The following is a 119,762-nucleotide window of genomic DNA, read 5'->3' as shown; positions in this document are numbered from 1 at the left end:
TCATCAGCAAACAATAAACGTGCACTCAGCGGCTGAACTAGGTAGGTATCAGGCTAAAACAGCAAAATTGTGCTAAAAACACATAATGCTTTGAGAAAGATAAATATAAATGTGGTCAAAGCAAGGCATTTGTTGTGTTTTGCAGAGGTTTATGGACAACTTCCCACAGGAAGGAACAACTAACTCTCTTCTAGAGGAAGGAAGCCAGAGAGGTTCAGGTGAGCCTGGTGTTTGACAGTCAGAAAAGTTAGGCATGATACAATATCAGAGCCTGAAAGCTGACATTCAAGAAGTAGCTCCCTCTTAGGTGAGAAATGGAGGAGATCTGGGATAAGAGAAGGTAGGAGATTTGTTACTTTTCATTCTGAATCAAACTTTTGGTACTTTGAATTTTGGGAGTGTATTAGGACATTGCCCAAAGTTCAACAGCAATGCCTGTGTTACTATATCTTGTGCTTTTAACCATTTTGCTAGGCCTCTTCCCAAATAATAATTCCAAGTCTTTCCCATTAGGTAAATAAAGCAAAGAGGGGCTGGGGATATAGCTCAGCAGCATAAACACCTGCTGGATAAGCACAAGGTCCTGAGTTCAATTCCTGGTACAAAAAAAAGACAAGACAAGAAAAGTGAATGAGATTTGGTGCCGCAGACTTCCCTAAAGGACTAAGCTCAAACAGAATTGCAAGTTTGAATCCTGAACCATTGAAGGAGGATAACAGAGAGGATCAACCAGAGCCCTGTGGAGGTCTATTGGTTTGGGGAGGAAAATGATGAGATTGTGGGAAGAGTGATCAGAAATTTGGCAGAAATAATTACACAGAGTTATCCTGTAGACCAGTGGTGGTGAACCTTTGGTATGAGAGTTACTGTGATTTTCTTCTAGTGGAAACCAGACTTTTTTGTTTGTTTGTTTTGGTACCAGAGATTGAACTCACAACCTTGCACTTGCCAGGCAGGAATTAGTGCCACTGAGGTAAATTCCCAGCTCCTGTGTTTTTCTTTTAAGACAAAAGATGTTAATGTATGGATTGATTTTTTTTCCAAACTAAAACCTCAATATTCAGGTTAAATTACAGTCTTGGCACCTTACAATAAGTGGGTTTTGAGTTGCAGTTTGGGCTCTTGTCTCTAAAAAATTATCCACCCCTGCTGTAGATTAATCTGCAAGACCCTTTTCAGGAGATCTGCAAAGACAAAGCCATATCTGTAGTAGCCCTAAATAGTTGTCTTTCTCGCTGTCACTCTCTCATAAGTCACAGCTGAGTTTTCTAGGCACAAACTGTAATAATGAAATCAATGGCTAATGATATGTGTGTTTGTGTATGTATTCTAGTATCTAAAAATGTATGTTTTACACTGGGTTTGGTGGCACATAGTGTAATCTTAGAAGACAGAAGGAGGAGGAGCAAATTCAAGCCCAGCCTTGAGTCTTGTCTCCAAAAGAAAATAAAACATTTAATTTCTTTCTTTTTTCCTTCTTTCTTTTTGTTTTGTGGTGCTAGAAATTAAACATGGAGCCTTAGGCATAGTAAGCAAGTGGTCTACTAGTGAGCTACATTTCAGGCCCCTCATCTTAATTTATAATAGATGAAATCTACAAAAGAAATGTGGTATGGTGGTACACATAATCCCAGCACTCTGGGAGGCTGAGACAGGAGGAAGACAAATTCAGGCCCAGTTTAAACAAATTAGTGACTTAGTGAGATCCTGCCTTGCAATAAAAATTTTAAAAAGGGCTGGTGTATAGCTCAGTGCAAAGACCCTCAGTTCAATCCTCAGTACCAGCAAGAAAAAGTAACAAACAGCAGCACCCACAACAAATAACAAAGCCTACAAAAACAAGTTTTGGGAGGGTTCTCAATGTTTTTTAACATTGCAAAGGAGTTCTGCTGGTCAATAACATTCAAACTCCTTACAGATCTTTCAAAGGGAAATTTGCTTTATAAATGGTGACCCAGTAACTGCACGTATATGCAGATGTGTAATTGAATCAGAGCTTTGCAAGAAAGTACTCTGGTTCATTATTTAGGGGGTGCCAGGTGTTTTCTATTTCATTAAAAAAATTAAAATGCTGGAAACAACTCACTAAATTGATTTCATGATCCACTAATGGATAATAACCTGAAATTTGCAAAATGCTGCTCCAGGGTCTAGATGATTAGAAATATGGCAGAAAGCTGCAGCATAAGTAAGAAGAGCTGTTCTCAGCAGAATGTGATGTATCCTTTATTTGAATTGGGAGTGTAGGGCTGAGGGGTGTAACTTTGAGGAAAGGTGCTAACCCAGCATACTTAAGGCTCTGAGTTTAATCCTTGACAAGAAAAACAAAAACAAAACAACAAAAATAACCCAAAGAGGTTATTAGAAGAATCAGAAAAAACATAAGCAGGTAAAGTCTCTCCTTGTGTATTATAAAATGCTACAGAGACAGGAAGGCTTGTTGTCTTCTGCAAGAAGCTGATAGGAAAGTATAAAGATTACTAGCTGCTAAAGTTCATGTACTGGGTCCAGGGCTATAGCTCAGCAATACAGTGCCTGACTGGCAAGTGCAAGGTCCTAAGTGTGATTCCTGGCACCAAAAATGAAAAAAAATAAAATAAAGTTCACATATTGGAAAACTAATCCCTAAAGTCAGATGTGGGTGGTAATTAGAAGTCTGAGCACTTGGTTCATGATTAGGGTTAGATTAATTCATGAGAGAAAGATCCTTGTACTTTATAAGAAAAAGAGAAAAGAGCTGTAGATACGGGTAGCTCAATAGTAGAGTGTTTGTTGTTTGTCAGATTCTGGGTTTGCACCCCAGTCTGTGAGCCTCAGTTTCATGTATATGGAGTGAAGACAATACATGACTTAATGAGACCTTTATTTGTTTGACTGCTCGTTTGTTTGAGACAGGGTCACATTGTATATCCCAGGCTGGACCAAACTTGCAGGGATTCTCCTGCCTGGACTCCCAAGTGCTGGGATTACAAGCATGTACTACCACGCCTATCTGTGACACTGTATTTTAAAATAAAAATCACACTTTGAAGACTACAACTAGACCCGTGTTTATCACCATGCATTAAACTAAAGTCAAAATGGACCAAAGATCTAAATATTAAAACAAAAAACACTAAATCTACTGGAAGAGAAAGTAAGTAGAAATCTTGAAGACACTGGGGTAGGCAGAGAGTTCATAAGCAAAAACCAAACAGCACGCAAAGGACATCACAGAATCAACAACTGGGATCTCGTATAATTAAAAAAATTTTGCACCTCAAAAAAAATCACCAACAGAGTGAAAAGAAAACACACAAAGTGGGAAAAAAATTTTAGCCAACTGTCCCTCAGTCAAAGGACTTCTATCTAGGACATAGAAAGATTTGAAAAAACTCAGACCCCTCCCCTCAAATTCAAAGAACCAATCCGTAAATGAGCACTGGAGATTAATACACAATTCTCAGATGAAGAAATATAAATGGCAAATAAATGTATGAAAAATATTCAAGAAATGCAAATTAAAACAACACTGAGATTCCATCTCACCCCAGAAAGAATGGCTATTATCAAGAAATCAACCAGCTTGCCTGACAAGTGTGAGGTTTGATCCCCAGTACCAAAAAAAAAAAAAAAAAAAAAAAATCAACCAATAACAAATGCTGGTGGGGCTGTGGGGGAAAAAAGGAACCTTTTTCCACTGTTGGTGGGAGTGTAGACTGGTACAACCATTATGGAAATCAGTGTAGAGATTCCTCAAAAAACAAGGATTTGGCCGGACGCGGTGGCGCGCGCCTGTAGTCCCAGCTACTCGGGAGGCTGAGGTGGGAGGATCGCTTGAGTCCAGGAGTTCTGGGCTGCAGTGCGCTATGCCGATCGGGTGTCCGCACTAAGTTCGGCATCAATATGGTGACCTCCCGGGAGCGGGGGACCACCAGGTTGCCTAAGGAGGGGTGAACCGGCCCAGGTCGGAAACGGAGCAGGTCAAAACTCCCGTGCTGATCAGTAGTGGGATCGCGCCTGTGAATAGCCACTGCACTCCAGCCTGGGCAATATAGTGAGACCCTGTAAAAACAAAAAAACAAAAAAAAAAAAAAAAAACAAGGATTTGAGTTTCCATTTGACTCAGTCATTCTCCTTCTGGGTATTTTCCCAGATTAATTAAAAACATCATACCACAGCAATATATGCGCACCCATATTTATAGCAGCACAATTTGTAATAGCTAAGTCTTGCAAGCAACCCAAATGCCAATCAACTGAGGAATGGATTAAAAAGATGTGATATTTTATATAATGGAGTAGTACTCAGCTAAAAAGAAGGTTAAACTCAAAGTTTTTATAGGTAAATGGATGTAACTACAGTCCACACTCATAAGTGAAATAAACCAGATCCACATGTGTAAACATCATACTGTCTCCCTACTATAAGGAAATGAAAATGTAAATGAGACCCAAAATGGATATGGTAAAAGAGAAAGAAAAGAATAACTTGCCGGGGATTTAGCTCAGTGGCATAAGCCCCTGCCTGGCAAGTGCAAGGTCATGAGTTTGATCCCCGATTTTGCAAAAAAAAAAGAAAAGAAAAGAACAATTTGGAAGGGTGAAAGGATAAAAGAAGGGAAAAGGAAAAAACAAATTTTATATATATATATATGTATATATACACACACACACGAAAGATAACTAAGATAATTATACTAGTGATTTCTTAGTTCATTAAAAATGATTTGTGCTTATATTGTTTGATCAATTATAATAAAGACAAAATAAAATAAAAATTTTAAAAGGGCTGGAGACATAACTTAATGGCAGTGTTTGCCTAGCAAAGGTGTGGCTCTGGTTTCAATCCCTAGTACTACTTCCCCTAATTTATATAGAGATAGAAATATAGTGTCTTGCTGGATGTAGTGGCACATGCCTGTAGTCCCAGCATTTGGGAGACTGAGGCAGGAGGATCACAGTGAGTTCAAGACCAGCCTGTACTACAAAGTGAGACCTGTCTCTAAAAAACAAAAACAAAAACAAAACAAAACAACCCAAAACAACAACAAAAATATAGTATCTCCAGCAGGTGAGCCAGGAATAGAACCGGTCAGTATCTCCCGAGATCCAGCCATGTTGGAATTTAGGGCACTGAGCAAGAAAGCAACATGCCTCTCTTCCTGGCTGCAGCAGGCAAGCCAGGAAGAGAACCAGTCAGCATCTCTGTGAGCCTATGGGTGCATGGGCTGAGACTCAAACATCGCATCCTGCCCCCCAATCCTGGTTAGCAACTGGGGGCCAGAGGTCTGAGCATCTCTTAGGAGGATGACTGTATGCAGTATAGCAAGTATGGGGGATTTCCTTCTGCCTTCTCTTTGAAGATCAATATTATTTTCACGGTTTTGCTTTGTTCTGATTGTTTTGCTCTATTCAATATTCTGTTTTGATAGATTTTATAATGTTCTGTTTTTGGTTTGATTTTGCTACACCTCATTGAATGGACAAGTATTGTAAAGATAACAAGATATGCTATGGTACCTATTACTGTTATCCGGTATCCTGTTCTGAAGTTCTGTACCAATTTCACTGCATTGTTTTGATTGGCTTTGTTCTGTCTTTTCTGTTGTATTTTACTACCTTCAAAATAAAAAAAAGCATAAAAACATATAGTATCTCTATATCTATACATCTGGACTGATATCAGTGCCTACAAACGTCAAATAAACCTCTTTTCTTTATAAATAACCTAGGCTTGGGTAGTTTGTTAGAGCAGATTGAACTAATACAGGCACCACATTCCATAATGCCTGAGTCAAGCCGTGGAGATGCAGCAAAAGTTGCACCCAGCTTTGTAGGTTGGGTAATTATTTTTGGCAAAATTTCTGTGTGGGGTACTCTATTGCAGTCAGAATGGCTAATCCTTTATTATTGTCATAAAATGATATCCAAAATACCTCTTTCAATTACAAAAGTAAAGTTTCCAGGATTCCACTTCTATTTTACTTGAAAAAAAGGGACAAAGAGCCATTGCTCCTACCCTAACAATGAGGAAAAGGCAGTTATTCACAAAGTCAATTTTTTTCTTGAACTCTTCAGAGAGCTCAAGTTGCAAAGAAACCAAGTCAACTAAATTCTAGAGAGGTACATGCTTCTCAAAGATGTTTTGGAGCACGTGAATCATCACCTTTGTTATATCACAGGAAAAGCTAGCTACCATCCACACGAGTAAGAAGAAATCAGCTAAATTTTGAACACATTTTTAAAATTTTTATTTTACTTTTTTTGGAGACAGGGTCTCACTTGGCAGTTCAGGCTGGTTTTGAACTCACTATGTAGCCCAGCTAGCCTTAAATTCACAGCAATCCTCCTGTCTCAGACTCCCAAGAGCTGGAATTACAGGTGTGCACACCTGGCTTTGAACACGTTCTGAAAGCTTAAATGTATGCTACCACATCAGTTTGCTACAGTATAGATTGGGTTCCAGACACAGAGGACATTTGCAGTCACCCCAGGCTCTCTGTGAAGGATCTCCAGTTATTTTTGTTTGCAAGAAAAACTGGGGCTAAGGATCCCAGGGGCAAGGATGTGCGGGAGATAAGAAGCTGCTGTGAAAGAAGTATCAGAGAGCTCCACTAGTTTTTCCAGACCCTTCTTCCCAACAAGCAAAGGCCTCTTTTGTAGGGAAAGCAAACTGTCTCATGTCAGGTCTCGACAAAGATATTTTAATTCTAAGGCAGGCATAGAAGCAAAACCACCTGATCAGGGTGGTGATTGGGTAGGAAACACTCTCACCTTATGCTACAAAACCAGTGCAGTGAGAGGAGCTGTAGAAGCAAACCCCCTCCACCTCTCCATGAAGGACAAGAAACCACCTTGGCCCAGGTTCCTAGAGAACCCCAAGCCAACGTCTGCTAACACTGAGGTCCAAGCAAAACACAGGGTAGAATATGGCTGCCACAAAAGGGGTGGAATGCAGAGAGGTCAAGCCTGGGCCTGGAGACATAGAGCCTGCCTAAAACTGAAACTGGGGACATAGATCAGTGGTGGAGAGCATGCCAAGCATGCACAAGGCCCTGAGCTCAATTGCTAGCACAACAAAATGAAACAAAACATTACAAAACACTACATCACAGGAAGGCATGGTAGCCCCCTGGCCACTCTGGGGCCAAAGCAGGAGGACTTCAAGTTTGAGACCAGTCTGGGCAACTTACGAGACCCTGTCTCAAAATCAAATAAAAGCTAAGGGGGTCTGGGGACATAGCTCAGCTTTTCCTGGGAGCAAACTCCAGTACCACCACTACCACCATACAAACACACACACAGAGTGAAAAACATATCAAAACAGAAACACTTGATCGGGACAGTCTTCCTTAAGGAGCCCAGTACCAAGTCACAAGCCAGAAGGGAGACACAAGAGCATGAAAGGAAGCAGCTCTGCAGCGCAGGTGTGCAGAGGTGGCCAAAAGCTGACAAAGCAACAAAAATAGCTGGGAAAATCTGTTGTCAGCAGACTTCCTTCTTCAGGAGGGAATAGGATGGGGAGGCAGACTAGATCTGCGGAGAGTACTGAAAATGCTAGATAATAAGGTAAATGTGGAAAACATTTTAAAAATCTCTTTAAAATATAGTTAAAGTAAAAATAACAACATATTATGTCTGCTTTCTAACATTTAAGCAAAATGCATGACAGAGTGCAAAAGGCGGTGGGGAAGGAACCGGAAGGTTCCTACAGTGTATGGTTTAAGGTTCTAACAGTACGTGGAAATGGTATAACGCTTGAAGATTGATTGTGCTAACTGAAATACATATATTAAGTGTAATATACTATACTATATTTGCTAACATATAAATAAATATATATTTAGTAACATATATTAAATCCTAGGGTAGGCACTAAAAATTTTGAAAGACCTTATATTAATAATAGAGATAAAGGGGGAGTGAAAAAAAAAAAAAAAACAACCCTGTACAGAAGCAGGGAAAGATGAAAAAATGCAGATAGGCTTAAAAAAAGATGGAACTAATAAAAAACACATGCAAAATTTGTCATATTGGATTAAGAAAGCAAGACTCAAGCCAAGTAGAGTGGCACACATCTGCAATCCCAGCACTCTGAGGCAGGAGGATTGCAAGTTTGAGTCCAGCTGGGGCAACTTAGCAAGACCCTGTCTCAACATAAAAAATAAAAAGGGATTGGGGATGTAGCTCAGTGCAAAGGTTTTGGTTCAATGTGCGACACCAAGGAAACAAACAAACTGACACAAGGCTAAGTATCTCAATGACAGAATGTGAATTTAGCACACATAGGCCTGTCTCAAAAAAACAAACAAAAAATCAATAAATTAAAAAAAAGAAAAACTACACAATCCATAAATTACGACTAAAGATTTTTAACACACTTCTTTCATAATTGATAAAAGAACACTACCAAACAACTTGACTTATTTGACATTTAGAGAACATCTTAATATCCCACCACCAACAGCAAAATAGGTACATTCAATTCAAATGTACATGAAATATTCAGTGACACACACATGGGTTAGAAATGTAGCTTAGTTGTAGAACATTTCTCTAGTATTGCCAATAAGCCTAGGGTTCTTTTGCTCAGTTCAGATGGAAATCATGAATTGGCAAAGCTCTATGAGTATCTCAATGTCATCAGATGACACCAGGTAATGCTGACACAGCCAACTGCTGGTTACTGCCATTGCCAGCTATGGCCATCCGACGCCAGCTTGTGTCAGCCACCATAGGTCTACTCTACAGGATATTGCTTTCTTAAGCTCTTTAGCAGCTCTGAGTATTTATTGTTCTTTCTTTGGAAACCATTACTCTGTTTGCACTACTCAGGGTAAAATAATCCCAAATTGACTCACAGGACTTTTTGACACCCAGACCACCACAGATATAAATTATGAGAATACTAACAAAGGTCTTTAACATTCATCTTTCCCCTGTGGCACAGGTGAGTCAGTACCCCAAGACTAACCAGGTTGGGGATTATTGGTTATATGCCAACTGCGGGCCTGTTTCAGTGAGGGGCAGAGCTAAAAGTTTGCTGTGAATGTTGAGTATACAAACAAGGAGCTCAGATCCCTCCCTTTCTAATATTAATCAATCCAGGGTGCTCCTCTCTTCTTTAAAAAGAAAAGAGTATCATCTGAAGTGACAGGAGAGGGGCAGGGGCGCTTGCCTGGCTGGGCTCATTGGAGTGTAGAATGGCAGTTTGATAGCCTAGGAGGACACTGAAGCAAGGTATCCCAATCCATTGCAGGGAGACAGGAGAGAAAGGAAGCCAGGGGAAGGAGCAAACAGCTGTGGGTAATAACACATTCACTCCAGCAGGAACAGGGGAAGATGAAGGGCTTGTCCTGTTTCCATTGCATGTACCAGTCCCCAGGTTTGATTCCTAGCAGGGAAGGAAAAAGAGGGAGGGGAACACTATACTCTGGGCCATAAAACAAATTAAATGACACACTTCAGCTAAATAACCAAAGAGGAAGTCAGAAAGAAAACTAGAAAATATTTTGAATTGAATAACCTCAATAATGAACTCTGTAGAACACAGTTTAAAGCAATGCTTAGGAGAAACTTTGTAGCATCAAGCCTGAAAAATCAAAAAAATTAATAATCTTAGCTTTTACCTTTAAGAAACTGAAAAGAGAAGGCAGGCACATGCTTGTAATCCCAGCTACTCACAAGGCTAAGGGAGGAGAATCACAATTTTTAGAACAGCCAGGCAATTTAGGATGACCATGTCTCAAAATTAAAAGAATGAAAAATAGGCTGGAGATGTAACTCAGTGTAAAGGCTCTGAGAGGGAGAAAGAAAGGAAAAGGGATTAGGTCACAATAACTCTGCCCTTACAAATGGGTTAATGCCATTATGATGGAAGTGAGTTAATTGTTGTGGAACTGGGTTACTGATAAAAGGGTAATGTTGGTCTTCTTTCCTTTTCTCGTCTCTTTTTTAAAATTTTATTTTATTTTTTTCTGGTACTAGAGATCAAACTCACGATCTCACTCTCACCCCGGACCTATTTTATTTTGTTTTTTTGAGACAGGCCTTGAATTCACTATGTAACCCAGGCTCACCTTGAACTCACAGTGATCTGCTTCAACTCCCAAGTGCTGGGATTATAGCTGTGCACCACCATGCCCAGCTTGTTTAATATGATCTTATTAAATTTACTTAATAGTTCTAGGAGCTCCTCATTTTTTTTAAAGGTAGGATCTATGTAGTTCAGGTTGGCCTTGAATTCACTATGTAGCCCAGGGTGGCCTTTGAACTTGTGGTGATCCTTCTGCATCAGTATCTCAGATGCAATGCTGGGATTACAGGTGTGACCCACCACACCTGGTTGCTTTTTTCTTCTTTTTGTATCTTTAGTAGTTTTTTAATAGTTTTTGTGTGTGTGTGGGGGGGTGTTTTTCTAGTAATAGTCATGCCCACTGTGAAGATGGTTGTACTTCTTCCTATTCAACCTATATTCCATCTACCTGTTTGTTTTTACAATACCAGAGATAGAACCCAGGGGCATTCAACCTCTAAGCAACATCCCAAATATATAAAAATATATTTTGGAGTGGGGCCTTGCTAAATTGCCCAGGTGGGACTAAAAGTTGTAGTCATCTTGTTTCAGTGTGTTTATTTTTCTTGCTTTATTTTACTGGCTAGTATTTCCAGTAGAAGACCGAATACATGCAGTAAGAGCAGACATCCTAATTTCTTCCCAATCATACATGGAAATTATTTAGTCCTTTACTAACACTCAGTCTGGGTGTAGTGGCACACACCTATAATCCCAGAATTTAGTGAGTGCAAGGCCAACCTGAGCTATGAAGTGAGTTCAAGGCAAGCTTGAATTGGGTAGGGAAACTCTGTCTCAGGAAGACCAAAAAAAGCCCGAGGTTTAGCTCAGTGGCATAAGTGCCTGCCTGCAAATGTGAAGTCTTGAGATCGATTCCTGGTACCAAAAAAAAAAAAAAAAAAAGATTATAGCAAATGAAATCACCATATAAAATATCTACTCACATTTCTACATTCTAATAATTAACAGTTAGAAATTGAAACTTTTTTTGTACTAGAAGTTGAACCCAGTACCTTTGCACTGAGCTACATCCCTAGCCCTTTGTTCTATTTTATTTTGAGGGTCTTGCTAATCACCAAATTGCACAGGCTGGACTTGAGTTTGCCATCCTCCTGCCTCAGCCTCCCAGAGCACTAGGATTGCAAGTGTATATCGTCACCACATCTGGTGGAAATTGAGTTTATTTATTTAATTTTTCTTTTGTCTTTTTGAGGCAGGGTCTTGCTATGCAGTTCAGGATGGCCTTGAGCTCACTTTGTAGCCCAGGCTGGTCTCAAACTCACAATGATCCCCCTGCCTCAGCCTCCCAAGTGCTGGGATTACAGGCGTGAGCCACCACACCCAGCTGAGTTTATTTATTTGACTAGGGACCCAACCCATGGCTTTTGCACTGACCTGCATCCCTAGCCTTTATTTATTTTTTATTTTGAGGGGGACCTACAAAGGATTAAGATGTGTCATGTGGGCTGGGGATTTAGCTCAGCGGCATAAGCACCTCCCTTGCAAGCACCTGGTTGTACATTCAATCCCTGATACCAGTAAAAAAAAAAAAAGATGTGTCATGTATATGTACCAACCCCCATGATGAATGTAACCATTCGTGTACTAATAAAAATAGAAATTAAGAAAGAAAATAGGGGCCAGGGATTTGGCTCAGCAGCATAAGTGCCTGCTTGGCAAGTGCAAGGTCATGAGTTCAATCCCTGGTACCTTGCAGAGAGCCAGGCGTGGTGGCTCACGCCTGTAATCCCAGCACTTGGGAGGCAGAGGCGGGAGGATCCTTGTGAGTTCGAGACCAGCCTGGGCTACAAAGTGAGGTCAAGGCCAGCCTGAAGTGCATAGCAAGACCCTGTCTCAAAAAAAGACAAAAAAAAAAAAAAAAAAAAAAAGAGAGAGAGAAAATACTAGCAAGTCTGATAAAGCAGTTGTGTCTATATTATATAAAAAGTAGAGAACTCTCAAAACTCAAGTTGGCATTGCTACTTGCCAGACACTGTGCTGGAGACTGGGAGTGTGGGAGTGAGACAACACAGGTTGCCTCTCCATGTGGGTGGCTGAGACATAGATTTTATTTTTATTTTTTATTTTTAAAGGGGAGGCATTATAGCTTGAAAAGTGTTGGGAAGTGCAAGGGATGATAGAGACCTGGAAGAGATTCCCTAGCCTCAAACAGAGGATCAAGAAGAAAGATCTATCCAGGAGTAACATTTGAACCCAGGCTTCCCAGGAAGATCCACAATACAAACACGTTATTTTAGTTGACTTGCATATACCAATTCCCACATGACACAAACCTCTCTAAACCCTTGCTGCTTAAAATGTACCCTGGGGTCAGCAGCAATGGCATCACAGGAGCTTATTAAAATTCAGAAACTGGGGCTGGGGATTTAGCTCAGCGGCATAAGCGCCTACCTTGCAAGCAGGCAGTCGTGAGTTTGATTCCTGGTACCGATAAAAACGAAAACCACAAAAAAAAAAAAAAAAAAAAAAAAAAAAAGAAATTCAGGAACTGGGTGTGTCCCCAGCACTTGAGCAGTTGAGGCAGGAGAATCACTGCAAGTTCAAGTCTAGCCTGGCCTACATACTAAGACCTTATCTTGAAAAAAAAGAAAGAAAAAAGAAAAGAAACTCAGATTCACAAACTCTACCCTAGATCTGCTGAATAAGAAGCTGCATTTTAACTAGATGTATGTGCATATTTTAACACATTGTTCTAAACTACTTTGTTGGGAGAGCTGTGGTTTTTTGTAATTAGGATGTTAGGCCCATTGGAATATCAGCTCCATAGGCGGAAGATTTCTATCTGTCATATTCTCTTCTGTATCTCCCTTCCCCAGTGCTTGTATATGGTTGAATCTCAAGCTGAAAGTTGGAAAATCATATGTATTTAATCCTACACCCGCCAATGCTTGCAGAGAGGATCCACAGGATACTAAAGCTGGAAGTACCCTAAATACCATCCAGTGTTGTCCAATAGAACCATCTGCAACGGTGGAAGTGTTCTATATTTGTGCTGTCCAACGACAGCTACTATGTACAATTGTCTACCAAGATCTTGAAATGTGGAGAGTGTGACTGAGAAGTGAATTTTAAATTTTAACTAGTTTTAGCTTTAAATAATTTAAATTCAAATAGCCACATGTGACTAGTGGCTACAGTAGGGACAAACGAACCAGACTAACCCTCCATTTCATGGGCAGCAAGACTGAGGCTGGGAAAGATGTCTGACAGTGACTCAAATAAACCTACATCATGCACGGCTGGGAATGTGATTTAATGGGCATTAAAGGGTAGCTGCACTGGACATAGACAGACCTGTGTCTCTGGTACTGGCTCCAACACAAAAGCAGACAACTTGGATAACTGCTCTGGACCACCTGACATTTCTGCAAACGGAGTTTACCTTTCCTTGCCCTACAATCCCCTCTTCAGATTAGGAGGTTCTAAATAGGATACTAATTTGTGCGGTCTCCTCTCATAGTGCCACCTAGTGGTTCACTATGAACACCGCATCTCCTCCCGAATCAGATTCTTGGTCTGGGAGCAGAGAAACCCTTAGAACAATGGAACAGCCCCTTTTTGCGAGTGATATAATCATTAGATTCCCACTCTGACCTATGTCTTCGTATAAGAGCCCAAGGCTATTCCTGACCACTTCTCACCCCTTGCAGCCACAGAACCTGGACTTTGTCATGATATTCTGCACAGACCAGCCATACTTTCCAATTCAGAGTCCCTGTCCTTGTGTTTGAACCATTGCCATGATGGCCACCTCCTCTACCAGGCTCTCACTTTTATTTTTTTCTCTTTATCTGCACACAGCTCAGTTGATGTCTAAGAGATGTGCCAGCAGGTGGGAAGCCATGAGTCCCTCAACGTCAACCTGCTAGAAAGATCCCTGCTTCGAGGGTCCTAACAGCTCTGTGAACTTGTGTTTGTTAATTGTTCTGAGCCTCAGGTTGTAGAGAAAGATAAAATAGATGTAGCCTGTCTCTTGGGTAGTTTTGAGAATTAGAAATAGTATATGTAAAGTACTTAGTGCATTATAGGTGATCAGTAAGTGGAGGCTGCTTGTAATCCTAGCAAACACATGCATCTATTTGCTGGTCTCTAATATTGGAAACTTAGGGGATTTAGAGCAACAGGGGAAGATGCAACCCCAGCCAGCTTCCGCTCTGGCAGAGGAGAGTAGATCGCTGACAGCGGGGTCTGATAAAGTGCAGATGGCATGTAAGTGCCTGCGGGTGCTGCGGCAGTGTGGTGCCTGGGAAAAGAAGCCCCATCCTCACATCCACATAACACTTTGGTGTTTACAATATTCCTTAATATCTGTAGTTTTACTCATAACACGAAGTGGATACCATTAAAGTGATCATTTCTGGTTTACAGGTGGAAGTGAGACTCTCAAAGGAACCTCGAGCTGGCATCACTAGATGTGGCAGAAGTTGAGGTAAGGCTTGAGCTAGGGACATCGTGACTCAAGAGCCACCTTGTGTCCACTCCCCAGGAGTTCTAGACAGGTCCAAATTTGAGATGAGTCTAGAGATGAGAGGCATCGGCGAGCAGAGGAGGTGATTGAAATAGAGATACTCACCAGGGAAATGAACCCCTCCAGGATTGGGGAAATCCTGAATACATATTCTGAGGACTCCTAACCCAGCCTGGCAGGGTGGACCAGGTCTGGGAGAGGTTCCTGGAGAAAGTGGCCTCCAAGCTGAGACCTGAAGAATGTGCAGAAGTTGGACAGAGCTCCGAGGTAAAAGAAACATCTTGAGCTCATTTGGGGAACTACAAAAGGAAGCTTTGGCAGGATGGAGAAGGGCGTTGTAAGCCACATTAATAGTGTGGGTTTCTTCAAGGCGTCGAGGAGGACACAGTGAGATGTTCACCCAGGCATGGAGAGCTATGATAGACTGATCACTTGGATAGCAGTGTGGAGACAATGAATGGAAGTGACCAGTCCCCCAGCAAGGAGAGCTGACCGGGAGACTGCTGTCATGATCCAGGCAAGAGAAGATCACCTAGGAGAGAGGCTACAGCAGGGATTAGGAGACAGTTAAGAGGCAGAAAGGATTGAAGTTGGTAAGGAATTGAACACTGGGAGTGGTGAGGGTCAAGGGAATGGAAAGAAACAGAGAGGCTCATATAGGTGTCCCTGGTACTTTGTAGGTGACAAGTGACAAGATCAAGATGAAACTAAATATCTTCTTGGCCCCTGTTGCTAGAATTTTTTTTAAGATAGGATCTTGTTGTATAGTTCAGGCTGGCCTTGAATTCACTATGTATGGGCTGGGGATTTAGCTCAGCAGCATAAGTGCCTGCCTTACAAGCAGGCAGTCGTGAGTTCGATCCCTGGTACTGATAAAAGCGGAAAAAAAGACCAAAAAAAAAAAAAAAAAAAAAAAAAAAAAGAATTCACTATGTAACCCAAGGCTGGCCTTGAACTAGCAATGACTCAAGCTCTCCATCCATGCTGCTTCTGGCTTAGAACAAGCTGATTTTGACTGAACTGGCTTGAAACTATGAGTCAAATAAATCTTTCTTTTAAATTAGGGATATTGATTATTTTGTTTCAACAGCAGTTAAATGACTAAGATATGGACCTGAAACTTGTATGCCTACTTGCCTAGGGCCCCCCAAAATGAGTAAATACATACTTTTCATTGTTGCTGAAGTACATTGATGGAAGCAGGGCGTGGTGGTACATTCCTGTAATCCCATAACTCGTAGGTTGAGACAGGAGGATCCTTGGAAATCCGAGATCAACATGGGCTTTAAAATGAGCCCTGTCTCAAAAAGGCAAAAAAAAAAAAAAAAAGTACATGATGGGGGCTGAGAGTGTGGCTCACCAGTAGAGCACATACCTAGCACACAAGGTCCTAGGTTCAATCCCTAGCACCACAATAAAATAAATAAATTTCAAACAAAAATAAAGTACATGATGTGTACCAATATGTTATGAGAAAGACCTTAAAGACAGAAGGTGCAAAACCCAGAAGCAAAGTACCCAAGATCCAGCATCTTGTTATTTTATTTTCTTGCAACACAAACCCCAATTTACTACTCTGAACAAATAGTGAGCTAAGAAAAGTAAGAACTTGCATAGTGGTGTGTGTCTATACTTTCAACACTCAGGAGGCTGAGGCAGGAGTATTTCCTTAAGTTCAAGGCCAGCCTGGGTTACATAGCAAGATCCTATCCCAGAAAAAACAAAAAGAAGAAGAAGCTGCAGAATATGCTGAACTTAAACTTTTGGCCAAGAGAATAAGGGAGACCATAGAATAGATCACTAAGAGTGACAGACTGTCCTTGCTGAGAGTGTCCACTTTTATTTTTTATTTATTTTCTATTTTTCTGAGACAGTTATGCTACGTAGTCCAGGCTGGCCTCAAACTCTCAGTGATGATCCTCTTGCTCAACCTCCAGAGTGCTGAGATCATAGGCATGTACCACCATGCCCATTGGGTTTCCAAATCCAGTGAGCCTGGTCAAAATTTAAGACTAAGGTGGCGATGCATACATGTAATCCAGGAGGCTGAGGCAAGAAGATCCAAATTAGACCCCAGCCTGGGAAATATAGTGAGACCTTGTTGAAGCAGGAGACTGCACAGTATTTCCAACAGAAACAACAAGACAGAGAACTAGGCCCAAAGAGCAGTTTATAGCCTGGGTCCTCAGGGGACTAGTATCTGCCTGAGAGCAGAGAACAAAGCCCTGTTTCCACTTTTATATTGTGTCTATCCTAGGGGGCAATTTTTCATTGGAAATCAGCGTAAAGTAAATCTACAGAAGCAAAAGCAATGATTAAAAGGAAATGAACAGTGATCAAGGGGACAGGAATTTGAGACAGGCCTTCAGAGGAGGGTTCAGACAGCTGAACCTGTACATGGTTGGGGTCAAAACCATCAATCTCCTTAGGGAACTCAGCTACATTAAATTCCCCAGGCAGCTTAGCTGCACAGTTAACTCGTAGTTGTCCAGTTTCGCCTGGAAGGTGGTCTATTCTCTCACTGTCTCAAAGTAAAATTTAAAAAAACTCAACAGCGTAGCTGGACGTGGTGGCACACAGCTGCAATCCAAGCATTTGGGAGGCTGAGGCAGAAGAGTCACTATCAATTCCAAACCAGCATGAACTACAGAGCAAGATCCTGTCTCAAAAAAAAAAAAAAACCAAAACCAAAACTAAAGTCTGGCAGAGTACTTGCCTAGTATAAACAAGAGCCTGTATTAAATGCCTAGTACTAAAGAAAAACAAAAGTTAAAGTGTATGCTGACACCTACTTCACCTCCTTTTTCTTCCTCCCAGCCCCAACATCTGACCTGGATATACCTGGAGTTCCAAGAAGACCCGCTGAAGAGTAGGTGCTACTGATTCTCTCCGTGGCATAATATTCTAGCTCAGTCTTGAAGCCCCTTCTTTCTGCTCCACTGCCCTCTTTCCCTGAAGAACTGGATTTACTATAGGAAGGAGTGTGCACGGGAAGGTAGTGGAAGTGACTCAATGTAAAACCGGTTGGAATTTTATATAGGACCCCACCCTGTAAGTCCTTGAGCAGGGGTCTCTATGCTGAGTGGATTGAAAGGTGGATCCACCCATTATGGTTGAGATTCTAAATGTTAAGTCTCTAAAACAGCTGAACTAGGCCCAGAAGGAGATGATCGTCTTTGTGCTACTGATTTAACTCAAGACAGAGCTGGATCTCTGGAGACAAAGGAGGAAGAGCACAGGCAGGAAGAAGCATTGGTATTGCTTGGGGGAGTGGCCTAGGAGATCTCGGGAAGCTGAACTGCTTGACTCTGAGTCACTAAATAATTAGGCTACACCCTTGCTGAATAGTCTTGAAACTCCACCCACCATGAAGTTCCAAGGACCCAAGAGCCTTCTGTTCAACCTCACACCTTCTTCAAACTTCTGGTAATGCAATCTTATCTGTGGCATAAAGTAAAAGCTACGTAGGTCTGGCCTAGCTCATGCCTATAATCCTAGCACTTGGGAGGCTGAGGCAGAAAGATCGCAAATTTGAGGTCAGCCTGAGCTACAGAGAGAATGCATGAGATCTCATGAACTACATGAGATCTCAAAACCAAAACAAAACCAAAAATAAAACAACCAGGTATGGAGATATATACAACTGTACATCTATAATCCCAGCACTTGGCTGAGGACCTCTGGGCTACAAAGTGAGTTCAAGAACTACATAGTAGGACCAGGGATTTAGTTCAGTGGTATAAATGCCTGCCTCAAAAGCACAAGGTCATGAGTTTGATTCCCCAGTACCAAAAAAAAAAAAAAAAAAAAAAGGGAGAGAGAGAAAATTTAGGGCCAGGGATTTAGCTCAGTGGCACAAGCACCTCCTGGCAAAAGCGAGGTTGTGAGTTCGATCCCCAATACCGCAAAAAAAGAACAACACAGTAAGACTCTACTTTAAAAAGAGAGAAAAAAAAATCTCCCCCAAAAGAACATCCAAAAAATACTTAAGTACAGGATAGGAAGTATAGATCAGGGGTAGCCTAGCATGCTCAAAGCCCTGCATTCAATCTCCAAGACTATTATTAAAAAAAAACTTTGGAATCATTCATACTAAATATTGAACCAAACCACAGATCTTATTTGATTTACCCTAAACGCAGCCCCAGCAGGGATTGAACTCACAATCTCATGCTTGCCAGGGAGGCATTTAAGCCACTGAGCTAAACCCCTGGACTCTTATTTGATTTTCCAAGAAGCTAGGAAAAATGAAACATTTTCCAAACAGGGTTGTTTCAGTCTAGATGATAGAGTAATTTCTGCTTCTGCTGCCTTTAATCCTGTAAGAATTTTTTTTTTGGGGGGGGCACAACACACCTGTAATCACAACACTTTGGGAGGCTGAGGCAATAGGATCACAAACCTGAGCCCAACCCACTTTAATTTAAAATAAAAAATAAAGGGCCAGAGATACAGCTCAGCAGCATAAGCGCTTGCCTGACAAGTATAATGTCCTGAGTTCAATTCCCAGAACCAAAAAATAAATAAAGTCAAATAAATAAAAAGAGCTGCAGATGTAGCTCAGTGTGGAGGCCCTAGGTTCAATCCCCAGTAACACACACAAAGTAAACTTTGAAATGACCAGTTCACTTTTTATTGTTTCTGAAAGGTTCTTGCCCCAGTACAAATTACTGTACAATTATGGCGGTGGTCTAACGTGGCGGAAGACCAAAACAGGAACACTTACCACTTCTTCCTTCTTCTTCAGCCCTATTGCAACTCCTTCTCCTGTTTGCACACAAAGAAAATACCAGTCAGTTCCTCACACATCATCAATGCCTGCTCCACGCGCCACTTCTGATCAGAAGAGATCCTATAACCCGCTGCCTCTCTGTATCTGGTTGAAGGACACAGCCCAGCCACCATCCTTTCTACATGCTTTTCTTTTTTTACTTTTCACTTCTATATCACGCCAGGAAACTCTAACAGTTTCTACCTTTTACAACTCTGCTGTATTTTTAAAAAAAAATAATGTCTTGCTATGTAGGTTAGGCTGGTCCTGAACTCACTATATATCCCAGGCTGACCTCAAACTCCAGGTGAATCTCCCACCTCAGCCTCCCAAGTTCTGGGGTTATCTAGTAACCTGCCTCTAAACGTTGCCACATTCTGAGTTGCTCACCTCTTCCTCTGCAGTTAAGATCCTAGGTTCTTCTGGTCTGGAACAAAGAATTGGACAAAAGAAGCAAAAAGATAGTGATAAAGTTTATTCGTGAAAGTACAAGTGAAGAGTGGAGAAACTGGCAAAGAAAGCTTGAGTCCAGTAAAGAGAAAGAGGGTAAAAGGAAAAATAGAAGTATACATTGTGTTAGGAAACACAGCTTAGACTGTAGCGGAACGTTAGAATACCAAGTTCTCTATACTGTTCAAACCTGGAGAAAACCCTCAAGAATTTCTACATATAGGTCCTGAGAGGTGGTGCAGGGACCTCACACTCAGGCTTGGAAACCAGCTCAAATTCTCGGAAGTCCACGTGCAGGGCTTTGGGAACAGTTCTGCCCAAGTGACCTGGGGTTTTTCTAATTGTCACGCCTACTTCCCCAGGCATTTGCCACGCCCTAATCTCCCATCTCACTGGAATTATAGGCATAGTGCTCTGTGCCCAACCCGTAGCTCGGTCCTATTTTAAAATCAACCTCTAATGCTCAATCCGTCCAAATATTTTGTGGAATGAATTGTTGCCTGACTTTACAATTGAAAATAAAGTTTATTAGGCTTAAAATTAAATTTTAATTTTATTCTTGACAGAAGTCTCTGCTTGGACATACAATCCTTTTTTTGCAGTACAGAGGGTTGAATGCTGTGCCTTTGCACTGAGCTATATCCTCAGCCCTTTTAACTATTTTCATTTTGAGATAATCTCACTAGGTTGCTCAATTTCCCGAGATGAGCTCAAATTTGCATTGCTCCTGCCTTAGCCTCCCAAGTACTATGATTATGGGCAGGTACCACAATACTGGCCCTCCTTCCATCCTACCTTTCCCCTGTAGGTTTCATATATACTACATACACACATTATACACATGTCTATGGTTATCTTTGTCTCTATTTCTATATATAACATTGTTATGGATTACAAACTGATGGTCAACTTAACACCAGCTGAATTAAATCAGTGTGGTGCTGAGCGTAGATGTTCCACCTGAGGAAAGTTGCCAGCATAAATAGAGACATGGAGAAGACTTTAGTGAGGCGTTGTGGATTTCTCTGTGTTACTGTTTGAGTTGTTGGTTCCCCTAGAGGAGCCCGTCATGACTAGCTTCCCCAGTGTGACTTACTCAGTTTTTCCTAATTACTAACATCTCATATTACCATAGTGCTTTTTTCAAAACTAAAATTAGGGACTGAGGTTGTAATTCTGTGGTAGAATCACAAGAGCCCTAGGTTTGATATTAGGAACTAAAAAAAAAAAAAAAAAAAAAAGCCAGGAGGAGAGCTCAGTATGGTGGTACACACCAGTAATCCCATCACTCTGAAGGGCTGGGCAGAAGGACTACCAATTCAAGCCAATTCTGGACAATTTAGTGATGTATCAAGATTCTCAAAAAAAAGTGCTGTGGATGTAGCTCAATGGAAAGGCCTTGGGTTAAATGCTCAATTCTGAAACAAAAACACCTCACTGGGTGTGTTGGCATCTGTCTCTAATCCCAACACTGGGGAGGTTGAGACAAGAGGGTCACCATGAGTTTGAGGCCAGCCTGGGCTACCTAATGAGTTCAAGGTCAGCCGGAACTACATAGCAAGACTCTATCTCAAAAAACAAAACAAAACAAAACAAAAAACACCCCCCCAATCCCAGCGCTGATATTATCATCAGTTAAACTCCAGACTTACTTGATCTCATTAATTTTTCATTAATATCCATTTTCTAAAAAAAAAAAAAAATCCATTTTCTGTCCCAGGATTCTATCCAGGATACTATATCACGCTGAGTCCTCATGTCTCCTTATTCCTATTACTGTGATAGTTTTTTGTTTTGGTTTGTTTTTGTTTTTGTTTTTTGATACAGTGTCTTGCTGTGTGTTTCAGGCTGGCCTTAAACTCATGATGTAGCCCAGGCTGGCCTTGACCACTCACAGCAATCCTCCTGCCTTAGCCTCCCCAGGGCTAGGATTACATGTGTGTATCGCTACACCTGACTCTGTTGTGTAGTATTCTATTTTAAATTACACAAATCCAGCTCACCCTTGAAGTTTAAACTGCACCTCTTTTAGGGAGGAGTGGATATAAATTACTTGGAATTGTTTTAGGATTTGTCTCTTTTCCACATTATTTATTCACTCAGTTATGTTGGTATGGATTCAGCCATTTTTTTATACTGTAGGTTAAGTTTTAATACTGTTACTTATTTTGTGACTCAAATTATCCCAGGTTTAGCAATTGGGAGCTCTTCCATGTTGACTTCTGTCTATGACATCCCCCATTTTTTTGTTTTTTGGAGCATTTCTTTTCTGGTTCTACAAAATGCTCTGGATTTTCCTTGTCATTTTCCTTACCTAAACCCTGGAATCATTCATTTTTCCAAAGATTCCTGGTTCTTTTTATACTGGAGAAAAACAGTGTTTAGAAGCCAGATTCTGCATAGTTCATTGCCACTGGGAACCACTGTTTTTAAATAGTCAGATAGACACAGAGAAGAGTACATGAAACATATAAGTACACTTTAAAGAAAAATTATAAACTGAACACAAGTAAATCTGTTTTTAGCATTAATTATGTTGATTTTTAAATCTCTTCCTCCTGAAACCCTTCCCTGACCTAGAAAGCCAGGATTAGGCGCTCCTCATGAGAACCCATAGCACCTGGTATTTATCCTACCCTGATTGCATATTAAGCCATGTCATGGTATACAACTCAGAAGATGCAGGAAAGTTTAAAAACAAGAGACAAGGTCAGCAGTATTCTACCACCCAGGCAAATTTTTTAAAGGAGAGATTTAATTTTGAGACAGGGTCTCACTAAATCACTGAATTGCCTAAACTGGGGTTGGGTTTGCTAATCTCCCACAATACTGGGATTACAGGATTACATGCATATGCTACCTGTGTGCCACCATGCCTCTTTAATTTTGATTCATTCATTAATGAATTTGTGAGGAGAAGGTGGAACTCAGGGCCTCCCACATGCTGAACACATGTTCTAACCCTGAGGCACATCTCCAGCCCAGATTAGGGGATCATTGTTTTGTTTTTGTGATTTGTCTCTAGTTTAGTGCCTTTGCACTAAACTATATCCCCAGTCCTTTTTATCTTTTGAGTCAAAGCTCTCCCTAATTTGCCTAGGTCTGGCTCTCTTTGTGCTGCTCCTTTCTCAGCCTCCCAGAGTGGGCATCACCATCCCTGGCTTACTTAGATGAATTTTAGGGTGGAATTTGGCCTTGAGAGTTTGTAATTCTGTGTCTCCAAGTGCCCACCCCCAACCTGTGCCTGCATTCTCCTTCTACCCAACTGCTTTTAATCCCCAAGTAAGCACCCGGGCTCTTCTTGACTAGGAGCCTTTGCTCAGGGGCCACCCTCCTCTTTCTGCTTCCTCCCCAACCAGAAAACCAGCTCCCTGCCATCTATAAAGCCAGCCTGGTCCCCTACAACTGAAAGCAGACTCTGTACACTTCACCCAGCCCCCTACTTCATCTTGTCCTTGGGCAGTTTTCCAACTTTTCTCCTAGTCTACAGCAACCTTCTTAGAGATTCACAGGTGATGGAGAGGGAAGGGAATCAGACAGAAATGGGGTTGGGTGGTGGCTGTACCACTTTCTGGCTGTGTGACCTTGGCTATGTTTGGATGTGTTAACATCACTAAGCCTTTAAAGTTTCTTTATGCATCTGGAAAATAGAGATTAGTGAGAATTAGGCCTGCCAAAGAGTAGGTCTGCTCTTCCTGCAGCACAGAATAATGTACAGGAGGTGTTGAATGTCTGAAGAGGAGTCCTACTTTCAAAGGCTACAGGCAAGCAAGAGGAGGCTGGACATGGGGGTTTGAAGGTACTAAGTGGCAAAAAGCTATAGATTCCTGAGAAGAAGGATGTCACTGTGCTGCATGGAGAAGACAGCTGTACTGACCCTCGGGGTGATAGGCAGGGGGCAGAGGAGAGAAGGAACGGGCAGCCCTTTGGGGCCTTAAGAAGCCTTCAGAAATTAACCTTTTGCTGGAAAACTTGCCTTTTGGCCAAGTAGATGAAGGGAGACAGAAGATCTATAGCCTATGTAAGAGGTCTTCTCCATACCCTTAGGGATTTTGGAAGAGCACTTTGGTACTGGGTTGAGGTCTGTAGCATAGTCAGTTTACTTTATCTTCTTTAAACAAGGAATATGGGTTATATAGGGTTGTATGTGCAGCTCCTTGTTAGAGTGCTTGCCTGGCATTGTGAGGTTCAATTTCTGGGACTGAAAAAGAAGAGCCAGGCATGGTGGCTCATGCCTGTAATCCCAGCACTCAGGAGGTTGAGGCAGGAGGTTCGTTGTGAGTTCCAGCCTAGGCTACAGAGTGAGCTCAAGGCCAACCTGAACTGCATGGTGAGACCCTGTATCAAAAAGATGAAGAAGAAGAAGGAAGAGGAGGAGGAAGAGGAGGAGGAGGAGGAGGAGGAGCAGCAGCAGCAGCAGCAGCAGGAGCAGCAGGAGCAGCAGCAGCAGCAGCAGCAGCAGCAGCAGCAGCAGCAAACAGGTTTATTATTTACACAGGGCCAGGCCCACATCCCTGTGCCATGTGACTAGGTTATTTGGGTCCAGGAAGAGGTCAGAGTTGGCACAGGAGAGAAACGAGTGCCAGCTCAGCCTGTCCTAGTCCTGAGGACCTCAGTTCATGCTGACAGTTTCAGATGGACCCTTCTGTGATAAGGGTATATAATGATTCGGGGACTCCACTTGGCTAGGAAAATGCTAGACTACCAATGAATAGTTGTCCTTGCCTATAGATGCTCACTTTCTTTCTCTCTGTCTCTCTGTCTGTCTCTCTGTCTCTCTCTCTTTCTTTTCTTTCTTTCTTGACGGTAAATTTTAGTGATACTTTGAACCCCCACCCCAAGACAGGGTCTCACTATGCAGTTCAAACTGGCCTTCCACTCGTTATGGTATATAGCCTACACTGGCCTCAGACTCGTGATTCTCCTGCCTCGGCCACCTAAGTGCTGGGATTACAGGTGTACACCATCATGCCCAGCTCCAACACTGCTCTTTCCTAAAATCCAGCTTTTCTAGAGCAGGAGTTTTGACAGGCAGATCAGACTTTCCTGATTTCCTCCTTAAAAGGTCAGGCTGCTCCCTCTCCCCAATCTACTCATACTTGGGTTGCAAGCAAAGAAACTTCCCAGAACTGTTCCAACCACAAAAGTCAACCGTGTAACGCTCTGCTGCTCGCACCTGGCTAACCTGCAGAGCACACCCCCCCCCCCACTTAAAAACCCTTTCCCCAAGCCAAATAGCAGTTGTCTTGGTCCACAAGGCAGTCCACCCACCCAATAAAGCTTTCTGGTGGCAGAATGCCTGGTCTGGCTATTCCTAGGTTCCGGTCCATCCCACCTCACACTTCACAAGAAAAACACCTGAGTTTACAGTTCAGCTTTTTACCCCACAGCATTGTCTCAGGATGAGGCAGAGGGTAAAAACCTCCAGGGCAGAAAGCAAAGCACTCTATTTGTTTTTTCTGAGGGTCTCATTATTTCAGGTAAGCACTGTATTATTGAACTATACCCCATTTTTTTTTTTTTTTTTTTTTTTTTTTTTTTTTTTTTTGGTCTTTTTCGTTTTTATTGGTACCAGGGATCGAACTCACGACTGCCTGCTTGCAAGGCAGGCGCTTATGCCGCTGAGCTAAATCCCCAGCCCCTGTATACCCCATTTTTGCATGTATATTATTATATTTATTATTTTTTAGTGATGCTGGGGGTAGAACTCAGGGCTTTACACATGGCTGGCAAACTTCTACCTTAAGTCTCAGGCTTTAATTGTTTTCTTTAGTACCACAGATTAAAACCAAGGCTTATTACTGAGCTATATCCCCACATCTAGTTTTACATATTTTAAAAAATATTTTGCTTTTTAAAAAGCAATGCAAAGTTTATTTTTGAAAAGTAAAGATGAAGAGTAGGGGAGAAACTGACTTTGCAGAGCAAGCTGGGGTCAAATAAAAGGAAAAAGCAGGATAAAATTACACCATGGAGGAAACAGGGCAGGCCACGGTGAGGAAAGCCGTGGTAACCTTATTTTTAATTTTGAGACTGGGTCTCACTAAGTCACTGAATTGCCTGGCCTGGGACTGAACTTTCTTTATCTTGCCTCCCAGAAAATGTGTGCCATCAGACTTGGCCCATGTATATTTTTGATAAATATATTTTTGATACTGGGGATTCGAGGTTAGGCAGCATAATTTAGCAATTTAGCAAGATCTTGTCTCAAGGGGAAAAAAGATACAATATTTTATGTTGCTTTGTAATAGTAATATGACAGTAAATTTAGTGATACTTTGATCCAGAGGTGAATTTTCTTTACTTAGGTATGTATGTATTTATTTATTAAGACAGTGTCTTGCCAGGTTGCCCAGGCTGGAACTCAAGATCCTTCTTTCTCAGTTTCCTGAGTGCTGGTTTTTCAGGTGTGTATCGCCATGAACAACCAATTTCAAGACTTTTTAAGTTATAATTTTATATATATTTCTGCTGAAGTGTAAACGAGGTGATCAATACACTTTCAAGTGTAAAATACACTTCAGTAGTTTAATATGTTATGAGGGGAAGCAAAGTATTAACTACACATTCAGTAACAAAGGTAATGATTCAGCCGGGCATGGTGGCTCATGCCTGTAATCCCAGCACTTGGGAGGCTGAGGCAGGAGGATCATTGTGAGTTTGAAATCAGCCTGGGCTACAAAGTGAGTTCAAGGCCTGCCTGAACTGCATAGAGACCCTGTCTTCAAAAAGACAAAAAAGAAAAGAAAAGTAATGATTCAGCATTTCTCTCTGTTAAGTGGAGATTGTTTCATATTTTCTTGGAATGAATCATAGTGGGTATCAAGTCACAGAGGTACTTAGAATAGTTAAGTGATGGAGCAGTTTTATTTCAAATATTAATATTTACTATGTGCTAAGAACTATATACTTGGCAATGATTTACCTTTTGGGAGTGGAGTGCTGGGGATCAAACCCATGTCCTCACACATACGAGGCAACTGCTTTACCACTGGGCTGCATTTCATCCATATGACAAACTTTTTTTTGGTACTGGGCTTGAATCCAGGGTCTTCACGTTAAGGTATCACTGGGTTTGAATTTGTGATCTCCCTGCTCAGCCTCCCAATGTGCTGAGATTACAAGTGTGAATGCAACCACATCTGGCCTTAATGAATATGTTTTTAAAAAATTAATTTTGGCCAGGTATGGTGGCACATGCGTGTAATCCAGCACTCGGGAGGCTGAGACAGGAGGATCAACGTGAGTTTGAGGCCAGTCTGGGCTACATAGGCAGACCCTATATTAAAAAAAAATTAATTTTATTGATACATTTTAGATATACATAATGATAACATTCAGCATAGGTATATGATATATCTTGCTTTTTTCCCCCATGCCTCTCCCTTCCCTTTGACCCCTCTTTCCCTCCTTATTTATAAAAGCCTTGTTTCCATTTTTGTCTTTCTATTTTCTTTTTTCTTGTCTCTTCTTTCCTTTCCCTTCCCCTCCCTTGTTCCCCCTCTCATGTGAACATTTTCTTCCTATCTCCCGTTATCTGTTATACATTTTGGTCCTTATTTACACTTTTAGTTTCTCACACCAGAGAAACAATGCAGTATTTAAACACATGTGTCTAATTTATTTCACTTAAGAGTGTGGTCTCAAGGTGCATCTACTTAGCTAAAAATACCACAAACTTATCCTTCTTTATTGGCAGAATAGTACTCGATTATAAAAAAAACCCTACATTTTCTTTATTCATTCACCAGTTGATGGACATTTGTACTGTTTCTAAGATTTAGCTATTACAAACTGTGCCGCTATAAATAGGTATGCGTGGGTCGCTGTGGTCTGATGCTTTTAATTCTTTTGGGAAAGATACCAACAAGAGAAATAGCTGGGTCAAACAAAACTGCTAGTTTTAGTTTTTTAAGGAATCTCCACAATGATTTCCACAGTGGTTGTACCAGTCCTCACTTCCACCAAGAGTGCAGAAGGGTTTCTTTTTCTCTACAGCCCCCCAGCATTTGTTATTGGTTGATTTTTTAATAATAGCCATTCTTGGGGCTGGGGATTTAGCTCAGCGGCATAAGCACCTGCCTTGCAAGTGTGCAGTTGTGAGTTCAATCCCTGGTACCGATAAAAATGAAAAAGAAAAAAAAATAATAATAGCCGTTCTTCTTGGAGTGAGATGGAATCTCAGCACTGTTATAATTTGCTTCTCTCAAATGGCCAATGATGTTGAACAGTTTCATATATTTATTTGCCATTTCTAGTTCTTCAGTTGAGAAGTGTGTATTCATCTCAGATGCCCATTTTTGGATTGGGTCTTTAAATTTGGGAGGTTCAGTTTTTCTGAGTTCTTTATATATTCTACATGTTAGTCCTTTGTCTGAGGAACAGCTGGCAAACATTTTGTCCTATACTTCACTCTGCTGGTGGTGGTTTTTCTTGTGCAAACGCTTTTTAATGAGATATCAGTTGTTAATTCTTTGTGATATTTCCTGTGTAATTGGGGTTTCGTTCATAAAGTCTTTGCCTACATCTAAGTCTTCAGGAGTTTTAGCTCGTCTGTCTTCCAGCAGATACAGTGTTTCTGTTTTCATACTTATGCCTTTGATCCATCTTGATTTGAGTTTAGTGGGTAGTGAGAGATTTGGGTCTAGTTTTTTTTTGCCAGCACCATGTGTGAAAGTGGTTATCTTTCTTCCTGTGAAGGTGTTTGGCCTCTTTGACAAAGTCAAGGTGGCTAAGTGTGTTTCATCTGTTTCTTCATCTTCCAATCGGTTCCATTGATCCTCAGGTCTGTTTTTCCCCCCCAGTACTGTGCTATTTTATCACAGTAGCTTTGCAGTATAATTTCAAATCAGAGATTGTGATGTCTTTACCTTTGCCTTTGTTGTCCAGAATTGCCTTTGCTATTCTAGGTCTCTTCTGGTTCCAAGTGAATTTTAGGATTGTTGTCTATAATTCTATGGGGAATGCTATTGGTGGTTGTTTTGTTTTGTTTTGTTTTGAGACAGGATCTCACTATATAGCCCAGGTTGGCCTCAAACTTATACCAATTCTCCTGTCTCAGCCTTCTGAGTGCTGGGATTCCCAGTGAGTGCCATATCTGGCTTTGCTGTTGGTATTTTGGTTGGGATTGCATTAAATCTGCATAATAATTTTGGAACTATGGCCGTTTTCACTATATTGGCTCTTCATAGCCATGAGCAAGGGATATCTTTTCATTTTCTGATATCCTCTTTGATCTCCTTTTTAAGAATACTGTAATTTTCATTGTAAAGGTCTTTTACTTCCTTAGATCAATTCCTAGGTGTTTATTATTTTGGATGCTATAGTGAAAAGTGTTGTTTCCCTAATTTCTCTCTCAGTGAATTTGTCATTGTGTACAGGAAACTATTGATTTTTGAATGTTGACATTGTATCCAGCTATGCTGTTAAATTTGCTTATTAAAACTAGCAGCTTTGGAGCCAGGTGTGGTGTCACACACCTGTAATCCCAGCACTCTCTCTGGTGGCCGAGGCAGGAGGATTGCTGAGAGTTTTGAAGACAGCCTGGTAGGGGCTGGGGATTTAGCTCAGTGGCATAAGCGCCTGCCTTGCAAGCAGGCAGTTGTGAGTTCAATCCCCGGTACCAATAAAAAGGAAAAAGACAAAAAAAGAAAAAAAAAATGAAAACAGCCTGGACTACAAAGCAAGTTCAAGGCCAACATGAATTACATAGTGAAATCTTGTCTCCAGAAGACAAAACAAAGCAAAAAGAATAAATCTAGAAGTCTTTGTAGAGTTTTCAGGGTCCTCTGTGTAGAGTATCATGTCATCTGTGAATAACAATAATTTAACTTCTTCCTTTCCTATCCTTATGCTTTTTATTTCTTTCTCATGGCTAATTGCTCTGGTTAATGTTTCCAGAACTATATTAATAGTGGTGATTGTAGACATCACTGTCTCGTCCCTGATTTTATAGTGAAAACTTTCAGCTTCTGTTCAATTAGTATGATGTTGGCTATTGGTTTGTCATAGGCAGATTTTATCAGATTGAAATAAAGGCCATTTATTCTAATTTTTTTGTAGGTTTTTTTTATATCATGAATGGATGTTGGACTTTATCAAATGCTTTTTCTGCATCTAATGAGATGACCATGTGGTTTTTGTCCTTGGCTCCGTAATCCCAGTACTCGGGAGGCTGAGGTAGAAAGACTGCCACAAGTTTGAGGCCAGCCCAAACTCCATACTGAGATCCTGTCTCAAAAAATCAAATCAAAGCAAAATAAAACAAAATGGAGGGAAAGAAAGATTTAAAGAGACGGGGACTGGGAGGAAGAGAAGCAAGTTATAATATACAGGTACAAATTTCACATTATGTTATCACTGTTTATATCTAAAATACCAATATCAATAAAATAAAGGGAAAAAAATTTAAAAGGCAGATCAAAAGGAAAAAAAAAAATACCGTGCTGGTGCATGCCTGTGGGCTCAGCACTGTGGGAGTAAGGCAAGAGGATTTCAAGTTCAAGAGCCCAGCTCATCCAATTTAGTGACTTAGCAAGACCCCATCTCAAAATGGAGAAAAAATTTAAAGGGCTGGGGATTAGCTCAGTGTGATAGCTAGAGGTCCCATCCTCAGTTCCACCAAAAGAAAAGAGAAACTAACGAGGGCTGGGGATGAAGCTCCATGGTACAGTGCCTTTTAAGGCCCTGAGTTTGATTCCCACCACTACTGGCCCCCATGGTGTGCTGCTTGGCCAGGCAAAATGCCTCAAACCTGTGGTCCTATCTATTAGGGGAGGCTGAGGCAGGAGGATGGCAAGTTCAAAACCTGCATGAACAACTGAGCAGTTTAGTGACTTGGTGAAACCTGGTCTCAAAAATAAAATGAAAATAAAATAAAATGGGCTAGGGATGTAGCTCAGTGCAGAGGTTCTGGGTACCATACACACACACACACACACACACACACACACACACACACACACAAAGAGGAACAAAAAAAGATGGATTAAACAAGATCCACATACACAATAACAAAGAATGAAAGAGAGAGAGGGCCAGGGAATATTGCGCTGGTCAGTCAACCTCATCAAAAGGGAAGATTTAGACAAAGACCCTGAGGAAGTGAAGAAGGAAACCATGGAGATATCTGCATCCCCGGCAGAGGAAGCAGCGGGATGGAAGGTGCAGGTGGAGGCAAATGTGTGCAGAGTTTAAGGCATAAATGGTAAGGAAGCAAAAAGAGGGAGAATAAGGAAGGGGCACCAGCCTGGGATTATGGGCAGGTGCCAGCATGCCCTGCTCCAACTTTATTTTTTTTTTCTCTCCAAATCTTGTTCACCTTCCTATTTGTAAAATCTCTATTTCCACTTTTTCTTCAGTTTTCTTTTTAAAATCCCTTTTCCTTTCCTGCCCTCCTCCTTTCTTCTTCTCTTATTTCCTTTCCCACTTGAAAAAAGATCTTTCTGCTTGCTATTATCCATTTTTTATTTTGGTCTTTATTTATATTTTGTTTTTCTCATATAAGATAAACCGTGCAATACTTAAATTTGTGTGTCTGACTTATTTTACTTAACCTTGTGGGGTTTTTTTGTTGTTGTTGTTGTTTTTGTTTTTGGTCTTTTTGAGAGAGTCTTGCTATGCAGTTCAAGCTGGTCTTCAACTTACTTTGTAGCCCAGGCTGGCTTTGAACTCCCAGCAATCCTCCTGCCTCAGCCTCCTGAGTGATGGGACTACAGGTGTGTGCCACCATACCTGGCAACATTACGGTCTTGAAGGACATCATTTTCCTTACAGTTGCCTCTAACTTACCCTTCAGGGCAGAGCAGTAGACTATTGTGTATGAATACCACATTTTCTTTATCCATTCTTTTCTTGATGAGCATATATGCTGTTTCCAAGTTTTAGAAATTTTTTTGAGACAGCGTCTTATCAGGCAGCTAGCCTCCAATTCACTGTAATTCTCCTGCCTCAGCCTCCTAATTGCTGTGATGAGAGTTGTGCACCACTGTACCCAGCAAGATTTAGCTATTAAGAATTCTGCTGCTGCTGGGAGGATTTAGCTCAGCAGCATAAGAGCCTGCCTGGCAAGTGTGAGGTTGTGAGTTTGATCCCTGATACCAAAAAAAGAATTGTGCTGCTGATGTTTTGTACCCTGGGGAGGTGATTTGGGGATGACAGTGTGTAGTGTATATACCATTGTTGCCCATTTTGAAATTTTGTTTTAGTTTTCTTTTTTTCTTCTTTCTTTTTCTTTTTCTCCTTGAAATAAAATGGGTTTGGAAAAAAATATTTGTGCTGCTAAAAACATGTGTATCACTGTAATATGATGATTTTAACTTTTTAAGGAAGATATCCAGAAGGGAAATAGCTCAGTCATATGGAATTTCTATAGTTTAGTTTTTCTTTTTTCTCTCTCACTATGTCATTCAGGCTGGACTTGAACTCACTATGTAACTTAGGTTGGCCTTGAACTCATGGAGATCTTCCTGCCTCAGCTTCCTGGTACTAAGATTATAGGCCTGTGATACCACGTCTGGCTGTATTTAGCTTTTTGTGGAATCTATATACTGATATTCATAATGGTTGTACTAGTTTACATTCCCACCAAAAATGTGGAAGGGTTCTTCTTTTCTATAGCCTTGCTAGAGTCCTCGTTATTACTTAATTTTTTTTATGACAGCCACTCTTTCTGAAATAATATAGCATCTTAGTGTTGTTTCAACTTACTTTTCTCTAGTAGCTTTTCTTACTTTTCTCTAGTAAAAATGTTGAACATTTTAAAAATGTATTTATTGATTTCTGTATTTCTTTTGGAAATGTCTATTCATTTTGGTTGCCCGTTTTTTGATGTGATTTAAAATTTTCTTACCAGTTATTAGAAAAGAAACAGATTTGGAGCCAACTAAGCATGATGGTGTATGCCCATAATCCCAGCACTAGGGAGGCTGAGGATCACTGCAAATTTGAGGATATACAGGGAATTCAAGGCCATTTTGAACTGCAGAGTGAGACCTTGTTTAAAAAAAAAGACAAGGTCTCACTAAGTTGCCCACTTGGACTTGATTGTTTTGTTTTGTGTTTGTTTGTCTTGGTTTTTTGAGACAGGGTCCTACTTTACAGTTTAGGCTAGGCTTAAATTCACTATGTAACCCAGGTTGGCCTCAAATTTGTGGTGATCCTCATGCCTCAGGTTCCCAAAATGCCAGGACTAACAGTTATATGTGCTACCATACCCAGCTAATTTCCAGCACTTCTTGTGAAAGGATTCTGGGGAGGTGAAAGCGTTGGAGACATACTTTTCTGAGTCAAGACCAACTTGCTCCAAAAGGTTTCTTTTTTTTTTTTTTTTCAGTAATGGTGATTTGTCTTGGTTAAATTTTCTCATTGTTGGCACAAAATACCTTATGCCCAAAATTAAAGAAGAAAGGTTCATTTAGCTCACAGTTTGTGGAGGTTTCAGTTCATAATTGGCTGGGTCCAAGGCAAGGTGACTCAGGGGAGAGGGCAACAGTTCATGGTGGCAGAAAAACAGCAAAAGCAACACTCTTTCTTACCCTCTTATTGTATGTAGGCCACATCCGTAATCTCAGCAATGGCCTGTGAGTTAATCACAAATTCTAGAAGCTTCTCCCCATGATTGCATGAAGCTTTAGGGGTATCCACACGCAAATCATGAGGATTGAACCCAGGGTCTCTGCAATGAGCTACATTCCCAATCTTTCATTTGTCTTTTTATTTTCTTTTTTCTGGTACCGGGTATCGAACTCACAACTGCCTGCTTGCAAGGCAGGTGCTTATGCCGCTGAGCTAAATCCCCAGCCCCATCCCAATCTTTTTAATTTATTTATTTTTTCTTATTTTGAAACAGGGACTCCCTGAGTCATTAATTGTTGCCCAGACAAGGCTTCACCTTGCAATTTTTCTGCCTCACTCTTTCAGTGAAAAGGTTACAAACATTTCAGCTTATTTTATTTTATTATGCCAAAGATCAAACCCAGGGCCTCATGCATGCTAGGTGAGCACTCCCAGTCTGTAGGCTATTTTAACTTACTACCTTTGACAAGATAATGCTTTCAACTCACACAAGGAACAGCAATACAATTTTTTAAGACATATTAAACTCTTAGCACACTACAGCTAGTACAGTCTGGTGGTGGGACCAGTCTCAGAGATGTGAGTCTTCTGGCCAGCCCATTGCCTCTGTGCCCAAATCTATATATAGCGTCACCTGGTCCTTACCTCAAGTTTACATTGGAGGCCCTCAGTACACAGGTCAGAGTAATGATGCTAGAGACACACAGTACTTGCTGAGTGTGCATCCAAGGGCTTCGTATGCATTGGCTGACACTTTCATTCTGTACTATGGGCTTGGCATCATTGCTGCTCTCTGTTGTGGAAGGGAGATTGCTTTACTTGAATTTGTATAGTGAGTGGTACTGGGACTTGCACCTAGATACTGTGGTTGTCCCCGTAGGCCACCCTGCTACCTTTCTGGAGCTAGGTCTTAGCCATAGGCTGTCTTAGATGGTTTCTCTCCAGGATTGTTTCCCAATACAATCATACCTTGATACTCAGCTGTTTTGAAACTCACCAAATTTGTTTGAGATTTTTGTTTTGTTTTGTTTTGACAGGTTTTTGCTATGTGTTCCAGGCTGGCCTTGAAGTCACTATGTAGCCCAGACTGGCTTTCACCTCATAGCAATCCTCCTGCCTCAGCCTCCCAAATGTTGAGGTTACTGGTATGTGCCACTATGGTAGGCTGAAACCTGTCAAATTTGGCACTTCTGTTGTGTTTTGTTTTTGTTTTTTGGAGACAGAGTCTCAGTCTATAAATTAAACTGGCCTTGAACTCACTATGTAGCCCAGGTGGGCCCTGACTGTGGAATGTATATACTATTGTTGTCCCTGAGTGACATGCAACGATTTTCCTGCCTCAGCATCGTGAGAGCTGGGATTATGGGGGTATGTTAATATGCCTGACTGGCACATTTTGAACAAAAATTTTGTCCTAGTCCTCTTTTGCTTGGCAAGCAATGTGCAAGCTAGAACTTGTCAGTGCCAATTCCCTTGTGACTTGGTACCCTTTCCAACTCAAATGACTTGTTTGATACTCATCATATGATCCTTGTCACATCTCTTAGAAGCAATTAATGACAAATACCATGTATTGTCATGTTTTTATAACCTTCTTCAGGCTTTGTAGGAGCTCAAAGATATTTCCTGGTCCATGTGGGATCTACCACCTCCCAGACTGGCATACAAGGACTCTTTCAGGACCAGGGAGAAGAATACTCAGAGAGGGGTGGGTCCCTAGAGCAATTCCTTTCCCTTTTCCATTTATTCTACACGGAACCTGCAATGTTTTGAAACAAACAAACAAACAAACAAACAAACCCTGGACTCAGAAGTTAGGAGCTTGATTTGAGTCCTGAATCTATTTTATAATAGCTGTGTGATATTTGGCAAATGGCTTAATATACCTGAGCCTCAGTTTTTTCATCTGTAAAAAGAGAATAAGAGCCAAATGTGACAGAAGACATCTGTAAGTCCAGCACTCAGAAGGCTGAGGCAGGAGGGTTTCTGTAAATTCAAGGCCAACCTAGGCTACATAGTGAGTTCAACGCCAGTCTGAATTACAAAGCAAGACCCTACTCAAAAGACCAGAAAAAAAGAAAAGAGTAAAAATACTTGCGACTACATATTGAGTCCTTGCTATGCAGCAGGACTTGAAGGATCACTGATAAACCTTAGAGAAATGGCTGTGAACTATCCAGGGCCGAACAACTGTGGGGATTTATTGTCATTATTCTGATCCTTGACTAAAATGCTGTTCCTCTTTGTTTTGTTTTGAGACAGGGTCTTGATATGTAGTTCTTTAGCATTTCTTACAAACTTTGTGAAATGGAAAATACTTTTTTGAAAGTCAAACTCCTAACACATAATCCTGATTGGTTAAGACAGGCAAAATGCATGTTAACAGTTGCAAGTTCTGTTGATATCTTTATTTTGAAAAAAGGAAGAAAGAAAGCTGTGAAACAGAGAGGCTAACTTTAACTTGCTTAAGATAGCATGATACATGAAGAATATACATAATATATTCTCCATGGAATTATTGGGAAAACTTTATGAGACTGCAAATGCAGATGTCAAAACAGTTTGTAAAGTCTTTTTCTTGTGTTAGACTCCGTAGGTTGAAGGCTGTTTTTTGTTTTTGTTATTGTTTTTTTTTTTTTTTTCCTTTGCCATCCCTGACTCAACTTCTTTTTCTTCGCGAGGCTTTCTCTCCCGGGCTGCAGGGGCCGCTGTGCTCCTCCGGCGCTGACAGGTCCCTCTAGCTCGCTGCGCCGGCTGCTCGCTGGTGCCTATAAGTGGCAGTGCTGGTTTCAACTAGCAATCAGTCCGCTGCCGCCCGCTTAAGGGCAGGTTGTGGAGGTGGAGCGGGTCGTAAAGGAACTTCAGCTGGGCCGGGCGGAGCGCGGCGCCTTGCTGGGGTCACCAGGAGGGGAGTGTTGCTGCGGGCCTGCCGCGAGCCGCCCCCAGCCCGCGCCGAAGCGCCTTCCCGCCAGGCCATCTGCCTCTGCCTTCCGCCTCCCTCCACTCTCCATTTCCCCGGATTCTCAGCCCGGCGCACCTGGACCCCGGCCCTCCTCTGGGTGTGGAAGCTCCCGGCCGCTTGGCCGCTTCACTCCTTCCTTCCAGGCTAGGCATCCAGATCCCTCCCTCCTTTCCTGCACCGGGTCTCAGCCTCTCCGTTCCCCTTCCTTTAGCGCAGGCTCACTCCACTTTCCCTTTGCTGAGTCCCAGCGCCCCGGTCACTTTCCTCAGTCAAAGTTCCCATCCTTTTCTCTTTCTTTTCCTTGTTTTGGGTCCCACCTATCCTGACCCTTCCTCTGTCTCTAGATACTGCCTCTCCTATTCTCTTCTCCCAGATCTGAAGTTCCAGACCCTTTGGTCTTATTCGTGGTCCATTTTGGGTCATTTTTCCACTTCCCTAGTTTGGAGTTCAGATTGTGAACCCTGCTTCCCTCCACTCCCAGAAGACTACCTGCAGGAAAGTACCACTATAAAACATGGACTTTTCCTAGAGACTCTTCTAGTCTCTTCTCCTGCCCTCTGACCCTTGCTACCTATGTCTCAGATCTTACTCTCACTTCACTAAGGGTTGAGGCCTGCTGGGCTGAGGGAGCATCAGGATGCTTCAGTGGGCTGGCATCTGGGGGCTGTCTCTGCCTCGGAGCTTCCCTTCCTTGCTGGTGATGGTCGCCTTGGTGGGCCTGCTACCGGTCCTCAGTCCCTCTGCCAGCACCATCCCAGGGTCTGAGCCACCTCGGGAACGCTCGATTGGGGATGTCACCACTGCCCCACCGGAGACGCCACACCACCCAGTGAGCCACCCTGTGAACCATTCCGTGGAACATGGCTCAAAGCATCGAAAGGCCTTTCCAGTTCTGGGCATTGACTACCCACACGTGCGCACGCCCTTTGAGATCTCCCTCTGGATCCTGCTGGCCTGCCTCATGAAGATAGGTAAGTGTGGTTTGCTTGATGCTGCTGTCCCACCACCAGACTGGTGAGCTTCCTGCCCCATCTCTAATATTTGAGGCTGCTCAAGATGCAGGGGCTAAACTACTCCTGTCATGTAGACAGCTTCCACCCTGCCATCTTGGTCTTTCTCAAACTCAAGCTCTGTCTCCTTTGTGGTCTGAGGCATCCCAAGATTGAAGCTGGCATAGATGGAAGAGAGACAGGACTCGGATGGGATGCTTCTGATACTGTGTACCTACAGCAAGGTTTCCTGGCCTGGCAGGTCTCCTCTGGCTGGGCCAGATCCACAGGGGAGCCAGGCACCCAGCTGTGTGTAAGATAGAGAGGACTATCTTCTAGTAAGTGGCACTTTCTGCTCTGTCAACAGCAACCAGTGCCCTTTATTACCTAATTCATGGGAAGGTATTCCGGTTGTGTTTCTGTTTGGTCTGTCTGAGGAGCTTGGGTATAGCAGGTATCTGGATGCAGGAGATTTACAAGTGTGGTGGAACCCAAGGGTCCGCATAGTCTCACCTTGTTTCATCCCCACAATGTTATCTGCCAGTTCTGTCTGCCCAGGCTGGTTAGAAACTCCTGAGTCAGTATCCAGCCGAGGAATGTCATCCTTTACACAGTTCATGGGAATTTCTGAAGATTGTCTTGAAAGTGGTAAAGTGAAGGAGAGTAAAGCTAGGTCTGACCCCAAGTTGGCACCCATCTGTGTCTCAAGGCACTGTCTGGACTGACCAGTGACATTGACTGCTCATTCAAGTAGGAAAGCTACAGGGAGAAGGGCTGGGGGTTTTCTGAAGAGACTTCAAAATGTTCTTTTTGGGAGAAGGAAATAAAGTTCTCTCCCAGAGGGTTGGGCTCCCTGCCTACCCTGACCACCCTGTTCTGGTAGGTGATTATTGAAGCTCAGCTGAGCCTGCATTGCCCAGAAGCCCCTGGCAGTGGTATTCAGGGGAGTTTTGCAAGCTGCCTTTGCTGTTCTGGCCTGCCTTCAGTTAGCTGTGGAAGGCTCAGAGTTCTGGGACCGTATTCCCCTCTTTGCTTGGAGATTTGGGTTAGGGGATTTTGAGGCTGTTGGCCAGAAGCCTTGCAGCTTTCCCAAGGACATGCAGAAGCTGAGTGCTAATGCCATACTGGTGTGAGGCAGGCTGTGGGACATGCTGCAGGAATGAAGTGGCGCCTCTGTTTTGCTAGATCCAGGAGCTGGCTTCCTAGTGCAGGGCTCTGGTGCTGAGCCGGTCACAGTGGCAGGGCCTGGTTGTGGAAGCTGGGCTGTCAACACCTATACCCCAATGGTAGCCAGCTTACTGGGAAAAATATCAAGGCCTGGGCAAGGGGAACAGTGTGTCCTGATTTCGGCATACATATATGACCTTGAACAACCGAGGCCTTTTCTGCAGATCTCCCTTTTTTTGTGACATGGCAAGAATCTTACCTGCTAATTGACTGTCGGTTCAGTCATGAAATATTATATCTCAGTTTGTTGTAAGAATCTGAAGTGACTGTGATATGTCATTTTGCCTGTATGAGACCAGCAAGAGACCAATTGCTTCTGGCCAATTGCCTTCTTCCCACAACAACCCCCTCATCTTCTACCTGTACCTGGCCTTGTACTAGGGGTCGGGGCTGGTATACACAGAGGGTTTTAGTGCCTGCTGGGAGGATGAGTTTCTCCATGCAGGCCTGACTGAGGTCTCTAGCCCAAATGGGATCAGGCTGTGCTTTGTCACTATCAGAGTGCTGGGTCTTCGACCCCAGGCAGCTGGAAAGCAGAGATGGTCCTGTGGCAAAATTTCAGTCTAAAAATCAAGAAACCTGGCTTTTTGTCCCTCCTTCTATGACCTTGAGCAATCATGCCTCCCTACCCCACAGTTGATCTTTGTGGCCTTTGCAGGTCTGCCATTTCTGCTGTTCCACTGACTCTAGAAACCTAGGCAAGTCACCCAGCCTTGGGCTGCAGTGTTTCCATTGTAAAGTGAAGAGGCTTGCTATGATGTTCTTTGCAGTTCCAAAAAGTGTGTCTTTGGCTTGGAACGGCATTTTTTTTAAATTGCTGGTTGGTTGATTTATGTATTTATTTATTGGCTAGGGTTTGAACCCAGGCTTTTCACAGTAAGCCCTAGTCCTTTACTTTTTTTTTTTTTTGAGATAGGGTCTCAATTGCTAAATTGCCCAGACTGGACTTGAACTTCTGATCCTCCTGCCTCAGCCTCCCAGAATGCTGAGATTACAGATATGCACCATCATACACAACTAGAAAATTATTTTTCTGACTTGGAAAACAAAGAGCCCTAGCATCAGGCCACCCTGAGAAAGAGAATAGAGGGTCCCTGTTCAACTTGAAGTGTAAACGTACCCCTGTAATCCAAGCTATTTGGGACCCTGGAGTAGGAAGACTGTAAGGGTAAGGCTAGACCGGGCAATTTAGTGAAACTGTCTCAAAATAAAATAAATAGGACTGGGGAAGTACCTGCCCAACTTGTGGGAGGTCACAGGTTCAATCTCTTAGTACCACAGGGGGGAAAAAGGGATTTCTGTTCAAATGGCAAAAAAGTGGAGAAAGCTCATCCCTCTACCTTGGCAGTGTAGAATTGAGATTAGAATTGAGGTTGAAATGTAGAATTGAGCAACCACTCTGCCACGTAGTGGTTGGTCCCTTAGTCTCAGTTTCCTCAGGCATAAACTGGGAAATAAGAACTAGGGTTGTACTCAGTGTCGAACAGTTACCTAACATGTGCAAGGCCCTGGGTTCCATTCCCAGCACTTTCAAAAGACCCAAACCCAAACAAATACCCACCATACCCCCCAAAAGGGCAATAATATAATTTATCTGTAGTGCACTGATATAATGATATCAATTAGTACACGCAAAGCTGACTTTGTACATACAGTGAGCTGCAGCTACCATATTCGTATTTTTACCACCTAAGGCGGTTAATTGCCTCCTTGCCTCCTACAGCCTTCCTCTAAGGCTAGAAGATCACAGATATCTCAACTCTTGATTTCAATTGGATGTTCTTCCGTAAGGTTTCAGGCTTTGGTGCCTGTCTGACTGACTTTATTCTTTCTCTTGAGCTGCCTTCCATCGCTGGTCAGGCTGGTCTTATGGGAGGGGAGATAGTACCAACTGCCTTGGGGGAGATGGCGTTGTGACCATGCTCTCTCTGCACTGTCAGATACCCAAGTGCCTGGGAGTTTATTTTAGGGTCTTGCTTTTTCTCTTGACACCCCAGCGTGGGTAGGAGTTAACGTTGGAGCCCTCATTTTGTCAGCTGTGGCAGCTGCCTCCCTTGCAAGCTTGCCCCTCCTTGAAAGAACGGAAAGTGCTGTGTGCAATCCTCCTTTCTACTCTGATCCTGGAGCAGAGTTTCTAGGATCCTTGCAGAGACTGCAGCGGGAAGGGCACAGTTAGAACTGATATTCTAGAGCAATAGATGCCTCTGGGTTCTCTTTTAACTGGGACTGGCGACAACAGGCAAATCATTTTCTCTCTGTGCCTTTTTTCTCTGCCTGTCCCATCAGGGACTTTTGACTTTCCTTGGTAGAAAGAGCTAGAAGAGGATTAGACTATTGGGAGAACTGAGAGGTATACTTGAACCGTAAGGGTTGGGCTATCCACCCTCACCCCCCACCCTCTTGTACACTGTGGTTTGGCTTCTGTATGAATTCTGCTTTGTCCCAGTTCATCTGACTCCCAGGGCAGTGCTTGCTCCAGGGTGAACTTCATGGTAACCCAGCTCACTGCTGGCAGCCCCCCTCTGTTGTCTGCCCATATTCCTGACCTAAAACTCCTGGCAGAGGCTCAGGAGCCCACAGAGCAGGTATTCATCTTGTGTCCTGATGAGGGACAAAAAAGACTTCTTTTGTCCTTTTACATCTTAAAGCTTTTTGGTTTTGGTCTTTGCCAGGTATGCACTGCCATTTCCTCTTTAGAACAAGTCTATGAGTAGGAGAAATAGGGTCATTACTGCTGTTTCACATGGTTGGATATTGGATCCAGCAATTGGTTTCCAGTACAAATGGCTTCTCCTATTTTTTTCAAAAGGAGAGAGGAAGAAACAGCTTAAAGGTCACCTTGAAACCATCTTGAGAAACCCAGATGAATCTCTCTAAAAAGAAGTAGGTGGGTTTTTTCTTTTGGGGAAAACAGCTGATTGACTGCAGGACAGTGAGGGGAGTTTGCTGGGCCCAGGAAGAAGGCATCAGGTAGGATATGTGGCTCAGGAGTGCCAGGGCATTTGAAGGGCCTAACTTGGTCAGATGGCCTGCGCTTCATTTAGCTAAACACCTGTGAGACTCTTTTCTTCTCATTTCCAACCAGCTCAGGTATAAAGATGTGGTCATAAACCCTGGGAACTGCCCCTGACACTGCTTCTCAGTACCTGTGTGGCTCTGGGTTCATGCACTTCTTTTTCTCTGTACCTGACTTGCCTCATCAGTGAGGTTAAGATACTCTTGGAGGTAGAGATTGATTTGGGGATGCCTAATTCACTGTAGTGGCTTTTAGGATCTTTCACATTCCTCCCTGTTAGTCAGCTTTCTGTCACAACAGCAAAATCCTAGAGACAATCAGCTTATAAAAATAATAAGGTTTGTTTTGGCTTCTAGTTATAAAGGGTCCAATCCATGATTGGGTGACCCCCATTGCCGAAGACCTGTGGTGAGGCCGCATATCATGGCAGGGTTGTGGTAGAGCAAACTGCCTACCTCGTGACTGGGAGAGGGCTGAGGTCCTCAAGTCCCCTTCAGGACACACCCTTGAATGACCTAAAGACCTCCCACTAGAACCCATCTCCTGAAGCTTCCACAGCCTACTGCTGCAGTAATAGCACTGCTCTGGGGACCAAGCCTTGAACACATGGGCCTTTGGAAGACATTCAGGATCCAAACTGCAGCATTCCCCTTTTGGGGAGTCCTCCTAACCCACTCCAGGCCATAAGAGTTGCTTCCCCTTTCTCCTCTGAACGCTTCTCCCTTATTGTGTATCCACAGCTTGGCACTAGGCCTGCCCTGCCCTGTGACATCTGCTCTGTTGGAGGGGGTGTTAATAATAATTAACATTTATTGGGTATCTGCAGAATAGTGTCAGGCACTTTATTAAAGTAATCGCATTTAATTCCTAGTAAAATCATGTGATGAAAGCTCTTTCTGTTGTGTAGATGAGGAAACAGCTCAGGGTTCTCTTCAGTGATGCTGAATTGCTATCTATTTTTCTGTTCATGACTTGGCAGAGCCTCCTAGGGCAGTGCAGCTGCACACCTGCCTCTGAGTAGACACACACAGCCATTAAGGAGTGGTTCTCGCTCACTTCACATGCATTCAAGGATGTGGACTCCTTCTGGGTGGTGGTGGGGGCAGAGTGGAAACTCACTCTTCCTGAGAAAGCTGTAGGTGTTTTGTGCCTGGCTTTGGATCTGTCCTTTGTCACAGAATCTGCGTGGGTCTACACAAATCCTGCGGTCAGCCTGGGCCTGTTCCTGTACTGTGGTGGTAACCCTGCTTGTGACCTCTCTATTGATACCCTCTTAGCTGTAGGACTGAAGCTTGTGTCTTTCCTCCTTGGACAGGAGGTGGACTGTCAAAGGGGGTTTCCTGTAGCCTGCAGGCTATGGCCAGCTTTGTGAGTGTGACTTCCTACCCCTGAGTCCTGGGCTGCTCTTAGTTATCTGCAGTGCCCAGCATGGTCTCTTGAGAGACAACCTTTGTGTTGGGCGCAGGTGGCACAACTTTCTTAGCCTTACAAGACAGTAGACATTAATTCTCATTAATGCTGTGTGATTTGTTTCCAAGGCACTTGCATATATAGGATTTAACCTTTTTTTTACATCTGAGATCACGTAACATGAAAGTGACAAAAGATACCATCCTTGGACTTATAACTCAAAGCCCCATCCTCTTTCCTGTCTGACCAACTTGCTGGGTTAATATAAGGACCAAGGACAACCTGCGATCTGAATGGCTTTGAGACATGTTATATTGGAAACTTGAATGTTGGTCAGGAGGGACACTAGTTCCTCAGAGAAGGAAGGGCTGAAGAAGCCAGTGATGTAGACCTTGGCTGGCTCAATTCCAAGTTATTTGTTTTGTTTTGTTTTGGTGGTGTCACTGGGCATTGAACTTAGGGCCTTTTCACTTAGTGATATATATTTTTTTATTTTGAGGCATTCTTACTAGGTTGCCCAAGTTGGGCTCAAACTTGTATTTTTTCTGCCTCAGCCTCCCAAAGTGTTTTTATTATAGGCATGTGTCACCATGCCTATTACCTAATTTGTAATATGGTTTTTTTTTAAATTTGTAAATTACATTAATTGCTACTTAAGTTCCTACTTCAAAGGCTAGAAAATGGTAGCATTTAAGCCAGGATCTTCAGGGCCTGTGTTCTTTTCATCATCATGCTGACTTCAAGAGCCCTTTTAGTTCAGAAATTTAATTTTTCCCATAACTGGGAAAATTTAAGGGTTTGGCTGTTTTGTGTGAATGACTTCTTGGATCTGGGGAATAAACTGTGACCCACTCCAAATTTCACCTTGGAGGTGGTGGTGTTCACCAACACAGGAATGACAGGAACCTGAAGCAAAGGGGCCCTAGGCTCCTTCTGAGAGTAGCAGCCTGAGCGCCCGAGGCGGGCCTGCCTCCTCTTCTCCTCCTCCTGTCAGCCTCCCACCTGCCCCCTTTCCATCAGAGGCAGGCGAAAGCGAAGGCTCGCTCGGCAAAGCCAGGACCTGGGTTATTCCTGAGTCATCCATCGCCTGTGTGGGCCTCCTCACAGTGCTCACTCCCCCTGCAAATGTCTGAGTCAGACGTGTCTCCCCAAGGTTGTCTGCATACACCACACTGGGTCAAACCATCTCTTTAGATGCCAATAAACATCAACTGATACTTTAAGGCAGCCCGTGATTATATGTGGGTATTTTTAATCTTATGGGCTAATCTAATTTTAACTGAACTAAGTCTTAGGTTAGGTCTGGATTAGCTGCCCCCCTCCCCTGGGATCATTCTGATTTCATTTTCTTTCCCCTAATGCTCATCCAGTGTGTTGGACCCATTTTGGGGTTTATTAGATCTGTGCCCTGAGTTGTAGTAGTGTTTATTCAAATTAGCGGGTTCCCTAGATATCCCTGCAAGCTCTTTCCTGCAAAGATATGTCCCTAAGTAGCTGTGACTGAAGTTCAGGATGACAAGTTCTGTTTCTATGCCTCCTTCCCAGGACAGACATTTGGGGGACACTTAACTCTAATTCCAGGCTGGCCCGAGCCTGTTTGAGACCAGGCCACCAGAGGCAGGGAGGTGAAATCATAGCTGTGTGTGAGACAGAGCCCACAGTTCAGCAAAACAATAAACAGCTAACACTTACATGGTATTTGCTGCGTGCCAGGTGAAGCTGTATCTGTGTGCTGACCAGCTGGGACCGAAAGCAGATAATTCAGAGCTTGGGTGGGAGAGGTACTGTGACTACAAACAGCCAACAGGCATTTAACTTGTGGCCTGAAGAAGCGTGAAACCCAGACCCTGCTCAGTGGGAGCTTCCAGTCTGCTCAGGACCAGACGAGATGAGACTTGATATGTGCAGAGAGGCAAAGTTCAGAGGAAGCAGGCAGTCCCTGAGGCCTGTGTGGTTAGAGAAGGCCTCTCTGAGGAGATGGAACCTGGGCGCGGTGTTTTGAAGGAAGGAAAGGAATGTGATAGGCTGGCTATACTTAGTACCCAAGTCCCATGAAAATGTAAGCCCCTTGAAGACAGGGTCTTGGTGTGTTCAGTTTTCCTGTGTTTTGCACAGGGGAAGGACTGTGCACATATTTGGGGAACAAATGAATGATGGAGCACATGGTGTGACAGACTTTCAAGGGGAGATGGGTCTGTGCAGAGACTGGAGAAGAAACCAGGTTGCCTGTACAGAAAAGAGGGAGAAAAGAAAGTCCAGAGACTGCTGGGCACCAGGCTGAATTCCAGGCCAGGGGATTTAACTGAAAGTGACAATGAGGGAGCCGTGCTTTAGTCTTCAGCCTGTGTTTAAGTGGTGCTGTGTGGCCGCCTGCCTCAGCCTGGCTCTGATGATGGTCTGCAGGAGCATCCTCTGTGGGCTGGGTGGGTCTCTCTGGGTCTGTTGGGTTTGCCCTCCATCTGTGTAAGTAAAAGTGAGATACCAGAGCTTCCTCAGGGAGCTGCCAAGAGCACTAATTGAATTAAGTTTTCTGTAGAATATTCCTGAGCCATAAACTGCACTCTGACTGTGAATTAATGAGACCAGTAACCATAAACTGTGTAAGAAGGCAATCTTGTTAATTTATAGTCATATCTAGACAAGTTTACTTATGGCTTCTCTTTGTTTTATGTATGTTGGGGGTGGGCTGGGGCCAAAAACTCCTTTTTATGGTAGATTTATTTTTATATGAATAAATAAAACATGTAAAATGTATTCATGGTAGGGCTGGGGATTTCTTAGCTCAGCAGCATAAGCGCCTGCCTTGCAAGCACATGGTTGTGAGTTCGATCCCCAGTACCAAAAAAAAAAGAAGAGAAAGAAAAAAAATGTATCCTCACCTCCCTGGTCACTGCGTCATACCCCACACATCACTGCTTTTTTTTTCTTTCCTTTTTTTTTTTTTTTTGTTTGTTTTTTGAGACAGGGTCTCTCTCTCTCTCTTTCTCTCTCTCTCTGCCGCTACCTCTCTCACAGGCGCCACAAACTTGAAGCAGTCCTCTTGCCTCAGCCTCCCAGCTGCTATTAACTTTTTTGTGCATCTTTTTAGAAATTCCCTGAATGCATAAGTGTGTGAGCATGTGTGCACTTGAGGGCAGATTTAATTTTCATAAAGCCACCACATAAAGAACTCTTAATAGATATGCTCACAGGGGAAGTAGGATAACACACAGGGAGAAGGCACCGGTGGGAAATTATGTGGACTCCAGTCCTAGCTGTGCCTCTTTCCTGCACACAGACTTTAGCCAGTCAGGTCTTAGTTTCCTAACTGTTGATTTCTCTATGAAAGGTCTCCAGGGGCTTTCCAGGAGGAAGGCCAGGGCATTTAGGGGAGCTCCTGCCCTGTAGAGGCCTGGGTGAGCTGTGGGGCACTTGAAGGGAGTTCACCACAGCCTCATTGGTGGGGTGGGAAGTGCAGGCTGTCATGCAGCCTGGCTTCAAAGCACAACTTTCTCAAGTATAGGTTGACGCTCCAGTTGATCATTATAGGCTTGAAGAAATGGACCCATAAGAGAAGTAAAGATAACACCCAATGGAGAAAGAGCAAGTCGGAAGTTGTGTGGTTTGTTTGGGGATGCTGGAAGGTCAGAGAAGAGGAGAAAAGAGGGAGACTTCTAGAAGTGCTCTAGTGAGGTGGGCAAGAGAAGGAGAATCATTCCGCAAGGCTTACGAGGGGATTCTAGCCTAGGTGGGAAAACAGACTTCAGGTTCACTGTTCTTATGTATGTAAGTTTCTAAGGGTGAGTCCATGGTGAATTTCATGGTCCCTCTAGAATATTCTGCAGAGGGTCAGAGGTGGTGGTGCATATGTGTAATCCCAGCACTTGGGAGGCTGAGGCAAGAGATTGCTGTGAGTTTGAGGCCAGTCTGAACTACGTCGGGAGACCTTATCTCAAACAAACAAATAAAAATAAATAATATGCAGACAGTTGTATACTTGGGCTTTTGTCAGAGGGTGAAGGAAGGTCCATAGTAACCACATACTGTAAAGGCTCTTCAATGCTTCTACCTAAGGACTAACTGATTTAGAGTGGTTCTGTGCACAAATTGATGCTTGACGTTGGGATGAGTGGGGTTTAGCTGGAGAACTGTGGGACAACTCTGAGGCAAGAGGAATGAGCCCCATTGGAAAAAGTGGGCTGGGTCCTAAGGGAAGAGAAAGGCAAATGACTTTTTTTTTTGTACCAGGAATCGAGCTCAGAACCTTATGCTTGCCAGGCTGGTGCTGAGCCCCTGAGCTGAATACCTGGCTGTAATTCCTTAAAGTGGACAAAAGGTTTTCTGGATTGGAAAATCAAAGCAAGCTCTTTTTGCACAGTGCAGCAGGGAAGGGACCCAACCGGTTTCCTTCTGTCTCCTGGGTCTGTTATGTTGCCATGGTGAGCCTAGCTGACACCCCAGGTGTGACTCAGGTCTCCCGCCCATTTTGCTAAAGTGGGTAGGGCTCAAACACAACTCTGAGGCCCTGGCAAGGGAAGCAGCCACCTTGGAGACAGCTAACTCAAGGGACAGGCTCAGAAGGTGGGTGGGTTTCGAGGGCACCATGCTAGGAACTTTGGCCTCTGCTGTATTTTGGTCTAAGGACCTTGTTCTCTGTTCTCACCTTGCTTCTACGAGTGAAAAGTGTAGCATATTCTCATTCTAGAATGTTAGTGGTAAAAGGAACCCTCTCATAACCTGTGTTCCTAGGTCCAAAGGGAGAATGGAGATGTTTTGAACAAGGCTTATCATTTTCCATTGAGGCCCAGAGAGGACTGGCCTTGAGTTATATATGTACTTACGGTGGAAACAGCTCTTTCCTGCTGACTCATTCAGGAGTCTCCAGACAGTAGGCTATAGGTAGTAGGACAGGAGAAAGGGCTGTGGTCTTGGACTAAATGTTGATATCTAAGCATTGGAAAAATCTCAATTTTCTAGTGGGTCCTTTAAACCTAAAGAAGGGCAGCATGTGGTAGGGTGATATCAGGGGTCGGGGAGACTCTTGGGCCTTAGCCATACTTGTCCTTATAGCAAAAGCAAGTATGAGGCTCAGGACCTCTGAGGCAGCCAGCTTTGAGATTCCTGCTCTCACTCTTTGAATCCCTTGGGGCTGGTAGTCCATAAGCCAATGCTGAATGCGGGTGCAGTGCTTTTTATAGCATCTTTGCCATCAAACAAGGTTCTCTCTCCTTGATCCTAGGCCAGGGCCCACAGGAATCTGGACTCTATACCAGGTAGGCAGGATGCCAGCATGGGGAGGGACCCACTTATCTAGCTAAGCAAAGCCTGAGACGGGTTATAGCTAGATGGGGGAAGAAGAGCAAGTTCTCCCTCTACCTCCCCTCCCTGACTGAGCCTGCCGTGCCTAGCTGTACAGAGAGCCAAAACTGCTTCTCTTACAGTCTGTGGACACAGAGGGACACAGAACAGACAAGCAGTAGCAAGTGGGTGGGATTTGAGGTGCAGGTTGAAGAGGCTTTGTGAAGTGATCTTTGAGTTAGGCCTTCAGGGGTGGCAGGATGTCCTGGAGGTACTTGAAGATCTCATTGTTCAGGACCAGAAAAGCTTGTACCTGAAACAGAACTTCTGGGTCACAGAGGAGTGTTCCAGAGCGTTCCCTTTGGAACCACACTCACAAGTGTTAAGCACATGGACTTGCAGCTGGACAGACCTCAGCTCAAATCTCAGTTCCACCTCTCTGTAGCACTGTGACTTTGAGCAAATCACCCTTAGAGTCTTCATTTGATCATCTGTAACACGGGGTAACGTTTAGCTGGCAGGACTGGGGAAGATGCTGGGAGAGTACCCATGTAAGATGGTAGTTCAGAGTTGAGCACATTGGGAACACAATAAATGGTAACCCTAGAATCAAGAGGAAGAAACTGACTGGTTTTTACAGCAACTGAAGCATCACTCAGTAAAACAGTTTGGTGCCTTTTTATGTGTCCAGTGATGGGAGAGGTGACTATGGATAAAATATATTGATCCTTTTAATGAGTAACTCCCTGGGGTGGGTACAGCACTTCCCTACATATATTGGGGATTTTTTGGTGCATGTGGTACTGGGGATCAAGCCCAAGGGCGCTCTACTCTGAGCTACATTCACAGCCCTTTTTTCATTTTTTTATTTGGAGACAGAGTCTCACTAACTTGAACTTTTCGTTCTCTTGCCTCAGCCTCCCTAAGTGCTGTGATTACAGGCATGTTCCTTTATTCAGCAGAAAATCTAATCTATTTTTTTTTTATTTTAAAGAGGGAAAAACAAAACAAAAATACAAGAAAAACAAGAAACAAGAGACAAATAAACAATGATAACAAAACAAACAATAACAATATAGGCTTTCAAAACAAGGTGGTAGGAATTTAACAAAGACTGTTAACTTTGCTTAGGTACCTTCAAAAGAGTTACTGAGGTTACCAGATACAGACGTGCAAAATTGATCTAATCTTATGAATGTTAACTGTTTTGTTCTAAGAACTAACAGAATTAGTAATACAATCAACTTAGCTATGTTAAGTGTATACATACAAATTTATATCTTTGTTCTTTTCTCCTTTTCCCTATCTGAGTTATTTTTCTCCTTTGAACAGTTTCTTGCCCTTTCACAATATTTATTGAAGATTTTTTACTTATTTACTCTTTCAGTTTCTTACAGCAAGGAGACAATAAATTATTTACACATGTGAGTTTGATTTATTTCACTTATGAGTATGCTCTCAAAGTAGCATCCATTTACTTACAAAAGCCTAGCTGAGTAGTGCTCCATTGTATAAAAATACCGTATCTTTTTTATCCATTCCTCAGTTGATGGATCTTTATCCTTTTCTTTTCTTTTTTCTCTTTTCTCTTTGTGTGGTACTAGGTGTTGAAACTAGGGAGCCCTGAACCGCATCTCTACTCCTTTTTATCTCTTTGCTTTGAGATAAAGTATTGCTAAGTTACCTACCATGGCATTGAGCTTGCCTCAGCTTGCCTGCCTCAGCCTTCTGAGTACCTGGGGTGACAGACATGTACCACCATGCCTTTGTTTTTGGATGGGAATCAAACCTAGGGCCCTGTGCATGTTAAGCATGTACTCTACCACTGAGTTACACCCTCAGTCTGCCACACCTATCTTTTAAGAGAAATGCTATTTAAACATTAGGAAAGAGAGGCCTCAGGGTTAGGTGACCTGCCCTGCCTATGGTTATATGGCCCAACTAGAGCCAAACTAAGAGCTTCCTATCCCAATTCCTGTGCTGTTTCTCCAATGTAACATTTATATTACCCTCTACCACCTAACTGGAATAGCAGGACTCATCTCCTGAAACATTTAATGAGCAAAGCCTGATTTTGTAAAACAACTTGAGGGGTAATTGTAAAAGCACTAAATTTTGCAGAACAGGTAATGATTTTAAAAATAGCCCAGCTATGATAAATGCCAGGTGGAGGGTGCTGGTGTTGACTGTAAAGTTCTATCACTTTCTGGCTGTATCACCCTGTGTCAGTGTGTTTCCCTGGTCAGATGGAGTAGTGTCCATAAGGCCCTAAGCATACTCTACATGTTCAGTAGTGGGAACTGCTACTGGTTCTGTAGCATGAAAGGAAGGATAAAGCTGGGGATAGTGGCCCGTGCCTATAATCCCTAGGCAGAAGAATCAAAACTCAAGTCCCCAAGCAATCTACTTGCCTCAGCCTCCTGAATGCTGGGATCACAGACATGCACCATCATACCCAGTAATTCCCAACTTTAAAACAAAACAAAACAAAACAGGAAGACACTGGGCATGGTGGTACATGTCTGTAATCCAGTACTCTTGGAAGCTGAGATGGGAGGATCACTGTGAGTTCAGGACCAGCCTGAGCTGTGTATAAGTAAGTTTAAGACCAGCCTGAACTGCATAGAGAGACCCTGCCACAAACAGACAGACAGACACAAAAGGAAGAGATGAGGATGGAAGTCAAGCCATAGATCATTAGGGTGGGACTGAATATCAGCGATACTGGGGCCAGGGTATAAATGAGACTGTGAGCTTAATTGTCTAATTTTGGTCATTAGGAGAGAGGAAATTTATACCGATCACTCATTGAGTAGTATGATAAATAGTGTGCTGAAGATAGAAAGATGAATACATATACAGTACCACAATCCTAACCTCAGTGGAGAGGCAACACGGAACCAAACGTTTGAGGTGTGCTGAGAAATGCTCAGTGGGGCCTTTGGTTGGCGTTCAGGAAGCACTTCTTTGTTCTTTGAGCTGGTTGCTGAACGTTAAACAGAAGTTTGCCTGCTCACATGTAGGAGAGGGGGCTAGAGAAAGGCACAGAAATGGAACTATGCTGAGCCTGAGGTAATGCAGAATCATTGCCCTTTGCTTTTGAAATCCACTGGGACTTTTCTGACCCTTGCACCAAATATGCCTCACCCACTTGCATAGATGGGCAGAGAAAGCAGAAGGTTCAGCCACACTTGTGTGTCCTACAAGGCCATGATGGAGGCTCTAATGTTCGCTGAGCTCCTTCCAATGCCTGGCCTCACACTTCAGGTTCCACATAGTACACCGTTGTCTGATTTTCACAATAATCCTAAAGGGTGCAAGTCATGAGCTGCCTTTATCTAGCTCACAGCTGCCTCAGGAAAGTAAATCGGGATTAATTAAGTGCTCGGTGATTGCTGTACTACTGCTGAAAGCACAGGAGGCCTTCAGGGAGCGGAAGAACTGGGCTGGGATGAACAGAAAGTAGAGGCTGGGTGCAGACACCTTCCCTAGACACCATGAAAGGAGATGAGGTGTAGGACAGGAGAGGCCTGTGGAACCAGCTAAGGCTCTAAGCAGCTGATATGGGCGGCCACTTAGAGGACGCTCCGCCAGCTAGGGATGAGACAGAAGATTGAGTAGGTGGGCTGCTAAATTGCTAATCATCTAAAACTCCAGCCAGACAGGTGTAGCCTGGGCCAGGGCTCCAATGTGAAGCAGGGGCTTACCCTTCACTGTGTCTCTACAACCAGTTTTCCTGTCCATGTATGCACATCTCATGGCAACTCCTATGGCCTTCTTATTGGTCTTCGGCTGCGCGCCTGTCTGCCTGTAATCAGTTCTCCCCAGTGCAGCCAGGGGAACCTGGTAGAAATGCAAACCAGAACATGATGTTCCCAGCTGAAACCCATTCTGGTGCATCTCATGAAGTCCAGATAAAACTGAGGAGAGATGTATGTGGACTAAACCTTTCTCAGCGTCATGCCCTGCCCGTCTCTCCCGTGTTCCAACCACACTCGCCTTCCTGTGTTCTGCCATCCTGTCATGCTTAGCCAGGCTTTTTCCTCCATGTGGTTGTGGCACTTGTTTTCCCAACCTGGAACACTGCCCACAGATGGCCTCAGGCCGGCACCATCACACATGTCCTCTCTTCAGAATGCCTCTCTGACTGCCTTCCCCAGGCTAGTATGCTTAAGCATACTCCCAACCCCAGCTCCCTTTTGCCCAGTGCCAGACTCTATTTTGGATGCTGAGGACACAGCCAGGATCAAGACCGAAGAGGCTTCTGATGTTAGGGGGCTCTTATGTCAGTGGGGAGCACTGGACAGTAGCCCTGACAGTGTCAGGCAGCAATGAATGTTCAGAAGAAAACAAACATGAAAGAGACACAGAGGCTAAATCGGATGGCCAGCAAAGGCTCTAAGGAGATGGCTAAATGACAGGAAGGAGTCCACCTTTCAGAGACCAGGGCCTGAGCAACTCGTGTTTGAAGAAGCAGCATCAGGGGAAAAGGGGAAGAGTAGTGTGAGAACAAAAGGGAAAGCCAAGACTCCGTGAGGTCTGTGGGCTTTGGTTTGGGTGTTAAGAGGTGATGGCAGGTGCTGTGTGGACCGCTGAAGTTTTGAGCAGAGTGGCATGATCTTTTTATCATCGGTACCAGGGATTGAACTCGCGACTGTCTGCTTGCAAGGCAGGCGCTTTTGCTGCTGAGCTAAATCCCCAGCTTCAGCATGATCTTACTTAGGGAAGGATATGCAGACACTCTGGGAGACAGAGATGCAGAAGCAGCTTGAGCTCTGCCTGGCCACACGGAGCTGAGCAAGGGAGGTCCTTATTCACCAGGACCTCAGCCTGGGCCTTCGAGACAGCAAAGCAAAGCTCCCCTACAGATTCCTCTAGCTAGGGCAGCCACAGACAGGAGTGCACCCCTAGGAGAGTGGTTACCAGGGAGGTGAGCAGGGACCCAGGAGGGAACATGAGAGAAGGAGGGGCTGAGTGGAGTGCTGGGCCCTGAGGGACTCCTGCTGACTACCCCTCCGCTGCCTGGTCTCAGAGCTAGTCAGCAGACCAACAGTCACCAGACCCGTCATGTGGGAGGTGTGGCACTGCAGAGCTCCAGGACCTGGACACGCCTCTTCCCAGATGAGCCCTGGGTCATGGCTGAAGTTGCTGTGAAGCCAGGAGAAGGCAGATGTAGACTGAGCCTTTGGAGCCCAGTAGGATCTTAGAGACAGCACACCAATTCCAGGGAGTGTAATGGAAAAGACAAGCAGTTAGGAGCCAAAAATTCTGGCTCTCATTCTTGCAGCTGTGTGGACCCCACAAGCAGAGCTGCGGAAGTTAAATGAGCATGCAGAGGGGAGTGCATAGCAGTGAGATTGGGAATGCTTGGTAAATGGTGAGGGGGCCTGGCCCGCCTTGTCATCTTACAGAGGAGGAAGCAGAAGTCCAGAGCGGAAGTGACTTGGCCAAGGGCTGCTGTGGGGTGGTGGCAGAGGTTGAACACAGCTCTGTTAACTCCGAGCCCAGACCCTTCTGTGGTGATATAAGCAGCCTTCCTTTCCAGACCTTTTCTGTTCCTTCTGCAGAGGGAGGTGGCCTCCCTGCCCAGCTTGCTGCTGACCACCTACTATGTGTCAGGGACACCTGTGTGGAGATGGCTCCTACCTTGAGATGCTGATACTTTTGTGGAAGACACACATGTAAACAGCTAAAATACAAAACAAAACAGTTGAAGTGACACAGACACAGCACAATGTAGCACGGGCCTTGGTGGCAGATGGGTCTTGGCATTGTCACTTAGAAAGTGTTGGCAACAAGGCCTGACCCTGGGTTACAGCCAATGAGGGACGCCTCAGATTCAAAGCAGAGAAAGGGTGTGAACTGTTTGTTGCAGATCATGGAAACTGCAGATGTTTTAGGGGGGAGGCTTGGGCATTACCATGACCAGCCTGTGTTTAGAAGGAAGGCGAGCCTGGCAGGAGGAGAATGGACTAGATGAAGTTTTCTCTCAGTGTTCTTGGCTCTTGAAGTTTTCCGCCTCCTCCCTCCATGGATAATTATCCTTCCTAAGAAACTGATCAGATGGGAAACCGCAGGAAATGGTTTGGGACGGGGATTGTGTAGGAGTTGGGGGGAGAGTGGGAAGGCTGTAGCAGGAGTGGGGGATCTGTGCCAAGCAGCAGGGGTGGCTCCCTCGGAGAAGAGGAGAGGAAGGGGTGGGGAGCCTAGGCAGGACTGGGAATGTAAAGTAGGGTGCGGGTGGCTCTGGAGCTGCGTCCCTTACCAGGCGTGGTCTCTGGCTGGGGAAAGGGGTGAAATGACTGGCAAGATCTGGTTTTTCTGGGTCCACAGGAGCTAGGATCCTAATGGGAAAGCGCGAGGCAGTGTAGCCTAGAGGCAGACCACTGGGCCAGGTGCTGGAACCAAGCGCAGGCCAGCTATGCCGTATGGCTCTTATGTAGCCCGAAGGCCCTGATCTTTCACATCTGAAATCCTACTTTGTGAGCCTGGTAGGAGTAGTAGACGTGCATTAGATACCCTCTCCTGGCACGGAGCAAGCCTCATTCTGCCCCAGCTTCTGGTAGACCTTAAATTTTTAGTTGGGCCTGGCATGGTGGTGCACACCTGTAACCCCAGCACTCAGGAGGCTGAGGCAGGAGGATCACTGTGAGTTTGAGGCCAGCCTGGGCTACGTAGTGAATTCAAGGCCAACCTGAACTATTTAGCAAGACCTTGCCTCAAAAAAAATAATTAGTTGGCTTGATTTTTGCCCTCACTTGGCCTTGTTGGCTAAATATCACCTCTCAGTGTGCTGAGGCTTCTGGTGAGCTTCATTCCATTAGGGCCCGAATCACTGTGGCTGGTGACAGTGGCTTCCTACATCTGAACCAGGATCAAGGCTGTCTCTAGAGGTGCTTGGATGGCTCCACAAGTGGAGAATATTGTTCTGGGCAGTCAGGGGTCAATGTAGCCTGATAGCTTATAGTCATCAGAGTCCAGAGACCTGGTTTGAGTCCCAACTCTACTCCCTGCCAGCTCTGTGACTGTAGTCTGATGACCTGATCTGTGAGTGTCATTTTTCTGCAGATAATTCTCACTCCCATGTCTTCCATCACTTATTTAATTGAGGAATTACATGCATTCATACCACAACGTACCCTCATCTTAAAGCAAGCTGCTATGTGAGTATTTACAAGGCCTACATCCACATTAGCCACCCAGATCCAGATAAGGGACATCTGGGTACTCCCTGGGCCCCTGCGTGGCCTTCCTAGTCTGGCATTCCCCGGGGTCACTGCTATTCTGATGGCCATAGTCATCCATGGTTTTCCCTGTTCTAAACTTCTTATAAATGGAGTCACATAATAGGTCCCCTTTGTGTCTGGCTTCTTTTGCTCAAGGTATTTGTGTAGTTCCCCGTGGCTGTCTCTTACATCAGTGTTTGTTCTTTCTATGGCTGTTCCATATTGCCTCGTTTGAATGCACCACAGCTGGCTTGTTCTCTTCTGATAGGCGTTTGAGTTGGTTCTCTTTTTTGACTACTGTGAACCAAGCTGCTTTGAGCATTCTTATACACTGTAGAGTTTTTGTGGGAATTAAATGAGATAATTTTTACAGTAAAGTGTTTAAATGCTGAATTATGACTCAGCAGGTGCTCAGAAAATTTCCCTTCCATTTTTTTTTTCAGAAAAAAAGAAGAAAGAAAAAAATTTAAACACTGCATAAAATTAGTATTTGAAAAAGTATAGCCAGGTGTACTGGTACATACCTGTAGTCCCAGAACTTGGGAGTCTAAGGCAGGAGGATTGCATATTTGAGGCCAGCCTGGGCTACAAAGTACAACTTTGTCTCAAAAAGAAAAAAAGAGGAAATCATATCTTTTCCACTCTTCTGCCTCTTGAGCTTAGAGCTCTTAGTGGTTTGGTGTGTCCGGCTGGGCTTTTCTCTATGGCAGTGTGAACTTCTTTTTAATAAAATCAGCATAAAAACAAGCATGCTGTTTACACCACTTTTGCAAAATATATTTTTGTTTTTAACTGCCACATTATAATTATATATATTTAGGGGAAACAGTGTGACATTTCAACATATATATGCAGTTTGTGCTGGTCAGATCAGGGTAATTGGTATATCTGTCCCCTCAGACAGTTCTTATTTCTTTGTGTTAGGAAGATTTAAAGTCCTTTCTACTAGCTATTTTGAAGCGCTCAATTGTTGCCAACTCTAGTTAACCTGCTGTGTTATGGAACATGGGAGCATTATTCCTCTTACTCAATTGCACCCCAGAACCCCATAACCATCCTGTCTGTAGCTCCGCTTCCCCACACTCACTCCTGTCTCTGCTAATCACTGTTCTCTTCTTGGCTTCTGTGAAACCACATTTTTAGCTTCTGAGGTTACTTTCTTTTGCAACTTACTTTTAAAATTAAATCTGATCTTTTGAAAAGAGTTTTTTTATTGGAGAGGGAGAGTCTGGAATGATCCCCTGCACTAGCGACTCAGCTTCCACCCAGAACTGGCAAGGCTAGTCTCTCCGGCTGCACTCTTCATGTAGACCAGGGTTTGCTTTTCAGAGATCAGGAGCAAGTCTTGGCTCTGTCACTCCCTGTCTGTATGTTCTCGGCCCAAATGCCTTGCACTTTTGATTTTTTCATTGTTAGTGTAATAGAATCTGTCCTCACCTCTAAGAGATGTCATGGGGTTTAAATGAGATAATGTACATTAAAGTACAAAGCAAAATGAAAAGTGATGTGTGCGTGTGCTAGTTATTATGTGAAATTATAGGCTGTCAGAGCTGTAGGAGACCCCTGAGATGTTAACTGGTCCTGTCATCTTACACAGGAGCAAACCATGGCCCAAGAAAGGTCCAGAGCCAGCAAATAATGGAGCCAGAACTGAACCAAAGGTTTGTGCCTCCTAAAGAATCTGAACAGCCACTTCCTGGGCAGTGGGAACTCCCTTAGAGGGCTTCTACTCCAGGGCCAAACTTAGCTCTGATTCTCTTATTCTTTATCTGTTGGACTTTCTCCTAGAAAAAGGGCATTTTACAAAATGTCCAAGCCTCTAGTTTTCCCCTTCTCCCTGGCCGAGGCCACTTGAGTGACTAGAACTTGCAGGCTGTGAGGTGTGCCCAGTGTCCTCTGGTCTCAGAAGGCAGAGAGAAGCAGGAGGGCAGAGCGGAGGAGAGGAGTGGGGGCTTTGACTCGGTAGGTCCCAGCACCCTCCCTGTCCTAACCGTGCTCTCAACCCTGGGCTTCAGTTTGCTCTTCCCCTTGCACAGCTAAGAAGTCAAGCCAGGACCTCTCCCTGTCCATTTAGGTCAGTATCACAGCGCTGGCTGAGGTCAAGAATCCAGAAACAAGCCTGCCCTTTACCTTTCTCACCTACTCTGCTCTTTCTCAGGAAGTACTTGGTGTGATAAGATTTGGAGCCCTGGCCCAGGGAGGCTCTATTCTGCCAGGTGTTTAGCCGCCGCATGTAGTACCAGGTACAGGGCAGCAGAAATGGTTCCTGGTGCCCCAGCTATGTCCCCTCTTGGAGCCACAGCTCGTTATGAAAGCACCAAGGCTGATAATCAGGGCCCACCTGGGAGTGCCCTGTTGACCCAGGGCGGGGCTTGGGGAGGGCCCTGGTATCTGCTTTCAGGGTGAGGTCCTGGAGTGACACATGTTCTAGTGGCAGTGAATGGTGAGAGAAAGTCCTGTACTAGGTGTAGAAGGCACCACCGCCCTGAGCTCCAGCCCTGCCTTACCTGGATTGCCTCTGGGCTCTGCCTTCATTATCTGGGGTGGCCCTCACCTGGCCCTGTTGACTTGGGTGGAGATATCCCCATTTTATAAATGAGAACCCTGAGGTTCAGAAAGGTTAACTAACTTACCCAGGTAAGTGGCAAAACTGGCTAACCGTGAATCCTGGTCAGTCAAGGTGAAAGAAACATTTGGTTATCCAGTCCTCTGCCTTCCTTATTTGGCTAAGGAAGTCCAAGGCTAGAGTTTCACCTACTGAAACAGTTGGGGCGGCACAGGGCTCACATCCAGGAACAGTTCATTCCATTTCCCTGGCAGCACCCAACCTCAATACCATACCTGCTTCTGTGGGCTTTTTCTGAGAGAGCCCTGCTTGTTTCCACCTTTGGAGCACTTAGAGAACCATCATCGTGATCATTCCCTTGGTGCTACACATGAGGAACTGTTGAGAAACACCCTAGAGGGTGAGCACTGACTAGCTTCCTAGTCAGCTTCCTGGGTCTGAATTCTTTTTGGCCCCTGCCACCTGCTAACTTGAGTGAGTAACCTTGCTTCTCTGAGCCTCAGTTTTCTCATCTGTGATACAGGTGCATAGTGCCTAGCTCACTGGGTAGTACGAGGATATAGAAACCTTCAGTAAGTGCTGTCACTGTCAACATCCCCATCTCAAGGGGAGGCTGGAGAGAAAGCTGTTTAGAAGTAATCTGCCCAAGTTCTATGTCCTTCCCAGCAGCAGCTGTTCCCCCAACTTCCACTGCCACACATATCTGTCCTGCCCTGCCACAGGGAAGCATGTGCGCCCTGACACTGTGCCAAGTGCAAGATCATACAGAGAAGCCTGTGCAGACCCAGCAACCAATGCAGAGCCAGACGGAAGCAGGAGCTGACAAAGCCTTCCTTTTTCTCCTTCCGGGGCACAGTGCACTTACTCGGGGGTGGGGTGGGGCAGCTGGCAGAAGAGTAGGGAGATAGGCAGCCTGAGGGGCTCCCAGCCTGACACCCAGTCCTCATTGTGGACCTGTGTTGAGGACAAGATTCATCAGCAGGAGGCAGTTATCAGGCCTGGCATGAAGGCAGAACTCAACCTCTGGAATCAAGTAGTCCTGACATCAAATACCAGTTTGGTTCCTTACTGGCTATGTGTCATTTGAGCAAGTTTTCAAAGCTCTGGGCCAGTGCTTGTCCACTAAAAAATGGAACCAGTGATGTCTGCCTTGTGGCACTGTTGAGGCTAAGGGGAAGCGCAGGGCTTGTTGGTAATTCTCCCTTCCGATGGAGTCCAGCTGGAGGGCTGTACTCTGTTCCCCAAGGCAGCACACAGTCTTAAGCAGAGGCCCGTGGGCCAGACCCAGACTGGGAGAAACTCTTATGGGGCTCCATTCCCCCTAGCGAGGGTCCCAGACAGCTGCTGCTGTTTTCTCTGAGCTTATGCAGACCAAGAACTTGATTGTATTGCTCTGGGCCTGAGAGGCACTCAAGATGTGGAGTGGGTAGATGGCCTGTCTGAGGTCACACAGCAAAGGAGTGAGAGCTGGCAGTGTACCCTGGATGCTGCTCCCCACACTCCCCATAAAGTCCAGCAGCAGGACAGAAAATGGGGTCCAGGGCTGCAGGCAGCATGGTTGGAGGCCATGGCTGAGGCAGAAAGATGAGGTCCACAGGCCCAGATTAAGTCCCTTCACCTCTCTCTGCCTCAGTTTCCTCAATGTAGAATGAGGAGAATCATGAGGTTAAGGCAGGCACAGTGTCAAAAGTGAAGTGTGCCTGGGCATGGTGGCATACACCTGTAATCCTAATTCCAGTAGTTGGAAGACTGAAACGGAAGGATCACCAAGAGTTCAAGGCCAGCTGGGGTCACATAGCAAGTTCAAGGCCAGTTTAAACTACATAACTAAACCCTGTCTTTAAAAAAAAAAAAAATGAAGTGACTTGGCACCATGTTCTACATGAGGATTGGTTTTGTACTAAACCATCTCAAATGTGAGTGCCAGATTGCTACCACTTTTCTCTGTGACCTTGGCTAAGTCTCTGCCCTCTCTGGGCTTTATTTTTTGCTTCTGTGAGACAGAGGTTGAATTGGATGGCCTTGGAGGGCCTCTTGTAATCTCCTGTGGCTTTTTGCCGTACCTCTCCTCCCCAAGGAGAGATCTTAAACCCTGGACCCTCTTGGCTTTGGGACCAAAGCCTGCTCCTGGCCATGTCCTCATTTCACTGTAGTGTCCTCTAAAGGGCAGCCTCCTCTGCGCATGCTCAGTTCTCCCATTCACTGTTATCTCCTGGCTGCTAGAGGCTGAGTGACAAACTGTCCCCAGCGTGGTGGGTAAGGAGTCTGGGCGAAGCTCTCCAAGCCTGCCCTCTGTGGCTTCCACTTCCACAGGGCTCTGCCAAAGAGGACTGTGTGGGAGTCCTCAGGATGTCACCTGGAGAAGGTGCCTAAGCTCCCCAGCTGCACAGGAGTGGTCAGCTTTTACCAAGCTCATCTTGTGACCTGTGTTACCATCATGGTTTCTGTGTACAGAAGTTTTGCAGATTTTACAGGTGACAAGGAGCAGGTTCTTTGGGCTCCAGAGGACTTCTATCTCCTTTGGGCTCCTTAAGGTCTTTGGCTTATGGCCAAGCTCAGCCTGATACCAGCCATGACCAAGCTCTGCTTCTGTAGGCCACTGCTGAGTGTGGCCTGTCCTCTGGCCTGCAGCTGCTTCTGTTAGCTGTGCCTGATGTCAGGGACCCCCTCAAGAGCCAGGAACAAGCATTGAAGACAGGAGCTAGTACCTTTGGCTGGGTGTTTCCTTTGGCTCCAGTTTGAGATACAGAATTCCTGGGAACAGCCCTTTGAGATGGAAATGTCTGAGATGCCCTTTTTATAGGAAGAAACTGAGGGTCAGAAGTTCAGTACCTGCCAAGGAGACATGGCTGGTCATTGGCAGGAGACCAGGCTGCCTGGTTCTCTGCTCACTTTTAACCACAGGCCCTTCTGCCTCCTTTACTGCTAACTGGGTTTGGGATAAAACTGGACAGATTCCTGAGCTGACTCCCTGTTTGTTTCTTCAGATGACTTCCTTTCCTTCTGCCTCCCTGGGCATCTGAGGCCCCATTCCTCTGCCACAGACTGCCAAAGAGGAGAAGCTGCCCCTATGTGGGCTGCTGCCCTGATGGCTTGGCCCTTGCTTCACTAGGCCTGGCAGAGGGGCTGGGCTATAACTGTGGCGAAGCGGCAGCCCCTTTGCTTTTATGTCTGTGCTATGTTCATGCTGAAGGCGAGTCCAGGCAGGTTGAATCCACACCAGACTACAGAGTAGATCAAGCCCCGGAGGGCAGATATGTCCTTCCCTGCAGGAGAGCAAAGCACCTTCGCATCCCACTTTCACCCAAGATGCTGTCATCTACCTCCGTGTCTTCCTTAAAGACAGAACTGTCATAATGATCTCTATCCAGCTTCAGGTGGCTGCATTTCTTTTGCTTACCCCAGCATGTTTTTACCTTTATTCTGTTCTCTTTCTGCCAGCAACGCTGTGCCACAGACATTCCAGTGTTATTCCTCCTATGCCTGAAAGGAAGGAACTGCGGCTCAGGGCAATACCATTTGTCAGAAGGCACAGAGAAGTTAAGTTTTAATTTTTATTTTGCTGTACTGGGAGTGACTCAGGAACGTTCCACCACTGAGCTACATCCTAGCCTCCCTCCTCCTCCTCTTCCTTCTCCTCCTTCGTCTCTCTGTCTTTCTCTTTCTTTTTGCGTTTGTTTTTATTTTTTTGAGTCAGGATCTCAATAAGTTGCCCATGTTAGTCTCGGATTTGTCATCACCCTGCTTTGGCTTCCAGAGTAGCTGAGATTACAGTGTGTACCACCAACTCTCTCAAAACAGCACCTGCAGGTGCTGGCTTGCACTCACTCAAAACTTTAGAACAGGAGCAAAAAGCAACTCCGAGACCCCACCTGCTTCATGTAATCTTTCTATAGAACAAACACTGTTGGGCTGGGGAGTTAGCTCAGCGGCATAAGCGCCTGCCTGGCAAGTGCACAGTCCTGAGTTCGATCCCTGGTGAAAAAAAAAAAAAAAAAACGATAGAACAAACACTTCCTGGGCCCAGATGCCACACTTGATACCATGGCCAGGGACCACAGGACCCAGCTTTGTCATGGAACACATGCCTTGCTTGGTCAGATGTCAGAGCTGGGAAAGCTCTCAGCCAGCTGCTGGGATTGGGGAAACTAAGGTCAGACAATGGCAAGAGCCTGCTCAGAATACCTAGGGAGCTGAAGCTTGGGCTAGATGCAGGCCCTTCCTCCCTCTGAATCTCTCAGATTCTTTCTGGTCTCTCAGGGCATTTCGAGGAGGGAGTTGGCAGCTCAGCCATCCTGCAGCATCATGCAGGAGGTAGTGCTGGCCACCTGAATAGCGGAATGGTTGAACAGCTTGATGCGCCGAGTGCTGAGTTTGGGTGGCCAGCACCGACTCTTGACGCCTCCCCTGAGGTGTCTGTAGGCAGGGCTCCAGGTCACTCCAAGTCAGCCCTGTAGCTCTGCCTGGCTCTTCACATTGGTTAGGAATTCCTGCCCACACATACACACACTCACAAGATGTTTAAGGCCTTTTACCATCTGTCCCCACTCTTAGTGTGTAGTCCAGGGTTGTCTCTGACCTTTCTACATTTCTGTTTCCTCTCCACTGCCACTTCCTCCCTTATGGGGAGGACCAGAGAAAAGGCTGCTTTATAACCATCTAAGTAGCCACTTGCTCTCCGGCCCTCACCGTTATTTGCGCCCAGTAAAGATCCTCTGCTTGGCCAGACATCGCCGCTTTCCCTGCAGGCCTTCAAGTGCCTCTCCTTCAGGGTGAAGCCAGTTCAGTAGCTTAGTGCCGAGGTGCTTAGTGTCCAGCGCTGTAGAGCAAGGGATTCATTCAGCCCTTAAGGGGCCACGCAGGCTCATCTGCCAAGTCGGGCTCCCTACCATGTGCCAGTCCCTGGGCTGAGTCCTGGACGTCAAAGAGGAAAAGGGTGGGACCTTGCCTGAGTCTAGAGGGAGAAACGACCAGCCAACCCTTCAGTGTGACTCTCCTTGGAGGGCTGTGTCTGGCTCCACAAGACTCCAGGAACAACCAGTGTGGGATAAGCTAGAAGTCGTAGAATTTGTCTTTGTGTTGCCTTCCTCCTGTCACCTCTCAATGCTCCACCTCTCCATACCCAAATGTGGTGACATTCTGAACAAGTTGAAGTTAATATAATGACTTTAATATAGTGGTGCCTCAACTGACAAACTAAATTTGTCGTATGATTCTAGAAAAGATGGCCATGGTCGTGTTCATGTGAAGATCACTGTGGTTATGTTTGTCACCTGATGCAGAGTTTGCAAACAAAAACAACATTTTCCCAAATGCTTCTGTTGTGAATCACATTGTTTACAAACAAAAGTGTTCATGAACAGAGGTACTGCTATGGAACATTATTATATTTCATGCTTCACCAAATTTTAACTAGAAGGGGCACGATGAACAGAAAGTATTTAGTGCATATAATCAGTTTCAGTTTTCCCCCAGTTTTGCATTTTGTGCATTATACTCTAGCCTCATTGACAAGGAGAGTTCAGCTTTCCCATGGCTCTAAAATCTCCTCCACCCCTGCCGCACCTCAGAGCTGGGGCAGACTGGTGCTTGGAGCTCCTGATGTGTCCTCACCCTCCTGAGAGCAGCTGCGGAACATGGGCTGATCAGCGTTGAGGTGGTTGTGGGGAGGGAGAGCCAAGCTGGAGAGTCGCACACCAGCCCCACCAGGAATGGCAGGGATGGTGGCTTGAAACCAGCTCCTTTTCCCCCTTCAGCATTCTGTGTGTGTGTTTCCTCCATGCTCAAGGTTTGAAGTTTAGGAAGTCAAGAAAGGCCCCCATTGCCAGGAATGTCGCTTAGATTTTTCTAATGCGAGTGGTGCCAGGAGAGTAAATGAAAGTGCATAGAAACTGGAAGCAGAAGCCTTTTGATTTCATGGCCAGTGACACAGGCAAAGCCCCACAGGGCTCCTCATAGAAGATATCGGGACCTGAGAGACAAACCTGCCCCCTGACACCATTGTTGGGTGACTGCTGTGTTGTTACAGCTCAGGCAAGGCCATCCCTGTGACAAAGTGACTCTACAAGTGGGGGTACACTATGAGGGAAAGGGTCAGTCCTGCATCTCGTGGCTTCAAAACCCTGTTCTTTGTCCTGGCTGTATGTCCTCAGGGCAGGTCAGAGGCCATCCTCTGACCTTCTCTTTATTTTTTTTATTTTGTGGGGTTTTTTGAGACAGGGTCTTACTATGCAGTTCAGGCTGGTCTTGAGCTCACTTCGTAGCTGAGGCTGGTCTTGAACTCACAACGATCCTCCTGCCTCAGCCTTCCAAGTGCTGGAATTACAGGTGTGTGCCACCGTGCCCTGCTTGACTTTCTCTTTTTATATCTCAAAATGAGGCGGATGACCAGGGATATGGCTCAGTGGCACAGAGCCTGCCTGGCAAGCACAAGCTTGTGGGTTCAATTTCCAGTACAAAAAAAATGAGAGAGAGAGAGAGAGAGTCCTACTGCATTAGGTAGAATTGTTAAGCAAATTAAACAAGACACCACAGTAATGTCCTTAGAGTAGCTTGTACCCCACAGAAGCAGTTTTGACCATTTATAATCTTTTTTTTTTTTTTTTTTTTTTTTTGGACACAGGGTCTCACTAAGTCATTAAATTGTCCAGGCTTGCTGGGCATGGTGGGCACTCTTGTAATCCCAGTACTTGGGAGGCTAAGGCAAGAGAATTGTTCGAGACCAGTTTGGGCTACAAAGTGAGCCCAAGTCCAGCCTGCATGGCATAGTGAGACCCTGTCTCAAAAAGACAAAAAAAAAAAAAAAAAATTGGGATGGGGATGTAGCTCAGTGGTAGAATACTTGAGTTGCATAGTGCATAGCATGCATAAGGCATTATTTGGATTCACTGTGCTCAGCAAGATACATACACACACGTACACACACAAATTGTACATGTTAACAGGAAACCATGTGGTTTTTCTGTAAATGTTTATATTGTTTAAATCAGGTGAAACATCTGTCTTCTCAAACATTTATCATTTATAGTAAAAATTGTCTCTTTTAAAACTACAGATGCAGAAAAGTTTATATATACCAAATTTAACAGCACAGACTGGAATGAGGGTTAGGATAGCAGGTATAAGAAAAGGGGAGCCGGGCGTGGTGGTGCACACCTGTAATCCCAGCACTCAGGAGGCTGAGGCAGGAGGATCGCTGTTAGTTGAAAGCCAACCTGAACTACATAGTGAGATTCGGTCTCAAAAAACAAAAGAAAAAGAGGGAGAATCATTGAGAAATGATTCTCCTCTTACTTAAAGAGTTTATATGCCAGTGTACAAAAATTTTGAATGATCTTTGTTCTGTTTAAAATCACCAAACCACCTGAGTATGATAATGTAGGCCTATAACCTCAGCACTCTGGGAGGCTGGGCAGAGGGTTGCAAGTTCAAGCCCAGCCTGAATAACTTAGTGACTCAGTAAGAAATAGAAAATGGGCTAATGACGTAGCTCAGTGTGAAGGCCCTGGATTAAAGCCCCAGTACAGCAAAAACAAACAAAACAACTTAAATTACATGCTGTCCTACCCCTGACCCACGCTGGCCATCAGGAAGCTTCCCACCTGAAGCTTCCCATCAGAAGCTTCGATTCCTACCCAACCTGTCCCAGTAAAGCCCCCCCTCCCCAGTGCCCCATTCCAGGTCACCATGTGGCTGGCTGCTGAAGCCATTGCCCTTTTCAGGCACCGTTGCTGCGGCTGCTCTGTGTCTTATCACACACACTATTTACTGCCCTCCTGGTCCTTTTCCCTCCCTTCCCCTCCCCTCTCCTCCCCACCCCTACCCTGTGTGAGTCATCCTCCGTCTCACTGTAGGGAGAGAGAATCTGCTGAGTGGAATTCATCCAACGCTGGTTTCTGGAGAGCTTGGGTGACTGGGCAGTGCTGGCTGGACCCCAAAAGTGCTGCTACAGAGTAGGGTGGGGACTCTGAAGTTGGTCTTTGAGCCCCAGGGCAAAGGCCAGTGGCAGCAGAATGCTGCAGGCTGGGACAGGGCGCTAAGGCCAGGCTGAGACTGAGGGCTTGTGTGAGGGTTGGGGACCTTCAGGTCTACAGCATCTGTCAGTTCTTTCTGCCATCTGCCTGCCTCAGGACCACATGCTGCTGTCTCTTTCACTACCCAGCCTCATTTCCGGCTGCCTGCAGACCCCAGGAGCCTCAGACACCTTTGAGGTTCATTCTCCTTGCATTTGTTCACACCCTTCCCCCACCCTTGAGGCCGAGTTTCAGTTCTCTTAACCTGCCTTTTCTGAGAGTTATCTTTTTGGGATCCCGGGCTGGGTGCTGGGTGCCGAGTGCCTCACAGACAGAGCACCTAGCTCCTTAAGGCAGAAGCGTACCTAGGGCTGCAGGGAAGGCTTTTCAGAGAAGGTGACAGCTGATTTTTTTTTTTTTTTTTTTTTGAGAGGTGGGTAAAGTTCAAAGAGGAGAGTTTCCCAGTGTACATGTAGATGTGTGGTTGAGCGACATGTGGGCCCTGAGTAGAAGGGCTGATGAGCAAAGGGGTTCAAAAGGAAAGGGCTGGCAAGAGAGGGACAGTGCACGGTAAGGGGCTTGTCCCCAGTGCTAAGGTCCTTGACCTTGGAATCTTGACCACAGTGCCCCTGTCTCTGGTTGGACAGCTTCTCTTGCTGGGCCTCTGTGAAAGGGCTCCTAGGCTCTTCTGACCTTTCTTGTCTTTTGAACCATCTCTGCCACTTCCCAGCAAACAAGGTGCTTCTGTGGCATACAAGGAAACTGAAGCCCTTTTTTGTTGTAAAGATCAGCCCAGAGCTTAGGATGACTGGAGGGCAGAGCTAGGCCAGGGGCTTGGTCTTGGCCCTCTGAGCAGCCTTCTTTTGCCCAGGCCTTGGGTAGCCTAGCATGGCTACTTGTTTTCTGCTAGCTTTTCAGCTGTTTTCCCATCCATCTGATGTTCTTGGAGGATGAGAGCCTGTCTCCTCAACTGAGTAGGACTCTCTGAAATGTGAACTGAGGCCAGCAAGAAACAGCACTGCTATGCGGAAGAATGTTAGGGAAAGGCACAGAGAGAGACAGGCTTCCCTCAGCATGGGCAATGAGTCCTGCCCAGGTACTCAGGACGGATTTATTTATGGCTGTTTTTGTGGGGGAGTTGTGTTGCAGACTTGAGTTCTCTTCCTGTTGATCCTGACAGGCTTAGTCTCACTGCAGCAGCATGGCACAGGAACTGGTAATTAGGAGACTTGGGTTCTAATTATGATTGCCTTCCCAGAAAGTCTTGGGCGGATCACCTCTCTGATCCTCTGTTCCTTTGTGTTTCAAGTGGAGGAGGTCAGGTTAGCACATGAAAGGACGGATATAAAGGCCCCAGCTTGGCAGCTCGCATCAGATCCTGTATGCAACGACACCGGAGTGTGTATGTATCTTCAAGCAGATCACACTCACATGCAGTCCTACTGAGTGGACATTATTGGTTTACAGTTTTTAAAAAGTGTTATTCATTGTGGTGCCAGGTCTGGGTACCACAGTGAATAACAGCTAATTAAATTCTCTCAGTGGTACAGGCACTTTGAGCATTGTCCCAATTACTGAGATGAAATGAGACTCAGACACATGTACCGGGTATTGTGCTAAGTACTTTATGCCCCATCTCATTTAATCTTTTTTTGTGAGGGGGTACTGGGGACTGAATAGGACCTCACACATGCTAGGCAAGTGCTCTACCACTGAGCTACATTCAGCTCTTTTGAAAACTTTGAGACAAAATCTCCCTGAGTTGCTCAGGTTGGCCTCAGATTTGAGATTCTCCTGCCTCACTTTCCCCAGTAGGATTTCAGGCTGGTGTCGTCGTGCCCAGAGCCACTTATCTCCACAGTAACGTTCATGTGTATTGGCAAAGACTTGAAGCCAGCCTGCCTTTCTATTTGTCTTTCCTTATTTCATTATCCAGATAGTGTCAATTTGTTGTATGCAAGGGAGATACAGCCCCTTCTTTGATGTACATTTATTGATCTTTCAATGGTCAGTTCAAATGGTCCCTGCTCTGGGAACACTCCTACTCTTTTTTTGTTTATTACCACATATTCTGTTTTGTTTTGTTTTAGTCTTTTGAGACAGGGTCTTGCTATGTAGCCCAGGCTGGCGGCCATCCTTCTGCCTTGGTGCTGGGACAACAGGTGTGTGTCACCACACCCAGCTAATACCACATATTCTTTTTTTTCTTTTTTCTTCAGTCAGATTTTATTGGTACATTTTAGACATACATAATGATCCACATATTCTTGAAACCACCAATCCGTCTCCACCTCCTTCCTCTTTCCTATACTTTACAGCTAATGAATAGAGTCAGGTGTTTTGTCTTTGTTTGATTGCAGTATTGAACTCAAGGAGCACTGAACTACTGAACCCTAGACCTTTACATTTTAAAAATTTTGAGACAGTGTCTTGCTCAGTTGCCCAGGCTAGCTTTGAACCTGGGCTCCTCCTGTTTCAGCTTTCTAAGTAACTAGGATAATAGGCATGCACCACCTCACCTGGCTGCCAGGTCAGTTTTATCTCAGTTAAGTAGTTAATGCCTACTGGATTTTAGAAGCTGGAGAGCCAGATGACTACAAAGTTCTACCCAAAGGGAGCGTATAGCCCAGCAATAATCACATGAACACCAACAGGTCACAATAATTCAGTAGTTGTGTTTATTTAGGTTTTGTTTTGGGGCAGGGTCTTCCATGTGTGGAACTCTGTAGCTTCAGCTGGCCTTGATCCTCCTGCTTCAGATTCCTGAGTGCTGGGATTACAGGCTTGTGTACTACACTTGCTTTCACTCAGGTTTTCAAGAAAATGATAATACTGATAGCCACTTTCCACTAGTATTGTGACCCAGCATTGTTTGGCATTCTTTTTTTTGTGTGTGAGTGTGCTGGGAATTGAACTCATGACCTTGTGCGTGCCAAGCTGGTGCTTATACTGAGCTATATCCCTGGCTGTTTGATATTCTTTACCGTACTGCCTTGCCCTGTACTCCAGACACCCTCTGAAGCAGGCTTTTAAACAGGTAGGGAAACAGAAAGGAGCTGTAAAGTACTTTGCGCAGGCCACAGATTCCCTGATTGGAGCCCAGTTTGCTGGAGGTGGGGACACAGGGCGGGGTAGCTGGTGCCACGGATTTGTTCCCTCTGCAGGGCTGCTGGGAACCCGCTGAGGCAGCAGCTGAGTCCATCCTATCTACTTTGTCTTGTTCTTGGTTCTCACTGCTGGCCTTGATGGTGGGAAGAATCACCATTCTGAGTTACCTACTTACTGCCTGTGTGCCTAAGAGTCCATAGAAAAGACTTACTCCTCCCAGCTGTGTTGGCTCCAAAGGGCTTCCAGGAAGAGCTGGCTTCAGGACTTCCTGAGGGTTTTACGAGGCCAGTAGAGGGGAAGCGTGGGAGACTTCCTTGGAGAACAACTCACAGAAGCAGTGGCCACACGTGGTCCTCTGGGAGCTACTTTGGACCTCTTCAGTTGTGGGCAGGTGCTCTCCTTGGAAATAAACACAAAGGGAACTAGGGGTAACATGGCCAGTGGTTAAGAACACAGATCCTGAAGCCAGACTCCTAGGTGTTGACTCCCAGCTCCTAACTGTGTGACTTTAGTGAGTTGTTTAACCTTTGTGCCTCAGTTTTCTCATCTGCAAAGTTGTGACCTCCCAGAGATGTAGCGAGGAGCAAATGAGATAAAAAGTGTCAGTGCATATTGTTGTAAACTGTGGAGTGCTGGGCTTTCTCATCGTGAGGTATTTCCTTTCACCGCTATAGTAGAGACTGCTTGCTGGGGCAGTTGAAGAGGGAGTAAAGGAACTGGAACCACTGTGCAAGTAGGAATCCCTTGGGACCTGGCCGAGTTGCGGCCCCAGCGCAGTCCTCAGGACTGGAAATAGGACGGCTGAACCCTCAGCCTAGCCTGGGTCCCTAGTGGCCCTGCATTGGTGGGCCTCAGAGCCCCCTTTCCCAGCACTCCCCTCTGACTTCCTAGCCAGGGGAGGACTGTGGGAAGTGGGATAGGGATCTGGTCACCCTGGCAACTGAGAGTGCCAGTCTGAGCAGATGGGAGAGTCTGAGAGCAGTGGGTAAAATGTTCTCAGGGTAAAGGGCTGAGAGTTTCTACAACCCAAGGTTTGGTGACACATCTGGCTGCAAGCCCCTGCATGTGCACATGTGCATGCAGGTGTTCAAACTGCCACTTCTGGATGGAGGGAAAAACACCTCTCTGCAGCCCAGCCTCTTCTCAAGGGGAGACCAGCCTTGAACTAGTAGGACAGAGGATTTGCACAGAGGTCTTGGGGTGCTGAATCCCACACCTTCCTGCCTCTTCCTCTGGGAGACCTTGCCTGGTAGGAGGCCTCGGAGCAGCACTGCTCTCTCTGGTGGAACTGGTCGTGTGACCACTGACACAGGTCACTCGTTCCCTGTGAGTCTTCATTTTCCTAACCACGTAATGGAGAATTAAATGCTCTCCATGGGTCTGTTCCAGCTCTCCTGTCTGTGTCTCTGAATCTGATTCTGGCTGCCCCCGCCCCACCCTGATTCCATACTGGTGACATCACCACTGCCACAAGCTGGAGCCCTGGGAAGTTCTGCCTCAATTCTTAGCATTCTGGGATCTTGCTACAGTATCAGAGTACCTGGGATTCTGTCCATTCTTTCATGCCCATTTACCATGTCTGGTGTTAGCAAATTCTCTGAGCTGTGAGGGATTGTTAGATCCAGCATCCTGGGTCTTGGGAAAACAGACCCAGCCCCTGCCCCTCCCTTCTCTGAGCTGGAAGGAGGGAGCCTCCTCCTCCAGACAGTCCACCCCTCCCCCACCCAGGAAGCACTTTCCAGTAATATGCCGCCTACTGTGGGCCAGGGGCCAAGACAGATCCAGACTTCACCCCAAAGCCTGGACCCAGCCCCCACTTCCTCTGCTCTTCCTTTCCCTTCCTTTCCTTTCCCTTCCCTTCTCTTCCTTTCCCTTCCCTCACCTTCCTTCTCCTGCCCTGCCCTGCCCTGCCCTGCTCTGCCCTGCCCTGCCCTGCCCTGCCCTGCCCTGCCCTGCCCTGCCCTGCCCTGCCCTGCCCTCTCCTCCCCTCCCCTCTCCTCCCCTCTGGAGCCTCCACTTCCCTCCCCTCCCCTTCCCTCCCCGGCCCTGCCCTGCAGGGCCCAGAGCTCCTGCTGCTGGCTGGAAAGAGGGCCAAATTGAAGACTGGAAGAAGGCAGGGGGCTGCTTTAGGAACACAGCTCCAGCCTGGTATCTGGGAACTGCCTTAAGTAAAAGAGTTTACTGGCCCTTCACCCCTTCAGGAGGCCTGGGACTTAGTCCTTGGTAGGCCTGGTGTGGTGTCCTCCTCCAGAACACCCTTCCTGTAGCTCTCTGTCTACCTTTGATGGCAGTCTTCTGGTCCAGAGAGCATGGCCACCCCTCTGAGCTCTCCGACGAGGTGCTGAATCCAAGCTGCCTCCCTGTTCCTAGTGCCAGGCACAACTCACTCAGAAAAAATGCTGGCACCTGAGCAAAGGCCTAATTAGCACTCTGCTCCGGGTTTGAGGCATCTAAGCTACATATAGGAGCTTCTTCTATCACAGGATGCCACTTCACCTTGCAGAACTCAGCTTTGTCTTCTGCAAAATGGGCACAAGCTGGGCACAGTGTGTGTACCTGAGTCAGGAGTTTGTCAGTGCAGGCCTGGGCAATTAATGATTCCTATCTATGAATGAATGAATGAATGGGCTGGAGATATAGCTTAGTGCAAAAGCCCTGAGTCCAATTCCTAGTACTACAAAAAGGTTGTGGTGGGGGAATGCCTGCCCCACAGGGCTGTTTTGAGGATGGACTGTGATGGCATGTACACAGCCAGGACAGTGCTGGCTTGTGGGACACCTTCAGTGGCAAAAATGCATTCTTTATTTGATTGTCCTTGGTTTGCTTCATTACAGGCCTTCCTCTTGCCCTATGAGGAACTGTGACCAACTTGTCTCTGGGTCTCTAGCTCACTTGCATGTCCTGTGCTGGGAACGCTCTGTGGGTTAGACTGATGGCACAGAGGGTGGGAGGCAGTTTTTCAAGGCTAGTGGAGGTAAAAGTCCTACCCTGAGCTCTTTAGGCTCCGCTTTCTCAGAAGACACCTGTTGGTGTGGGGCCAGAAGACAGCAAAGAGGAAGCTGGCTGGAGCTGGACTTCTGGCATTGGGAAGCTGCTCTCTGATCTGTGCCTATTAGAACTCTACTCCCCTAAAGCCTTCTTCTTTTTTTTTTTTTTTTTTTTTTGGTGTTTTTCATTTTTATCGGTACCGGGGATCGAACTCACGACCGCCTGCTTGCAAGGCAGGTGCTTATGCCGCTGAGCTAAATCCCCAGCCCAAGCCTTCTGTTAGATTTCTTGGTTTTGTTTTGTTTTGTTTTTTAGCAAGAAGCAGTAGCAAAATGTATTTGAAAAAGTAAAAGTGAAGCGTGAGAGAGAAACTGGCTCTGCAGAGTGAGCGTGGGCCACGTAAGAAAGAAAAAGAACACCGGAGAAAGCAGGTGGGCTAGTGTGAGGAGAGCCACCATAGCCCATTTTTGTTCTTGTTTTTGTTTTTTGAGACAGAGTCTGGCTATAGCTTTTGAGTTCAGGCTGGCCTTGAACTCATTGGGAAGCCCAGGTTGGCCTCAAATTTGCAGTGATCCGAGTGTGAGTGCTGGGATTATAGGTGTAGATGATGACCTGCCTGGTTTGGCTCACAGTTTTAGAGGTTTTAGTCCATGATTGGTTGGTCTGGTGCCTTAGGCCTGCTGTGAGGCCCATTGTGATGGGAGCACATGGCGGAGCAAGACCACTTACACTGTGAGCCAGGGAGCAAAAAACAATGAGGAAGGGGCCCCTGCATCCCTCTTCAAGGGCATCCCTCCCACCCCTGCCACAATAAGACCTCCTGCTGGGTGATGTTAAAGCTTCCACCAACCCGCAACAGTAACACCCTGGGCACTGGGCCTTTGGGGGTCATTCAGACTTAGCAGCCTTCCGGTCCCCTCTCCCTCCAGATTATCACAGGTATCTGGGCGGGTGCTGTAGCACTGTCACCAGTCTTTCTGCCTGAGTTGTCAGACCTCAGTGGGTGTCATAGAGACCCACATCAGTAGCTCCCTCATCTTCAGGGAGTCTCTGCTCTAGGTGATGACTGTGAACGGAAGGTTGTGAGACAGAGAGAGGTACCAAGAATGGTCTCTGCCCTGACCTGGGCAGAAAGAGTGCTGGAAGAAGAGGCGTCAGCCACACAGTGGGCGTGGAGAGTGCAGGAGGGGTGTAGAGAGGAAATAGACCTGCAGAGGTCTGCAGGCAGAAGAAAATGTGGTTCATTTGGGACAATTGCTAGAGATTTGACTGAATCATAAGCGGAACAGGACATGAGGAAAGACCAGATGACAGAGGCCATGCTGAAAGTTTGACCCACAGGCTGTACAAGAGGAGAGATGGGGCAACATGACCTAGCCCTTCCCAGCATACCGGCTGGCTGAGCACGCAGGGTGGACTCTACAAAGACTGGGGGACTTTTTATCATAAGAGGTGACTTTTGGTCAGGTCTATTTTGAAATCAGGAAAGCACACGAAGTGCCGTTGAGGTCCCTTCTCAGCCTACAATAGAGACATGTATCTCCCTCTCCACATGTTTTGCACTGGGAGTTTGACACTGCTCATGCTCTGGGCCTGGATACTGTTTTGAATGTGAGCCTTGACTTATAGCTGTGCTAGCGTTGCTTGGGTCAGTCCCTGAGGCAAGAGGGGACTTTGACCGTGGAGAAGAGGGTCCGCTTCTTAAGGGTCTCAGGGACAGGCTGGGTGTGTGGCTCAGTGGTAGAAAGCTTGCATAGCATGCGCCATCCCCAGCACTGCAAAAAAGGCAGTGGTGTAAACCAGCATCTCAGGGTACTGAGAGCAGTGGTCTGACCAGACAGGTTGTTGGGAAGTATTACGACTTAGATCTGGATGTCCCCCATAACCTCATGCAGTCCCGTGGAACTTCTCAGAGGTGGCTGGACCTAAAGTGTGAGATGCTGGAGATGCTGAGATCGAGGGTGTGTGGTGACTAAATTAGCCCACTGATGGTTTGGCATAGTTCTGGGAGTGGATGATGGGAAAGCCTGCCCTGGGTGTGAGTGCTACTGCCCCTAAGAGCATATAGTCTTGATAGAGTTTAAGGGACAGAAAATGGGCTGCTACTACCACGTGCTGAAAGGAGAAAACTAAGACAGGAAGTGTGCGGGTGGATATGTCCCACCCCCGTTGCCCCAAGACATCTGGTTTGGTTCTGTGTCATCAACCCTGGGATGAGAGGAGGAAATTTGCCTGCACAGAGCCTACTGGCTAGGGAGTGGTAAGGGTTTTTTGTCTGAGCAAAGCTGGCCAGGCTGACCCTGAGGATTAGGGCGCCCAGGTCTCTTGTACCCACTTTAAAAACAAAACAAAGAAACAAAACCAAACAGCTTGTAGAGACCTTGGGACTCTATGGTCAAAGCTGGCATTGAGAGGCCCTCTCTGGCAGGAATTTTTGCTGCCTTGATTTGATTGGCCCAAGGTGGGCCCCAGGAGAGAATGACATGTTGCTGCAGGCCAGGACTGGTTTGAGGAAGTGGTTGGTGAATCTCAGAGGGGCATGTAGATGCCTTGATGGGGAAGGAGGCTAAGAAACCTTCAATTTCAGAACTAAAGGGTTTGCCAGGAGCTGGGGGGCAGACCTGGGTTCTCTCCTGGTTCTGTGCTCAGTTGCGTATACTTTTGACATGTCCCCTCCCCTTTCTGACATGACATGTCCCCTCCCCTTTCTGAGCCTCAGTTGCCCCATCTTTGGAGTAGGTAGAATTGGGCTAGAAATGGTGGCAAGGGTTGGGGGCTGGGGATGGCAAGGGGATTCTGTCTCATATGCCAAAACTGATTGCTGTTGACCTCTTGGAGCCCCCCTGTGCTAAGCAGCTGCCTGGTCTCCAGAGGGAAGCATGTCGTGATTATGTCCAAATGTCTGCTCCCTGCACATCCGGGATTGGAGGTCACTGGATATGCTCTGCAGATTTGTTGAACTCGGGCCTTACTGTCTTCAGGTCACCTCCTGGGCTAATGTTCTTTGATTCTTCTGTGCTTGCTTCTATCTTGTATGCCACTTCTTCACCATTCATCGTCTTCTTTTGACTTTAATGCCTCCATGACAGGGAACTCACTACCTTCCCTCAGACAGAAGATTCATTAGGTTGTTATTCTTCCCACGAAGTTCATGTTTGCCTCTCTGAACTTGTGCCTGGAAAGATTCCTTGGGTTTAGATGTAGGTTTATAGCCTTAGGTACTTAGTGCCTCAGTAATCAATTTATAATTTTTGCCTTCTGGTAACATACAGACTGCTGCTTTCTAATATTTTATGACAGTGACAGAAATAGCATGGGAGTATCCTTTTGAAAAAAGCACTTAAAAACAGCATTTGTTTTATACCACAACCTTGTAAAGCTGGTATTATCCCTTCCATTTACAGGCAAGGAAACTGAGGCCCAGAGAGTTAAACAGAGCGGCCTTCTGAGACCAAGCCTGTGCGCCTCTCTCCAGCTGCTCTCCTGATCCCCAGCCCTGTCCCCAACCTTCTGCTCTACTGGCTCCCCCAAAAGCCCATGGCCTCCCATTCTCTCGCCTCCGCAGGTTTCCACGTGATCCCCACTATCTCGAGCATCGTTCCAGAGAGCTGCCTGCTGATCGTGGTGGGGCTGCTGGTGGGGGGCCTGATCAAGGGCGTGGGCGAGACGCCCCCCATCCTGCAGTCAGACGTCTTCTTCCTCTTCCTGCTGCCGCCCATCATCCTGGATGCGGGCTACTTCCTGCCACTGCGGCAGTTCACGGAGAACCTGGGCACCATCCTGATCTTCGCTGTGGTGGGCACACTGTGGAACGCCTTCTTCTTGGGCGGCCTCATGTTTGCCGTGTGCCAGGTGGGCGGTGAGCAGATCAACAACATCGGCCTGTTGGACACCCTGCTCTTTGGCAGCATCATCTCGGCCGTGGACCCGGTGGCTGTGCTGGCCGTCTTTGAGGAGATCCACATCAATGAGCTGCTGCACATCCTTGTTTTTGGGGAATCCCTGCTCAATGACGCCGTCACTGTGGTGAGGGGCCAGGGGCCACGTCCACACGCATATGGCCCAAACTGGGTCCAGAAGCCAATCCTGCATGCACTCACTAATAACAGTGATAAAAACCACCAATGCCTGTACATGCTTGCTGTGTGCTGGGCACCATGCTGGGCCCTCTGACATGGTCTTTCCCATTTAATCCTCAGGACAGCCTGAGGAGAGATTCACTGACTTCACTTTACAGAGGAATAAAGAGGCCCAAAGAAGTTAAATAAGCTGCTAGAATTTGATAGAACCAGAATTTGAAGCAAGTGATAGGACTTCTTTGTGTTTGAACCAGGTCTGTCTCATTCCATGGCCTGAGCTCTTGGCCTTCCTAGGTTTTATGCTCCCTCCTTGACTTTCACTTTGATGTGATCTTGGTCAACTTACTTACTCTCCTTGTGCCTCAGTTTCCTCTTTATGGCCCACTTCCTCTCTCATGGGTGGACCTTTAGTTCTCATTTACCTGTTTCTTAAATCTAGTAAATACTAGAATTTAGTATGTGCAGAGTTTTTGGGTAGAGATTATGGAAAAAGACACCCCCCCCAAACCTCCAGAAGGTGATAGGTGACATGAGTTGTCCACTTGCTAGCAAGCATGTAACATACAGCTTGTGACCTTAAGTGACTCTAGCTCTTTAGGCCTCACAGATGACAGCTGCAAAGTGACAGAGTATCAGTGCGTTCCTCCAAGGATCTAGTGAGGACAGGTACCCAACAATGGTCTGCATGTAGTCACGCTGTAGGTGCCTGCATGTGTCCTCCCAGCCAGCAGTTTCCTCAGGAAACGACTATGTGTGTGTGCACATTGCTGTCCTCCCAAGCGGGGCCATTCAGAGAACAGCTGCACGCCCAGGAAAATACAAGGATGCGTGTGCGTGCTTAGTCCCCGCTCGCACACACATTCCCTGTGCGCTGCAGCCCTGCAGGAAGCAGCACCTCCAGGCAGTGACGGTGCGGTATTCAGCTGTTGCAGCCTTGGTTTCCTCTTCCTGTGTGCCCCTTGGCCTGGTTCTGAGGGGCTGGGTAGAGCAGCAGCCTGGCCTGAGGAGGCAAACACAGCTCTCTCTCACGCTCGCTTGCTCTCTCTCTCTCCCCCCCGCCCTCTTTTCAAATCCATTTTAATTTAAAGAGAAAAAAATTTCAAAACACAACAATCAGGGAGCAAAAATGGGTACATACATTGTGATTGTGCATTGCTATCCCCAAATCATCAGCCACAAAGAGCACAAGACATCTGCATTCAATTGTTTGAACATACTAGCACAAACCTTCAGTGAACTCAGAAATCAGTAGTATAACTACCTTAACTATCTTATATATATATATATGGAGAGAGAGAGAGTTCAGTTTCTCATACTAGTGAGACAGTGTAATTTTTATACATATGGGTCTTATGAGTATGGTCTCAAGTTGTATCCATTTACCTATAAAAGTCTCCAATTTATCCTTCATGACTGAGTAATACTCCTTTTTTTGGTATAGGAGATCAAACTCACAACCTCATACCTGCCAGGCAGGCACTTATACCACTAAGCTAAACCCCTGGCCTATAGTACTCCATTATATAAAAATACCACATCTTTTTTATCCACTTATCAGTTGATGGGCATTTAGGTTGTTTCCAAGATCTAGCTGTTACAAATTGTTACTATAAACATGGGTGCACATATGAGTGCTGAAACACAGCAGTCTTGATTTCTCTACTTGTGACACAGGGCTCTCAGAACCCAGTCCATCATCCTCCTAGAGCTGTTTTTTTGTTTTGTTTCTTTGAGTAGGGAGTAGACAGGTCGGAGGTTCTGGGGATCAAACCAGGGCCTCATGCATGCTAGGCAAGCACTCTCTACCACTGAACCATAGCCCCGGCCCCTTCTCAGGCCTCCTACAGGAGCACCCCTCACTAATATGGAAGCCAGTGTAGGTACAGAGCTCAGACTGACACTACTGGGGACAGTGGATGTGCTTGTATTAAGGGGGTAACTCAGACACAGCTGCTTTGTACCCATGGAGGCTGTCTGCTGCTCATGCCCCGTCCTGTCTTGCAGACGACTGTAGTCCAGGCAGCACCAGGCCCAGGCCCTGGCCAGTGTCCCACATCTGCCCTTCCTGCCTGGTCCAAGTTGGGTCTTCCCTGGGCATGGTTTGTCTCCTCCCCATTTCGCAGACAATAAAGCTGCCCAAGAGCTACTTGGAATCAGGTCTGTGCCCTGGTGCAGTTCACCCACCATGTCCCTACCCCTTTGCCTCCAGGGACTGCCCAGGTGCTGGGGGCTTTAGAGATTTCCCTGTCATGATTTTCACATCTCTTCTTCACTCTCATCAGGCCTGAAAACTCCCAGTTGGTTGCTGGCAGAGCTGCGTAGGACTGGACTGGACATGTGTAGACCAGAGAGCCAGCCCTTAGGAGTGCAAAATGGCAAAGCTGAGTCTACTGAGGAGTCCTGAGTCCCCATCCATCAGTGAACAAGCTCTGGACCCAGTCCTACTGGACTGGGGCCTTCTGCCTTGTTGCTTTACCTCTCTGAGCCTCAGTGTAGCGAGGAAGCAGGCATCCATGGCCTGCCTACCTCAAGAGGTTGTTCAGTGTTGACTAGGCTGAAGACTGTGCAAAGGCTTTACAGTGAATGACGTCGGACAGTAGTGCTACAGAGACTGTTTCCCAGACCAGAAGATGGAAGCCTTAGCAAGTCTGCTTCCACAGCATCTGAACTTGGCCGTTCATTGCGACCACTGGGGAGTTTGTTAATGGAGATTTCTCAGCACATCCAGAGAGTTGAGTTTGCTATTACCTGGCCACATGATTTTCAGAGGTTAAGAACTGTCGTTCTAGTTCATTGCCTGAACCTCCTTGCTTTGTGCTAAAGGAGAGACTGAAATCCAGAGGGGAGTAAGATAGGCCAATTAATAGTACCAGTAGCTGCTAGTACTGTACTGGATGTTTTACTAACTTAATCCTCAAAAGCACACTTTCTGGGCCCACTTTGTAGACAGGAAAACTAAAGCACAGGGAGTCTGAGTGTATGCACTCAACAGGGCCAAGATTTCCAGCCTGAGTCCTTTGACTTCACGGTTTGTGCTCATAACCAGTGTGGCCTGCAGCAGGCCTCAGTCAAGCCCTTCTGGCCTCCTGGTTTTTGAGCACCTGCTTGGCACTAGGGTCTTTCTCCCATCACTTGGTCTCTTCTTGTGACTATAGCCCACTGAGGGGATGGAATCACCATGGTGGACCCCAGGGAGCCTTGGGGCTACCCTGCCCCCCATCCACCAGCCTGCACATCCTCCCCAGGTCCTGTACCACCTCTTTGAGGAGTTTGCCAACTATGACCACGTAGGCGTTGTGGACATCGTTCTCGGCTTCCTGAGTTTCTTCGTGGTGGCCCTGGGCGGGGTGTTTGTAGGTGTGGTCTACGGGATCATCGCAGCCTTCACCTCCCGATTCACTGCCCACATCCGTGTCATCGAGCCGCTCTTCGTCTTCCTCTACAGCTACATGGCCTACCTGTCAGCTGAGCTCTTCCACCTATCCGGCATCATGGCGTGAGTCTGGGAGTGGCAGGCCGTGGGCATGGTGTGGAAGGAGTCCCCAGGCTTGTGTGGCCACCAGGAAGCTCCCCAGGGCCCAGGCTTCAGCTTCGGGCAAACGCTTCAGCCCCAGGCTACAAACTTGCTTGGTAGCCATTTAAATGACTGAGGTCATCAGAAGCTTCCTCGAAGCAGCCAGTCTGCTGTAGGATCTGGGAATGTGGAGAAGGAATTCCTAGCCCATGGGGCCAGAGCAACCTGCACTGATGTTAGCCACAGGAGGGCAGAACCCAGGACTGACACTGGAAAAACTCTGTCCTACTTCTGTTTTGTGTGTAAAAAAAAAAATTTCTTTTCTTTAGAGTTAAGTATTGAACCCCGGACCTTTACACTAAGCTACATTCCCAGACCATTTTATTGTATTTTATTTTAGTATTTTTGAGACAGGGCCTTGCTAAGTTGTTCAGGTTAGGCTCCTGCCTCAGCCTCTCAGGGTCCAGGGATTACAGACTTGCACTCTCACAACCAGTTCCTTCATCTTACAGGGAGTCCCACAGTCGGAGCTGGACGTAGGCTCCCACGCACTCCTCTCTCACAGCACCGCTAGGCACTCATGGGGTGTCTTCCCGGGACTGAGTCTTTGAGATCCTGAGGCCTCCACTGGGATGAGTTGGGGGGTGAGCAGTGAGGTGCAGAGGGTTTCCCGATACGGAAAATAGTGCAAGTTGCAGAGGCCAGGCTGAACTTGGGGATTCTGGGTGACAGAGCAGAGCCCAATGTGGGTGCCAAGCTAGGCAGGAAAAAACTGAGAGGTGCCAGAGGAGTGTCATTGGCACTCTTTGGACAGAGGCAGCATGGCCCTGGGGGGAAGGCACAGGCTGTGCAGTTGGACAGACCTTAGCACTGCCACTTACTGCAGTGTGACAGGTAGCAGATACCAAATGTCGGATTTCTCTTCTGAAAAATGCAATTCTGTCCCCAGCTCTGTGGGGTTGCTATGACAATTGAGTTGAGAAATGTGCAGAGCACACTGGATGTTGGCGCCCAAGAGTTGCTCAGTAAATAGGCACCTGTTTCCCCTGGCTCTGGCGGCACTGGGAAGGTGCTGCTCATCCCTGAACCCTGCTCTTTGCCCACCCCAGACTCATCGCCTCAGGAGTGGTGATGCGTCCCTACGTGGAGGCCAACATCTCCCACAAGTCCCACACCACCATCAAGTATTTCCTGAAGATGTGGAGTAGCGTCAGCGAGACCCTCATCTTCATCTTCCTCGGCGTCTCCACCGTGGCTGGCTCCCACCACTGGAACTGGACCTTTGTCATCTGCACCCTGCTCTTCTGCCTCATCGCCCGAGTGCTAGGTGAGGCCCGGATCCAGGCCAAGGGAGGAGCATGTGTGCGTGGTGTGTGCTAAGTGGAGGGGCGAGAAGGCTGTGTGTATGGAGGGCTTGGGCGGTCATGTACATGAGAGACGGGGGCTGTTTACAGCGGATATGGGAGCTGTGGCTGGTGTGTTGTATGTATAATGCATTGAGCGGGGTGGGGAGGCCATGAGGTAGTGGTACTGTGTGTGTGTGTGTGTGTAAGTGGTACTGTGTGTGTAGTGTGTTTTGTTAAGAGGTCAGACTGTGGGGTGGCTGTGTGATATAGCAGGGCTGGCTGGTTGTATTTGTATTTCAGGGGTGTATTTATAGGGGCTGGTGTGTGTGATGTGTGTGCTGTAGTTTGTGTGTATTTGGTATAATGCATATGGGGCAGGCTGTGGGGTATGTATGTGGTACAGTGTGTGTGTGTAGTACGTTGTGTGGAGGGCTGGAGTGTGGAGCATGCATGGTGCAGTGAGGGGCTGGGGTACGGTGGGGTGGAGGGTGTGGTAGTGTGTGGAGGGCCCTTGAGTGGCTCCTAGCTGCTCCTCTTCCTTCCCCCCTCTGCAAAGCTGATGCCATAATGGGCCCTCGAGGGGAGGGAAGCGTTGACTCCAAAGAGTCCGTGACCCACGACTGTGAGGCTTTTGGTTTCCTGAGGCGGGATCTGAGGCCCACAGAACCCAGGTCCGTGCCTCTGAGTCTGGGGTACATCTTTGCAGCACAGATGCCATGGTACTTGCAGAGCAGCCTTCAGCTCCCCAAAACCTGCACCCCCAGCTTGGGATCACCTGTGGGTTCCAGGCCGTGGGTCCTGCCAGGTGTGCCTCATTGGTGGCTAAATCACTATCTCCTACAACTTCCACCTTCCTGAGATGAGGGCTGCATTTGTGGTCCCCACACCTGTCTGTCTCATGTTTACCTGGTGCACTTTTTAAAATGCCCATTGTTTCTGATCCTTATCCTCCAGGGATCCTGGGTCTGTGGGTTGAAGTTAGACCCCATCTATTTTTTAAAATAGTGTTTTTGATGGAAAATTTCAAATACATAGAAAAGTAGAATAGAGCCCTGATTTCCCATGAGCCATCATGTTTAATAAGCATCTTCACCATTCTTGTGTTATCTTTGCCCTTCTCTCTCTGACCACTGGCCACTGGTGGGCTCTGTGATGTCTCCAAGGCATATCGAGGTTGGGGAACCCAATGTAAGGATCCACCTAGCTTTTACATTGAAGAACTTGGGGTACACTGGGCTGAGGGACTCAAGAAATGAGTGAGCTGAGTGGGCTAGGTAGAGGCTTCCTAGATACATAGAGGGCCTGAGGTGCTGGGGACAACCTGACCCCCCTGGCTCCTCTCCCTGCCAGGTGTGCTGGGCCTGACTTGGTTCATCAACAAGTTCCGCATTGTGAAGCTGACCCCCAAGGACCAGTTCATCATCGCCTACGGTGGCCTGCGAGGGGCCATTGCTTTCTCCCTGGGCTACCTCCTAGACAAGCAGCACTTCCCCATGTGCGAACTGTTCCTCACTGCCATCATCACGGTCATCTTCTTCACCGTCTTTGTACAGGTGCCGGGCTCCCCCAACTTCCTGAAGAGGACAGAGTATTGCTCATTTGGGTTGTGGGTTCTACTCCAGCTTCCCTGCTAACTTGCTGCATGACTGTCTTTAATTCCTTTTCTCTTTTCTGAGATAAAATACCCACCATCCCAAGTTAAAGGAGGAAAAGTTTATTTGGTACACAGTTGGCAGAGATTTCAATCTGTAGTTAGCTGGCTCCAAGACAGAGTGGCATGGGAAAGAGGCATCACAGAGGAGGAACAGTCCATGGCAAAGCAGGGCAGGCAGATGGTAGCCACCAGTGAAGGAGCTAGCAGCAAGTGACATGCAACAAGGAGGAACTCTCTTTTTGTCCCTTATATTTTATCTAGGCTATTGACCCTCAGGGCAGAAAGCATTCACACCCAGGGTGGGCTTCCCTTAGTCCTACACAGGACTGCCAAATCAGTGGAGCAATTTAGTAATCACACACCCTTGACCCCAGCGCTAGAGCTAGCCACCTCTGAAAAAAACCTCACCTATGGCTGCATGAGGCTTTGAGGGGACATCTAGACACAAACCATAACAGTGACCTTGAGACAACCCATTCTGGACCACTCCTGTCTCAGGAGCTATTCCTATTACCCATTCTTTTTCCCAATAAATTTTCCAACTCTTAAAAGAATGACCTTAAGCAAGCCACTTCCCTTTTGGGCCAGTTCTGTAGTTATAAAATGAGAGTTTTGATAAGGAACCTTTGTAAAGTGATTGACATGATGTGGAGAAAGCAGACATGAAGGGAAAGTCAGCAGCCCCAAGTTCTGACTCTGGCCCTGATTCAATGTAGGGCTTTAGTAGTTAAGTAATTAGTATCTTGGAATCTCAGTTTTTCATCTGTAAAGTGGAAATAACAGCACAACACAGGCAGCTGGGCAGGTCTCTGAGTCAGGTAGCGGGAGCCCCAGAGTCAGCCTTGGTCACTACCTGTGTGAAAAACATCTCTCTGTGTCTATTTCTGCCTTGTGAAGTGAGGAGACTGGGCTACATTAACCCCAAGAATTCTTCCAGCCTGCTGGTCCCTGACTTCAGAGCATTGCAGTGACCCAGGCTTAGCTGAGAGCCCCACCACTGCCACTAGTCCCCAAGGAAGCCCAGGTTGGGTGTGCATGTTCCTGTACCATACCTGACTTACGTGACCTTTGGCAGGTGTGCAACTCTGTTTTGGCCTCCATTTCTTTGCCCATCACTTCTGTTTTCTGTCACATTTCATCTAATCGTCACAAAGCTCTAGATGGAACACATCTTTACCTTCTCAGGAGAAAAAAAAAAATACAGGGGAAACTTCCTGGGGCTGGGTGCATTTCCTGTCTCTCTTTTTCATTTATTTATTTTATTTAGTAATGGGACTCAAATCATGGGCTCCTGCTTGCCAGGCAGGTGCTGACTACTCACTGTGTCATCTGGGCTGGGCTTGAATTTGGGATGGTCCTCCTGCCTCAGCCCCCCAAAGGAGAGAGGGCTGCCTCTTTTGTCATTTTGCCCTGCTTCCATCATCAGAAACTTTTGTTGCAGGGCCAGGTGTGGTGGCACATGCCTGGAATCCCAGCACTTAGGAGGTTTGAAGCAGGAGAATCGACACAAATTTGGAGCCAACCTGGGCTACATAGTGAATTCAAGGCCAGCCTGGACAACATGGCTATACCCTGTTGCAGGAAAAAAAAAAAAAAACACCAAAAAAACTGTTTTACCCTGACGCTAGTTGTGTATGCTGATAGCTTTCCAAACCCCTTTTCCTTGACAGCAGCACTGAGGCAGAAATGCCTCTCTGGAGCTAAGCCTGCCCAGGTTTGAACCTTGGCTCTGCTTTTGCTGGGATCTTATGTAGTTACTTACCCCTAGGGCTGACTCCAGGGCTGCTCTGATTCTCTGTCCTTATCTGTAAAATAAGAACAATAAGAGGACCTGTCTTTTGTTGCAGCCATTAAATAGCTAATAGTAGGGCCTGACAACCCAGTCCATCACCTGACAGGAGTGCACTTAAAGTAGCTCCTGCTGTTATTTCCAGGTCCTCCCAGCAGCCTGTGCGAGAGGCACAGCAGAGGTGCTTCTCCTTCGCTGGAGGCCTCACTCCTCAGGTTGCAGTGCCAGTCTGCCCTGGAGCCTGCACTTGAACCCAGGCCCCGCCTCAGTGAGCCTTGAGAGGGTCACTAGGCTGATGGGGTGTCAGGCCTCTGTCAGTGTCTGCAGGGAGCAGCTGACTTTAAGGACCTGATTTTGTCTAAATGGTGGGATGGAGGTGAAGAGAACAGTTAGTTTTCGGACCTCAAGACAGAAAGACCATCCTCACCTTGGGGCCTGGGGGAGGTGAGAGGCTCTGTGGCTTCCCTGCCAGGGTGGCAGAACCAGAGTGCCTGACATCCGCCTGTGCCCCCAGGGCATGACCATTCGGCCCCTGGTAGATTTGTTGGCTGTGAAGAAAAAGCAAGAAACAAAGCGCTCCATCAATGAGGAGATCCACACACAGGTACTGGGAGCGGGGCTGGCCGTTAGTTGATGAGGGAGGCTCAGGGAGCTGGAGAGCTGCTGGGCTTCTGCCTCCAGTTACCTCTTCCACAGTCCAGTACAGAGTGGTCCCTCGACCCCTTGAGGCCACTTGCCAGGCTCTAGCCACTAGGAAAGGAGGCCAAGAGGATGTTATGCCATCTCTTCCTCTGGTTGGAACCTGTCACTGACACAGGTGTGGGGTTCAAGTGGGTTCAGAGAATGGGATTCAGCAGGCTCCAAGATAGCGGGTTTGAAGTACCCAGTCAGTTCAGGATGAGTGGGGGATGGGCGACACCTGCTGGCTACTCCTGGAACTACAGGGCCAGGCTGAACAGAGCCAACAGGTTTGGGGGGGGCCTTCAGAGAGGTGTGGGTGTGGAAAAAGCCCAACGGGGAGGCTTGACCTGGCCCTGGGCCTGTTTCAGTTCCTGGACCACCTTCTGACAGGCATTGAGGACATCTGTGGCCACTACGGCCACCACCACTGGAAGGACAAGTAGGTAGCCAGCCTGGTGGGTGAGGGGAGTGGGTAGATAAGGGGCTCCCCTGGTGCCCAGCAGCCCCCCACACCTAGGGGCTGGCTGCATCCCTCTCCCTCCTCCTCCCACCAGGCTCAACCGGTTTAATAAGAAGTATGTGAAGAAGTGCCTGATAGCCGGCGAGCGCTCCAAGGAGCCTCAGCTCATCGCCTTCTACCACAAGATGGAGATGAAGCAGGCCATTGAGCTGGTGGAGAGTGGGGGCATGGGCAAGATCCCCTCTGCTGTCTCCACAGTCTCCATGCAGTGAGTGCCAGTGGCCAATCTGCGTGATGCCTGCACCACGTCCCAGCTGTCCACCCCAGCCTGGGCACCTCTGTTGTCCTTTCAGGGAGGCATGATCTTTGGGGTCCCACTAAGGGCCCGAGACTTTGACCTTCTGCTTGGGCCATCCCCAGCATGACCTTCTCCCAGACCAGCCCTAGCCGGCTGCAGGGTCACAAGAATAGAGGCCTAACCTATGTCCTGTCATCCCAGGAATATCCATCCCAAGTCTCTGCCTGCTGAGCGCATCCTGCCAGCACTGTCCAAGGACAAGGAGGAGGAGATCCGGAAAATCCTGAGGAATAACCTGCAGAAGACCCGGCAGCGGGTGAGCCCCGCCCACAGCCTGAACCCTGCTCCGATGAGGCGGCTGGCCCCTTCCCTTCCCACAGCCCTCGGGAGCCTTGGCCTCCGCGGCCCTCATGTGTGCCCAGACCTGCCCTGACAGCTCTTCTTCCCTCAGCTGCGGTCCTACAACAGACACACGCTGGTGGCTGACCCCTATGAGGAAGCCTGGAACCAGATGCTGCTCCGGAGACAGAAGGCCCGGCAGCTGGAACAGAAGGTGTGTGCCAGACAAGAGGCCGGGCCTTCCTTACTGGGGAGCCTGGGTTTTTCTCATGCCTGGACCCTCAGTGCTCCACCAAGCCCCTCAGAGGAAATGTACCCATTCTGGAAACCCAGAGGAACTTGAGGAGGCTTATTGGGTGGGGAGTGGGGGCTGCTTTATCCTGGGGGGGGTGACACGTGAGGGTGTCCCTGAATTAGGGCTGTGGCAGGGGAGACTAAAGGGGTCAGTGTGTTTCAGGGACACTAAGAAGTGGAACTGGTCAGTCCTGGTCACCAGTTTGAGGTGGGGCTGAAGGGAGGAAAAGGAGCTCATGGTTGTAGCCAGGCTTCTGCAGTACTTGGGGTACTGGGACTGATGGCTGTCATGGGGTTCCTAAGGAAAGGACGGGGTCTTGAGGGAAGGAAAAGAACTGAGCTCAGCTGTGACATGTTGGATTTGAGACATCTAAGGGCCATCCAGGGCCCAGGTGCACCTCTCCTGTTAATTTTTTGGCCTGGAACCTCAGGGGGCAGGTGTGGGCTGGAGGTGGTAGGCTTGAGACAAGACCTCAGGGACCCTCGAGGGCCCAGCGTGGGTGGCAGTGCAGGAACAAGGAAAAGCTCAATATAGAGCGCGCAGCCAGGGTGCGTCCAGAGGGGCTTACCCATGCTCACCCTGTCTGCTGTCTCTGTCAGATGAACAACTACCTGACGGTGCCCGCCCACAAGCTGGACTCGCCAACCATGTCTCGGGCCCGCATCGGCTCAGGTAAGGCCCTAGAGAGGGGCCTCGGGCTGGGCACAGCCTGCCGAGGCTCACACCAGGGCTTCACCCTCGATGCCTCCTTGACTCTTCTCCTATCAGCTAAGTCAGCGTTGGGTGGGGCGATGGGTGGACAGAGGTTCAAACAGCCCTGCTCGTGTCCCTGGGCACAGAGGCACCCCACGGAGGACTGTGGAGGGAGGGACAGGTGGGGTGCCTAGCAAGGTGTCCAGCCCCCAAGGGTGACAAAGGGAGACCATTTAGTTCTGGGCCCCAGGGGCAGGCCACAGCTCAGAAGTGAGCCTTGACGGACACCTCAGGCCGCCCTGCTCATGGAAAGGAACAGTCTGAGGGAAGAGAAGCTGGGAACGGAGAGACCATACAATAGTTAAGCCATGTGTCTGACTTATTTTACTGAACATGGTGGCCTCCAGGTGCATCCATTTTCCTACAGATGACTCAAGATTATCCTTCCTTATGGCAGAGTAGCAGTCCATTGTGTATGTAGACCACATTTGCTTTATGCGTTCATCTGTGATGGCAGCTAGGCCACTTCCAAGATTGCGCTATTATGAATTGTACTGCTATGAACATGGGTGTGCGTGGATCGCTGTGATGTGAACTCTGTCTGATAGATACCTGGAAGGGAACGGACAGAGCTCTGAAGCCCGTCAGCTGACTGCAGTCACTGGAGGTCTCTGGGGGTTGCTGGTCAGGGCTCAGGGGTAGAAACTAGTCTGTACCTTGTTCTTGGTCCCCAGACCCACTGTCCTACGAGCCGAAGGCAGACTTGCCAGTCATCACGATCGACCCAGCCTCCCCACAGTCACCCGAGTCCGTGGACCTGGTGAACGAGGAGCTGAAGGGCAAGGTCCTGGGGCTGAGCCGGGATCCGGGCACAGTACCCGAGAATGATGAGGATGATGACGGGGGCATTATGATGCGGACCAAGGAGCCCTCGTCCCCAGGCACTGATGATGTCTTCACCCCTGGGCCAAGTGACAGCCCCAGCTCCCAGAGGATACAGCGCTGCCTGAGTGACCCAGGCCCCAACCCCGAGCCTGGGGAGGGAGAGCCATTCATCCCCAAGGCGCAGTAGCACCAGGGCCAGGGGTGGCGCTCGTCCCACCACAGACTCTCCCAACAGAGCAGGGGCTGGAAGGGATCTGGGGGGCTCCCTTCGCCCTTCCTGACCTGGATAGGCCCTGCCCCACCCCCCACCGCATGGCAGCTGGGCCAACAGCCCCCACGCAGCACGGCTTCCTCCTGCCTCCTGGGAAGCGGTGCCCAATCCACCGGAACTGCCTTCCCGCTCCACTTGGCAGAACTGCTGGGCTGGTGGTCCAGACCGGCCCTTGCCCAGATCCAGGCTCTCCTGCAATGGACCAGGACCCAGATCAGAGTCTCCTAGGCCACAAGGCCCCTCCCTCCACTCCATCAGCCGCCTGATCAGACCAATATAACCAAAGAGCCACAGGCTCCACTGTGGTCCTGCCCAGGAAAGGAAGGAGCTGGTGCCCTCCTGGCCCTTGGTCAGGCCCTCCTGTACCAGGGGAAATACCACGGCCACAGACAGGTGGCTCGGGGAACACTCAGTGTGACCCATGGCAGTCCCACCCAACTCTGGTCAGCCACCTGAGCCATCCTCAGAGCTATAGGCTGAGGGCTTCTCTGTGTGGAACGTGAGCTCTTCAGAAAGTGAACAGACTTGAGTGACAGGGACCACTAGCCCCGCCGAAGCTGTTCCCCAGTGAGGGACTGTCTGGGGCTCCAGAAAGCGCTGTCTTCTTGTGTTTTGTTTGTCCTCACTTCATGTATAACCTGTTTGCACAGAGGCACTCCTTTTCTCGAGTGCTGGAAATGGCCTGGTCCCTCAGCGCTCTGGCCCTCTCAGCGCTCCTCATCTGTGCCTGTCTGCCCAACACCTTCTCCAGATCAGTCCTCTGCCTGCTGGGCTTTTAACTCCAGTCTTAGATGTGGCTCCAGCCTGCCCTGTTCTCCAGTCTCACAGGTGCAGGGCCTCCTGGCACCCACCTTGTTCCTTGCTCCTGACCCTCACTCCCTGCTGGGTCAGCTTTTAGGGCAATTGTTTTGTTCCTGTTTTTTGATGGTTCTGGGGATTGAACCGAGGACCTTCTCACTGAGCTACATCCCCAACACTTCTAATTCTTTTTTTTTAATATTAAGACAGGGTATGTTACCCACCCTGGGCTCAAACTTGCAGTCCTGCCTCAGCCTCCCAGTGCTGGGCTTCCAGACATGCACCGTGCCCAGGCGACTTTCTTTCCTTTCACCAAAGTTCTCCCTCATGTGCACACCCAGAAGGCTTCCCTGGGAAGAAAGGCTCCCCTGGGGCCACAAGGCCTCTCTGGGGAGAAAGCCTTCCCTGCGGGTCTCCTGCCCCAGCTGAATTGCTGGGGTAGACAAAGTCCTGGGTCACCAGAGGCCTTTGCTCACAGGCACATACTCCCCACCTTCACGGCCACCAGAGCCAGGTCCAGGCCTGTGGGTGGTCTCCCCCTGAACACTCCCCAGTATCGTGCAATAGTCAGAATGTCCCCCTTCCAGGAGGCAGGAACATGGGCGCTCAGCTCCTGTGTCCATCTCTCCATGCAAGTACTGTTTTGGGCAGGAGTCACCACACAAGGTGACATTGACAACCACGTACAAAGCCACTGCAGCTGCTGCCGCTCTGCTGCCTGTACAGAAGAAACGGAACCTTTTTCATATTCTAATAAATCAATGTGAGTTTTTGACAGAGTCCAGGGTTGCTTCCTGGGGTGAGGGGCTTCAGGAAGGAGAGGACCCTGAGTTAGTTAGCTCAAGGGCTTAGCTGATGATGTGTTCGTTTTCAGGTGCCAGGCATTCAGCAGTGAGCAGGGCAGGACCACCTGCCCCCGGGAGCCCTTAGCGTAGTGCAGAAGAGCAGTGTTCAGTAAGCATTCACGCAGCTGTGGAAAACCTGTGCGTGTGAGCGATGTAAATTAAGGGGGCAGTGCTGAGGAAGACCCTGCTGACACACCAGAGATTGTGTAAACATCCTGGGATCTGTGGAAAGACCCGTGTGACTGGGTTGTAGTGATGGCAGGAGAGGTAAGGTGGGGATTTTGCCATCCATGGTCAAGACTTTGGGCATGGTGGCACGAGCCTGAAACCCCAGAACTCCACAAGGCTGAGGCAGGAGGATCATGAGTTCAAGCCCAGCCTGGGCACCGTAGCGAAGTGCAAGCAAGGAAGGAAAGAACAGAAAAAGAACAAGAAGGACTCGGGATGTAACCCAGTGTCAAAGCTCTGGGTTCTATCTCCAGTAACTTACAAATACACAAGGATTTGATCCTTGAACTACAGGCAGTGAAAGTTGCTAAAATCCTGCGTTCTCTCCTGTGAAATGGGGACCTTACTCCTAGATGAAATGTGCTCCTGACCCGTTTGGCGCACTTCTAGGAGGTGACCACCAGAGGGCCTTGGCGTGCACTCAGGTCCTCTGGGAACCTGGGCGCTCCCAGCAGATCCCTTCGCTCAGTCAGGAACCTGAGTGCTGAGCTGCCTCCCAAAGTCTGATGTGGGACACTCACAAAAAGACTTACAAAGAAGGTGCATCTGTGCACGACAGTGTGCATCTATGATGGTGTCGCGGCAAGGAGTGGATTCTGGGTGGGGGCGGGTTGTGGGCGCCTACTCAGCATGGGCCCACGGGGCTCTCTCAGGAAGCTGTTGGAACCGCTGGCCTTGTAAGGCCAAGAGCCCAGAGGGGCGGCCTAGCCGGAGCTGTGGCCACGGGTGGCAGAACACAGCCCCTGCCAGAGCGGGTGACAGGTCGGTTACACCTTTTTTTGGTCCTGATGGTGCCCCCACTGGCGAAATCCAGCTGAAAGCTGGAGGGAAAGGCAGCCCTGCATGAATTGGCAGGTCAGATGGGACACCCAAGCGGACTTTGACCCTCAGCATCTATGGCCTTGGATGAAAAATGCATGTCCCCGTGGCTTCATGGTCACAGAATTTCTGTTTGACATGGTGAAAAGGTCTTGCTAATAGACAGTGGTGGTGGTGGTTGCACGACGTTTTGGATGTACTCAGATGTTGAATTATTCACTTGAAAGTGATTAATTTTATGTTATGCGAATTTCACCTCAATTCGCAAAAATCCTGATTCCTGACAGCAACAAAATCTCACCTGCTGCAGATCCTCGTCATCCTGCCATCCTCACTCGGAGGTTAACTTACAGCAGTCATCAGCCAGCAAATAACAGCAGCAAACTGTGACAGCCCTGCCTTTGTGGCTGGTCTTGAAGCCTAAGATAGCATCCTCCTCCTCCTTTGTACATTTCTTTTTCTGTGCACCTTGGTTAATTTCTTTTTTCCTTTTTTTAAAGACAAGATCTTGCTGTGTAGTTCAGGCCGGCCTTAGACTCCCATATTCCCCTGCCTCAGCCTCCCAAGTGCTAGGATTACAGGTGTGCACCATCATGCCAGGCTGATCGAGGCTTTTATTTAGTGGGGTGTCTTGAACCTTTGTTCCCATTGAGCAGTTGAGCTTCTGACTCTGATGTGTCTTGGGTTCCCCAGTTCCCCACTAATCAGCATGGTTAGACATGAGAGAACTGGGAAGTGTCTGTGGATCCTGTGGAATTCACTGAGGGGTTTCCTCTCCCACCCCCACTGTATAGCAGGAATTTAGTTCCCTCTTGGTAACCCAAAGTGATCACCCTACCTAGTACAGCTGACCCCTTCTTTGCCTGTTTGTTAAGCAACGTAGCTCAACATGACTGCAGGACACTCCTAACCGAAAGCAACCATGTCTGTGTCCCCTGGAGGAAATATTCCTCTTTGGCCATCAAGGACTCCAAACCCAATGGACACAAAGTCAAGAGGATAGAAGGCAAACATCCCTTTGTAATTTGGAATAATAGTGAAAAAAGGCATATCCACCCCTAGGTCCTGAGCCTGTGTATTTTGGCTGTGGATATAAAACACGCGCTGCATCCTGTCCACCAGCAGCCAACTTCACAGCGCGCTGTCTCTGAGGGGCGCTGTTACACAGCTGCTTGTGTCTGCAGGGCACCGAGTGAGACCAGTGTGATCCTCAGGTGGGACCTTCTCGGGATGGAGGTCTTTCAGTATGATGTGGAGTGGGGGAAGCAACATGTATGTGGCAGAGTGATGAGCAAGGCCTTGTGTGGCATGTGGAGGTGACATGCAGGCAGAGCCCTGGGGCGGGGCGGGGCGTCCAGAGTGGGTGATGCACAGCTGCTCCCTTGGAGAAGGAGGGGTCTGTGTGATCAGACTCCGCCAGGTAGTGAGTACCCCCCTAGGGCAGCAGTTCTGAGAACATTCACACTCTCAGAATTTATTGAGGATCCTGAAGGGATTGTGTTTGTGTGAGCTATTATCTATCAATTTCATTGGATTAGAGATTAAAGTTTTAAAATACAAATTTATTTCAAATGACTAAACCCACTACGTGTTCATATAAATATAAAGTTTTTAATGGAAAATAGCTTTCAAAACAAAAAGGAGGGGCTGGGGGTTTAGCTTAGCGGCATAAGCACCTGCCTTGCAAGCAGGCGGTCGTGAGTTCGATCCCCGGTACCGATAAAAATGAAAAAGACAAAAAAAAAAAAAAAAAAGGAGATGAAAATTATTATTTGACAGCCCGGCCTAAGAGAAGACAGCCACATCCTCAACGTTCCATCTGTTGAACACTTGTCATTAGCGTCTGGGAAATTGCACGATACACTCTCAGAAGAGTGGCAGTAAAAAGGAAAATTGTGACTCAGTATTAAAATGAAACTCATCTTGATCTTGTTGAACTCCTGAAAGAGATCTGGAGACCCCAGTAAATGGTGCCATACAGAACGCTCAGCCTGATCTTCACCTGGATGCTCAGCCTTGTTGGCTCAGCCATCTCAGATTGGTGAGGGAAATGAGTTTGAGCCTGTGTGTATTAGCTTCCTGCAGCTGCTGTAACAAATGACCGCAAATGTAGCAGCTTAAACTAACACAAATTTACTACAGTTCTGGAAGCCTGGAGTCTGAAATGAGTCTCACTGGGCTAACGTCAGTGTCAGCCAGGTCTACATTCCTTCCTGGGAGGGCCAACAGGAATGTTTCCTTGCCCTTCCAGAGGCCGCTGCCATTTTGAAGCTCACAGTGGACAGTCCCTCTCCCACCTCACTGCTCTGACACTGGCTCTTCTGCCTCCCTCCTCCATCTATTAAGGCCATTGTGATTACATTGGGACCATGCAGATAATTCAAGTGAGGCTCCTTGTTCTCTTGTTTGTTTTTTGAGACAGGGTCTCACTACGCAGCCCAGGCTGGCCTCGAGCTTGCAGCAATTCTCCTCCCTCAGCCTCCTGAGTGCTGGGATTGCAGGTGCACACCTCCACACCCAGCTAGAATGTCCCTATTTTTAAAGTCAGCTGACTGACTAACGTAATTCTATCTGCTACCTTAATTCACCCTTTGTCATATAACAGATAACCTATTTGCAGATCTTAAGGAGGAGAGCATGGACCTTTGGTAGGTGGATTTATTATTCTGCCTATCACAGCGAGTGTAGTCTTATCCTTGTCTCCCTGGCCTCTGTTGCCCACCCAGTTCTGAAGCAGCTCCTCCACAGCGGATGCCCTCGGCCTGTCCATGTGGGTTTAAACAGCTTCACTACTTCTGCCTGTTTCAAGCATGTATATGTCTCCCCCTCACAGCTTCTCTGGCTTAGCCACTGCCCACAAATCAGTGTGGATCTGTACCTTGGGTTGTCTTCCGCACAAAGTGGATCCCCTGTAGCCAGAGGTCTGCTCCTGGGAGGCCCTCCCTTTGTCGCTATGCTCTGGGGACACCCTGCATGTGGCTGCGGTGTAGCAGCTGTCCGTTTGTGGTTGGGCTAACACACCATGCAGACCCCTTTGGAAATCCTGCCTGCTTTTCCCTCTGTATTATCAGGCAACAGCAGTCTCACCAAGTGTGGACTGTGGGAGAAGCAGCGAAGCAGTAAGAGAAGGTACCAAGGAATTTGAACCACCTGCTCGTGCAATTTCCTTGTGCCTTCTGGACTTGCTCAGACCTGATCCCAAATACGCTATTTCATAATAGAGATGCCACCATGCGTGTCCCATTTTATGATGAGATGACTCAGATAATTTCCAGCTCTGGTTGCATGGCTCCCTCACTGTCCCACAGTCAGAACTTCTGTCCTTACCATGTCCAGTGTGAGTCCATTTTTTAAAAATGAAAAATGGTCATTGGCTGTGGAAGGCATGATTTAATCCACAACCTTAAGGTCTAACTATGCCTTGAGTCGCCCACTGAAGGCTGGGCCCAGAGCAGCTTTTCTTGCCGTGGTTACTTCCTGGTGATCGTGCTCTGCAGCCTGCACCTGCTTCTGTGCCTTCTCTTGCTCCCAGCCTCACTCAGAACAGTCTCATGGGTGTTTTAGTAGATGGCTAAAGCAGCACAGCTGAGTGGGGCACATACTGCTTCAAAATTCCAGAGCCTTGCCAAAGTCTCATCTTCTGCTCCTTTCTTTATAGTGGGATTATAAGGTTTGGCAACTTGTCTTTCATTTTAAAGGAGAAATCCTAACATGCTGTAACAAGCAGCCTTTGCACCTGCCATAAATAGGTGAGTTAAATTGAATCCGGAGGCCAGGTATGCCCGTGATCCCAGCACTCAGAGACTGAGGCAGGAGGACTGCTCTGAGTTCATGGCCAGCCTGGACTACATGTGAGACTCTGTCTCAAAAACAAAACAAACAAGCAACTGAATCAGGACAGGTAAAACTGCTTCTAGACCTTCTGAGTCTTTCCTGGTGGCACTAATCCCTGAAATTCCCTTCGGGATACAGTGTTGTCTTTGGGTTGGTTTTTTTTTTTTTTTTCTCCTGCCACTGGGGTTTGAACATGGTGCTTTTGCCCTGAACCACTTGCACTTAGCTATGTTGCCTAAGCTGGGCTCAATCTTGTAGTCCTCCTGCATCAGCCTCCCAGAGTCCTGGAATTATAGGCATGCACTCCCACCTGGCTTGCTATTTTGATGGTGAGCTCAGGGGCTTCCACTAGGCCCTTCTACTTCCTAGAAACCTTACTCTATGAGTCAGGAAGTCATTGGGGGATTCTGTCGTTTAGTAGACTGTCAGGGCTGGTCTTGGCCCCCTTGCCTGCACTTGGGCTAACTGGTAGACCATGATGGCATTTTGAGTCCTAGGGGTTATCATCAGTTCAGAGCCAGGGTTTTACCCTTTCACAAGGAGACCACCAGTTCTGCTGGGGGAAATTCACTTATGGCAGCATTGTGGAACTCTTCCTCAAAGGGTCTAGTCTTCATTCCTTTTAGTCGAGGGATTTTCGGAGCTAGGCAGAGGCAGTGAATCCCCATTAGGAAAATGAATCAGGTTGCTGCTCACCAGACATAGTGAGATTTTCTACTTATGTTTTAAAAAAAATGAGATAGCAACTTCCCACTGACAGCACCCTAGAGACCCAGGATCAGTGAGCCTCTGCCCTGCTTCAGGTGCATCCAAACTCCCATTACCGTTCTTTCCCTGGGCTCTATTCAAAACAAAACAAAAAAACACCCTGGCTGATGGTTCATTGCCATCTTCTGATCTACTTTGCAGGGCCTCCTTGAGAAAATCAAGGAACCTAACTCCATTTGGCGTCAGCTACCTTACCTCTGGTGCACAGGAAAAAACAAGCAGAATTTTGGGATGCTCTGAAAAGAAGATGGTCGGGCAGAATAAATACATTTATCCCAAAATTCCCCTCTCCCTTAGGCTTTCTCAGAGCTTTCTGGGAAATTCCCATGCTCCAGCCTCTTTCTTGGGAGGCCAGCCAGCCACGCAGACTGGTGTTCCACCGACACAGCCCCCAGTCCTGGGTGCACGCCCCATGCCAACCAACTTGGCCCCACCAATCTCAGATTGGTCCTCCGTGGTCTAACACCCTAGGATACCAACCAGGCTCTGCCAACACAAACTGGAATGATTCTGTCATGACTGTGCAAACTGCCTCCTCCTGGAGTGGGCTGTCCTGAGATACGGTTCCCACTGTAGGCCCAGAGGTGACGGAGGAGCATCTCTGAGGGTCTTGTGTGCAAAGGCAGACTTTTCCCTCAGACCAAAGGTTGAGAGTGCTGATGTCAGAGTCCTATCCAAAGAGTTCCGTCCTGTGCCTTGGGTCCCTCTCCTTCCTAACCAGGGCCCTTCTCTTAGTGTAAGAGGCATGGCGGGTCACCCTGAAGTTGGTCCTCTGCTGCATCCGCCCCGTGGCTGATGAGATCCAAGATTCTTCCAGAGCCACCCTAGGCCTTTCTGACTCCACCCTTGCACAGAGTGGGGAATTCGAGGCTTTCACGCTGTCCTACTCATTGTATGTGTTTCTAGAGAGTTAGAAGCTTGTGCCACCTTAGTCACACTTGTCACTATAGTGACTAAGGGCCACAGCCACTTCATCTGCCAGTGTCTTAGAAGTTCTCTTGTACCACCACTGGTCACAAAGTGAGTGTCCATGACATCACCACAGCCACAGATTACCACTGACCATCATCCCCTGTCCAGAGGTTAGTCATGCACCAAGCAGGGTGGGAGAGGGGCCTGGTGCCCACAGCCGGGTTGGTAGTCATTCCTGCAGCCCTGGGTGGAGACAGAGGACACATCCGGTGATTGAAAAGAGTTTGATTAAAGAGCCTTTCCAGAATGGGGAGCACAGTTAAAACCAAGATAAGGCTAGGGAAGCACTCAGGGTCGCAGCAGCAGAAGCTTTTACTGACTGGGAGCAAGAGAAGGTTCTAGAGCTATGTGAGCCATAGACTTGGGAAAGGTTGGCCTCTGATGCCCCACGCACTGGAGAAAACTAAAGCTTAGTTTCCCTTGTGCCATTCAGCAAACAGGCTCAGAGCATCTGCTGAGTGCAGGCATGCATGCATGCGAGGTGTGTGCATGCGAGGTGTGTGTGTGTGTGTGTGTGTGTGTGTGTAACGCAGGGCTCAGAAACAGAGCATGGCCCTGGAAGAACCAGCAAGCCACAGAGACAGCCGCTTGCACGCAGCCTCATTTCCTCTGCTGTAACAGCCCATGCTGAATTTCTACCCACAACACAGGCTAATAAGAGAATCGAGTGAGGACAAGGAAAGCAATCTTCGGCCAAGGGCATCTTTTTCACTCTGTGAAGTGCAAGGTTGGAAGGAGCCCTGTGTAACTACCCCCACCCCGGGGTGCCCAGAGAGGGACTTAGGGAGGGGGACCAGGAGAACTGAGTCCAGGAACTGCAGTTGGAGTCTGAAATGCTGGGGGCTGCAGAGAGAAGGGCCAGTCTTGGGCGAGCATCCCAAGAGAGTGCTGGCAGCACACTGTATCCGGAAGGAACAGGAAGGCAGAGGTGGCTCGAAAGCCAGATATCAGAGAGGAACATGTCCCAAGGTATGCTGATATGGGGAACATGCTGGACAGGACATGTCCTGAGGGGTGTGACATTGGGGTCCCCTCTATTGGCACACTGACTCAGCGGGCCACTTGCCCCAGGCCTGTGACTGACCTAGGCCACCGGACAGCTCCCTGTGGGCTCTTACTCTGAGTCTGTCCACTGGTCCTACTTTGCTGTTAGTTTGACCTTTAGCAGAAACAGTGTGATTTCAGAGATGCAGGATCTTTGACTCTGCTCAGGGCAAATGGTCGCTCCAATCAGAGAACTCACTGCAGAGAAAATCTGGGAGCCCTGGGCCCTCACTCTGCCAGAAGGGCTGTTCTATAGCCAGGCCACAGGCAAGATGCAGCAGCTTGGGTTTTTTTTTTTTTTTTTTAATTTTATTTTTTTAGCCCCAGGAATTGAACTCAAACCTTGTGCTTGCCAGGCAGACATTTATACCACTGAGCTACATCCCCTGCCCTGGGTGGGGCAGTAGTTGTTGTTTGTTTTTTCCCCCACATCAACCGCACAGACTGAGCCAGTCTACACACTGAATATTAGAAATGGATCTCACTGTAAAAACAGGGTTGTCAAGTTAAGTGGGTTGGCTGGAATAGCACAGAAATACTCTGCTGCTCTTGCCTGAAGAGGATGCACAAATTCAGCCACCAACAGTGGGGGCTAGGGTTGACTGGAGGGTGACAGGAGAGAATTTCTGGGGTGATGGGGCGTTCTGTATGATGACTGACATGTTGTCAAAATTTACTGAATTGTCCATTTAGGATTTGTATATTTTGCAAGCCTGTGACTTATGGAGACCCTGTCTCAAATTTTTCAAAGTTTTTTAGACTTTTGCTACTAAGCAAAACTCTGTCTCCGAAAAACCGAAACAAATAAATTAATAAATGTAAATAAAAAATAAAAAGGGGATACTGGGGATGTAGCTCAGCACTCCTTTAGTTCAATCTTCAGTAAAAGGGGGAAAAAAAGAATTGTTGTGTTTTACTATACTCATAACCCCATTTTTTTTTTTTCTTTTTGAGACAGGGTTTCACTGTGTAGCCCAGGCTGGCCTCGAACTCACAGTGATCCTCCTGCCTCGGCCTCTCAAGTGCTGGGATTACAGGCATACACCACCACAGCTGGCTAGAAGAGATGAATTCCTTTTATTTTTTACTTTGTACCAGGGACCAAACTCACTACTGCAAGTTTGCCAGGCAGGCACTTATGCCACTGAGCTAAATCTCTGGCCACATAACCCCATTTTTTGTTTAGCTTTGCAGTATTGGAGATGGCATCCCGGCCCCTCACACATGCTAGGCAAGAGTTCTGCCACTGAGTTGTACCCCCTTGCCCATCCTTTTTTTTGGGGGGAGGAGAAGATAGGGTATCACTCTATAGCCCAGGGTGGCCTTGACCTTGGTAATTCTCTTGTCTCAGCCTCCTGAATGCTAGGATCATAGGTATATGCTCTATGCCTGGCCAACCATCTGCCCATTAAGCTTTGTTTTTAAAGACATTTTAAAAATCTAACCACCATGGGCTGGGGATTTAGCTCAGTGGCATAAGCGCCTGCCTTGCAAGCAGGCAGTCATGAGTTCGATCCCTGGTACCGATAAAAAGGAAAAAGACAAAGAAAAAAAAAAAATCTAACCACCATCCTCAAAGGTAGTAGCATCCTAAATGACTGGTCTGTGCAGCCCTTAGTGTCCTGCCACTGCTTTGGGGTTTTCTGGGAGCCTGGCTCATTAGACGTTGGCCTCATCTACAGCTGGAGGAGGAACCCTTCAGGCCATGGTTTGGTGGAGCCCACAAGGTCTGCTGGGCAAGTGGGCAGAGACCGTGGCTCACAGCACACACCCTGCTGTGGGGTGTTGTGGGAAGTGACCCCTAGACTGAGCAGTGTGCAAAGGGCTCCTGGAGAAGCCCATGGGGGCTCAAGCACCACCAAGTTTCAAGTTTGGGTGGATGAGCAGGAAATGGTGGAAGACATGGAGTCAGTGGCCAGAGGACAGAGCAGAGCTGTTCATGGTGTCCTCATCAGCAGGGAGCAGCCCTCAGGGAAGAAGGAGCCCCTGCACACACTGGAATGCTGCCCAGAGCCGGGATCCAGCGACACTGGAAAGGGGCTGGGAAGCAGGGGGACAAGGAACACATCAAATACACCAGAGCGGAGCTGGGCATAGTGGCTCACGCCTGTAATCCCAGCTCGTGGAAGGCTGAGGCAGGAAGACTGCTGCAAGTTCAAGGCCAGCCTGGTTACACAGTAAGTTAAAGATCAGCCTGAACTACATACCAAGACCCTGTCTCAAAAACAAAACGAAACTAAACAACCACCAGAGGATTTCAACTGATCAAATCCAGAACATGGTGAATTCAAACAAATATTGACCTGTTTCTTCAAAATTAAATGATAAGACATTTATTAAAAAGTAAAAAGATTTGGGGCTGGGGATTTAGTTCAGCGGCATAAGTGCCTGCCTTGCAAGCAGGCAGTCGTGAGTTCAATCCCCGGTACCGATAAAAAGGAAAAAGAAAAAAAAATGTTTAAAAAGTAAAAAGATTAAGAGGAATTTAAGAAACTTATGCAATGAATGACTCTTGATGGGATTTTTTTTTTTTTTTTTTTTTTTTTTTTGGTACCAGAAATCAAACTCAGAACCTTGTGCTTGCCAGGTAGGTGCTGTGGCATTGAGCTAGACCCAGCCCCTCTTGTTGGGATTTTGATTTAACCCAGTCCGTTGTGAAAGATACTCATAGAACAATCAAGGAAATGTAAAGACTGATGCTTGGCAATATTAAAGAATTGGTGTTGCTATTTCCAGTGATAATGTACTGTGCTGCTGTTTTTACAGTCCTGGGACTGGAACCAGGGCCTTGTGCATGCTGGGTAAACCCACTGCCCCTGAGGTGCCCAACCGTGCAGCTAAACAGCTATTACCTCTGAGAAATCCATACTGAAGTAGTGATGTCTTTACCAATGCTCTAAATACCTGAATAAAATAAAAAATAAAAAAGAGGATACTGATGTAACTAAAGTACTTACCCAGCATTCACAACACTATGGTTTTGATCTTTAGCACTGCAAAAGTAAAAATAAAAGGAGAAACTTTGTTTATTGGGCTTGGTAAAAGAGAAGCAGTCACCTGACAAAAGCAGTCTCAGTGGATGAAAGCAGGCTGGAGGAGGTCAGAGTGGAGGTAGCAAATCTGGACAAGTTTCTGGGTCAGGGTGATGGGACTTGGTCCAGGTAAAAGTCAAGAGATGTAATAGTTCAAAATTCTAAGGTGGCCCCAAGATCCCTGCCCCTTGATATGCACATCTCCTACAGTTCTTCCTTGAGTACAGGCAAAATCTGTGGATAGGATGAGCTATCGCTGTGATTAGGTTACATTTAATGGCAAAAGGGAACTTTGTAGATACAATTGAGGTCCCTAATCAGCTGTCTTTGAGTAACTCAAAGGGAGATTTTTTTCTTGGTGGACCTGACCTAATCAGATGAGTCCTTAAAAGAAAACAATTCTACTGCTGGCTTTGAAGGAGCCCAGTAAAAAAGAAAACACCTATGAGCCAGGAGAGATGGTGCACACCTGTAATCCCTGCACTCGGGAAGCTGAGGCAGGAGGACCACTGTAAGTTTGAGGCCAGCCTGGACTATGTAGCAAGTTCAAAACCAACTTGAACTAAACTATATAGCAAGACTCTGTCTCAAAAGAACAAAAACTAAACTAAACTAAACAAAAAGATAAAAAAGTTTTGTATTGAAAACAAAAAAGACACCCCCCCTTTAAGCAATCAGCTGGTTCAGAAGACAGGCTGAGATGGCAACAGAAGAACAAAAACACTCAAGTAGTCTATTAGAAGGAGAACAGTATGCGATATATCAAATATGGGGATTCCCTTCTGTCTTGTTTTTGAAATCTAATATTTTTCTCACTGTTTAGTTTTGTCCTGATTTATTGTTTTGCTTTATTTAATGTTCTGTTTTGATTGGCTTTATTCTGTTCTGTCTTATTTGATTTTTCTGTGTCTGATAGTATGGACAACTATTGTGAAAATTATGGTCGCCATTGCTGATTTCCATTATCCTGTTTTGAAGTTCTGTACCACTTTCATTGTTTTGTTTTGATTGATTTTATTCAATCAATATATAACAATTTTATATTGTTAGGTTTCTTTCTCTTTAAAATAAAAATAAAACAAAGTCATGAGTTCCCCCGGTACCAAAAAAAAATAAATAATAAAACAAAACAAAAAAGATTTCAAGTTCAAGCCCAGCCTGAGCAATTTAGTGATTTAAGGAAAGCCTGTATCAAAATTTTAAAAAATTAAAATTTTTAAAAAATGTAAAAGGGCAGAATTAAAGGCCCTGGGTTCAATCCTCGGTACCACAAAATTAATACTATTAATAAAGATAATAATAATGAAAGAAGGGTGTAGAGATTCAGAATGAAAGCACTGTTGAGCAGAGGCAGCTTCCCCACTGCAAACCACAGGAGATGCATTTGCAGAATACTTGGGGGAAGGTGAGCTCTGTGACTGAAGACTTAAGTCCTCTCAGCAAAGACTGAGGCAAAGTCAGCCTAAAACAATTAACACAATCTAGGAAGGAAGGCAGGAGATTTGAGAACAGAGAAAAAGAAATGGAAGCTTTTTTGTTGTTGCTGCTGTTTGGGAGGAGGCTGGCTTTTTGGTTTTTTCTTTTATATTTTGTTTTTTGAGACAGGGTCTCACCATGTGGCCCAGGCTGCCCTCAAACTCAGGTTCCTCCTGCTCGCAGCCTCCTGAGGGCTGGAGTTACAGCCCGAGTGACACCACACCCCGCAGAACAGTCATGTTGAAAGAGAATTAGGAGGAAATGGTGCTAATCAAGAAAACAGTGACATTTTGCATGCTGAGTCATTCAATGTTTGTGGACAGCATAAGCAGCCAGCTCTGTTGCAGGATTTTGTGACCGTCAGATGTCACCCGAGAAGAATGGGTTTTTCTGAGCAAACAAGATGATGTGAAAGAAGCTAGGCGGTTAAGGGTGTTTGTGAGGATGTGATTATAATGATTAACCATAGAGTCTGGAAGAGAGCCGAAGAGAAGGCTGGAAGAAGAGACTGAGAACCTGGGTCAGTGACCTGGACATCTCTGTGAGATGAGGGTATTATTAAATAGATGTGTATTAGCTAGGGAAATGGCTGAGGTGTGTAACAAACATTCCAGAATATACCAGCTTCACAGAAGTTAATTTTTTTCCCTCATGTAACAGTGCTGAGTTCAGTGGTCCACGGAGCTGAGGCCATAGGGCTCCCTCTGGTCATTCAGTAACCAGGTCCCTTCTTCTCATTGCTCTGCTACAGACTAAGCTGTCGGCCTCAACTTTGTGGTCAGCCTGATCTGTGTTTGGAAACGGGCATGAAGGAGAGTGCATCTAAATTTTAAGGCTATGCTTTTAAGGTCACTTTAATTTCCATCCACTGACAAAAACTTCTCACAAGGCTCACCCAGTTCCAAGGGAGGCTGAGAAATGTTGTCTCTAGGTGGTCAGCTCAGTGACTCTGTTGGTAACGCAAGGATACCATTGATTGGATTTCCGAGCCGGAGGTTGTTAGTCCATAAATCTTCAAACTATAAATTTAGTTTAAGATGGCCTTGGACTTGCAATGCCCTTAACGCCTGATAGAAACAACTGCAAATAAAATGCATCATACTTCAAAGGCTCAAGAATTTCAAAGAAATTTTTTTTCTAAAGATGTGAACTATTTCAGGACTTTGGGAAGCTGAGGCAGGAGGACCACAAGTTTGAGTCCCACTTGGGCAACTTAGTGAAAGCCTGTCTCAAAATAAAAAAAAAAGGGATGTAACTCAGTAATCCTCAGTATCACACACACACACACACACACACACACACACACACAAATTAACCATACAAACAAGAAAACTAGATACCATGTATGCCCATAAAATAGGCTGGGCATGGTAGCACATGCCTGTAATCCCAGCACTCAGGAGGCTGAAGCAGGAGGATCACTGTGAGTTCAAGCATCCCGGATTCTATAGTGAGTTCAAGGCCATCCTGAACCATATAGTGAGACCCTGTCTCAAAAAACCTAAAAAAAAAAAAGCCTATCAATGGTAAAGTGAGTAAATAATCATACTGTAAAATATTAAACAGCAATGAAAATAAACAAACCAGAACTTCACAACCACACAGATTAGCATAGTAAGTCCAAAGCAAAGTAAATAAAGCAAAACTTGAACTATACTGTGAATGATTCTTTTCCCAAAAAGTTCAAAAATGGAAAAATCTGAAGTATACCGAACAGCACGGATGAACTGTAAAGAACCACGAAGCTGCAATAGGTAGAAATCATCGTAAGAGCACAAGTATGATTCCCTGATAAGGGAAAGAGAACACAGGGGTTGCTGCTGCGCCAGCAATCTGCCGTCTCTTGAGCTGGGTGAGGAAAACGCAGATGTTTTATAATTACACATTGTACTTCACATTTATATTTATGCACCTTTCTATATGTGAGTTGTATTTTACAACCAAGGTTTTTTTTTAACAATCAAGTTTTTAAATGGATATCAAAAATATGCCTATATATTTGACAGATTAGGCAAAAATGGGCAAATTCTGAAAAACTTTTGTTATGTTCCAAAACTGAACCCAAATGAAGTAGAATAACTTGTTCTATGGGACTGGGAAGTAGCTCAGTGGCAGATGAGTGAGCACAAAGCCACACATCTATTAGCTCACGGTCTCTGCAGGCTGGGAGTCCGGGAACAGGTTAAACTGCAGTTGCCAGCCACGGCTGGGTCTCATCTGAAGGCTCCCCTGGGCCAGAAACTTGTAGGCAAGATCCCTTTCCTTCAGGGCTGTTGGACGTGGGTGTCAGTTCCTAGCTGGCGGCTGGTAGAGATGACCGGCCTCTGTTCCCTGACTTTTTCCACCCGGCCACATCTTGCCAACTTGTGCAAGTCACAAAGGAAAATCTGCTGGCGAGCAGAGGTTATGATCTTATGTAACCTGATCACAGCAGGGACAACCCATTCTTGCTACATTCTGTGGGTTACAAGCAAATCCATCACACGTCCGACCCACGCTTGGAAGTTTGATACCAGAAGGCAGAGACCATGATAGGCCATCTGAGGGTCCAGGCACCATGTGAATCTCAGGAACTGTACCTGGCTTATTTCACTTGGCAAAAATGTATGTAGAGTATGTCCATACTGTGGCATGTGTCAGAATTTCCTTTTTTGTCAAGAGGCTGAGGCAGGAGGATTGTGAGTTCAAAGCCAGCATGGGCCAGATAGTGAGTTCAAAACTAGCCTAAACTACATAGTGAGATCCTGTCTAAAAAAGAAAGTTTCTTTATGTTTTGAAAGGTAAACAACATTCTGCTGTATGCATGTATCATATTTGGTTTATCCATTTGTCCACTGATGGATCCTTGAATTACTTCTGCCTTTTGGCTACGTAATGACAGGTTTTATTTTTAATGTAATTTGCAGATATCGATACACTTCATTCCTAAACATTTCAGCATCAATAACATTGACTAGAATTCAAAATCTATTTACATCTTTTGGATGAAGTTTCAGCATAGCAAAACCACACAGATCTTCAGTGTATTTGGGGCTGGGGATGGAGCTCAGTGGTACCGGGCTTGCTTTGCACGTGTGAAGCGCTGGGTTGATCCCTAGCACTGGGAGGGAAGAAACACTTAAGCTGATGAATTTCAGCAAATGCACGCATCTATGTCGCCAGACCCTCACCAATATGTAGAACACTTTCAGTGCTGGGAACTTACCCTGGTCCTTCCCACTGCATTCCTAGTCACCCTCGCCCGGTCCTCCGGCAGCCACCTTTACGTGGCTTGCTTTGGTTTAAGATTGGCTTCCCCTGCTCCAGAACTTCGCACAGTGACCGCTGTCTTGTGTTTGGTTTCTTTCACTCAGCGTAAGGATCTTGAGATTCACCCATGTTGCTGCGCCTACCTGCAGCCTCTCCGGCTTTGTTGAAGCGTGGCACCTGATTGTCTGAACACAATAGGATCCATGTCCCGCCTTGTGAGCACCTGGGCGATTTCCAGTCTGGAGCTATTGTGAATAAAGCTGCTATGAACTTTATACACACCTTTTGTGGGCATGATTTTCATCTCTCCTTGGTAAATGCCTGTACTGTTCATGTGAATAATTTTATAAGGAACCGCCACTTACCGAAGTGGCATTTTACCTGTCACCCACAGTCTATGAGAATTCCAGGTGTTCCTCATCCTCAAAATTAGCTATCTTCTCTCTCTCTCTCTCTCTCTCTCTCTCTCTCTCTCTCTCTCTCTCCCATCCTGGTGATTTCTGCAGCAGCATCTCACTGTGGTTTAATGCTATCTTGTGCCTTTGTCTGTTTTGAAACAGGGTCTTGCATTGTAGCCTATGGTGGTCTTGAATTAACCCCTCCTTCCTCACCCCCTAAATGCTGGAATTACAGGTATGTACCACCATGCCTGACTAATGTCTCTCTCTCTCTCTCTCTCTCTCTCTCTCTGTCTGTCTGTCTCTCTCTCTCTCTCTCTCTCACACACACACACACACAAACACACACACACTAGCTTTCTCCACAAAGATTAGGGTTCGTTAGAAGGAGGGGACCAGACCAAACTCATCTCTAGGGCTAGTGGCTCTGTCTTTTCCTTCAAAAAAGGGAACTGAGGGGCTGGAGATTTAGCTCAGCGGCATAAGTGCCTGCCTTGCAAGCAGGCAGTCGTGAGTTCGATCCCTGGTACCGATAAAAAGGAAAAAGACAAAAAAAAAAAAAAAAAAAGAGAGAGAGAACTGAGCCCCAGGGGCTGGCAAGGGAAGGGGGAGAGGCTATAGAGATAGAAGAGCACAGGGGACTCCGGGAGCACTGGTCAGGCTGGCCTCCTGCCTGTCCATTCTGAAAACCCTCCCCAGACCTGCCAAGGGCTCCCGATGCTGCTAGTCTCCAAGGACCATGCTGCTCTGCACGGGGCCAACTTCATCGCCTTTAGCCAGCGCCATACTTGAAGAATTTATTCATGGCCCAAGCCCTTGGGTGTCTTTTTGCCTGTGTACGGAGAAAATCCTTCAAAAACGCCTGTTACCGCTGAGCAGGGAGAAAGAAGGATGAATCTCTGCTGACCTCTCCCACCCCAGGCCCTCTTTAAATAGCCCCTGATTCTGGCTTTGTGAGAGAGTGGGAAATGCACAATCGATCTGCAGCCATTTCATAACACAGAGCTTCCAAGTTGCTCAGAATTCCCTGAACGGTAAGAGCTTTCTTTTATTCTAGTGAGGTGGTACTTGGTGGGCTCCTGGACAGGGCCAGTCACCAGAAAGACCAGCCATGGTTACAGACTTGCACTTTTCAGCTCCAAAAGGGGCTTAGAGAGAAAAGGAGTTAACACGTTATCATTCCTTTGTGAGGAGGCCTCTAAAAATCCCTGAACTGTGGGGTTCCGGGCTGGCAAACACATCCAGGTGCTGGGGAGACAGTGCATGCACCCCAACTGTGTGAGGGCAGAAGCTCCTACACTCAGGGCCCTTCCAGACCTCCCCCCAAGTATGTCTTCATCCGGCTACTTGTGTGTGTTATTAATATAAGAAGCTGCTATGTGTTAAGCAAGTGTTTCCCTGAGATCAGTGAAGTCTAACCTGAGGAGTGGCTGTGGGATCCCCGGTCAGTCAGAAGTAAAAATAAAACCGGGCATGGTGGTGCACACCTGTAATCCCAGCACTCGGGAGGCTGAGGCAGGAGGATCACTGTGAGTTTGAGGCCAGCCTGGGCTACATGGCTGAGTTCAAGGTCAGTTTGAACTACAGAGTGAGACTCTACCTCAAACAAAATAAAAGTGAAACCCACTGCTCATGACTGGCATCTGAGGGAGGGATGGTCTGGTGGGACTGAGCCCCTCACCTGTGGGATTCCTGAAGCTAAACCGAATCAGAACTGGATCGAGTTAGAGGACACACGGCTGGTGTTGCTGGGGAGTTGCTTGCTCAGTGTGTGAGCCCCCCACTTCCTGGTGTCAGAAGCACTATGGTAAGTGATGTGCTAGGAGAAGAGAAAGGTAACCTGGTTTTTCCTCCAGCTGTATAACAACCTCCTCTACTACTCAGGTCACCTCATTGTCCGTTTTCTCTGCAGCAGTGATGGTGTCTGCAGCAGAGCTATTGATTTGGTACTTGTTGATGGAGCCTCCTCCCCTGGCCACTAAGTATGCACCATGCCCACGCCTGCGCGCGGCCTGCAGACCCGGGGAAACGGCAGCACGAGGCGGTGCAGCCCACTCACACCAGAGCTAGTTCCTCTGCAGACCGTTCTGTCAAGCAGAGAGGTTGCCAGGTCCGAGCAGATGGCACAAAGAAAGAGCAGCAAATGCTGTGGGCACCGCCAGAGTCCTGCACTCTTGGGTGGGAGCCTGGGGCTCCCCCCACCACTGACTCCCCCAAGGTCATGTGTGGGGAGGGGAGTGGTGAATCTGCTGCTGGTAGATAAATTGCTGCCGCTCCCCAAGAGAAGACCTTGGTGCCACTGAGCCATCTCCAGGTGGCTGGCTGAGCTACAAGGACTCAGGTTTTGCCCCCGGAAGTGGTGCTAACCAGGCTGGCTTTAGATTCAATGTACGGGTCAGGTGACACCTCCATGCCCACCCAGCCCGTTGGGCACTTTGCTCCCAGGCCATTGACTTAGGCTCAGGATCAGCTGTGGCTTTCATAGGGGCCTCTGACCACCCAGGTTGTCACCATAGGACAATTTGTCCTCCTCCCGGGAAGCAGATGGAATTAACAAACTGTGACTATTAAGCAAGTTATACCAGGAGATAAATTATACATAGGCAACAAGGGGAAAGAGAACATGTGACGTTTGCAAAATTCTTAAGGGAATATGTCCTTGTCCTGGAAAAAAAAAATGCTGGCTTGCTTTTAACATTTCTATTAGAAAATTAAAGTTCTTTGTCTCTCAGATAAGGTTAGGAGGTCATTTTGGACACCCTGACACTGCCTCACATCAGGTAAGATCCATGACCTTGGTGTGGCTAGTTCTGCTCCAAGGGAATAACAATCCATTGTTCTTAGCTCAGGACAGTGGGACAAGAATGATCCCATGAAAAGTCCACATCTCTTGCTCTAAAATGTAAAGCTCATTGCAATCAGGAAAGTCAAAGGTAAGATCCAGCTGTGTCTGCCATATCTTGTCCAATTTTGTCTAGGTCCTAAAAATAGAGGAAGGGGCCAGGCAAGGCGTGTACACCTGTAACTGCAGGAGGCTGAGGCAGGAAGATTGCCATGAATTTGAGGCCAGCCTGAACAACATAGTGAGACACTGTCTCAAAATAAATAAATAATAAAAATAGAGAAAAGGAAGATGGTCACGCTCACAGGGGCCACCTGATCATCAAGAGCTTCCTCTCCAGACCACCTAGAATGTGACCTCAGACTACCTTGTTCTGCACAAGGTGGCCTGTAGTGCAGGACTGGGAGCCCTGTATTGGGTCGCTCAGGAAGACAGGCTGCAGAGCCACAGTGATCAGCTTCTGGCTGGGCTGGCTGCTTGTGGGACCATCTGTTCACAGGCTGGGGAGAAGCTCAGAGTTGTCAGAGAAATGACCTCGGAGGCTCAGCCTGGGTTGCCTTGGCAACTAGCAAGTGGGGACCAATGGTTCGGTGAGGTGGGGGTGGGAGACAGCGTCTAAACCCAACTTTCTCTGGTGTGTGGGGGGGACAAGAGGCCCAAGGCCACCGGCAGAGCAGACAACTCTGTTCAGACTGCTTAGCATCTAAGCACAAAATGTCCCCAACCCACTCCCTCACAGCCAGGTCTTTCTCCTGAAGGGGGACAAGGTCCCCCTGCTGTATGCTGGCTCCAGCCTCATGCAGGGACCCAGCACCTGTCAGCACCTCTGCCCATGAGTTCCAGACTGCACCCGCATAGCTGCCATCCTCTCTTAGCTGGGCCTGAGGTGGGTGTGCAGGGAGAGGCGGCCAGAAAGCCCTGAAAGGAACTCTGGGGAATGAGTCACCTGCTTAGCAGCTCCCCTGGGCTCCAGGACAAGCTTGTGCCTGGTCCTCACCCACGGGCATCCTCTCGCCTGGACGACAGATGCTGCCGGGCGCAGCTGACTTTGTGGCAAGGTCAGACGGCACTCAGCTCTCATCACACGGTCCCCAGTGGCCCCGGCAGGTTTTCAGCCCCCACCCCACCCCAGCCTAGCAGGGAAGCGAAGCCATGTGCTGCTTCTCACAAAGACAGGGGCGGCCGGCAGGAGGGGCTCCCTCTGCACAGAGCCAGCTCCTGAGCAGAGCAACTCCGGCTGTGGAGGAAAAGCTTTGGTAACTATGATGGGCTCTTGCTGTTTTTCTCATTTCCCATTCTTCCCTGGCTCTGTACCCAAGGACACACACCCAGAGCCTGATTGTGGAGCCCCCATTTTGAACCGTCTGCCACACAGCTACTGATAGCTCCCCAAGGCAAAGGACAGAGCAAGCTTCCCCTCAGATAGCTCTCTTGCCTGGGGGGAGTCTTTCCAGACTCCTCTCTGTCCCATTGGCCAGAATGGGTCCTGCACCTATCTCCAAATGATTGCATGGCAGAAAGGATGGGAACGATACCCTCATCCCACAACTGAACCAGGCTTCTGTTAGCATAGCCCAGGGTCTCAACTGCAGGCACATCAGAAGCCCTGAAGATCTGTTAAAGCACAGATTTCTGGACCCCACCCCCAGAAGCTTCACCAAACAGGTCTTCTAAACCTGGTCAAGAATTTGCATTTCTGGAGCTGGGAAGGGTGGTACATGACTGTAATCCCAGCACTCAGGAGGCTGAGGCAGGAGGATCACCATGAACTCCAGACCAGCCCTGACTGCGTAGCAAATTCAAGGTCAGCCTGAACTACATAATGAGACCCTGTCTCAACAATAAAACAACAACCAAAAAGAATTTGTCTTCTCCAAGTGTGCAGATGCTGCTGACCCAGGGACATGTGTGGGGAATGCCAGCCTACAAGGAGCCAAGGCTGTAACCAGGATCCAGCTGCAGGCTCTGCCCTTTAGAGAGCTCACAAACCCTGCCCTGGCCACCAAGGTCTCCACTAGCTCTTGGGCTTCCATTCTCAAGGCTGTGATCCTGATTTCTCACAGCCTCTGCCTTTACTTCTGCCCTGGAGTTGACCCAAATAGGGATGAGAGCCAGAGAACAGCAAATGGTTTATTCCTGCTCTCTCTGGGAGCAAACGCAGGTGCAGGGCTGTAGCTGAGCTATGGTGTGAGCAGGATTTTATTCAAGATGCAGCACACAAGGGAAAGGCACAGAAGACACATTCCTGCTCTTAAAAGCCCCGAGGCCGCCCCACACTAGTTCTCACGCCCTTCCCTCCCTCCCTTCTTCTTTTCTTTCTCCTCTACACAGCTTCTTCTTTTCTCCCTCAAGCAACAAGACAGCTCTGCTTCTCCCCACCTTCCCTCTGTAGCTGGCTCCATCCTGCCTGTGGTCAAACCCTTGTGCTGAGGGACTGGGGCCAGAGAGCCTGCGCTGCTGCTGCTGCTGCTGCTGCTGCTGCTGCTGCTGCTGCTGCTGCTGCTGCTGCTGCTGCAGAGGCTGAGTCCCGGCCTGGGGGAGGGGTTGCTTATTTGAGCAAAGCCTGAGAGTAGCCTGGAGACTGCAGATGCCTGGATGCTGCCCAACACCCACAGAGGTGTAGGGGTCTTTGAGGGCCAGGGCAGGACTCTCCCTTTAGGGGCTGTGATGGGGACTGGGCTGCAAGTCTGAGCCATCTGGGTTGGGAGGGCAGCTTTGGGGGAAACAGGGTCCCTCCCACTTCTCCTCCACCTCCCCAAAATCTCATAACAGGCTCTTGGAAGGAATCCTTGAGGCTTTGGAGCCTTAGGGGCAGGGAGCCCTCAGTCTAGACAAGGGAACACCTCCAACAGTCCAGAGGAGCCAATTTTGGGGTCAGAATTTTAGAAAGGTGAAGAAAGAGAGTTCCTAGCTACTGCAGTTAGATTTTATGTTCTCAGCCTCAGGGAAAGTGACTGTGCCCTCCTCTGTAACCCTCCCAAGGACTCTGGGGATGTTACACAGGCCCTGGCAGCCGACAGGCAGGACCTTCCTGGTTCTCTGCTTATTTGGCAATTTGAATTCCCAGTGCTGCTACGGGAGTACAGAAGGGAACCGTTGTTATTCACAGCCACAGCTTCCTCCTAAGGAGAGTGGATCCTGCTTCATGAAATAAAAAGCCCCTTTGTTCTGAGGCCCTTGTTGGGTTTGGCCTGGCACAGGCAGGCTGGCAGGCCGGTATTTTAGGAGAGGGAGGGCTGGAGACTCAGTTGCTGGTGTCACAAGTGAGAGCCAGAAGGTCTTGGTGGCATCGAGGTGGCCAGACAGGGGCGGGAGAGGAACAGGCAGACAGAAGCAGTTGGCTCTGCAGGGGTGGGGTGCAGGGATGTCCCCTGCCTCTGCAGCTGTGTGCTAGGCAGCTCTGTAACTCTTCCCAAGACCCACAAATCTCCTGTGAGATTCTGCTCACAAAGCAGCCTGGTATTCATGGTTTCTTGGGAGAAGAAATGGCTGCATCCTACGTGTGAGTCAATTCCAGGGCAGAAATAATGGGAACAGCTGCTAATGTTCAGTAGAAGCAGGAAACCAGAGCCACACAATAGTGAGCCTGAGAAATTGCAGAAGTCTTGTGGAGAGCCAGGCATGAGGTCTGAGCCAACCTTATTTTAATCCCAGTGGGCTGGCAGGCTCCAGCTAACCCTGGGTTCTGCCAGCCATCCAGGTACACATTAGCCCCATGCTTCCTTGCTGAAAGAAGCCTGTTTTGTTCAGGGAAGAGGGCAACCTACCTAGGTAGCCCCAGGAGTCCCCTGACTAGTCAGAGATAATTATATTTGTTCCCCTCAGCTGGTGATTGGGTGGGCTGACACGTGACCCTGTTCTGGCCAATAGAACAGAAGGGAGAGTCTGCTGAGGGATTCTGGGAAGGATTTTCCTCTCTAATAAAAAGAGAGGTGTTTGAGGGTGAGCCCTGCCCTGGGTGCCTTTTCCTAAAATGCCACTTGTGGAAATACAACTTGAGTTCAAAGTGGGGTCTCCATAGCCAAGCCCTCCATTAACAGTGGCTCTGCCTCTGATGAGCCGCATTGTTCTCCGTGGGTTACTCACCTTTCTGTGTCTCATTTTCCTCATCGGCAAAATTAAAACAATTGTACCTTCCTTATAGAATTGCTGTGCAGATCAAATAATTGACTACACCTGAAACAAAAGTTCTGGCACAGGACACAGGATAGCCATTATTGTATTCTGTCACTGTGGACACAACGTGAGAGCCTCTGTAGCCATCCTTCAGCCACAAAGGAGGATCTGACACAAGATCAGAGGTCAAAGAGGCAAGAAAACTCTTGATTCAAAGGTGAGCTGCCTCCAGACCTCTGAAGAGATGAACTCTTTATGCAATTTTGAGTATTTTGCTCCTTGCTGCCTAAATTGCTCTAACCAATTGTGCTGGGTGATCGATTGTGTCAGCTTCGGCAAGAAAAGCTGAACCAAATCGGTTCAGCAATTCCACATCCTGGGATGTGGAAGACCCCACCCTACTGCAGCTGTGACCTGGATGGTGGCCAGGAGAAGTGAAGAAGGATGGACCTGCTTCTGTTCCTTCGGAGGTGCTCCAGTCTTCACCCGCACCTTGGCTGTCATCTGGCTTGCAGCACAAATCCTTCAGCCTCCTGGCGTGGACTCCAGTCCCTATCACAGGGGCACTGCAGTGACGCCAGACCTTCAACTCCAGAGCGCAGACAGACCCTCCGCAGGTTTCTTTACCCGACTCTGTGGGTGGCCATTGTAAGCCAATCTATGCCGCTGAGCTAAATCCCCAGCCCAATCTTGTAAATTTCTATATATTTGTATATCTTGTATCTGTTTCTCTATTAAACTCTGATACATAAATTCATACAGAAAACTTGATACTCAATACAATAATGTCCTACAATACAATAATGTCCTACAATACAATACAATAATGTCCTACATAAGAAATAATATCACCGAGTTCACAAGACACTCATTTTATTCATTTATTTGTGTTTTTGAGACAGAGTCTTGTTATGTAGTTTGGGTGGCTTTGACCTCACTTTGTAGTCCAAGGCTGGCCTTGAATTCACTGCAATCTTCCTGCCTCAGCCTCCCAATTGCTGGGATTACAGGCGAGTACCATCACTCATATCTATCAATGAGAATACTTACCCTGAAGGCAGACCAAGGTACTGACTACTAGTGATTCTTGAATATAGTCATGCATTTCTTAATGAGGGTGACACACAATGGGAAATGTATGGGTAAGGTGATTTCAACACTGTTCAAACAGTATAGTGAGTGTGTTTACACACCTATAGAGGGTGAGTCCATCACCCCCATGGCGTCAGGAGACACAGTCGATACAAGATGTCTAAGGCTGCTGCTGGTGTAACAGGACACACTGTTATAGTCAACTTTTTGTAAGTAGGAAGTATACTCTAAAATAACAATAAGACGTATAGTGTAGCCACCACTTTAACCATTATAATAATCAGTAGTATCCTCATTTATACCATTATGACCTAATTGCATGAGCTAGACTTTCACATGTCTGGCAGCACAGTGGGTTGGTTTGTGCTAGCACTGCCACAAATGCATGCGTCATGACGTCACTGTCACATTATAATGGCCATAGGCATCACCACACGGTCTCACTGAGTCACTGAGTCACCTGCGCTGGGCTAGAACTTGCAGTCCTCCTACCTCAGCCTGCCAGAAGGATGCTAGTACAGGTGCATGCCACACGGTGTTATGAGGCCGCCGTCATAGACGCAGTCTGTTGTTGACTGAAATGCCATGCCTATATGTGTTTCTCCTTTCTTTAATAAAAACTGCCCTATTTTAGCTGGGCACATGTCGCCTGGCTAGAAACTACATTTCCCATTCTCCCTCGCAACCGGGTAAAGCTATGTCCTCAAATTTTAGCAAAGGAATGCGAATAGAAATGATGTTTGCCACTTTCAGTTTCGATCCTTAAACAGATTCAGCATGCCCGGAATCTCACTCTGGCAGGAAGAGCACAAGTGCGGCGTGCTCGCTATGGAAGCCCAGTGCTAGGTGGAGTTGCCCTGCCAGCCCTGAACTGCCTTGCTGAAGCTACTGTATTTTTGGGTTGCTTCACCGTAGTCTATGAGAGGCTTGCTATGGTTTGGATGAGTAACCCCACACACACACCGAAGTCCTGTGTGCTGGGCCCAGGGAGGTGCTGCTGGGGCCCGATGCCCTGAGGGGGTGAGGCCTGGTGGGAGGTGCTCAGGTTGTTGAGAGCCCCAAGAGGACCTGGGAATCCTGGCTCTGTCGGCTCTCCCTGCTGGTTCTTGGTTCATGATGAAAGTGGTGTTTGCTCCACCCCATGCTCCTTTCAGGGGCCCAGTGTAATGGAGTCCCCTGATCTTAAGCTGGAAACTCCAGAACTGTGAACCAAAAGAAGCCTTTTCTCTTTATTAGTGAATTGCCTCTGGGATTTCATTATAGTAGTGTGAGGCTAATACAAGAGTCTAAAATATCAGGTGGAAAGAGTGGGACAGAAAGGAGCGATTGCTCATCACTCCTACTGTGAACCTTTGTATCAGTAAGCTGTTGATGCATAAAACCCCCAAATTTAGGACTGGAAACAATGATTTCTCATGATTCTATGGGTTGACTGCATTCTCCTGCTGATGTTGTCAAGGCTTCCTTGTAGGGCTGCATTCAGCTGGAGGAATAACAGTGCTGGGCTCAGCTCAGACAGTGAGGATGCTTCGACCTCCCTCTCCACAGGGTCTTTCATCTTCAAACAAGATGAAAGCCAGGGCTAAGGTTCCTCACGGGGTGGTTCTGTGAGTGACTGAAGAGAACCAGCCCAAAGCACAGGCATTGCTGGCCTCTGTGTCATTGTCGTTGCTATCCAACTGGCCAAAGCAAGTCACACAGCAAGCAGAGGCAACGTGGGAAGGGCCAACACAAGGGCACAGATACAGGAGACTTGATTCACTGGGTCATTTGAGTAACCATCAGCCTCACCCTGTTATGCTCCATGAATTTCGGAAGCTCATTAAGGATAATTAGAAATCCCTGTGCAATGCTCATTAAACCCATCTGCACAGGGACTAATCACCCCCTAGGATTAGGGACAGTTGGAATTCATTGCCTTATTTGGTTGTTCATCACCTAGCTTCAAAAAGGAGTTTCAGGTTGCTTATATAAGTACAAACCAGTTTCAGCCTAGCATGTAGCCGTGCCTGCAATCCCAGGGGCTGAGGTAGGAGGGTAGCTGCTCCAGCCAGCAGGCAATTTAGCGAGACCCTGCACAGACTTAAAAGGGGCCAGAGGCATCGCTCAGTAGTGTGTGCCTACTACACAAGGCCCTGGTTGGATCCCCAGAATTGACCAAAATAAATAAAAATAAGCATTGGAGAGAATCAAAGCAGGAAGAAAATAAAGGTAAGAATAAATGAGAAAATGGTGCCAGAAGGAAAATCTGAACAAAAGGTTTGTGCCAGGAAGCCAGGTTCCTGCTAGGAGAGGGGTCACTGGAGATTGCTGGGACAAGACTGAGTCGGGGCACGGGAGCTGAGGTGGGGACATGGCTCTCGGAGCTCTGACACTTGTGGGACTTCACAGTGCTGGGATGAAGCTGCCTACAAACTGCTTTCCGGGAGTCCTCAGTCCTCAGCTTCTACACACTAGGGTCTCTCATGAACTTTAAATACCGACTCCTAGAAACTGTATCTTTCCTGTATTAGGGACTCAACCCAAGGCTTTCCCACTGAGCTACACCCCCAGATCTTTTTTTTTCTTTTTCTCTTTTAGCTGCATCAATAAATCACTAGGTCCCCTGCCCTGGGCTGGAACTGTTGATCCCCCCAGCTCAGCCTCTAGAGTTACCGGATTGCACGTGTGTGTCTCCACAGCTGGCTCTTGGAATCTATTTTAACATGCTGCCCAGGCGATTCTGAACCAAGGGGCTTTTGGATCATATTTTAAGTGACTATGAAACCCGTAAATATTTGGAGAATCTTCACAGAGGAAGAATAGGTAAGATGGAAGCTTCTTAATTAAATGAGAGGCTTTCAAGGGTCTAGGAAGATTCTAGAAAAGGCAGGGATGGAGCATGTTCTTGGAGAGCCCTGAATAGCTCAGATTCTCTATGGCTTCACAGAACAAACCTCTTGCTCCCTAAATACCTATCTCAGCACTGCTGCCCTGGGACCTGGTCACCAGGCTGTGGCTCCACCCCTTCCTGGCCATTGCTGATGGACTGGAGAGGGGAACCTGACTCAGCTGCACCAGAGTCTCTGCAAGGCACTGGAGCCGAGCTAAGTACCACATCCTGCTGTGCTCCACAGTAAGAGCACACAAACCCCAGCTGTCAACGTCTACAGGACTCCTCCACCCCTGCCCTTCCTGGGTCTCACTTTAACTTCTCTCTATCCTGTGACACACTCTGGCACCATTCCACTAAATTCTACTTTCTTTCTTTCTTTCTTTTTTTCTTTTTCTTTTTTAATTTGGCAAAGTCTTGCTATGTAGTCCAGGCTGGCCTTCCTGCCTCAGCCTCTTGCAATCCTCCTGCCTCCGCCTCTTGAATGCTGGGATTATAAGCATGTACCACCATGCGTGACTTAAATTTCACTACGGTGGATTTTTGTCACTGACCTCCAGAAGAACTTTCACTGCAGCAGGAAGGCAGAATAGGAAGGGGACAGAGTAGTGGGTCTGAAGTTGGCCCTAGGGTCTCAGATGGCACTACCCTTAGAAATGGGCCCATTGCCAGTTTTCTGTGGAAAACATGAGGTATAATGCCTACAAAGGCCATTGTTGAAAGACACTTTTTCCTGTAGGTGGAACTTGCTGCTGACACACAGGAAGTAAAATTTAGGGGCAAAGGAGGAAGGAGATATTGGGAAGTTGGGGTCCACATTAGAAGTCATCCTCAGCCCTCTTCAGAGAGTCCCTGATGGGATGAAGAGTTGCTTAAAATCACTTAGAGAGTTGTAGGTGACAAGGGGAACACAGTGTATGATGTTCATATTCTAAAATTTCCCTAAAAGCTAAGGGCTGGGGACACCGAGACCACTTGTCATCACCAACGTGAGCAGATCATCCAGCTCTAATCAAGGATTCAGGCGACAGCAGTCCTAAATGATGTCTTGACCACAGTTTCATGAGACAAACCGAAGTCAGAAACACCCAGCTAAGCTGCTCCTGGATGCTTGCTCCACGGGAGCTGGGAGAGAGAATAACTGGATGCCGTTTCAGGCTGTAGAGTTTTGGGGTGGGTTTGTAACTTAACAATAGAAATACATCCGAGGATGCGAACATACAGGACTTGAGCTAGCTCCAAAAAGTAGTCACAAAGCGGGTGACAAGATGAAGTTGTGTGGCCCAGACTTGCCTCAGCAGGACTCCAGGCACTAAAGCAGCCAACTTCCCCGGGGGAGAAAAGCCGCCTGTCGGAAACGGAGGGAAAGAGCCCAGGCCTCTGGAAGCAGCCCCTAACCTCCTTATCCTTCTCTGGTGGGTCCAGCTTCACCATTTGATAGACAAACTAAGTCCACAATCTCTGACAGTCAAATGCTGGGGTTCCTCAGTGCCCATTTACTGACACTGAGAAGTCCGCCTTTTCTTCTCCTTTGGCAGGCCCAAGGATTCCCGAGGGCCCCAACTGAAAAGCCATCCTGGTCAGTTTCTCCTGGCAAAGGACAAAAACTAGAAAAATCTCATCTGCACCATGGAGGGGTCTTACCAAGCCAGAGGTTCCAGCAATTTCTCAGGGCACATCTTGTCCCCATGAGATGGGGACCGTAAGAGCTGGAGAGAAGGCTGTGGAAGTGAAGCCTTTCATCCAGCCTCAGCTGGGGTAATTTCCAAGGCCCAGTGAGCAGCCACTCAGAGAAGCAGCAGGGGTGGGGCAGGAGACCCAGCAGGCAGCAGTCACCCTCTGGGCAAAGCAAGACTGGGCCCAGGAGGGCCTGGACACTTCTATCAAATGAGTGACTGGGTTTGTGACTGACTGGCTGCAAGGCTGATGTGTGCTCACTCTAGAAGCCTGTGACAGCCCCTCCATCATGAAAGCTGACTCCTGGAGGTCGGAAAGGGTCCAAAGACATCTCTGCTGCTCAGCTACCAGTCCCAGCAGGTCCTCTGGTGCAGCCAGGCACTTGCCACAGCGCCACCTGCTGGCAAACACTGACTCTAGCCAGCTTCGGCCTGAGTTTGACACCTGAATCAGTCAAGCGAGAAACAGAAGAGCCCAGACTCCGGTCGGTCAGATGACAGGGCCTCTCAGAAACAACTGCTGCAGCTAGGTGCTGTGGTGCAAGCCTATAATTCCAGTACTGAAGGAAGCTGAGGCAGGAAGGTCACAAGTTCCTCCCTAGGCAATTTAGTGAGATCCTATTTTAAAAAGGAGAGGGGGCTGGGAAAGTAGTTCAGTGGTAAAGTGCTCCTGGGTTTGAGTCCAGTGCTAAAGGGCTGAAAAAGAAGAGAGGAGGAGGGGAAGGGAGAGGGGGAAAGGAGGGAAAAGAGGGAGAGGAGAGGAGAGGAGAGGAGAGGAGAGGAGAGGAGAGGAGGGGAGGGGAAGGAAAGGGGAGGGGAGGGAAGAGGAGGGGAGGGGAGGGGAGGAGAAGCACTGCTGCCTGATGTTTCCAGATCTTTCTTAGGGTCAGTCAAGAAAATGTAAGGAACTGTTAGAAGAGGCACGAGAGGTTCCTGGGTGTGTGTGCTGAGAATGGCTGGGTACCCACTAGGTGACCCTCAGTGATGAGCTGATGCTGTAGTGGGAGTGTGTAATTTTGATTGTCTTCAATCAACTTTATGACTTTGTAAGATTAGAGAGGCAATTTATAGAAAACAGATCATAATGCAAATGACTCCTCTGTATGACTATGCAAAGGAATGTTGTCCAGTAAAGAATGCAAGCCGGATATAGTGGCATATGCCTGTAATCCCAGCACTAGGGAGGCTGAGGCAGGAGGATCATGTCTCAGAGTTAGAGAGAGAGAGAGAGAATACAGATACTTGTAAGGTCAGAGTCTCATTTGAAATTGTTTT

At 46.9% G+C, this 119,762-nt stretch overlaps 1 protein-coding gene across 4 annotated transcripts; it reads left to right on the top strand.

Annotated features, from left to right (window-relative positions):
- Nucleotides 1-36,109: 36,109 nt before the first annotated feature.
- Slc9a1 (solute carrier family 9 member A1) lies at nucleotides 36,110-89,996 on the top strand. 4 transcript variants are annotated; one of them, XM_063235851.1, is made up of 13 exons: nucleotides 37,119-37,274; nucleotides 57,046-57,109; nucleotides 75,688-76,148; nucleotides 79,447-79,697; nucleotides 80,825-81,042; nucleotides 82,412-82,614; nucleotides 85,019-85,108; nucleotides 85,554-85,624; nucleotides 85,740-85,913; nucleotides 86,145-86,259; nucleotides 86,395-86,496; nucleotides 87,177-87,249; nucleotides 88,005-89,996. In XM_063235851.1, the coding sequence occupies exons 3-13, from the start codon at nucleotides 75,957-75,959 to the stop codon at nucleotides 88,340-88,342; spliced, it is 1,827 nt and encodes a 608-aa protein (XP_063091921.1). In that variant the 5' UTR covers nucleotides 37,119-37,274; nucleotides 57,046-57,109; nucleotides 75,688-75,956; the 3' UTR covers nucleotides 88,343-89,996. The 4 variants fall into 4 exon arrangements, with proteins under 4 accessions (XP_003471153.1, XP_023421446.1, XP_063091921.1 ...); XM_003471105.5 differs by lacking the exon at nucleotides 57,046-57,109 and having other exon boundaries at nucleotides 36,110-37,274; XM_023565678.2 differs by lacking the exon at nucleotides 57,046-57,109 and having other exon boundaries at nucleotides 37,106-37,274; nucleotides 75,527-76,148.
- The last annotated feature ends 29,766 nt before the right edge of the window (nucleotides 89,997-119,762 follow it).

The sequence above is a fragment of the Cavia porcellus genome, unplaced genomic scaffold, assembly GCF_034190915.1.
Source record: "Cavia porcellus strain 051 isolate PalLab524CR breed Dunkin Hartley unplaced genomic scaffold, mCavPor4.1 scaffold_25, whole genome shotgun sequence".
NCBI lineage: Eukaryota > Metazoa > Chordata > Mammalia > Rodentia > Caviidae > Cavia > Cavia porcellus.
The sequence above is the reverse complement of the archived record's forward strand: the minus strand, read 5'-3'. Positions and strand labels throughout refer to the sequence as shown.

What these genes read in the sequence shown, in the direction of transcription:
- Slc9a1 (XM_003471105.5), top strand. Translation starts at nt 36,941, where the DNA reads ATGCTTCAGTGGGCTGGCATCTGGGGGCTGTCTCTGCCTCGGAGCTTC. An exon ending in CCTCATCGCCCGAGTGCTAG is followed by an intron (nt 81,043 to 82,411) that starts GTGAGGCCCGGA and finishes TCTCCCTGCCAG; the next exon opens with GTGTGCTGGGCCTGACTTGG. An exon ending in CCCGGCAGCTGGAACAGAAG is followed by an intron (nt 86,497 to 87,176) that starts GTGTGTGCCAGA and finishes TGTCTCTGTCAG; the next exon opens with ATGAACAACTACCTGACGGT.